The 143,055-nt window shown below is 34.6% G+C and overlaps 14 protein-coding genes and 1 long non-coding RNA gene across 19 annotated transcripts; 4 read left to right on the top strand and 11 right to left on the bottom strand.

Moving 5' to 3' along the window:
• The first annotated feature begins 4,443 nt into the window (after positions 1-4,443).
• LOC115950356 (protein ACCELERATED CELL DEATH 6-like) lies at positions 4,444-10,308 on the top strand. Its single transcript, XM_031067564.1, has 5 exons — positions 4,444-5,361; positions 5,561-5,667; positions 5,893-6,714; positions 8,552-9,096; positions 9,457-10,308. The coding sequence occupies exons 1-5, from the start codon at positions 4,604-4,606 to the stop codon at positions 10,033-10,035; spliced, it is 2,811 nt and encodes a 936-aa protein (XP_030923424.1). The 5' UTR covers positions 4,444-4,603; the 3' UTR covers positions 10,036-10,308.
• Positions 10,309-11,900: 1,592 nt separating this feature from the next.
• On the top strand, positions 11,901-16,548 carry LOC115984776 (ubiquitin carboxyl-terminal hydrolase 12-like). 3 transcript variants are annotated; one of them, XM_031107857.1, is made up of 13 exons: positions 11,901-11,950; positions 12,057-12,166; positions 13,854-13,909; positions 14,060-14,236; positions 14,322-14,423; positions 14,505-14,576; positions 14,732-14,797; positions 15,166-15,231; positions 15,357-15,443; positions 15,569-15,676; positions 15,888-15,962; positions 16,053-16,131; positions 16,270-16,548. In XM_031107857.1, exons 4-12 carry the CDS (start codon positions 14,216-14,218, stop codon positions 16,110-16,112), a joined length of 657 nt encoding a protein of 218 aa, XP_030963717.1. In that variant the 5' UTR covers positions 11,901-11,950; positions 12,057-12,166; positions 13,854-13,909; positions 14,060-14,215; the 3' UTR covers positions 16,113-16,131; positions 16,270-16,548. The 3 variants fall into 3 exon arrangements, with proteins under 3 accessions (XP_030963717.1, XP_030963669.1, XP_030963756.1); XM_031107809.1 differs by lacking the exon at positions 13,854-13,909; XM_031107896.1 differs by lacking the exon at positions 13,854-13,909 and having other exon boundaries at positions 11,902-11,950; positions 15,605-15,676.
• A 1,293-nt stretch (positions 16,549-17,841) lies between these two features.
• LOC115984691 lies at positions 17,842-19,254 on the bottom strand. The gene has a single exon (XM_031107733.1). The coding sequence runs from the start codon at positions 18,849-18,851 to the stop codon at positions 18,357-18,359; it is 495 nt and encodes a 164-aa protein (XP_030963593.1). The 5' UTR covers positions 18,852-19,254; the 3' UTR covers positions 17,842-18,356.
• A 6,605-nt stretch (positions 19,255-25,859) lies between these two features.
• LOC115984584 (ATP phosphoribosyltransferase 2, chloroplastic-like) lies at positions 25,860-29,502 on the bottom strand. Of its 2 annotated transcripts, none has more exons than XR_004090552.1 (5): positions 29,295-29,502; positions 27,763-27,828; positions 27,537-27,644; positions 27,357-27,436; positions 25,860-26,152 (listed from the first exon to the last, which is right to left on the bottom strand). XR_004090552.1 is itself a non-coding variant. In XM_031107629.1 (5 exons), the coding sequence occupies exons 1-4, from the start codon at positions 28,581-28,583 to the stop codon at positions 27,422-27,424; spliced, it is 225 nt and encodes a 74-aa protein (XP_030963489.1). In that variant the 5' UTR covers positions 28,584-28,603; the 3' UTR covers positions 25,860-26,152; positions 27,357-27,421. The 2 variants fall into 2 exon arrangements, 1 of the variants encoding a protein (XP_030963489.1); XM_031107629.1 differs by lacking the exon at positions 29,295-29,502 and adding an exon at positions 28,548-28,603.
• An 18,738-nt stretch (positions 29,503-48,240) lies between these two features.
• Positions 48,241-49,684, bottom strand: LOC115984508. The gene has a single exon (XM_031107562.1). It carries the CDS (start codon positions 49,568-49,570, stop codon positions 48,692-48,694), a length of 879 nt encoding a protein of 292 aa, XP_030963422.1. The 5' UTR covers positions 49,571-49,684; the 3' UTR covers positions 48,241-48,691.
• A 3,691-nt stretch (positions 49,685-53,375) lies between these two features.
• Positions 53,376-54,026, bottom strand: LOC115950349 (putative B3 domain-containing protein At4g03170). Its single transcript, XM_031067558.1, has one exon. The coding sequence runs from the start codon at positions 54,024-54,026 to the stop codon at positions 53,376-53,378; it is 651 nt and encodes a 216-aa protein (XP_030923418.1).
• A 5,774-nt stretch (positions 54,027-59,800) lies between these two features.
• LOC115982127 lies at positions 59,801-61,419 on the bottom strand. The gene has a single exon (XM_031104648.1). It carries the CDS (start codon positions 60,926-60,928, stop codon positions 60,239-60,241), a length of 690 nt encoding a protein of 229 aa, XP_030960508.1. The 5' UTR covers positions 60,929-61,419; the 3' UTR covers positions 59,801-60,238.
• An 85-nt stretch (positions 61,420-61,504) lies between these two features.
• LOC115982117 (outer envelope protein 61) lies at positions 61,505-68,897 on the bottom strand. Its single transcript, XM_031104639.1, has 11 exons — positions 68,609-68,897; positions 68,060-68,290; positions 67,049-67,105; positions 66,772-66,900; positions 66,364-66,441; positions 66,175-66,245; positions 65,676-65,725; positions 65,337-65,535; positions 63,315-63,882; positions 62,755-62,898; positions 61,505-62,076 (listed from the first exon to the last, which is right to left on the bottom strand). The coding sequence occupies exons 1-11, from the start codon at positions 68,702-68,704 to the stop codon at positions 61,930-61,932; spliced, it is 1,770 nt and encodes a 589-aa protein (XP_030960499.1). The 5' UTR covers positions 68,705-68,897; the 3' UTR covers positions 61,505-61,929.
• Positions 68,898-69,867: 970 nt separating this feature from the next.
• On the bottom strand, positions 69,868-71,234 carry LOC115950340. Its single transcript, XM_031067553.1, has 3 exons — positions 70,839-71,234; positions 70,478-70,661; positions 69,868-70,349 (listed from the first exon to the last, which is right to left on the bottom strand). The coding sequence occupies exons 1-3, from the start codon at positions 71,232-71,234 to the stop codon at positions 69,868-69,870; spliced, it is 1,062 nt and encodes a 353-aa protein (XP_030923413.1).
• Positions 71,235-81,732: 10,498 nt separating this feature from the next.
• Positions 81,733-88,365, top strand: LOC115982108 (protease Do-like 10, mitochondrial). The gene is made up of 8 exons (XM_031104628.1): positions 81,733-82,228; positions 82,675-82,920; positions 83,025-83,220; positions 84,412-84,671; positions 85,148-85,275; positions 86,159-86,362; positions 86,732-86,782; positions 87,816-88,365. Exons 1-8 carry the CDS (start codon positions 81,778-81,780, stop codon positions 88,050-88,052), a joined length of 1,773 nt encoding a protein of 590 aa, XP_030960488.1. The 5' UTR covers positions 81,733-81,777; the 3' UTR covers positions 88,053-88,365.
• Positions 88,366-89,383: 1,018 nt separating this feature from the next.
• On the bottom strand, positions 89,384-101,120 carry LOC115982097 (kinesin-like protein KIN-12E). Its single transcript, XM_031104616.1, has 22 exons — positions 100,737-101,120; positions 100,105-100,260; positions 99,923-100,006; positions 99,635-99,754; positions 99,343-99,456; positions 99,002-99,094; positions 98,624-98,713; positions 98,455-98,525; positions 98,272-98,346; positions 98,052-98,139; positions 97,375-97,433; positions 97,028-97,091; positions 96,625-96,690; positions 95,462-95,617; positions 95,276-95,380; positions 94,211-94,446; positions 93,612-93,681; positions 93,458-93,514; positions 93,299-93,364; positions 92,219-92,278; positions 92,025-92,104; positions 89,384-91,805 (listed from the first exon to the last, which is right to left on the bottom strand). The coding sequence occupies exons 1-22, from the start codon at positions 101,010-101,012 to the stop codon at positions 89,612-89,614; spliced, it is 4,380 nt and encodes a 1,459-aa protein (XP_030960476.1). The 5' UTR covers positions 101,013-101,120; the 3' UTR covers positions 89,384-89,611.
• A 4,457-nt stretch (positions 101,121-105,577) lies between these two features.
• Positions 105,578-106,487, top strand: LOC115982088. Of its 2 annotated transcripts, none has more exons than XR_004089510.1 (3): positions 105,578-105,799; positions 105,963-106,063; positions 106,399-106,487. It is a non-coding gene; the product is annotated as an uncharacterized LOC115982088 (long non-coding RNA). The 2 variants fall into 2 exon arrangements; XR_004089509.1 differs by having other exon boundaries at positions 106,396-106,469.
• On the bottom strand, positions 106,065-109,772 carry LOC115982082 (probable carboxylesterase 15). The gene is made up of 2 exons (XM_031104593.1): positions 108,897-109,772; positions 106,065-106,528 (listed from the first exon to the last, which is right to left on the bottom strand). Exons 1-2 carry the CDS (start codon positions 109,601-109,603, stop codon positions 106,222-106,224), a joined length of 1,014 nt encoding a protein of 337 aa, XP_030960453.1. The 5' UTR covers positions 109,604-109,772; the 3' UTR covers positions 106,065-106,221.
• Positions 109,773-111,756: 1,984 nt separating this feature from the next.
• Positions 111,757-114,948, bottom strand: LOC115982077. Its single transcript, XM_031104582.1, has 4 exons — positions 114,478-114,948; positions 114,327-114,363; positions 112,669-112,752; positions 111,757-112,165 (listed from the first exon to the last, which is right to left on the bottom strand). Exons 1-4 carry the CDS (start codon positions 114,820-114,822, stop codon positions 112,113-112,115), a joined length of 519 nt encoding a protein of 172 aa, XP_030960442.1. The 5' UTR covers positions 114,823-114,948; the 3' UTR covers positions 111,757-112,112.
• Positions 114,949-116,139: 1,191 nt separating this feature from the next.
• On the bottom strand, positions 116,140-140,353 carry LOC115982069 (ubiquitin carboxyl-terminal hydrolase 12-like). Its single transcript, XM_031104569.1, has 32 exons — positions 140,237-140,353; positions 139,785-139,854; positions 139,077-139,227; positions 138,825-138,982; positions 136,897-137,162; positions 136,587-136,805; positions 136,391-136,499; positions 136,191-136,306; positions 131,313-131,411; positions 131,050-131,159; positions 129,873-129,947; positions 126,404-126,482; positions 126,174-126,320; positions 125,550-125,630; positions 125,320-125,439; positions 122,812-122,934; positions 122,231-122,308; positions 122,050-122,138; positions 121,858-121,966; positions 120,237-120,305; positions 120,035-120,145; positions 119,309-119,364; positions 118,981-119,158; positions 118,801-118,902; positions 118,649-118,720; positions 118,329-118,394; positions 117,926-117,991; positions 117,667-117,753; positions 117,431-117,547; positions 117,155-117,229; positions 116,985-117,071; positions 116,140-116,749 (listed from the first exon to the last, which is right to left on the bottom strand). Exons 1-32 carry the CDS (start codon positions 140,264-140,266, stop codon positions 116,708-116,710), a joined length of 3,357 nt encoding a protein of 1,118 aa, XP_030960429.1. The 5' UTR covers positions 140,267-140,353; the 3' UTR covers positions 116,140-116,707.
• Between the last annotated feature and the right edge of the window lie 2,702 nt (positions 140,354-143,055).

Genomic DNA, 143,055 nt, shown 5'->3' with positions numbered 1-143,055 from the left:
ATCTTGAATTTGATATTGTGGAAAGGTGTGTAGATTTATTTACTGGGAAATTAACAAACTTTTGGTATCATTCTCTCTTTTTTAGAAACTTGAGGGCACTAATAATGACTGAAATGTTCAATTGCACTAGTTGATGACTTCTTGCTTTGGGGATGATGAAAAATAAAATGTATCAAAACTTTTCAGTGTGAGAATCCACTTCACAAAAAATTTTTCTGGATGAGATTTATCATTTATCTCCACTATCCAATAATTGACAAAAAGATTGGTGGTCTTAAACTGTTCATTGAAGATGATTCTACTACTCATTTTCAATCAGTAAGATTGGTGCATACACTTGCTTTTTTTTTTTTTTTTTCATCTTTTTTGTAGTACATATAATACATTAATTCTATAAGATCCCAATGTGTGAAAAAAAAAATTGCATATAGTGAATACTTAAATTATTCTTCCCGATTGTAACTATAAAATTATCCAAAAATAAAGCTTTTTGTAATTGATATTTTATAGACTTTCCTTCCCACATGTATTTCATTTTCAATCTTTGATGGCAAATCATTATAGAACCTCACGCCCCCTCTCCATCATCAATTCCTTTTCTATAAACAATGTCCTTTGAGGTTCTCTTTTTTGGTTTTTAGGTAGGAGAAGAAAAAAAAGGGGTGTAAAGTGGGGGACCTTACTTTCATCTATAATGACACAGCTTGCTAGCCATTTGTAAGTATCAGTGAGGACATGAAGCTATTTGCCCTCGTTCCTAGGGCGGAGGGCTTCATGAGCTTTGTTGTGCCTTTTTTGTTCTTTTTGAAATTGTGGGTATCTTGAATTTGATATTGTGGAAAGATGTGTAGATTTATTTGCTGGGAAATTAACAAACTTTTGGTATCATTCTCTCTTTTTTAGAAACTTGAGGGCACCAATAATGACTGAAATGTTCAATTGTACTAGTTGATGACTTCTTACTTTGGGGATGATGAAAAATAAAACGTATCAAAACTTTTAACTCTTGGACAGATTTGGTCTTTGTACAAAGTGTGGTTGTTGATATCTTTTCTCTTAAACAATAATTGACATATTGGCTATTTGTATGCAACCCCTAATCTGTTAAGTGATCTCAATATTGAAATTGATACACATCATAGGTGTTAATTTGTAGGTTTGAGTTTAGAGATCAAAGAAAATATAATTGTAGCAATATACCTTGATAAAGAGATTATCTGTTTCAAATATATGAGGCCATTGATATCACGTTTGTTATATATCAATATCATAGCATATCATCTCAACAATTGTGAATTTTTTTATAAATAAAATAAAATCTTATTTTGAGGGTCAAGAGATCTCTTAAATAACCTTATTTATCAAGGGTTGTAAATGTAAATCTTTTAAACCTTGGTAAAAATGTTATTTAAGGGTCTTTTGACCCTCAAAATAAGATTAGAGCTGTAACACCCCATAATTTTCATACCAATTAAATTATTATACGTAAATTACAAAGGAGCCCTACAATTAAATGGATTAAATTGATTTGGGCCTAAGATATTAAAAAAAAAAAAAAAAAAACTATAGAATATGAAGCTCAAGTGAGGTGACATAAGTAAATATATGAGCCTTGAAAATCCTAATCTTTTACCCCTTAAGCTACACGTGCATATACTTATGAGGCTTCCTTTTTGCTTCAGCAACTTTGCTTCTCTTCACTATGGCTGTGAGTAGAGATTACAGGTACGGTTTCTATGATTATACTAATAGAGAAAGGGCTCCTAGAATTGTTATTATATTTGATTAAGAATGGTAAATATAGCTTTATGGCAGGAAGACTTTGAAATTGAATCAAATAGAGTAATAGGCTTGGACCTTGTCACCATGTTAAAGGGAAAAGAGTGTTTGTGGTTAATATGCATTCACACTAAGTCTCAATTGTTGACCGGTTAATATGCATTCACACTAGTGCAGCCCTGTACTAGATTTTGGGTCTTTGGGTTGATAATTACACTATTATAATAGGAATTGTTTATATAGCCGTATGGTCCAGACTTTGAAATTGATTATATATGAATAGTATGTATAGTCATATGGACCTCCATTGGCTCTAAGATTGATTTGGCAGAACTATATTATTGCACTATCTATCTTTTAGTTATATTGAAGTTTCATGAATATCTATGATTACGTTAATAGAAAAATCTGATTAGGTAGCAATATTTATAAGTCTAGAAATCTGATCAAAGCTGAAAGTAAATTGGATAGTTAGGTGAATAAATAGAGAATTTTGGATATATCAATATTGTCTAGGATAAAACTGTTTTAAGTGTGAAAATAGATTTTTAAGTGGGAAATTGTGTATTGATGAACTTATTTTTGGTGTTGCTAGGTTCTAATTCTATTGAATTGTTATGATTCAAGGGAAGTTGATTTTTTTTTTTTTTTTGCAACTAAGAGGTAAGTGGTGTTTATTAATTTTGGGAGTTTTTCCAAACAGTGTTGGTTATTAAACTATTATATATCAAAGAAATATATTGTTATTCTATACATATAAATGAATACTTTATAATTGCTTGATGTGCACATTAATTATTTGTTTTATGAAAAACTTGTGAGACAACCTAAATTTATTTAAATTTGTATGTGTGAATATATACTTATATTTCGAGAATTATGAATGGATTATTTTTGTGAGCATCTTGAATGGATTATTTATGTGAGCATCTTGTATATGTTTTGAAAACCTATGGCAAGTCGTGATTAAAAGCTCAGTGTTGTATTAGTTCTTAGTAAGGGACAATCATACTGTAGTTAGCCCTTAACAAGGGATGGTCCCAGAAAAGGGGATAGTGCACATTTGATAACTCCTTAACAAGGGAGTATACTATTGAGGATCCAAAAAGGAAGCTCCTTAACAAGGGAGTGCACCTTTAGGTTCCAAAGAAGCCATCCTTAAAAAAAAGGATGAAAAGGTGGTTCCAGTCCGAAAAAGGGGACAACACAATCCTGTCAACGAGATGTAAACGTTGACTATGAGAAAAGCCTAGAAAATTGTTTATGTGATGATATTAATATATATATATATATATATATTATGAGGGCTCACGATATAAGGATATATTATTTTTATATATATATATATATGAAGTATTTGATGATAAATATTGATGATTTACAAGTTATGAAATTGTTGTAAGAATGATTTATTTGAAAGGTTTGTTCCCACATCCCAATGTTAGTGAATTCCATTTATTGAGTTATCTCACCCCCTCACTTTATTTCCCATTACAGATACATTAGAGGGATTATTGGAGTAGAGATTTTTGGGAGACAGCAGTTACGAATTATTTTGTGGAATTGAGGATTTTATTATTATTTTATGGCATTAAACATTGTATTGGAGAATTATTTTTGAGGATTTTTTGTATTTGGTGAGTTAGAGTTATGATTTTTGTGATGAGATTTAAGATTGCTGGTTTCTTTTATTTAATATTTTTATGGATTATTTAGATTAAATAGACTTTTATTGCTTATGATTTTAGAGCGTTACAAGAGCACTTGTTTTGAGGGCCACGAAACCTTCAAATGCCCTCAAAATTTCATTTTCGACGGTATAAGTTTCAAAGGTTATCAAGGTTCAATTGGACTCTTAAAATAATTTTTCTCAAGGGTTTTTAATACTTTTTTCAAGGGTCAATTCTCAAGGGTTTTTAATACTTGGTTTTGACCCTTGAAAAAAGTCAGATTTGTTATAGTGTGGTATTATTCGAGTTAGGTCAGCAAATTTTTATTTGTTTTGTCATGTCTAGGTGTATCACACCAGTGTAACTACTTGCTCACATGTGGGCAGCAAACTGGACACACCATGTGAAAAAGTGATTATATACATTTGAAGTAACAAATACCTTCTCTTTCATTAGGCTCTAGTGATTTACATGGATATTGTTAGATAGATAAAATGTTACATTTAGGGATTTGGATCTAACGTGTAATTGCAATTTCATGTGAGAGGAAAAAAAATTAAAAAATTAAAAAACGATAAAAGATTTTTTTTTTTTTTTTAAAAAAAAAAAATTCAATGACTTATATTAAAATTTAACTTTTCAATAAGGTATATGTTAAAATATTAAAATATTACATATACCTTAATTTTTTTTTTTTTAAAAAAAAAGGTATATGTTAGTCTATAGCCTACACAATAGGGTAACTCAGTACAAAATAGGGATTACCTACCGATTCATTTCGTCTCAAATCTCTATCCAACCCTCTATCAACCAAAAAAAAAATCTATCCAACCCCACCTTATCTCCAAGCAATCTCTAATGATCCAATCGGATGGCTCCATGTTGTTAGCTATTCTTGTGTCTGTCCTCCCTAACCTTCCTCTCTCCCTTTGACACCAAGAAAAACGTGATCTTTTTGGGGTCACTAGATTTTTTGGATCGAAGACTGTAATTAGTCATAGTTTTGAGGGCAATGAGAACAATGACTTAAGAAGAGCACTGGAGTGCGCTATTTAAGCAGCTTAGCAGGGCATTCAAAGCAAAAAAAAGAAGGAAAAAAAAAAAAATTGGCATTCAAACATTAATTGTTTAGCAATCTTTAAACAAGCAAGGGGATGGAGGTGTCCTCAATGCCAACGAAGGACGGTTCCATTGCTGAATGGGACTATGATTCCATCCTAACAAAATTGCGAGATACAGAATGTTCTCTTCTCCTTGAAAGATTCTTCGACTCAAATACACTTCTTCATGTTGCAGCAAGCTTAGGCCATGATCAGACCGTAGAAGCGATCCTCTCGAAACAACAGTGCCAGCAACAACTTTTAACGGCAACGAACTCCAATGGCGACCTTCCTCTTCATGTAGCTGCAAATGCTGGGCATCTGTCCATAGTTCAACAATTGGTCGAGCCTTCTCACCAGTGTCAAGAACTTTTAATGGCAAAAAACTCCAATGGCGACCATCCTGTTCATGTAGCTGCAAATGCTGGGCATCTGTCTGTAGTTCAATATTTGTTCTCATTTTCTTACGAGTACCAAGAACAATTAAAGTCAGAGAACTCAGAATCCTGTGACGACCCTGGTTCAGTTGAGTCCAATATACAGCAGCAGCTAAATGATTTAACTTCTAAACTACTAAGGGAGAAAAATAATGAGGGGAATACTCCTCTGCATCTGGCCTTGATAAACAAATATGAAGAGATGGACGTGAAATGCAAGTACAACGAGGTGGCAGAGTTTTTAATTAAGGAAGATCCAAGTGTGTGCAATTATAGGAATAAAGCAAGCAAAAATCCTCGACGTTTGGCAAAAGAAGCTAAAGATGAGGACATTTCGAAGCTCATATCTGGTAAGTCACCACCCAGATATGCAGGGCACGCTGACATTTTGTCTTTAACATACAAAACGGTCAAAATTTCCTACTTCACTTAGCCAAACGCTAAAAAAATTTCAATTTTCACTGTGTCTAATATTATTTACTGGGTGAAAACTTCATGATTATTTAGTTATCTTATTTTATTAGCTGAATTAATGGAATGTGCAATACAATGAAATTTCCTCTCTTGATTATAGATTTGGCACAGCTAAGACGTTAAAGGGAGTTCGCCACAACTGCAAGTCAAAAAATAGAGCAAGATCTAGAACATTCTGCTCTCTCTCTCTCTGTGACAAAACTCCCGGTATGGCAATCGAAGCACAACGGACATTTTTGGTCTTTAATACGCAAAACGGACATAATTTCCTACTTCACTTTAGCCAAACGCTAAACACAATTTCAATTTTCACTGTCTTATATTATATACTGGGTAAAAACTTCATGATTAAGTTATCTTATTTTTTTAGCTGAATGAATGGTATGTGCAATAAAATAGAATTTCATCTCTTGATTACATATTTTGTGCCAGAAAGTACGATTCGGCTACAAACGCTATCCTCCGCTTCCAGTGCTCCTGAAATGATCACACAGCGTAGGCCCATAGGTAAGCCGCCAAAGATAGTTCCCAGCAAACGCAAGTCAAAAGACAAAGTTACAAGCATGGATGGTGAATTGTACAAGGCTGTAAAGTGTCGGGATATTAATTTTATCCGAACGCAAAATCCAGAACATTCTGCTCTCTCTGACAGAACCCCTGAACTAAATACAATCCTTCATCTTGCTGCTGCAAGCTCAGGTGATCATCGATTTGTAGAATCGATCCTGAAGATCCCGCCGTGCCAAAAATTTGTCACGGAAAAGAACTCCAATGGCGACCTTCCTCTTCATGTAGCTGCAAGTGCTGGGAATATACATATGGTGGAACATTTAGTCAAGTGGTCTGACGAGCACTTGAAAGATCCCTCTAATTGTGTACCACTAGTGGAGAAAAATATGGAGGAGAATACTCCTTTGCACCTAGCGTTGATAAAAAAGGTGGCCAAGTTCTTGGTTGAGAAATGTCCAGAAGTGTCCTTTTATCCAAATAAGGAACGCAAGTCTCCTCTCTATTTGGCGGCAGAAGGAGGAGATAAGGAACTCGTGAAGCACATGATAACTACAAACCGCCTGGCACATGGCAAATCAATTGTGCACGCTGCCCTTTATTATCTCACGACAATTGACCTGCCATATGGCAGGTCAATTGTTCACACCGCCATTTATGGTTCCTTTACTGCGAGGAAACTTAGGTGTCTCAACACACATGCTGCTTCTTTTCTTTGCCCTTCAATGTGTCTCAATACAAATACAGGTATACATTGATTAGTTCATTTGAGTGCTAACATTTAATGTCTGTTCGATTAAGTGGATTTTAGGCAAAATGAAGAGAAATAGAGAAAGGAAAGAAATTTATTGGAGTGTTTGTTTTGGTGGATTTGTAGAAGGAAAACTGATGGGACCAGGTGATTTCTTCCCAGGTCTATCAAAATATATATATATATATTTTTTTTAATTGAGGAGAAAATTGGAGAAAAAAATCAAGAAAAAGAAATTTACCAAAAAACTAAGTTTGTCCATTTCTACTTTTTTTCTTAGACCACTTTTTTTTTTTTTTTTTTTTTTTCTATTATACAGTTATACTATTTGTTTCATTTTTTGTTGTTGTTGTTGTTGTTGTTTTCTTCTTTTAGTTTTTCTTTTCTTTTCTTTTTTGTACTCATACCTTTTTATTTTTTGTGCTTATATGTTTTGGATCCTTTGGGTTGTGCTCTTGAAAAAAGAAATGAAAAAAAATAAATTTTGAAGGGTCCATACACATTTTTTTTAATAAAAAAATGTGTTATATTTTGTTTTATTTAATAGAGACATACTTGTAAATTTATACTAATTTTATTTTTTATCATCTTATTTTTCTTCTCAACCAAATAAATGTATTTTTCTTTTCTCTACTTTTCCATCATCCCAACTAACTATATATGGGAGAAAACTAAATTTTTTCTATACTCCCACTTTTCTATCATTTCAAAATTTTCTATTTTCTCACTTTTTCATTCCTTTAACCAAATGGCCCTTATAGTTCCTTTAAAACAAGAAAAATAGACAATTATCAATTTCAGGGTCTCAATACGCATATTTTTCTTTTCCCCTTGTATGTTTTTAACCAATTGTTCACACTACAGTTATGGTCCTTCTTTGCCAAGCGGAAAATATGTAATTTTCTATTTCAGGGTGTCTCAATATACGTGTTTTTTTTTCCCCCTCAATGTGTCTCAATTCTCAATACATATAATCACATACAGGTAAACATTGATTAGATTATTATTATTATTATTATTATTTCCAAGTTCAGTTGTGTGTGTTTTTATGAGCCTACTTTGTGTGATGCACACTTGTGTGGCACCCATGATCATCCCTGCCCTCACTCTAATTCTGAAAGGATCACAAAAGTTGAAGCCTGAGGGATTGGGCCTAGTTATGTTATATTAAATTCCAAACTCCTTTATTTTTTTCTATAATAGGCTTTCAATCACACGTGTATATCTAATAATCTCTTTTTCACACGTATGTATATATATATATATATATATATATATAAATGACCACAAGTTATTACACACCGTTGTCACAGCTCTGTAGTGTGATTAATTGTAAGTGGTGGATGCAAAATTGTCTTCATATAAAAGTGGCAAATAGCTAGTCACATGTTGTGGTACTAGAATTATTGTTGAGTCCTTGCCTCTCTTTGGGTCTTGAGACCCCTCTTTGTGGACCATGAAAATATCTTCCCCTAAACCATGAAGATGAAGTAATCACTACTACAAAAAAAACCTATTGGAAGGAAATTAATTAATGTTGTCTCCACATCCCTCTGTTCCAATTTCAGATCTTTGATGTTGTAGGATACTACGATCCCAGTTTGCAAAATCGATCTGGATCATTGTAAAGACGCTCACCTAATAGAGTTAGAGTGGAATTGCGCTCCCAATCTTAGGATCGTAGTCTGAAGGCGATTCTTATAATACAATATGTCAAATCAACAAATACATATATATATATATATATATATTTGTTTGTTTCAACACTGTGTTCATAGCTCATTGTTGACTGATTATACTTTATTTCAATTGTTATTAATGTTTGTGTACCAGATATCCTAGATACTGTTTTGAAAAGCCTACCAGATGATATCCTCAAAGAGAAAGACGATAAAGGCATGACTCCTCTTTTCTATGCTGCATCAATAGGTTATCTTGACGGTGTTGAAATATTACTAGAAAAACCTACATGTTGTGCATATGAGAGAGATACGGATGGCTATTATCCCATTCATATAGCGTCCAAGAAAGGTCATATTCAGGTAATTAAAAAGTTTCTTGATAAATATCCAGATATGATTGAGTTGCTCAATGAAGAGGGCCAAAACATTTTGCACGTAGCTGCTATGTATGGGAAAGTCAAAGTGGTAACTTATATGCTGAAAAGACATGATCTTAATGTTGAAATGCTTATCAATAATAAAGACCAAAATGGAAACACGCCTTTACATTTGGCCACCATGGAAGGGCATCCTAGGGTTGTTTGGCATTTGACAGGGGACAAAAGAGTTGATTTAAAGGCTTTGAATAAAGAAGGCAAGAGAGCGCTTGACATTGCATTGAATGACAGTAAGGAAGATCCTCATTTGGAGAGGTATGTGAACATTAAAAGGTTGACACAATTGAAAAATCTTTTATCAATTTGATTTAAACCTCTTTTGTAGTAGAAAATTTTGTTCCAGAGGCAGACACTACACATGTCATAGTTATATATGTATGACATCACCACTATATATATATAGTAATAAATTATTGTTTAATTAATATTTTGAAATTCTTCCACTCTATTAAAAGTTTTCTTTGATTTATAAATTATAATCATCTTAAATATTTTGCTAAGCGTACGGGTAGTATGGATAGTCTATTGTAGACTGCAGGCCCGTGTGCATTTGACAGTGACATATTGTTCAAAGCTCATCGTTGACTGATTAAAAAAAATTTTCTCCTTTACCATGCAGCAATTGACATGGGAAGCCTTGAGATATGTTAGTGGCCCAACGGAGACCCCGCAAAGTCCAAAGGTTGGAAAGACACTAAGCGCAGACAAATACAAGGAAAGGACTGAAACTCTCTCGTTGGTCGCAACCCTTGTGGCCACTGTAACTTTTGCTGCGGCTTTCACCATGCCAGGTGGCTACAACGGCCCCGGAGGAATGGCAACTTTCCTAGAAAAGCCCATGTTCCAAGCATTCGTAATTAGCAACACCGTAGCTATGTATAGCGCCATTACTGCTGTTATTGCTCTCATTTGGGCCCATTTAGGTGGTCTTAAGCTGTTCATTGCTGCGTATAAGTTTAGCTTGCCAATATTGGGACTAGCTATAACAATGGCCTCCTTAGCATTCATGGCAGGTAATTATCTAGTATTGAGAGACCTCAATTGGCTTGCCTATCTAGTTTTGAGCATTGGCTCATTTTTCTACTTCACTCTCTCGACAATATTTTTTCTACTTTTTTTCCCAAATTCCTCGCCCAATCCTATCATTCGTTACCTTCTCCGCTACCCATTTTACCTTCTGATTATGGTTACTAGCTAGATGTGACACTGATGATAGGGAAGGAGAGTAGTCTCCTCTACATATGTTGTCTGTATACGGACTTGACATTGGACATGCTTGCAGAGATGGAGAACATTAATTTATTTAAGTTGGTCGTTATTTTAATCTCTTAAAATTTGCATAAACTCTTTAAATAAAGATATTCAAATATCATGTCTAAGGAGGTTGGGTTTCCTCCAAAAGCCCAGTATTGTATTTTCCTGAAATTCTATTGTTGCTCTTATATACAACTATAGTGTATTTAGTCTGCCATTGTCATACTGTTTGGCACATTGATTTGACGTATGTTTTGGTTACAAATGTTAAGGACCGACTATATTAACAACTTTATTGATGTTGTACTTTATGGTTACTGTAAGGAAATTTAGAATCTTGGTTGAAAATACATCAATATTAATCAACTTGTTAAATTAATCAGTTATATGAACTCAGAATGATTTTTAGGTTAATTCCCACGAAGCAACTGCCATATGAAAAATAATAAGAAGAAAGGAAAAAAAAAAAAAAAAGAAACCCAGTGAAGATGACCGAATCCAGTGAAAAAAAAAAAAAAAAAAAAAAAAAAAAAAAACCCAGTGAAGACCGAAACAGTGAAAGAAGAAGAAGAAGGAAAAAAAACCCAGTGAAGAGCGAACCAATGAGAAAGAAGAAGGAAAAAATGTCTGTTGGTAAAAAGGTGCGGCTGAGTGGGTCCCTCAGGTGTGTTTAATTATAAAAATGTCATTGAGTTATGAGTTATGGAAACTGAAAACAGCCAAAAGGTGTTTTTAGTTTCCATAACTCATAACTCAAAAATCAGAGAATTGAGTGATGGAAACAAAAAATTGGAAACTGAGTTATGACTTGCTAAACAAATTTGTTTTTGAGAATTGAGATGGGTCCCATCATTTTTGAGAATTGATATATGAAAATTGAGAATTGAGTGATGAGAATTGGTGAACCAAACGGCCCCTAGCCTTTTGAACATCAACAAAAATGCACCGGATACAAAATCCTGATTTGAAAAGTTTCAGCTCTATGACATATAAGTTTGTAGTCAAAAACAATTTTAAGCTATGCGTTGGAGCAAATTAAAAAGCTTTGAAAATTACCGGTAAAAGAAAACCAAAGCTATTATTAGAGACACTATTATATCGATTGAATTTTAAATGTATAAAACCGATTTCATCATTTGACTTGAATGACCATTTAATCAAAATTATGATTTTTGTAAAAATATTTCAACATAGTGTAAAAGTAAAACCATTAACCACCGCACACCTTTAGTGCAGTGGTCACTCTACAAGTATAAATACTTGTGGGGTGTGGGGGTTAAGGGCCGGATTCAAGTCTCCAAGAAGGAGCTTCACACACATATACACTTAGATTAAGTTAGAGTAGAAATTCTATCTTCTATAAAAAAAAAAAGAAAAAAAAGAAAACCATTATACTTATATTTGTTCTTTATTCTTTCTTCCTTAAGCACAAATCCGATAGTCATGGTGGTTAACAATACCTTTTGAGAAACTTTGAAGTTTAAATAAAACATTTTAAAAGTTTGAGGTTTAAACATAGCGAAAGTTTAAAGTATCTAAAAAAAAAGACAAGAAAAAAGAAGTGTAATTTTTGAGTGACAGCTAAAACTAGTCATTCAAAAGTCAATACATAAAACATAATTATAATACCCTTAATTTTCAGATGTTACTTAGGACAATATGAGTATGAGATTCAAAGTGGCACGCACAAACAGAGAAATCACTAAAAATGTGTGATGGTTATACTTATCCTTTACTCACGTGGAAAGTGTTTGTATAAGTAACACACACTTGAATAGAGAGTATAAATTGGTGTGATTGCCAAAGTGAAAAGCTTGTGATTGTGATTGTGATTGTGATTTTGATTGTTATTGTAATTTGTAAGTGCTCCCTGATAATTTTTATTTTATTTTTGCTGTTTAATATGATGGTGTTTTTGTTCTACATATCGTGAGTTTATGACTATATATGTTATTTCATCTTCAGGTTTTTTTGCGATTCTTGCTAAAGAGTGTAGAATACCAGTGCAGTTTTAGCGCTTTTTGGTTGTGGGCAAATCGCCAAAATCATACATATCTTCATTAACACCTATGGAGGTAACCCAATCTGTAAATACCTTTTGCTTCCTGATGTTTCTTTGTTTGCTTGGATTTGTTACATTGATATGACATTGCTCTGCATTTTATTAACCAAGTCTGGTTCTATTCACTGGTCTTATCTTACAATTTTTATTTATTTTAGGACCTGTGTCTTTAAGTTTGAGCAGTACCTTTCTTGGAAAATATGTGTGGTTGTTTATTTCGGTATATAATCCAAACAAAATCAAAGAAATAGAGAGAGTATTAGTTTTTTTTTTTTTTTTTTTTTTTGGGTGGATAGAACTTTGAATGAATGGTGAAGAGGGTGGAAAGGAAGTAATAAAAAAAAAATTATATGGAAAATAAGATAGAAAGTGAAAGGTTAAAGGGAGATAGAAGGTTGAATAAAGTGAAATGCTATAATTTAAGAAGAGATAAAGGAGAAAATTTAATAATGTGCATAATAAGATTGGAATGTAAAATTTAAGAAAGTCCTAAATTTCGTCAAAAGTACGAGTTTTGTAAACTGAGTACAACCTTTTAACTGTGAATGAAATTAAAAAGTTCAACAAAGTGAAAATTGCAAAAAAAAAGAAAAGAAAAGGAAAGGATGTTGACCCAATGCAAAATTTATTGCAAGGCTTCCATTATTGAATACTAATATAGATAAAAAGAAATTCAGCAAAAAAAAAAAAAAAAAAAAAAAAAAAAAAAAAAAAAAAGGGGGCAGGGGCAGGGGTGACCGATGCATTTTAGGAGGCCTAACGCAAAAAAAAATTAGTGGGCTTTTTTCACTAAATATTAATTAAATACTATTTATTTGACTTTTTATCTTATATAAAATTCTGTATTAAGACCATTCTTGTTTTTTAAGATGTAAAATTGTTAATTAAGTTTTATTTACATCTCATTCACAAGTTGTTTGGAAAGAATTTCAATGATTATTTGGCATACACATAATTTTTTTTAAAAAAAGTGAAATAGTTTATAATTTCATCAATTGTGTTGGATTTCTATTGGATCAATATTCTGGGGCCTTCTTGGAGGTGGGAAAAAAAAAAGAGCAAGATTCACCTATTTTTTTCTTTAAAAAAAATTATCATTTTACAATATTAAGACATTTTTTAACAATTTTTGGGGCCTTCAAACCCTTTAATATATATATATATATATATATATATATATATACATACACAAATGGGGCCATAGGCCTAGCCTTGAGCCAGATGGTCCATGAATGGCATGCCTTGGACATTGGCCCAAGGTTTGAAGCCAGTCCTTACTTTGTGGTGTAACTGACATCGACTTTGTGTATTTTCTTTGAGTCTCACCTCTTTGTGGAAGCCTCAGGTGCTCAAAGTCCTCTTCTAAACACTGTAATCTCCACTGCCATCTAATCTTGTAGTCTTATATGTTTGACTGCATGACTCACCACTTTAAACTATGCTCTATTGATAATTCTTGTGTGGAGGTTTATAATAGCAGTGTCTAAATTTGAATGCTTCCTATCAGAATGTTAATTTACAAAAACATTATTTTTTTCAATTTACTTATCATAGTTAATATAATTTTTTTTTCATTCTCAAAAAAAAAAAAAAAAAAAAAGGTTAATATAATTTTTAATTGTACCTCTCCTTGCTTCAATCTATCAACATGGTAAAGCAGCAAAGGACATTGCTAGTCATGCATGGTTGATATATTTTAGGTTGTTCATTTTCGAGCTCTGGATGAGCCGACAAAGGATGATTTCTGTCTGGAGCTGTGAGTCAGTTAATTGGTTTAAGTAGTAGAACTCTTTTATTTTATATTACTGTGAGTTTTTTTTGTGCACTAGCTAGTATGTTTATGAGCTAAAAGCTGGTTATTGATTGCATTGTTATCTTCTACTGTTTTTAAATACAAATTTTGAAGGTCAAAACTTCATAGTTATGATGAAGTTGTAGAAAGAGTGGCAGAGCAACTTGGTTTGGACGATCCATCCAAAATCAGGCTTACCTCTCAAAACTGTTACTCACAAAAACCCAAACCCCAACCTATTAGGTACCAAGGGGCAGAGAATTGTCTGATATGTTAGTCCATTATGATCAGGTAACTGTTGCTTGGCCCTAAGTAGTGCAGACTGCTAAAATGTAAAACAGCTAACCCTCTTTTTCTTTTTTGCATTTTGTGGCAGACTTCGGATATATTGTACTATGAAGTATTAGACATCCCTCTACCAGAATTACAAGGTTCGAAAACTCTGAAAGTAGCATTTCATCATGCTACCAAGGATGAAGTGAGTAAACTAATCAAATTTATACAAACTGACACTTTTATAGTTTATTCATGCTAAAACATTTGGTCCACTTGTATCTAGGTGGTGGTTCGTAGTATAACACTGCCAAAACGGAGCACAGTAGGAGATGTAATTAATGATCTTAAAACAAAGGTAAATTTGGGCCTGTTCAGCATTTTTACTAACACTTGCATTGAGTTATAATAATTGGATAAATACAATTTTATCTCCTTAGTGGCTTTCTGCATGAAGTATTTTTTTTTTCCTATTTTTTTTGTTTATACTTTGTTTGATGCGCTTTGAAACAGGTCGAGTTGTCTCATCCTAATGCAGAACTTAGGTTGCTCGAAGTTTTCAATCACAAGATCTACAGGGTGTGAGCCTCATATTTGCCTTCTGTTACTAATCTTACTATTATTCTTCTGAACTACAAAATTTTCATATAAAGAGAAAGAATTCTATGAATCTATCCTTTTGATGTGGCAAAGATTATTCACATGGGATGTTTTTGGAACAACTGCGTTTTCACCCAAAGTATAATGGTTCTGTCAGATCTAATAAGCTTTGTCCGTTAAGTGAGCTGGTAGCGAAAAAGTACTTATGTAATTTAAGGCTTCCATTAATAAATTTTTTCTGTAGCTGTTGTAACTGTTCTTAGCTATCAGATAACTTGTACATGTAATCACATTTATTAGTTCTCATTTATTGATAGCCCTTTGATCCTGCCATCACATATATGCAGATTTTCCCCCTTAGCGAAAAGATTGAGAACATAAATGATCATTACTGGACAATACGGGCAGAGGAGGTTGCTCTCTCTCTCTCTCTGATGATCAAATGACATGACAAGGGAGTAATGGTTTAGAAGTAATATTATTTCTATATTCTGATTTGTTTATAATGCTGGATTTCCCTTGTTTTCAAATGTTTTAGATCCCAGAAGAAGAGAAAAATCTCGGTCCTGATGATCGCCTAATACATGTGTACCATTTCATAAAAGACACAGCTCAGAACCCTATGGTAACAAGCTCTGCAACTAATTTATTTGAAGTCATAATTCCATGTTTCAATATTTGCTTGTATTTCATGATAACAAGTATCTTCAGAGGATTTTAAATTCCTTCTGTATTATACAAAAAATTGAGAACTTTGGGGAACCCTTTTTCATGGTCATGCATGAGGGTGAGACTTTGGCTGTAATTAAAGTACGAATACAGAAGAAATTACAGGTTCCACATGAGGAGTTTGCCAAGGTATATCTTACCTCTTACCATTATGCCTTGTTCTACTCATATTTCTGCTAAGTAACTTGGTTAGGTAGATAAGTTAATGCTTGATACTAATAGTTAGTCATGTATTAAGTTTGTACTTAATTTTTCTACTAAATGTGTTGCATTAAATCAATATGTTTGAAATCATTTAATCAATACATAACTATTATCACTCTGTTTTTCATTTGGCCAGTGGAAGTTTGCATTTCTTTTTCAAGGTCGTCCAGAGTACCTTCAGGACTCCGACATTGTCTCCGGTCATTTTCAGGTTTGCTCATGGAAATGTCTTACTGTTTTCTATATTTCTGAGATTGTTCTCACATTTTTCTTCAATGTTTTCTTGTTCACCTCCCCATAGGGTGATGGTCCTTGGCAAGAGTATCTTGGATTGGAGCACTCTGACAATGCTCATATATAGAGCTTATACAGCTAATCAGGTAAACTTCCCTCTTCCCAAGAACATATAGGAAATAAAAGTATTAGATTTTAATGAAATGTCTACACTGAGAAATTGGGAGACATGCAGGATACTTGTGTCTCCAAGTTTCTGATTCTTGTGTGTTATTTGCATGAAGGGTTTATTATTCTGCTGAAGTTGCTAGTTGGAGCATGACAATGGAAAAGCAGTGAAGGCAACTCTGATTAGGAATCAAGTGAAGTTAGCATTGAGATGTGTACTTGGGGACATGTCCAATTCTAAAGTTCCTGCGGTGTAGTTAAGTCAATTTGGCCTGGTTTTAGGCTGCCTTTTGTTTAAAATATGGTGTAATTCAAATTTAACTATTCTTGAACAAAACTTACATCATCTTGTAAGAATTTTAGTTTGTGCATTTAAAATCTTGAGAGTTGGTAATTCTCAACAAAAACTCAGACTTGATTTGATCTTTAGTGGATTTGACTTCTTATACACCGATATTGTTAAAATCCCTTGAATTTCAGAAGATCTTGATCTCCCTCCTCAAAGCTTCCTAGTAGTGGTTATGCTATAAATTTTCCCAAGTCGAAACTAAAATATCCACCTTGAGAAAGGGATAATAGTATCATGAACTCTTTCCAATCTCATTTTTCTTATGGAAACCTCACTTTGTCTAAAGACTCTTGTCCAACTTTTTGACAGACCCAATTATGCTTCCACACCTTTATACCCAATTTGATTAAATTTATAGATACTGTTTAGTGATTAGCAAGAAATCGTTGTAACTATGACAAAGGGCAAGGTTCCTATAGTTCTCAATGTGGCTTAATTTTTGCCACAAATGTGCTTCAAACATTATGCTAAGGTGCACATTTTATTTTTTTATCGACCTAAATATTAAGGCTAACTTTATGAGATTAATATTATATTATAAAAAAGAAAGATTATATTATAAAAGAAATCTTGTAAATCATCACAATCTTTAATATATATATATATATAGAGAGAGAGAGAGAGAGGCATAGTCCGAAGGGTCCTACCTTAGGGAATAAGCCACAAATACATAATCCATTGGCAAAAATCGAATATTAAATAATCCAGATAAACATTTAGTGGGATATCAAATCCATAATATCTTGATCTACAACTCATCCCTTGAATGTTGATTCATCCTAGAATTTCAAAAGATCTTGATCTCCCTCCTCAAAGCTTCCTGGTAGTGGTTATGCTACAAATTTTCCCAAGTCGAAACTAAAGTATCTGCTTTGAGAAAGAGATAACAGTATCATGAACTCTTCCAATCTCATTTTTCTCATGGAGACCTCACTTGTGTCTAAAGACTTGTCCAACTTTTTGACAGACCCAATAAGAATTGAGTCCCTTCAAGGACATCTGATAAAATTGGAACGATACAATAAGAATTGAACTAGTATATTATGTTTTCACACTTTTATACCCAATTTGATTAAATTTATAGGTACTGTTTAGTGATTAACAAGAAATCATTGTAACTATGACAAAGGACAAGGTTCCTATAGTTCTCAATGTGGCTTAATTTTTGCCACAAATGTGCTTCAAACATTATGCTAAGGTGCACATTTTATTTTTGTACCGACCTAAATAAGCTATCCTTATGAGAGCAAGATTATATTACAAAAAAAATCTTGTAAATCATCACAATCTCTAATATATATATATATATAGAGAGAGAGAGAGAGAGAGAGGCATGGTCTGAAGTGTCCTACCTTGAGGAATAAGTCACAAATACATAATCCATCCGCAAAAATCGAATATTAAATTATCCAGATAAACACTTAGTGAGATATTGAATTCATAATACCTAGATTTACAACTCATCCTAGGTCTTCCAAGTCCCATCATTGAGCTGCATCGTGTCATCACAATCTCTAATGTTAGATGTACAAATTAAAAATTAAAAAAGAAAAAGAAGAGAAAATCATGTCATCAATGACTTGACATCATGTAAAGCACATTTCAAAAGTTCAATCCTCAATGAGCCTAATATTGTATAAAGTTCTAAACCCTGTAGTACCAAAATGACCATTTTCCAAATTCGTGTTCAAATCTCAAATGTATCTGAGGAGCTCAGCTGACAGTGTTTTCAGCTCTGAAAATTGAAAACCAAACTCTCCCGTTTCTTTTTTATTTTTTCCTTTTTTTTTTTTTTGATACTTTCTTGTATGTAGCATGGTATGTACACAAAAATATTCCTCAGAAATAAGTGAGTCACGATGACGTGTCTCTCTGAGACCGACTTCTCCAAAACCCACCCGAACCGAACCGGTCCCACATTTCCTTCTCCCAATCAACGGCCTCCGTTCCATCACCGCCGTCACGCTTCTTCTCATCACCACCGTTCATCATCAACTGATTATGACGATCATACTGATCCTCAAGACTGAGCTTCTTCACCTCAGCCACTAAGCCCAATTTGGAGGGCCCATTATCAACGCCATGCACCATCGAACTCTCTCTATCGTTGTTGTGCATAATGAAAGCCTTCTTCTTCGTCTTCAATAAACGGCGTCGTTTCCAAGCCTTCTTGCAAAGACGGGCGGGGACCTTATAGACGGCGAGGATCACAAGGTTCACGAGGCTGCACGGACAGCAGCAACATACGGCGGCGCACTCCGCCGCCGTTCCGCCTACCTCCTCCGCAATCCGCCGCCTCTCTTTCCCTTTCTCCGATAACAGTGGTTTCCCCCGATTAAACCCCGCCATCGCTCTCCTCTCCGTTCAATCGCACAGTCAACGACGATCCTTCTCTTCTTTCGAGTGCTTTCGGATTGACTGAAAAAACTTGAGGGAGAGCTGAATCAGAGAGAGAGAGAGAGAGAGACGGATCGGATTTTCTTTTAGAAAATCCGAGAAAACAATCGCCGGCGGATCATTTTCTCTGAATTCCTTCAATTCGAGGAAATTTTCTGAGACGTGATTGGATAGAGGGAAAAAAAAGAGAGAAAATATTGGGAATTTTCCGGGAAAGGAATTAGTGGTTGGGATTATGGGAAGTGAGGGAATTGGGTTGAGCAGCTAAGTGATTTTAAGAGAGAGAAAGAGAGAGAAGGCGACAGCGGAGGAGTAGGAAAATAGAGAAACGTGTATTTAATTTTGGTCCATTAGATTTTGATTGGAAGACATGGTAAGCGCAACAGATTTTTTCTTATTTATACTTGTTTGTTTGTAATGGTAAGCTACACGCACCACACGTTTTGATTTGAACGAAATTGACGTTAACTGCTGCCTACCTATACTAGGTTTCTTTCGTTCTCTATGTAAACAAATATAAACTTCTGTTTTGTTTGTTTGTTTGTTTGTTTACGTTAGTTTGGCCAAATAGATTCAAAAGGGAATATTATTGATAAAAGTAATACTCTTTTTTGGGGTATAATATAATTAATTATTATTACAGTATTATTTTATATGAAGTTGTATCTTTTGGTTTATGTTAAGGCTAATTCTATGTTAATAATAAAAAGTCTAATTCTAAGAGACTAGGAGTAGGGCTACACAAGTTATTTATCACAACTGGTGATTGTATTATATTATATATGGGTTCACCCTTGAAACTTGGTGAAAGTCAAATCAAATATAAGTTTACATCCATACAAGTTATGACAGGAACTCACATAAGATCAAACCCACATAATCACTACTTTAAACCGCTACTAATTATGAAATACAGGTAAAATCTCTTATCTTGGAATCAGATATTTGAATTATATAAATTTCTCCTCTGAAAAATCTAAAATTTAGATTTACTTATAATTATCAATACAACATCGATAATAACGGTCGCTACATCTTACTAAGCTTGTATGTTAATTTGCAAATTTTTATAGTCAATTTTGCAAAGATTTATCTATACCCTTAATTTTATGTTATATATGCATATCTTACTGACCTTTATAAGTCTCCTTTCTCTTTCTTCAGAAATTTCAATCATATCTCTATTTATTGCGTTGCATGATCCACTAACGAAAATCTAACATCATAATTGAAATTTCTATCATGAAACAAAAATTCATCTCATCTAAATTGATTAATGAAAAAAATCTTAAGCATTTTTTATCTATACTATTATTTAAGAGGCTTTCCCTGTTTGGATTCTTCAATTTTTATGCCTAAAATACCCTCATTATATCCGCTTACAAGTTTTCAACTAATCAATTAATGGAGATAAATATGTAAATTAAAACTCCTATACTTTAAGACCCATAAACTCACGTATGCTTTGCTAGTTTCTCTTATTCTTCTTCAGATTGAAAACATTCAGTTTAGCTCTACATCCTCTTCTTCTTCTACTTTCAAATTTGGTTTCTAAACAATTTAAACAGACTTTATCAAAGGCTCCAATAGCTTGTTAGGTTCTATCTTTTGCAATTTTCTCTTTCTTTTCTTTATCATTGACTTTTTTTGAGTTTTTACCTACGATGGATGAATGTGATTAGGGATTTAAGGGTGTTTGACGGTGGCTTATTACCCATGGCTGACTTTGAAATTTCAAATATAAGGGTTTGTGCTTGAACTGGTTCCTTGAAAAAGGATATTGGTAAGGACTCTTTTTTTTTTTGCCTAGAATTAAACACATAATCTTTTTTGAGTTATTTTATTTTATTTTATTTATTTATTAATTTTTTTAAAGGCCCTCACGTTGAAAAATTATAGATAGTTTTTATAATTGCCCGTGGATGGTTTATCAGTTTCTTAAGTTTATCAGTCATGTATTAAAACACAACTCTTCCTTTAATGAAGGACTGACCATTTTTTTATTTATTTTTTTTATTTTTAGCCCAAGTAATTTCGTGTAGATAGCTTCTTGGTGGAGTAGTTGTTCTTTTTTTTTTTTGACTTCTTTTTCTAGCCAATATGATTCCACGTGAATATGGACATTGGATATCCTCAATCCATGATAAACTTCTTTTGGACTTCTTTTTCCAATCAAACTAGGACTGAATAAGTATTTAACTTCTTATCTTTTGGATTTTTTTTAGAGGGTATTACACGCTACTTTATTTTCCAATATTCTAAAAACGTTTAACTTCTCATTCAAAATGTGTCGGTAATTGTTTTTTCTCTTTAACCCAATAACCTCATCTCTCATCTACTTTCCCATCATTGTTGATTAATTCAAATTTAATTTATAATACTTGGTTTATTTAAAATAATTATAATCTTATATTTAATCCTAATTCTTTTATCTCTTTCAGGTTGAGGTATGCACAAATTTATTGGATTGCATTGAGAAGACATTGGAATAGAATATTATTAGATAAGTTCGGGTAAGAGACTTCACAAAAATTACTGTATGATTTAAACCTCACATTAAGTGATTGTTATCTAAGAAATTGTTGTACAAAAATTTCTTTTGTAACAAAAACTATATTTATTATTTGTATAATTATATGTGAAATTCAATTTACATTTTTTTTTAATTATTAATTTACTACTCCACAGAAAATGTTACATATCTTTTTCTTAGTTTTAAAGGTAATTAATATATTTAAATTTAAACTATTTTTAGTTTTTTGTTATAGATGTGTAGTAAGTGGCTAATTTTTACCTTAAAAGGAAAAAAAAAATTGGTAGTTGCTAAATTTAAAATATAAGCTTTTTAAAAAAAAAAAAAAACTTTTTGTACTATATTTATCATTTGTATAATTATATTTGAAATTTAATTTACATTTTTTATAATTATTAATTTACTGATCCATCATAAACTGTTACGTACCTTTTCTCAGTCTTAAAGGTAGTTGATATATTTGAAATTTAAACTCTTTTTTAACTTTTGTTATGGATGTGTAGTAAGTGATTAACTTTTAGGATTAAAACACTACATTTTAGGATTAAAATTGAGCATTTTACCGTAAAAGAAAAAAAATGGTAGTTGCTAAATTTTAAATAGAATAATGCTAGAGACAAAAACTATTTTACAAAAAAATTTACAAACTACTTATGTGATGAGTGATTATTGGTAAATTAAAAAGTGATATTAATGGTGGACTTAGACCAATAAGAGGTTGGCCACATCAATATTTTGTAAAAATATTATAAAATAATTTGTAACTGTAGCATTATTCTTTTAAATATAAGCTCTTTCTAACTTTTTGTAATGAATGTATAGTACATGGCTATATTTTAGGATTGATTTTAGGATTAAATACAACTTGATAACTGTTATAAATAAAAGAACAACAACAACAACAACACCACTAAAAAGATTTAAAAAAAACGTGAGTATACAACTGGAGCCTTTCCTTAATTAAAAAGAAAATTAATAAAACAACAAAAAATTGACTCTTTTACCGTAAAAGAAAAAAATGGTACTTGCTACCTTGTAAATATAAGCTCCTTTTAACTTTTTGTTATGGTTGTGTAGTACATGGCTAAATTTTAGGATTAAAATTCTACATTTTAAGATTAAATACAACTTGATAACTATCATAAATAAAATTATTTAAAAAAAACGCAGTTGTTAAATTTTAAATTTAAGCCCTTTTTAATTTTTTGTTATCGATGTATAGTACATGGCTAAATTTAAGAATAAAAACACTACATTTTAAATTTAAAAAAAAAAATAAAATAAAATAAAACAAAAAACACCTACAACACCACTCAAACAAAACTTGACCGTGTATTTCCTGAGTTTTGTCCTTATGACTGCATGAATCTGGAGTCATCTTCTCCACAGGCTCCTTTTAAACGATTTCCATCAATTCATCTGTTCAAAATGGCCATACTTTTTTGTGTCGTAAAACATATTAAACGATCACTATAATTCATGATGAAAAATATAGTTGTTGAGACGAAGAAACAACGCCACATGCCCAACAAGCACGAATATAACATGTAATTTCAGAGGACACAAACCAGCTTGACAGTCCCGCTTCTCAGAGTTCTTAGGAACACCAGAGGACTCTGACACTGCAAATATCTGTGCAGCAGATCCATAACTGTCGCTGAGCAAAGTATCACTCCTCTTGGGAAAAAATATTTAGTATCAAATAATTTTAAGAACTGTAACTTATTTATCCTATTTTACTAAAAATTTATTACAATTAAACATATTATTACAATTCTTACATGTAATATTTGTTCAAAATTAGTTCACTTTATTGAGGTTTTAATACACCCTATTTGTGACAAGGAAAAATCTATTGTTTATTGTGTATGTATGTGCAACGACCACTCTAATTTAATTTAATTTTATGTTAAAATGAGTTCTCAAAATACAACAATGGTGAATAAGGATGACAAAGAATGTCGTCGAGAACGATGGAGATATTATGCTCACGAGAAGACAATGAAAGCAGCAATATTCGATTGGCAAGACATCATGCCAATTACTCATGACAAAGACAACAAACTTTGAGTGGTGATCATATTTTAGTGGGAAGCTCAGCAAATTTAAATGAAGACTAGCCTTTGAGTATGCGCTCATGCGCGTATTTAGAGGCTCTTCTATTTTTTAGGTAAGGATTAATTTAGAGTAACTATTATAATTTCTGATTATTACATTTTTCAATCACAAAAAAAAAATCTAATAGTGTGATAAAAAATTATTTCACCGTACAAAATACCCATCACACCCCTAAATTTTTTTTCTTATGATTAAAAAATATAAAATCAAAAATTATAATGGTTACTCTAAATTAACTCTTACCTAGAAAATAGAAGGGTATGCGCGTGAGCGCGTGCTGGCTAGTTTGTTATGAAGCAGTTTGTTTGTGAAAATTCCATATGCTTCAAGAGATATATTAGAGAATATATGAGTGACACACCTCCTTAGTGGAGTTGGGGACGCCGACATCACGATAAATTCATCTTACTGAGGTGAGTCCACAAGGTAGGAGCCTGGGGCCCGCCAAGGGACAAAGAATCGTGTGCGACTGCTACTGAGGATATTTGGCCGCCTTCCAGAAAAAGTTTATTAAGCATTCGTACCCGAAATTTTATTCGTACTATTTCCTTTTATCTTATGGTGCATTTAAATTGAGTTTATTATTACTAAAATTAAAAATTAAAAATACTGTAGTAAAATAATTTTTAAATGTGTAAATAGTTTCGTGAGATCCATTTTTAATATTTTTTCGTATGTAAACAGTAATAAATAGTACGTGAATAGTAATTTTTGTCTTTTGTAGAGTGAATCCATGTGAGGTTACTATTCATGTACAGGAAAAAAAAAAAAAGCATGAAAACGCAAAACGTGGATGCGTGATTCAGTGGATTCCAAACGGGCACTTTAAAAGTTAACTTATCGTTTATATCATATCATTTTACAATACTTTCAACATTGAGTATTTACATCCATAACTTTCATATTATTCTATTTTACTATTTCAAAAGTTACTTTATCAATTATATTATACCATCTTATAACACACACAACATTCTAATTTTTATTTTTCTATTCAACTCATTAAAATAATATATACTATCTAATAAAATAGTATATAATCCAATCCCTCTCTCAATAACATAATATATACTACCCAAAAAAAAAAAAAAAATTTAAGTTTACAATGGGTGAACAATAACTTGTATATGTAGAAGTCCACTATAGCACTATTGTAAAACTTTTTACAAGACTGGGTAATGAGGTTGTTTTGGACTTTGATGCTAAAATTTCTCTACATATACCATTTACAATGCCTAATGTGACTGCCCCTAACTCTATATATTTTTTTTCCATTTTATTTAAATATTCTTTTTTATTCTCTTTTTACTATTTCTCTCTCACCACCAAACAACCATAACAACACTGCCACCCCATATATCCCAGTGCCACCCACCGGACCATCAAACCAAAACCAAAACCACGTTGAAAAAAAAAAAAAAAAACCATCAGATCAAACTAAGTGAGGGAATTGGGTTCAGCAGCTAAGTGATTTTAAGAGGGAGAAAGAGAGAGCGATTGTTGAGGCGACGGCAGTGGAGTAGGAAAATAGAGAACGTGTATTTAATTTTGGTCCATTAGATTTGATTGGAAGACATGGTAAGCGCAACAGATTTTTTCTTATTTATACTTGTTTGTTTGTAATGGTAAGCTACACGCACCACATGTTTTGATTTGAACGAAATTGACGTTATTTAGTTGCTGCCTGCCTATACTCGGTTTCTTTCGTTCTATTGAAACAAATATAAACTTCTGTTTTGTTTGTTTGTTTGATTACGTTATTTTGGCCAAATAGACTCAAGGGAATATTATTGATAAAGTGATACTTTTTTTTGGGTATAATAATTAATTATTATTACAGTATTATTTTATTTTATATGAAGTTGTATCTTTTGGTGTTTAGCAAAAAAAAAAAAAAAAGTTGTATCTTTTGGTTTATGTTAAGGCTAATTCTATGTTAATACACTACAAAAAAAGGGGTCTTAAGCTGCGTTTTTTAAACGCAGCTTAAGACCCCAAAAACGCGGCTATAGGCTTTTAGCCGCGTTTCCTATGGCCGCGTTTATAAACGCGGCCTAAAGTCCGCAGCTCAAAGCCTATAGCCGCGTTTTTTGAAACCGCGGCTAAAACCAGACCTATAGCCGCGTTTATTAGAAACGCAGCTCCAGGATAGCTTTGAGCTGCGGTTACCAACGCGGCTATAGGTTGTTTGAAGTAGCTGAATAAGAGACTATAGCTGCGTTCAAAACGCAGCTAAGCCTAACCTATAGCGGCGTTTTTTAGAAACGCGGCTATAGACCCAGTTATAGATATTTTCCCCGCGACGTTGAACAACCTATAGCCCTATAGCCGAAGTCTCTGAACAACCTATAGCCGAGAATTATCACTCATATCATATAAGCAATAAATTGCTTCAAACTTAGACTACATTACTGGTATCTGTCCCCCCACTCATTCCTTGTTCACAAAATGTAACAACATGCCACTAATAGAATAATCACAGCACAAGAAACAATACGATTGGCTTGGTTCATAACGGACAAGACAAAAACAGAAAACTAACCTTCATCAGCAAAATTGGAGTCAAAGACAACATTTATGTTGTAAGATGCTTCAGGAAAACCTACACCATGAAAATGATAAAAATAAGATGATGGAAATTTATGCAGATAGGGCGTTAGCTTATAAAATCATAAATGAAAAGACTATCTACAAAAGGTAGAATAAAAGATTTCAAAAAAGCAAAAATTTTAATATAGAACATTAACTAAATAATATTTAAATATAAAATGATTCAAACTGTATTGCGCCAACCTTGATAGGACCCAATATATTTAGAGATCTACACCAAGGATCTTTGTATTCGGTTTCACATACATGATGAAGAGTGTCGGATTAATTTACATATGGAACTTTGTATTCAATGACATCTCAATGTCATGAATCTACAAATATAAACAATTAATTATATATGCAATGGAATTTTCCTTTTTCACATTTTATCATACCCTTGACAAAATTCATGAGGAACTAATTAATTAAGAGATCCCCTAAGTTGACACAGTGTGTAAACCCAAAGTTATTCTTAAACTATCACATCTTATTGGACTTTTGAGGTGGCTAGTTTAAATGAATAAGAGGATCTTATTCCACAAAGTTTAATTTTCAACAAAAAAGGTACGTAATTCAAAGTTTCAAACCCCCATACTTAACAAAAAGAGAAAGCATTAATGAAATAAAAAGTCATTGTTACGTACTTTTTTTCATAATTAATCAAATACAACGTATCCTAGCAAATTATCTCATTTTGGGAGAATAATCTCAATTTATTTGTTTAGAGTAAGCCGTATAAAATTAAACAAACAAAAAAAAAAATTAGCATTTTTATTAGCATTTTTCCATTCTTATCATCTTTCGAAAAAATTACGTCTCTAAGCAATGGGGGAAAATGAAAAGAGATTGTTCAGTGCTGTATACAGAACTGACAATCAAACAATTTATCTCATCAACCACTAATCTGGTAAAACAGTAAAGAATATAAATAATTAGATAATCAAAATAAACAACCTTCTTTAAAAGGGAAAAGAATATTAAGAATATGTTAATAACAAATAAACTGACTAGCAGGGTGATCAATATTCTGGATCAAAACAAATTCTAAGCCTCTTCCCCGAGAACAACATGCCTTGTGCTAATATATATATGACGAGGGACTAGATCAACTATCTCAATGGACAGCAACAATTCAGTTCTAAATTGAGGAAAAAGAGAATAACAAAAAGAAAGAAGGAAATCGGCAAATCATAGGGAAAGAATGCATTTCTCACCGTAAGAGTTGCCTCCAGTGCTCCATCAGCAGTTGAAAAACTCACATACTTTAGTCAATTTTCTTTCATAAATTTAGGACCTAGCCGTGCAGAAGGATAGGGCCAAAACTGAAAATGTTACAAAAATAAAAAATAAACTGAACTTTTTCATAAAATAATAAAATAAAACACAGATCATACGAAGGTGAATCCAGTAGCGACTTGCAGAGGATTTTCAGCAGTCCATTGAGGCATTTGTGCTAGCTCTTTTAGAGAATTTATGTTCTCAAAAATCCCATATTTGGGAATCTGAAAAGACAAAGGATATACCAAGATTGTTATGATTGGTGATATACCAAGATTATTAACAGTAAAATTTATGAGATAAGCAGTAAGTTTCAGTTGGCCATCTACAAGAACAACTTACTGCCAATGATAGATGGCAGTTCCCATACTTAAGACCATCATGAACAATAATAAGATCTTCATTGCCCTGACAGCAGGAACAAAAATGATGAACTTTTAATGGTAATGCACTTCCTCATACCAATTCTTGATAAGAACACATGGATTTTTATTTTATTTTAAATAAGTAATAAAATTTCATTTAAAAAAAAAGGGAGCAAAATAAAGCACTATTCTAGTACACAGGGTCTACACAAGAAACAAGGAAATTTTGCTAGTTAAATTTCATAATGAGTCCATGATCTGCCGCTAATTGCAACTCTTCCCTTTGATAAAAGTGTCATTCCCTTTACTAAAATTCACATTTATGAGCATGGCAGAGCATCTACCAGCCAATTACAGGATGCCATTGCATTTATATGTCTGTAACCCCCAATATGGAGGGTCTTGGAAGCACTCTGCCTATTTTCCAAGGTGTAAACTACGTGCACAAGTTTCTATTGAGGTAATGACAAAGGGAAGAATGCTTCACATAATTAGAGTGTTCATTGGATGCATGTGTTTGTGTTTAATAGATTGAATTCTTCCCTGAAACAAATCTTACAATTTTGCTTTGGGTTCTAACCCATGCTTGAGTATCTAAACCCTTATTTAATGAATGAAATTTTTTTTTATTTCAAGGAAATACATCAGATCAGTACAAAGACACTATAGAATCACAGCTGGAATAGCCAGCAACACAGAAAAAACACAGAAACACATAGCAAAGAACAAAAGTAAGTGACAAAGCTTGCTTGAGTATCTAACCTTATGGGCATTTTGAATTATTCCAGTTAGTAACATTGAGTAATCCTTTCTCTCCTCACTCACAAAAATCCAAAACACCAAAGACTACAATTCTGAGACACAAACAGAACTCAAGTCAAAGACCACCCCCCCCCCCCCACCCCACATTGCCGCATTCTTCAAAACCCACCACAAAATCACAATCCCAAACTCACCAAAGCCCCCAATTGGGTCTCTATAAACCCAAACAATGGCTTCAAATACGAAATCTGAGAACAACCATTTCCAAGCACCAAAATCAATCAACCCACCCACACAATCATACCCAAAGACCCACAATAAATCCCATATCTAACACAATCAAAGATCTACTGGAAAAGGAAAAAAAAAAAAAAAACACAACACACGATGCGAAGAAGGTCTTGGACTCAAAGCAAAGCATAAGGGTGTGATATAATTTTACAAAACTAGTTAGGTGAAGTAGGGGGAAATGATAAAGTGACAGCCCAGCAGAATTGAAAAAAAAAAAAAAAAAAACAAACAAACAGATACAGCATCAAACGAAAGCGAAACAAAGTTGCAGAATAATGATATTTTGTTGCTCCATCCAACAAATCCACCAACAACCCAATACCCGAGACTTTTCAAAACGATTCTTAGCTCACCTACGGGCTCCAAACTCATTAATCTAAAAGAGAAAACACTCCCAAACAAAACCCTAAATCATATTTAACAGGAAAACTTATAAAACAAAATTAGAAAACTTACTGGTAATAGCAGCTATGGGCGGAGAGCTTCTCGGCGGCGGCGGTGGTGGTGTCGATCAGAGACGGCAGTGGCGCCATGGTGTTGAGACTAATAGAGAGTGAGGGTTTGTTTGAGAGTGAGAGTGAAAGTGAGAGGCTAGGGTTTGTTTCCTGGTGATTCGGGATTTTTCCTTCAGTATATATACCAAGGCCTGAAGCTGCGTTTTTAGTTATAAACGCAGCTCCAGGTGCTTCTATGGCCGTGTTTGGGAACGCGGCTTTAACAAGGCCTGAAGCTGCGTTTCTACTTATAATTCCAAACGCGGCTTTAGGACAAGGCCTAAAGCTGCGTTTTTACTCACAAACGCAGCTCCAGATACCCCTAAAGCCGTGTTTTCCAAACGCGGCTTTAGGACATATTTTTTAAATAAAAAAAAATCTCGTAAATGGGTCTATAGCCGCGTTTTTAAAACGCGGCTATAGTCCTTGTCACATAAACGCAGCTGGAACATTGTGAAACGCAGCTCCAGATCAGTTCTGAAGCTGCGTTTACTAAACGGGACTCTAAGCCGGTCTATAGCCGCGTTTTTATAAACGCGGCTATAGAAAACGCAGCTTAAAACCGCGTTTTTTGTAGTGATAATAAAAAGACTAATTCTAAGAGACTAGGAGTAGGGCTACACAAGTTATTTATCACAACTGGTGATTGTATTATATTATATTTGGGCTCACCCTTGAAACTTGATGAAAGTCAAATCAAATATAAATTGACATCCATACAGATTATGACGGGAATATGCTTTTAAAATTGTTGTTATGTTAAGTAACTCACATAGGATCAAACCCACGTAATCACTACTTTAAACCGCTACTAATTATGAAATACTGATAAAATCTCTTATCTTAGAATCGGAGATTTGAATTATACAAATTCCTCCTCTGAAAAATCTAAAATTTGGATTTACTTATCATTATCAATACAACATCGATAATAATGGTTGCTACATCTTACTAAGCTTGTATGTTAATTTGCAAATTTTTATAGTCAATTTTGCAAAGATTTACCTATACCCTTAATTTTGTGTTATATATGCATATCTTACTGAACTTTATAAATCTCCTTTCCCTTTCTTCAGAAATTTCAATCATATCTTTATTTATTGTGTTGCATGATCCACTAACAAAAATCTAATATCATAATTGAAATTTCTATCTTGAAACAAAAATTCATCTCATCTAAGCCGATTAATGAAAAAAATGTTAAGCATTTTTTATTTGTTATTAAGCAGTTTGTTTGTGAAAATTTCAGATACTACTAGAGATATTTTGGAGAATATATGAGTGACACACCTCGTCAATGGAGTTGGGGACGCCCACATAAATTCATCTGGCTGAGGTGAGTCCACAAGGTCGGAGCCTGGGGCCCGCCAAGGGACAAAGAATCGTGTGTGACTGCAACTAAGAATATTTAGCCGCCTTCCAGGAAAAGTTTATTAAGCATTCGATCCAGAATCCTGTGCTACTACTATCTTAAAAGTTTCTTTATTATTTATAAGATCGAGCATTTACATCTGTAACCTTTCTACTATTTTATTTTATCATCTCAAAAATTATTTTATCAATTATACTATATCATCTTATAACACATCTAACATCCCAACTTTTATTTTCCTATTTAACTCATTAAAATATAATATACTACCCAATAAAATAATATCTAATCTAATGTCTCTCTCAATAAAATAATATATACCACCCAATAAAAAAATGAAATTTAAGTTTACAATGGGTTAACAGTAACTTGTATATGTAGAAGTCCACTATAGAACTACTGTAAAACTTTTTACAAGTACAAGACTGGGTAATGAGGTTGTTTTGTGCTTTGATGCTAAAATTTCTCACATATACCATTTACAATGCCCAATGTGAATGCTCCTAACTCTATATTTTTTTCCACTTTATTTAAATATTCTTTTTTATTCCTTTTTTACTATTTCTCCCTCACCACCAAACAACCATAACAACGTGAACACGCTGCCACTCCCATATTTCTAGTGCCACCCACCGGACCATCAAACCAAAACCAAAACCATGTTAAAAAAAAAAAAAAAAAAAAAAAAAAACCATCAAACCATCAAATCAAATCAAACCAAAACCCCCCACATATACCAACAAACCAAAAAAAAAACCACTAACGAAGACCATCAGAGCCACACACATAACTCCATGCCGATTTTCCATAGCCACTACAACTCCACATCGATTTCCACCACACCAGACAAAAATCTCCACACCACAACCCACCTGACCCACGCCAAACAAAACCCACCACTGATTTGCGACCTCTACCACGATCTCCACCACAAACCTACTCGATCTTCACCCACAAACACAACAAATACCCACCAATGCAAGACCCACCGCCACCACAAGATTTAACACCACCAAACACAACATATACTCACCAACACAGCCACGACGAGATCAGCATCCACCTGGCCTGTGAGCATCGCATTACCTAGAGGAATTTTGGCACTAGATTGAAGAGAGAGGCTGAGAGTTTGGGGTTGGAAAGATTAACCACTGGTCATGATAGTGGTGACAGAGAGAGCCAATGAGAGGAAAAAAAAATCAGAGGAGAAATGAGAGTGAGATATGGAGTGAGAGATAGAGATTGAGAGACTGTGAGAATGAGACAGAGACTGGGAGGAGAGAGAATTAATTAATTAAAAATTATACAATTGTGCTACAGTACCCTTGTACATATAAGAGGTTACCGTAGCACAATTGTAAAAATTTTACAATTGGAAGACCGGGTAATGGATGTTTTTATGCTTTGGTGCTAAAATAGAGCAACATATACCATATACAAGCCCTAATACTAATACTAATACTCATTAGGAGCATAAAAATTTTCACAACTTTTTGCCATAATTGAGATGTGACAAGGTGTAATTGGTGAAGAAAAAATAGGGAGATTGTGTGTGAGTAATGACTAACAACTTACCGTCTGTCATTTCAAAACTATGGCAAAAAAAATTGTAAAATAATTTGTAATCCTAAAACATCTCAAACTTCCTAACCATAATGACAGTTTTTAGACCCCTTAAACAAATGATTAAACCTAGGTAATTAGCCAAGTTGTTACTTAGTCCAAGTAAACAAGTTTAGGTTATCACAATAATAAAGATCAAATCATGCAAAGCAGCGGAAAATAAATAACACAAGATATGATCACCCAGGAAACCAAACCGGTAAAAACCTGGGGAGGATTTGACCTAGCTATTCTCAAGGTAAATTTGAATCCACTATCTTGAAAGAATCGAAGTTCATACAATAAGACTTACAAGCCCCCACGCTCGACTTCTTATTGCTACCAACCAGTAGAACTTACTGACACGACCACGTGCAAGTTCCGAATCCACGGACTCCTTCTTTCTTGGATTCCCACCAGCTACAAGCACACCCACTTGTGTAGTCTTTAAGCTTCAATGGCAGCAACTGAATTGATCATCAAGGTGTAGAAATTATCTCCTCCTTGAAAACCCTAAGTTTGTGTAAAGGAAAGCTCCTCTAAATCTCACAAGAGATTTACACAAACCGCAATATGAGCAACACTAAAACGTGGCTAGGGTTTGCCTTTTATACTTAGGACAAATAAGAAACCCTAAAAACGTTTTAAAACAAATAGGGCTGAGTTGGACGAATCTGCAGAAAAGCAATCTGCCCGAGCTTCGATCGGTCGAGCCTAAGCTTCGATCGATCGAGCCAGGCTGAAAGCCACAGTGCTTCCTGCTTTAAACTCGATTCCAACTTTACATGGATATACAACTTTGAGCTAGCTTTAAACACTTCTAAATACATTGTTTTAATCATGGTTTGCCAACATTACACATTAGAGTTCTAAATACATAAAATCCTAAACTTTAGAACCTAACACATAACAGCTAACTCGGCAATTGGCATTAGAATAGAAACATTAAACCAATGAAAGGTTTTTTTTTTTTTTTTTTTTTTTTTTTTTTTTTTTTCGACGTAATGAAATCTCACAAAATTTTCACAATAACTTAAGTTGTCTACATATATATATATATATATATATATATATATATATAAATATATATATATATATATATATATTATTTATGATATCGTCCCAATTAAAAAAAGGTATCTTAAAAATATTGTGAAATTTTACTGTGTTTTTGTAAAAGCTTGGAGTTGAAGTACCCACTTGAGAATAAGTTTGGAAGGAATTCAAACATTTTGGGGTTGATTTGGATAAGATATCTCTACATTGATAATTTTTTTTAATTTTCTTATATACCACTAGCCTCATCACACACACTTTGCATGTGTGATGAAGCTTTTTTTTTTTTTTTTGGATTTATTATCATAGTTTTCTATTCATTCATCTCTATCAATGTCATAAATTTTAGGATGGACATCTGAGGCAAAAAAAATTGTAAGAAAATAAAAATGGAAGCAAATAATCATAGAGACTCAATCAATAGCAATAAAAAAAATAAAAAATAAAAAACTTGTTTGTGTTTGGTTAGCTAGAAAAATTAAGTGAGAAAAAAGAGAACCTTTGTTCTTTGTCTTTTTTTTGTGAGTGTTGAAGACTTCAATTGATTTGCAAACACTATGTTGAGCATCTCTCCTACAATTTTATGGTCTTTTGTTGATTTTTTTTCCTTTGTCAATTTTTTAGGAAGGGATATTTTGTAGAAGGTTCAGTTTTTTTTGCTGCTGAATTAATAAGAGGGTTTCCGGTGTGGGCTCTTCGACCCCACAACAGCAATGGGTGTTAATCATTTGAACATGAGTTAGTGAGAGGCGTGCATGGAGGAAACTAGTTCAATTTGAATTGAATATGTGTGGTGGGAGAGAAGTTTATCTATAACCAAAGATTTTGAAATTTATCAATTTGTTTTAAATTTAAAAATGTATGACCAAGGATTTTGAAGTTTATCCATTTGTTTGAGATTATAAAATAAAGGGATAATTAGGGGCTGTTTGGCCAAGGTTTTTTCATCACTCAATTTCCATCACTCAATTTTCATCACTCATCACTCATCACTCATAACTCATCACTCATCACTCAATTTTTCACACCCGTTTGGCATCATCACCCAATTTCCATCACTCAATATTTTTCACACTATTTGTGGGCCCATACCTGTCAGCCGATGCAGCTTTTTTTTTTTTCAGTACCCAAACTCACTGAAGCTAAAAAAAAAAAAAAAAAAAAAAAACGAACTGAAGACCGAACCAGTGAAAAAAAAAAAAAAACCAGAACTGAAGACCGAACCAATGAAAAAAAAAAAAAAAAAGTCAAAAGTTGCAGTTGTGGGTCCCTCCATGTGTGTTTATTTACGGAAATGCTATTGAGCTATGAGTTATGGAAACTGAAAACAACCAAAGGCTGTTTTCAGTTTCCATAACTCATAACTCAAAAATTAGAGAATGGAGTGATGGAAACAGAGTTATGGAAACAGAGTTATCGTTTGCCAAACAACCTTTTTGCTATGGGTCCCACCATTTTTGAGTTATGAGTTATGGAAACTGAAAATTGAGTTATGGAAACTTGCAATCCAAACAGCCCCTTACACTCTCCTCTCTTAAGATTTGAGAAAATGACACTCCACCCCAAACTTGAAGATAAAAAACACTTCCCCCCCTTGAAATCCAATTAATCAATCTTTGTTAAATTAATATTTAAAATATTATGTACTAACTTGCCCTTTGCTTAATGATAGGTTTCTAAATTGGACAAAGTTTAGCTATAAAATTGGTTGTAACTTAAGACTACGACTTTATTCAATATCTTTTTATTAGAGGTGAATCTTGACAAATCCACCATTGGATTACATATTCTGCTTATATCCTTTATGCTTGCAAAATTTCTATAAAATTAAAGATCAATAGCTATGTCATCAATAAATTGTTTAAATTTCAAGTTTTTGTGATTTCAAATTATGCATAAAATATAAACTTATAGATCACATACTAAATAATATCCAAATGATACAAAATTTGACATGTGTATTAAGAGCGTAAAAAATATATAATTCAACGGTTAGATTTTCAAAATATACAGTAATATTTATTTTATTAAGTAATGTTGTAATCTTAAGCTACAATTAATTTTGTAACTAAACTTTGTCCTTCCAAATTTATCTTATTTCATAATTAAAATTCATTGTTTTAAATTTTTAATTAAAGTGTATTTTAAAATATTAAGTGTGAATTTTGCTTATTATTATTTTTTTCTTTTTTCAACCAGTTATGGAGATATTTTTCATTACACTTGTTTTTGTGCTTGGTGTATACACACACACACACACACATATATATATATATATATTCTAAATTTATAATTTTTTTTTTTACTAATTATGATTAAACTTTGGTAAAAAGATTCTTATAAAATTTAGAATATTTCATTATTAATTTAAACAAAAGGGAGAAGTGTAATGATAGGTTTCCAAATATATCTTATCTCATAATTAAAATTCATTGTTTTAAATTTTTAATTAAAGTGTATTTTAAAATATTAAGTGTGAATTTTGCTTATTATTTTTTTTTTCTTTTTTCAACTAGTTATGGAGATATTTGTGATTACAGGTGTTTTTGTGCTTGATAAATTTTGCATTTTTTTTTCTAAATTTATAAGTTATTTTTTTTTACTAATCATGATTAAACTTTGATAAAGAGATTCTTATAAAAATTTAGAATATTTCATTATTAATTTAAACAAAAGGGAGAAGTAGTGTTTTTCCCTTTAGGTTTGGGGTAGAGTGTCATTTCCCCAAATCTCAAGGGAGGAGAATGTAATTACCCCTAAAATAAATAAAAGAAAAATGTGCTTAATTTTGATAGTGTGTATATATATATATATATATATATATATATTTTTTTTTTTTTCATTTTCTTTAAAGAAACGAATGTAATTGAGATACAATACATATATATATATATTTATTTATTTATTGGAGTTTTTGAGAGTTTCCAAATTTTAAATTTTGGACAAGCTTGTTTTGAAGACATGGATTAGTAGGAGAGTGTCCTATTTTATAAGCATTTTAAATAGAATTGAGATATATTTTTACCAGGTTGTCTTCAATTTTTTTTTTTTTTTTTTAACCAAAGATGTTCTCTTTACTTAGATGAAAAATGAATAAAAAAGGACTAAATTTTAGGAAAAATAAGTTGAATCTGAGAGAGAAAGAAGCCTAAATTTTAGGAATTCTCCTAGTTTATTTATTATTAATTTAACTAGAGGTGTTTTATTCGGATGAAAAATGAATAAAAATGACTAAATTTTAGGGGAAAAAAATTAATGTGAAGGGAAGCCTAAATTGTAAGAGTACTCTTTTTGAATTCAATCACACAGTCAACGACGATCATTTTCTTCTTTTTTTTGGATTGATTGAAGAAACTTGAGGGAGAGTTGAAGAGGATAGAGATGGATCAGATTTTCTCAGGGAAAGAAAATCCGAGAAAATGATCGTTGGCGATTCATTTTCTCTAAATTCCTTCAATTCGGGGGAGAATTCAAAGAGAAACTAGAGGAAAATTTCTGAGATGTGATTGGATAGAGGGGAAAAAATATATATATATTTGGGATATTCAGGAAAAGGGATTAGTGGTTGGGATTCGGAAAGTGAGGGAATAGGGGTTACCAGCTAAGCCATTTTAAGAGAGAGAGTGATTGTTAAGGCGGAGGAGTAGGAAAATAGAGTTGTATATTTAATTTTGGTCCATTAGATTTGATTGGAAGACTTTTTTTTCTTTTTTTCTTTTTTGAGAAAAATTTTGATTGGAAGCTAAGACATGATAAACGCAACAGTTTTTATTTATTTGTTTGTTTGTTATTGTAAGCTATACACCACATGTTTTGATTTAAATGAAACTGATATTAGTTGATCCCTATACTCGGTTTCTCTATGGAAACAATTATAATGTATAAACTTCTGTTTTATTTGTCAGTTTGTTTATGTTACTTTGGCCAAATAGATTCAAAGGAACATTATTAACAATTTTTTTTTTCTTTTTTTTGGGTATAACATTTTATGAAGTTATATCTTTTGGTTTATGTTAAGACTAATTCTAGGTTAATAATAAATAAATAAATAAGACTAATTCTAAGAGACTAGGACTTGGAGTGTAGGAGTACACCAACTTGTAATTGTATTATATTTGTAGGGGTGAAAGGCCAGAGAGTCCATATTTATATATATGTTGGGTTAGGGGCCCAATCCAAAGACGTTAAACACTTCCAGAGGGGTCTATGCCAATGAAGAAGAAATAGAATTCGATTAGAGTCACCCAAGGGGAAATCGAGGAAGAATCCCTTCTCGGTTGGGTAAGGCCGAGGATAGAGGGCATAGTCTGCCATCAAGAGCGACATTCCGAACCATTCCAGGGAAGAGGATAAGTATTAAGGAGGGACAGGACAAAGGAGAGCTATAAAATATCTAAGTTAAGGCTGCTGTCACAGCATTGAATGCTCTGCAGCTAACTGAACCATGTTTTTCAGCCTTACAATTACCCCCAAAGACTTTAGGGAGGGGCTGATAGGACAAGTATCAGAGTTACCAATCTAAATCTACACGTGGAAGGTGGAAAGAGGAGGAAGAAGATAGTATAAAATAGAGGAAAGACCCTGATAGTAGAGGGCCCCAGAAAAAAGGGAAAAGAAAGAACGACAACAACATGGACCAAACTGGTAATCTAATCCAGAAGACATGCAAGAACAGATCTCCTCGGACCGAGCCGAGGGGACCTTCTTTAAATATAAGATGCCTGTTCTTATTTTGTGATCATTTGAATCTACGATGATAACTATCCAACTCATTAAAACCTAGTTTCCCAACCCATTCTCTACAAATTTATTGTTTTGGGCTGTCTTGGACTTAAGTCCATACATCTGTTGGGCTAGAAACCAAATTATGTCCCTACAATATTCTTAGCTTTTAGACTTGGATCTTTCAAATTAAGAACCAAAAGAAAGGGAGATGTTCAAGGTTTGTAGGGTCAGCCCAGGTTCAACCAAAATGGAATAGTACTGATGTCGTTAAAATTAATTTTAATATTGATTAAAATACAAATAAATGTATTAAATGTGTATAAATATAGAAATTTACCACAAAAAAATATAAAACAATTTAAACAACTTTCAAAAGAATTTTCATTATCAATTTTTAGGGATAATTGCAGTTAACTCACTTGTGGTTTGGCCGATTTTAATTAAGCCTACCGGTGGGTTATTAAAAAGTGTCATTTAACCCACCTGAGGTGTCCTCCACTAGACATCTGTAACCCACCTCACCATTTTCCATTAGAAAAATACGGGTAAAAATGTATTTTCAATAATATTTTATGTCTCTCTCCTCCATCTACTCTTTTGAATCCAAAGCTAAAAAAAAAAAAACCATTTATACTAAAATCCTCAAGATCAAAATTTCACAAATTCATCCATTAATATGAATAATCCCCTAGCACAAGTTAGTTTTGATTTTTTGTGCTTCTAGGTTTCCATTTTTGAATTGAAATGCATGAAAAAAGGGCAAAGATAAAGAAATTTTGCAGATGATGCTGTTAAAATTGTGAAAAACTTTTGCAAATGTTTGAACAAAGGGTAGCAAACAAATGTTTTGGGTGGGTATTGGGTAGTCATGGCATTGGTGTGGATTTGTTTGTCCTCAATTGTGATTGTTTAGGGAGGAAAAAAAAAACAAATTAGGAATAAAATACACCAAAGAGATGTTTTGAAGCTTTCAATCTATCAGATCATAACCCAAAACTAAAGCAAACCCACCTTACATTTTTTTTTTATATGTTGTTTGTCTACTAAGAGGCTATCTTAATACCAGCAAGACCTCCTTTGCAAAGCAATACGACCCACAAACCCAATCTCCACCACTAGGGTTGTCCACAGGTCGAGTCGGGTCGGGTTTGGCCCTGACCCAAACTCGACCCGACTGGATCGAGTTACCAAAATTGCAACCCGCAACCGACCCGATATATGGGTCAGACCCGGCGGTTCGGGTCATCGGTTAAATGGGTCGAATTGGTCGATTTGGCAGGTTTGGGCTTCGATTTGGGTTGAATTTGTGATTTTGTATAAATTTTTTTTTAACTCAATTTTTGACAGGCCTTTTGGGCCCAAATTAATGGGCTTACTTTTAACAAGATTTATATATTTTTGAACCATTATATATATCATATGGGACTCTTTTCACATCCTTTATTTCAAATTGGGCCTTCAAGCTCAGCTTGTATGCCATTAAACAACTTTTAATCTTTTGGGCCTCCAAGCCTTATCAGTACAAATTTAATGTTTCTAGCTCACACCTAATGACAACAAATACAGTAAATAACACTAAAAAACCTGAGCAATTAGCAAGCACATAAAAACACATAATATCTCTTTCTAACCACCTGTTAAAACCACACAATACAAGAAAGAAATTTTTTTCAAAATGCCCTTAGCATTAAGACCTGGGCAGTACCTTAAAAATCCAAAAACAAATCAAGAAAGTCTAATAAGCACAAAAGCACATCTCAACCTATTAAACCTGCCAAGTTGTGCCAACCATTCCATACATGTAACACAACTTACACAAGCCAGCAAACAAATTCTAACAAATAATTCAATCACAACCACACCACAAGTATGGCAACAAAAGATAACAAGAGCATCTTGCAATATTTCCATAGAGCCAGAGAAGGCAAAAAGGTAGTTACTGCAAGTGTTAAGGCAGTAAACTACCAAGGCAGTAACTAGTTATAATTAGTTACAATTATGAAATACCTAAGTATTTCCAAAAAATAGCTTTTCTAAAGCATTAAAGAGCAACTACTCTATAGTTTTGTCCATGACTAATAGAAAAGAAAACCTATAAACTTAATAAGATTTCTTTCCTATAAGCAAGAGTTAACAAGTTAGAAAAGCACTATGTCCAAAAGAACTTCCAATATGTATCCAAAAATCTGCCTCTTATACAAAAGGTGTCCTTCCTCCTACAAGAAAAAGGGCAAAAAGATATTTATCAACAAAAATATAAGGACAAGGCCAAAAAATACAGAATAGTAATAACCAAAAACAATAGAGAGGGCAGAACCAAACTCAATAGAAACAACAGCAAGGGCAGAAACTTACCCAGTTAGTGATTAGTCATCAACACTAATTGGGATACCTTTGCTTGAGCTTGAACTTCCACCACCACCTGCTGCTGCTTGACGTATAACTAGAAAAGAGAAAGAAATGAAAGCTATTAGATTAAATTTCATTTGAATGACACACTTAATAGCACTTAATAGACAAAAAGTTTGGAAGTTAACATATTACCTAAATCATGAAATTCATCTTCCAAGACCTCTACCTCATCCTTTGATTTGCGAAAAGAAATTGGAACCAAGGCTTGAAGCCAATCTTATGCACAAACAAGATTTTGAACCATGAGTGGAGAAAGTGAACTCTGAAATGGATCAAGTATGCGTCCTCCGGTACTAAATGCTGACTCAGAAGCAACAGTAGAAACAGGTACAACCAGCACATCCCTAGCCAATTTGAACAGCACTTGATACCTATTTGAATTGGCCTTCCACCACCCCAATATCTCCAATTTCACATCCCCCCTTTTACTTTCACAATTTTTATCCAAATATTTGTTAATCTCATTGCTACACCTTATGGACTGCACAACCTCCAAGAAACGGTCAAACCTAGAATTAACCATCGCATATGGATCGCTACAGCCAATTGACTCACCTTCTCTGTGTGTCCTCTCACTCCCACTAGGTACTTGTACATTTGGTGAATTAACACAAGAGTAATAATCATACAACTTGACCAAGGAACCCCTCACCAATTCAACCATCACATCAGCCACTTCATTCCCATAAATTTCAGAAAAACAAAATTTCAAAAACCTTAACTTCTTTCTTGGATCAAGAACCACAGCCACATACAAGAGATGATTCATTTTATCCCCTTTCCCCCAATACTTATCAAACTTAGATTCCATTTTAATTGCCATGTTTTTCAAGAGGTGGTTTTGAGATTTACTTAAATGGGAAATATTCTCTTAAATGACAAACATCTCATCAAAAAAGGTGTTTGCAGTAACATACAAAGAACCTGAAAACTTTTTCGTTGCATTGTAAAAAAGTTTCAAAAAACCCACAAATGTCCTACAATTTTGGAAATCAATACCACTAGGAGATCCCATACCACCACTATTCTTCTTGTTCATAAAGTACGAAGAATAACTATCATCCTTATAGTCCATTCGTATGAACACTTTCTCAAATTTTTGTGCGGTTTCTAACATGAGGTAGGTAGAGTTCCACCTAGTTGGTACATCTAGACAAAGAAGAGACTTAGACTTAATACCTAATCTCTCCACAAAACCCACAAAAGTTTGATTCCTATTTGGTGAGGACTTCACAGACCTCACAGCTTCACGCACCTTAGCAATGGATGCATAAATTTCTCTCATACCATCCCCCACAATCAGATTTAGGATATGTGCACAACATCTCATGTGTAAGAACTCATGTTCTTATATTGTCCCCTCCCAATCTTTAGTTACATTTTCCAAAAACTTAATAGTGGCACCATTTGAGCTAGCATTGCCCACTGTTAAAGTGAATATGCCATTAATACCCCACTCACGCAAACACATCTCAATCTTTCTCCCTATAATCTCCCCCTTATGGTCTTCAACTTGACAAAAATTCAAAATTCTCTTATGTAACTTCCAATCATCATCAATAAAATGTCTTATAAGGGACATATAACACAAATTTTGAATACTAGTCCATGTGTCCGTAATAAGACACACCCTATAACCCTTCAAGGCCCCCCTTAGTTTCTCTCTCTCAACACCATAAATGCCAGTTACATCCTTAGCCACAGTTTGACGAGATGGGATATCCCCAATTCACAACTTAGGTTGTAACATTGTCGAATATCTTTGAAACCCATACCCTTCAACAATCCTAAAAGGCAACTCATCTATTATAACCATTTCAGCGAGTGCCTTCCTAGAAGTCTTAACAGTAAAGGCTATTGGTACAAGCTAAAACCCTTCCTCCCCATCCATTTTGGGTTCAAACGCTAAGGTTTTTTGCCCTTTAAGTGTAACTCTATTAGGGTTCTTAACACAAACTGGCGTATGATTCAATAAATTAGCAGTACCATGCCCCTTACTATCAGCTAGATAAGTTTTTTTATAGTAATTGCAAACAGCCTTAAAATGACCTTCACCAATATCTACTTTTTCAAAATTGTCCCAAGCAATAGACTTTTTCCTATTATTGCACACCTTGCCTTTATCTTTAGGTGGAAATGGGGGAACCTCAGCATTAGTTGGAGTGGCTGTAGGTACAACTTGGGCAACAGGTTCAGCTTGGGCAGTAGGTTTTTTTTGAGAAGGGGGTGCATCACTAGAGGGTTCCATAACCTAAAGGCATCAAATTTAAGCATTAGCAAACAACCATAAAAAAACTAATCCTAAGAAAGATCATTGTAGTTGACCTCTTAGAGGGTAAAGTCACATACACTGGAGCTTTGTAGAATAAGAAATATCATTATGCATAAGAATTGACTTCACAAGTACTGATTGGAATGTATCCTCAATCAACTAACAAGATTGACCAAAAAATTTAGAAGACAATGTGCAAGAATATATCAAATTATCAAGTCTAGTGAAAGGGTGCATCACATTTGAATCTCTATCTAATTGTCAAAGGATTCATATGAGTATCAAACTTACAATTAAGAATGACCTTTTCTATAATTTAAAAGGAAAAAAGTAGGACTTCTAAACTCTCGGTTGATGAGAAGATAACACAATCCTATTTAGTATGATAACTCTGATCAAGACATAAAGCAATGGATTGATATAACATTTTTTATGTAAATAAACACTACATAGATTGGGTGGCCTAACAGCTCTGATGAGAAAGAGTAAATAAAAGCCTCAAAAAGAAATTACAAAGACATGTCATCGTCAATTTGCAAACATAATTATTGCAGTCAGATATTCCTCAAACAATGACAAAACTCACAAGTAACACAAACAATAACAAGAAGTTAAAAGAGATAAAACAAAAGAGAAATGATACCTCAGAGAACTCTTAACTGTTAGGGATTCAACCTTGCAAAGGAAGCAAAAAGCCTACTTAAACAACTTTCAACTCCTGTATAAAATTAGGATTTCAAATTTTTAAGTTAGGAAAGTAAAATGAATCAAACAAATGAGCAATAAAATACAATCATATAAGAAAATAAGAATGTGTTTGGATTTCATCTTTTTAAAATAGGGGTTCATCTTTTTTTTTTTCTTTTTTTCTTTTTTTAACAGTGAAGATACAAGTATATTGATCATAAAAAGAAAAAAAACAAGGAATAAAATAGGCAAATAAGAAAATAAAAATGTGTTTGGATTTTATCTTTTTAAAACAGGGATTCATATTCTTCTTTTACAGTGAAGATATAAGTATATTGATCATTAAAAAAACAAAAACAAAAACAAAACAAGGAATAAAACAGGGTAGATACAAATCACACTCAGAGTCAGAGCACACTAAAATAATGAATCAAACTAACTGTAATGGAAATTTCCATAGTTCACCAAATAACCAACCATTAGCATGGTAAATTAGAACCAAATGATAACTCCATTAGAGAGCGTAGGTTCTAGGATAAACAGATTTCTCAATAAGCTAACAAGAAATACACAAGTCAATATGGAAAAGGATCAATGTTTCTTTCAAGGTCGGGAAAAATGATATTGGCAAATAGCAACATTTCAACATGAACTTTAATTAGAATAAAGCTTTTAACATGAAACATCCTAGCTAAAACACATATGCCACAGTTAAATTTCAATGAGAAACTGAAAATATGAACTCTTTAGTTTAGTACCGACTGCATATTCAAAATTAAAGACATCAAATTTTGGACATTGCCATGGATACCTTCAAGCCAGGGGATAGCACCCACCTAGAATTTAGATAATTGCATGAAAATGACGGTGCAGAAAGGAAAATAAGTCATTTTAATGTATTATCACAAACACAAAATACAAAAAAAGAGGGATGAAAAGGGAATTTTTTTTACCTGATCTGAGACTAGGAAGCCGAGACTAAGAGGCTAAGAAGACCCATGGAGTGAAGACGACGGCGTCAGGTGAGCTGTGAGGCGACGGCAACAGCAACCAGCAACCTGGTGGAATGAGGAAACTTGAAAGATTTTGATGTAAAGGAGAATGTTTCAAAATAAAAAGGAGATATTTTGAAATCACTAGAGAGCAGAGAAAATAGAGAACACTCGGAAAAGACCAATTTATAAGAGAGGGAGATGAGGGTTTTGAGTCTAAGCTGAGTAAGGAGGGTATGGAAAATCTTATTTTGATTTTGAAAAGTGTAGCTGAGTACCTACTTGAAACCCTAAACCTAAACCATGATTCATGAGCAGAGCTAGAGGCATGGGAAAGTGAAAATCTGAGTTTGATTTGAAGGGTAACCAACTAGCTGTTGGGGCAGGTAGAGAGAAGAGAGAGAGAGAGTGAAGTGAAGGGAGGTGTTGTAAATTTGATTTTCTTTTGTGTGGAAGCTGTGAAATTTCAGCTTTTAGTCCCATCCCTCTTCAGACTTCACGTGATCTACACTTCTACAGATAACCCACATATTTTGTTTTTTTTTAATCTTAAACCATCGGTCGGGTCGGGTTCTATGGGTTTTTAACCCAGTAACTCGCCACCCGAACTGATTATTCGGGTTTTATTAGAGAGACACCCGAATCCAACCCGCCATGGACTTCGAGTCCACCCGCTGGGCCTCGAGTCAGTCGGATTCGGGTGGGTTGTTCGGGTCTTTACCCGCTGGACACCCCTATCCACCACTAACCCCCATCCACACCACCAGCCAAGCACTACAACCCACAAACCCAAATAAAAAACCACATCTCATCAAATACACCCCAAAAATCTAAATCCAAATACAAAGAAACAACCACCCTTTCCAAAAACTAGCCATCAAAGAACCCATGAGTTACAATTCATAACCGTGAACAGATCGAGACAAAATAAAAGAACACACAACCACAGAACTACTTGGAGAACGAAGGCAATGAATAGGGACCTAGCAAACTTGAACTCAGTCAGGCAATCAAAGTAAAGAGAGAAAGGGATAATGGGTTTGAGATTTTTAGGGATTTTGAGGTAGTGAGAGGGAGAGAGCTCGTTCTTCTTTTTGGGAGTTTTATTTGGGTTCTAATTTTGACTTATATAGTAAAGGAGATTTTTTAACGGAAATGGCAGAAGTGGGTAACGGGTGTCTAACGGAGGGCACCTCAAGTGGGTTAAGTGATAAGTTTTAAACCATAGGTGGGCTTTATTAAAACGGGCCAAACTATAGGTGGGTTAAGTGCAATTTCATCAAATTTTTATAATGTGAATGGAAAATAATAGAATATAAACAGGCTTTAAAAATTGTGTTTAGTAATCTTTTAAATAAAAAAGCATTAAAAAAATTATTTTTAACATAAATTTACAAATTTCACATTCACATTCACATAATTCTTGAATACAAATAAATTTTGTTGTGATAAAATTAAATGCAAAACTATTAACCTTGTAAAACTAAAATAAATCAAGTATGCAAAACTATTAATCTTGTAAAACTAAAATAAATAACTTATAAATTCAATAAGTGACACAAGGAATCCAACTAGTTCAATGGTTAATGTGTTGTACAAAGATCTTAAATGTGTGGGAGGTTTTTTTATTTTAAAATTTTTTTTATGGGAGTGTGGGAGTTTATTGGTTCTAATTATAGTACAAATCTCTCTTATCTTAATATGTAAAATTTTATTTTCTTTTTTGAAAAACCTGGAATTTGGATTTAGGGTTCACCATTGGGAGGTTATTGGTTTTAAATATGGTACAAATCTCTCTTATCTTAATATGTAAGAATTTATTTTCATTTTTGAAAAACCTGGAATTTGGATTTAGGGTTCACCATTGGTATTTTGGTACTTAGCGGAAACCAAACCAAACATAAGTTGACATTCAAACAAGTTTTGACCCAAGCCAAATAGAAGAAGATATTCAAACAAGTTGTGACAAGAGCGTGTAACTCACTTAGGACCAAAAAACCTAGAATTTGGATTTAGGGTTCATCATTGGTAGTTTTGTACTTAGTGGAAACCAAACCAAAAATAATTTGACATTCAAACAAGTTGTGAACCAAATACTTTCTCAAAAAAAAAAAAAAAGTTGTGAACCAAACCAAACATAAGTTGACATTCAAACAAGTTGTGACAAGAGTGTGTAACTCACTTAGGACCAAATCCACAATGTCACCACTTTAAACTACTGCTAACTATGAAATACTTGTAAAGTCTCTTAAAGCATCTCCAGCGGAATCTCCAAATTTTTGTACTATTTGGAGAATGAACAGTAACTTACATTTTAGCTACTCACTTTTTTAAATACACTACTTCCAACAGATTCTCTATCCCATTCTCTATCTCATTTAAATATTATTTCTTCATTCATTTTTTATTCTTTTTTTAACAACTACACATCTTCCAACATTTTTTTATTCAACACCTAATTATTATAATAGGAAAAAAGTATTTAAAGAATGAACAGTAACTCATCAGACTTGATTAGCTACTGTTCATAAGCCAAAAAAAAATCTAGGAATAGAGAGTCCATTGGAGAGCTTTTTTTGGGTTTTACTCTCTATTATAGAGAGAATTTTGGGTTTACATAGGCCATTGGAGATGCTCTTATCTAGTTATCTTCAAACCAAATAAACAAATCAAATATAAGTTGACATCCAAACAAGTTGTGAACCAAACCAAACATAAGTTAAACATCCAAACAAGTTGTGAGAACTCTGTTTAGGTGCCACCAATCATGTCATAGATATAACCATACTCGAGTGCAACCTTTATCAGTGGCATTGCATATTTCAAAAGAGTAATACTATATGCACAAACTATTTTACAACATTTTTACAAACTGCTGATATGGTTTTAGCATCTTTCAAATAATTATTGGTAAGCAAAAATATGATGTTAGCGGTGGATCCATATTAGAACTAGTAAGAATTTGACATATTAGCAGTTTGTAAAAATATTGTAAAATAATTTGTGACTGTAGTATTACTCATTTCAAAATATTCAAATGAGTTAGGCGTGAATTAATTAAAAGAGGTCTTACTAGGTGGACTTCACTTCTTCTCCATTAGTACTTTTCCCCTCATAATTGATCAAGGGCGAACGCGTTGTTTGGGCTAATATATTGAGCTTAGACAATATTTCGATTTTAATTTTCTAAGCCTATGAACATAAATTTATATATATGCCTTCTATTTCGTAGACATATATAGGTTGAGTTTAAACTATACTTAGTATAACTTTTGACAATATCACAACATTCAATAAGTATTTTGACAATTTTACCATTTTAATCAATTTTCTTCATCTACACTTCCTACTTACTAAATTCAAGATGAATTGAAAATATTTTAGTAAGTACTTTGAATGTTTTTTTTTTTTTTGGGTAATTATAAGACATAAGTTTATAAATTAAATAATAAATAATTTTTTTATTAATACAAAACTTGACTTGTATGTTGAAAAGGATGAGAATCTATGATCTAATCCTGAATTTATAAAATATTAATTTAATGAAAAATTACTAAATGGTGTAACATGAGGAAAAAATTACATTGTGCGTAACATGATTTCTATTTTTCCTTGAGATAGTAAGGATGTAACTTAATTTGACTTTCCATTAACTCGTAAAAGAAAAAGACAACATATAGCGGATAAAGCCAACAAATTAGCCGCATTGCTTCCAAAAGTAAACTTTAAAATAAGATAAACAAGCTCGTGCCTAAGTAAAACATATTATTGAATATCATGCATACGAAGAACAATTGAGAATCTGAACTTTACATCTTACAGAGGGTCATTGTTATTGCGAATATTACATCTTACAGACTGTGGCAATATGTATTTTCCCGCAAGACTGTTGCAAAATCTACCATTGCCTACAATATGAACATTTATGCCTACTAATTCCTACTGCCAAAGGCAAAGAATTACTGACTAGCAAAAGCCAACGCCTAAGAAAACGAAGAAAACTATCACTACTAGCATGAAGATCAAACTAAAAAGACTGTCCCTGTAACATGTAATTAAGCACACTAATTCCTACTGCCAAAGGCAAAGAATTACTAACTATAGCTTTTGAGATTCGATATACTAAAAGCCAACGCCTAAGAAACCAAGAAAACGATCACGACTATGAAGAATCAAACCAAAAAAGACTGTCAGTAAACTCACAAAGAAGCCTTCTTGGTTCTTGCATGCATGCATGAATCTTAGCCAGTCTTCCGAGGCACGTGACAATCCACGTTTTCAAATCTTCTATAAGAGACAACAAAGCAAAGCCCGTCCGTTTCTTTATTGCGGAACATCCACAACGTAACAAAATCTTGAAACTTTCGTAGTTCATGTTCTATACTGAATTCTTTCCACCCTTCACAAAGCGTATAGTCGTTCTTGCCTGTTCTCCTCTTGAACCTCATCGGAAACGCCTCGCCTTTTTCATCATACGCCGTGACCGGAATTCCACCGGGAGCATTTTTCTCTTCCTTATTCAACAATGGGAAGAGGCCGGTTTCTACAACTGGTTTGCTCAAGAGAAGAGTAGCAGCGGTGAATTCATGTACTTGCAACTGTTTAAAAAAAGGTGTAGAGCACTGCCCATCCTTGATTAACATGGCAATATGTTCCGGCACTGGTGGCATCTTTTCGGGCTCGTGGTCAAAAATTGTGGAGAAAATCTTTCTTTTCTCGGTCTCTTCCAAAGTCGAAAATTTCTGACTCAAGCTGCTTTCTTTATCTCTTGCTCTACGGGCTTTATCAAGTACACACTTTCTTATCTTATTCTTGTTCAGTGGCTCCGAAGTCGTAGCACTATCCTCATGATCATGATGATCCCGTAACTGTTCCTCGAGACTTGGAGCAAAAAGTTTCGAAGCCACTTGCGGTTCTTTCTCGTTGAATTCCACTTTGGACGTGTTTGCCTTTGAGCCTTTACCCATATTTTCTTCTTCTCTATCCCTCATCATCATGGATTCATTTAGAGAAACAAGTACCTGAGCCACTTCCAGTTCATCCGCGTAATTGAATTCCTCTTTGGACGTGCTTGCCTTTGAGCCTTTGCCCATATTTCCTTCTTTTCTGTCCCCCATCATGGATTCTGTGAAAAGAAAGAGAAGTTTTTTTCTCAGAAGAGAAGAGAGTTTCTTGGAGCGGTGAGAATTGTTTCTAATCTAAGAGACTAATTTCTTGGAGCGATATGTAAAATGAAAGGGCTGGAAATTTTTAATTAAGAACTGATCTGCTTTGTAAACCCACAATTTATAGGAAATTTCTTTTATGAAATGACATGGCATGCATGCAACCCAATGAGATTGAGGACCCTAGCCACATAGAAACACATGATCTCACAATGCACAAGTACAAGAATGGGATAGATATATGCTTCTTTTCTTTTTCTTTTCTTTTTTTAATTTAACAGTCAATTTTTAATTTTTTTTAGGGAACTAAGTATTATTATTTTAGACCCGAATTTAAAATAATATATATATATATATATTTAATTTTTTTAAACTTTGGAGGGCCATACCTCCCTTGGTCTCTTTGTTAATTCCGTACGTAGTGGGAAACGAAAATAACCTAGAAAAGTTTACATGTATATAATAGTCCCACCCCCCCTAACTTGTGAGTTGTGATAACCATATTAAAACGATAAACTCATTTCTTTTCACCATCTCAAATCACATTATATTAAAAGGATAGGTTACTCCGGAGTAACCTATCCTTGGCTCAACAACAATGTTCCTAGGTATTATTTGTACTTTAACATATGGGAAATACTATGTTTATAACATTTTTATAACAAATTATAAGTTGCAAGTTGTTACTAATTGGCTAAAAAATTAATTTCAGTGATGTGTTTAAATTAGAATTACTAATAACAATTTACCACTTATAATTTGTTGTGAAAATGTTATAGACGTGACATTTCTCTTAACATATTAATGCAATTCTTATTTGCTCTTGAGTTAATTAAAAACAAAACAAAAACGTAAACAACATAACTCAAAACTTTAGGAGTTACTAGTCACTTCCTCAAAAAATTTCCCCAAAAATAGTTTCTTCCGAAATAGCTACAGGAGCCTGAGTAGAGTATAAAATAAGTGTGATGCACTCTATTAAGAAGGCAGAACTGCTGAATACATCTCAAAGTAGACAAGAACCTGCCACGAGGCTTGTATTTTCCGGAGAGCAATGCATCTTCTTCCCTTTTACAAGCCAACTAATAACTGCCAATAAGCCTTCATTTGTAGGCACAAACCAATATATTTCTTTGAAAAGTACCGAAATGCATGGAATCTCATTTGGTTGGGCTTTTAGATAAATTTGACATGATACAATGAAACCGCTTATTTTTTCACCACTTGGGTTTTAGTTCAAGTTTTAAGGAGTGAGGTGGAGCAGAAGCCGAGCTTTTGTTCATTTTAATTATTAGTCAAAATATTCAGATGGGGTTAGGCGTGAATTAAAAGAGGACTTAATAGGTATATTTCACTTTTTCTCCGTATGCATGTACCTTTTTCCCCTCATAATTAATTAAGGGCTAACATGCATGATGCAAGTTGCAACTATATATAGTATAGGAAGCTTCCCTTTAAAAGCGGTCAATAAGGGCGTTCGGAAAGCATCTGATCATAGATAGAGACTTAAACGTCTGTCTTTGAAGGACGATTTGAAAAGGGGTATATCTTTCTCGAAGTTCCTTTCATTCCACTATTCTGATAAAAGAAATGAGAGGCCGTTTGGTCATCCAATTTAAACACACGTGTTCAGTGTTTAAATACTGAACATATGTGTCCAGAAAAAGAAAAACGTATTTGGTCATCCATTTTCAACACAAGTTGTTTGGAAAACATTGTTTCAAAATCAGTTTTCAAACACAGTTTTGAAATCACCACCGGCCTATTTTTAAACAACAAAACAAAGGTTCTCAGTGGCAATTGGGTAATTATCTTAAAAATGGTAAGGGCCCACCTGGTCAGGTATGTCTCATCTCTTCCTCTCACAATTATCCCAAAGTCCACCTGGTCAGCTTTTTTTTAAAATCAAACAAAAATACCAAACACATATTTTTGTTTTTTGAACGTTGAAACATATTATTTAAACTATGATATCAAACACATTTTTTTATTTTTTAAACACTAAAAACACGTATTTCAACAACACTTTTTAAACCACAATTTTCACATCATTTTAAATAACAATTTTTGAAATCCATGACCAAACGAGCTTTGAATCTCTTCCAAACGACCTAAGATCCGTTTAGATGGAACTTATTTTGCTGAAACTGAAAACTGAAAACTGAAAACACTGTAGCAAAATAATTTTTAAATGTGTGAATAGTACTGTGAGACCCATTTTTAATGAAAAAAATTGCCGAAAAGTGAGATTTATGGTCCCGTAACTGAAAAGTTGGTGAAAAGTTGATTAAAAGGTGCTGGAAAAGTTGCTGAGGTGTGCACTATTCACACTATGTTAAGTCAACAATCACGGCATAGAAGAAGAAGAAGAAGAAAAAAAAAAAAAGGCTGAAACGCGTGAAAGTCCAGACGTGGACGCAAAACGCAGAAATAATTCTATCCAAACACATACCTAGTCATAATGAGATTTAAAAACAATGCTTCCTTAGCCGTGTGGAACATGGCTTAGCATTATATCATTCTTTACAAGCAATCCCTAGCATCTCAAGTGATTAGGTAGGGATAGGATTTATACATCAGCTGTCACCATAATCGGTTACCCAAACGTGACACCCCCATTTTCGAGACTTGAAAGATTTATAGTAGCTACCATTTCACTGCGCATGCCTTTAGTATTCACAGGCTTTCGAGGAATGGAATATTATCAAGCAGTATTTATGGTTCTACCTCTTTACTTAGCAACTAATTTCATGGTTTTGGTAAATTTTTATTATTATTATCATATGTGGTATATATTCTGCATTTTCTTGGTCATTTGACCAAGAAGCATCACATTGGCTTTGATTCAATTACAAGTAGGCGATGTGAATCTATGCTTTCTATGTTTCAATTGAGTACCATCTGCTTGGATGTGTTTGAAAGCCTGGAGATAACTTACAAAAAAATTATTTCTAGGTTTGGATTATAATTTTCTAAGGTATATATATACATTGATATATAACTCAAAAAAGAAAAAAGAAAAAATTAAGGATGTAGCTTGATTGACTATGTGCACTGATAACTCAAAAAATAAAAAATACCGATACTAAAATACTTTATTCCATAAACTCATAAAAGTAGCTAGAAGACAAAACGTGATTAGAAATTCATGACAATATATATTGGATACAACAAATTATTACACGCATTGCTTCTGAAAGTAGACATTAAAATAAGATAAACAAGCTCGTGTCCCTCTCTAAAGTAAGACATATAGTTGAATAATATGCATACGAAGAAAAATTGAGAATCTGAATTTTACATCTTAGAGGGTCATTGTTATTGCGAATATTACATCTTACAGATTGCGACAATATGTATTTTCCCGCAAGACTGTTGCAAAATCAACCATTGCTATATCGTCATCAAACCCTGTAATATGAACATTTATGCCAACTAATTCCCACGGCCAAAGGCAAAGAATTACTAACTAGCTAGTAAGATACCAAAAGCCAACGCCTAAGAAAACCAAGAAAACTATCGCAACTAGCAAGAATCAAACTAAAAACACAGTCCCTGTAACATGGAATTATGCACACTCATTCCTACTGCCAAAGGCAAAGAATTACTACTACTACCTAGTGAGGTACCAAAATCCAAAGCCAAAGAAACCAAGAAAACGATCATTACTACCAAGAATCAAACCAGAAAGACTGTCAGTAACTCACAAAGAAGCCTTCTTTTGGTTCTTGAATGCATGCCATATCCATATATTGCTCGACTAATTATTGATTGGCCTCTGCTTGATGCCATGATCCAAATAGTCAAATGTTCTAAAGGAGATGACAAAGCAAAGCCTGTCCGTTTCTTTATGGCGGAACATCCACAACGTAACAAAATCTTTAAACTCTCGTAGGCCATGTCGATTACAGAATCTTGTCCACCCTTTAGTAAGCATATAGCGCTTCTGCTTGCCTGTACTTTGCTTGAACTGCATCGGAAATGCATTGCCTTGTACATCATACGCCGTGACTGGAATTCCTTGACGAATGACATTATCTCGCAGCTCTTCATTCCTTAACAATGGAAAGAGCAACTTTTCTACAGCTGTTTTGCTCAAGTAAAGACGATATTCCTTGAATTCTTTTTCTTGCAACTGCTTCTGAAAAGGTGTAGAGTATCTATTATTATTAACTAAGCTGCCAAAATTTCTCTGAACTGGTGGCATCTTTGGGAGCTCATAGGCATAAATGTGGGACTCAAGCGTGATTTGAAGGCCTTCTGGTTTAGCATTTTCCTTTGGTTTTGGATTACTGGTTGCTCTACCATTATCACCAACGCACTTTCTTTTCTTGTTCTTGTTCTGTGCCTCCAAAGTCGTAGCACTATCCTCATGATCTTTGGACGTGCTTGCCCTTGAGCCTTTACCCATATTTGCTTCTTTTCTGTTTCTTTTTCTATCCCCCACCATGGATTCTGTGAAGAGAAGAGAGAACTTTTCTCAGAAGAGAAGAGAGTTTCTTGGAGCGATGAGAATTGTTTGTAATCTAAGAGACTTTCTTGGAGCGATGTGTAAAATGAAATGGCTGGAGATTTTTAATTAAGAACGATCTGCTTTGTAAACCCACAATTTATAGGAAATTTCTTTTAAGGAATAACGCGGCATGCAACTCAATGAGAAAATACACAACTGATAGCTGCACCTTATTCTTTTATGATTAGTTGCATGCAGCCCAGTATGTACACCAAATGAACCAAATCATAAGTATGGCCCATAGAGGACCCTGCCTAGAACCACAAAGAAACACACGATCTCACAATACACACTTACAAAAATGGGATTGATGCTTCTTGGTCTCTTGTACTTGTTAATTCAGTAGTTGGGAACGATAGTTACCTGAAAAGTTTACATGTACAATAGTTCCACCCCTAAACTGTGATAACCATATCAAAACAATAAACTCCTTTTTTTTAACCCTCAAATCACTTTTTTTTTTTTGTAGAGTAACCTATCCATGGCTCAACAACAATGTTCCTAGCTATTATTTGTCCTTTAACATATTAATGAAATTCTTATTTGCTCTTGAGTTACCCAATTTAATTACAACAACAACAAAAATTTAATATACATAAATAACATAACTCAAAATTTTAGGAGTTACTGTCGCTTCCTAAAAAAATTTCCCCAAAAATAGTTTCTTCTGCAGGAGTCTAAGTAGAGTATAAAAATAGTGTGATGCACTATGAAGAAGGCAGAATTGCTGAATACATATATATCTCAAAGTAGACAAGAACCTGCCCTGAGGCTTGTATTTTCCGGAGAGTACTAATGCATCTTCTTCCCTTTTACGAGCCAACTAATAACTGCCAATATGCCTTCATTTGTAGGCACAAACCAATATAATTCTTTGAAAGATACTGAAATGCATGGAATCTCATTCAATTGAATTATATGCACAATAGTGTGGTCGGACTTTTAGATAAATTTGACATAACACAATAAAACTGCTTTTTTTATCACCACTTGGGTTTTACTTCGAGTTTTAAGGAGTGAGGTGGAGCAGAAGCCGAGCTTTTCTTCATTTTAATTATTAGTCAAAATATTCAGGTGGCTTAGGCGTGAATTAATTTAAGAAGACTAAATTCACTTCTTCTCAATGTGTACTTTTCCCCTCATAATTGATTAAGGGCGAGCATGCACGTTGTTTGGCTTAATATATTGAGCTTAGATAATATATCAAGTAAAGTTAAGTCAAATTAATGAAGTGAATAGCTCAACCACTTTATTTGAAGTTTTGCCAGAAGGCAGGGATTGACTCAGGAGTTAGCGGGGCGGAGTATAAAGGGAAAAAAAAATTCAAATAGGCATCTATATAGTATTAAAAAACTATAAATATTTAAAATCGTTGTTTCTAAATACATTAAGATACAATCATTTACCAATAAAGACAAAAACAAAATAATGTTTTTTTAAAAAAGACTAGGCCGGCTAGGATTTTTTTTTTTTTTTTTTTGAAGTTAGAGTATTCACAATGGTAGTACTAAAAATTTTAACTTTTAGCGCCTCAAAAAAGTATTTTATCTATTTTACCACATCACTTTACAACACACCTAATATCAAATATTCTATTTTTTTATCACTTTATTTAAAATAATATAAACAACTCATTAAAATAATAAAGGAAAAGAGAGAATATAATCTTAATAAAATATTGTATTTTATTTTTAACAACTTGCTACAGTTAACTGATATTTATACTATTTTACTGTAGTGGTAAAAAATTTAGTTTTAACTTCTCTAATAACACATGACTTTTTGGTTCTTTGGTGGTAAAATAGTTTTTTTTTTTTTTTTTTTTTTTGCTGAAATACAATTGTAAGGACTCAATTTGTAACGACCCCAAGATGGTATTGGGTTCGTACGTTAAAGGCACAAACAATATAATTTGTAGAGCGTGGGTTGAAAGGCTAAGCCTTGGTCACCAGATAGTGGTTAGTCAGGGTTTCTATAGAAATTTACACGAGGGTGAACCTGGCATGTCTAGCAAGACCTTCTTCCGATACGACCTGAATGGCTCTGGTCCTTAGACCTCGTCCGAGGAGTTTCATGTTCTGATTATTCTTCTTTTTTAGGGTTTCATGGTCTTGGAGACGATTTGTCCCCCCCCCCTTTTTGGCTGCTTCCTACTCCTTTTATACTAGCATTTCCCCTCTCTTAGGCGTCCACGTGTAGGTTTTACTTTTTAGGGCTGACACTTGTCTTTTTAGCCCATACCCAAAGTGGTTGGGGGTGGTTGTAAAAGCTGAAGAGCATAGTGAAGAGCATGGACCTGTCAGGCGCAGAGTACTTAATTGCAGTATTGGCAGCCTTTTACTTGGGCCGCTCTTACACAGTGCTCGCCCTTTCTTTTAGGAGCGCTCTGGGATGCCGAGAACAAAATTATCCTCGGCTATATCCCTAGGCCACTTGGACTTTCATTATATGTCCTCGGCAATGCCTCTCCTCGGCTCGAGCCTTGGACCCTAATGTAAAGTGGGCCGAAGTCACAAATTCTCTGGCCCCACAACAATCATTATTGTGAATGTTTTTATTATTTTTGTTAAGTTTATGGGTTTGATAGTTGCTATTTGGATGAGGCTAGCTAGACTTATTGAGGAGAATAAAGGTTAAAGTTTTGAAATAGGAGCCGAACTACAAAAATAAAATATATATCGTAATTATAAGTAAAAAATTTTGGACCCAAGGGGAACTGGGCCCCCACTTGGGTCCGTCCCTGCCACAAAGCTTTTACTTGTTGAAGTATGTTTTGCTTCCTCTAATTCCAAAACACAACAATAGACTTGCAACTATAGTATAGGAAAAAACTTACTCTTTGATAGTGGTCAGTAAAAGGTTTTGGAATGCATCTAATCATAGTTAGAGACTTAAAAGTCTGTCTTTGCAAGGCGATTTAAAAAGATGTATATCTTTCTTGTAGTGCCTTTCATTCCACTATTTTGATCGAGAAAGAATCTCTTCCAAATGACCAAGCCATAATGATATTTAAAAACGATGCTTCCTTAGCCGTGTGGAACATGGATTAGCATTATGTCATTTTTTACAAGCAATTACCAGCATCTCATTTTATTAGGTAGGGATAGGATTCATTCTTAGGCTGTCACCACGTTCGGTTAACCGAATGTGACACCCCCGCCTTTGAGACTTGAAAGATTTATAGTTGCTATCGTTTCATTGCCTCTAATATTCACTAGCTTTCAAGGAATGGAATATTACGAAACACCCTTCACTATTCCAGGATATTCATATTTGATATTCAGGGTCCAGTTGGATACAGCTGAAAACTGAAAACTGAAACTGAAAACTGAAAAACACTGTAGCAAAATAATTTTTAAATGTGTGAATAATATCGTGGAACCCATTTTTAATGAAAAAGTTGCTGAAAAGTGAAATTTGTGGGTCCGTGAACAGTACATGATGTGCACTAATTGGCTGAAAAAAATTAGAAAAGTCAAACTTTGCGGTTACTGTTCATTGAACAGTGCATGAACAGTAGCCACAAGTCTCAAAAACGCGTGAAAAAAAAAAAAAAAAAAAAAAAAAAAAAAAAACGCAGACGCGCTGGAAATCAGTGCAATCCAAACGTACTCTCATTCCACTATTTCTTAGTAACTGCTTTCTTGGTTTTCATGTAATTATAGTTACTCTTTTCTTGATCATATGTGATATTCACCAATATCTTAGTTATCTAACCAAAGAGTATCACGTTGGCTTTGAAGTAGCTGCAAGTAGGCGATTCGAATCTATGTTTTCTATGTTTCAATCGGGTACCATTTGCTGGGATGTGTTTGAAAGCCTCAAGATAACTTGCAGAAAAATTATTTCTAAGTTTGGATTTTAATTTTCTAAGGTGTGAGATAAAAAAGGAAATTTATATCTAATTTAACTTTTGACAATACCACATCATTCAATAAGTATTTGTATGGACCAGATTTGAATCCCTAGCCCAACAGATAGATGGACTGAGACCCAAAAAGCCCAAAATAATGAATTTGTAGAAAATAGGTTGGAAAACTAAGCTCTAATGAATTAGACAAACACAAAAGTAGATTTAGATGACAAGGAGATGTAAATGGACAGGTCTATAATGAAGAAAATCGTCATCGGCAAAGTCCGAGGAGATCTGTTCTTATATATTTCTTTTAGATTTGATTACAAAGTCAGTTCTTGATACTACAATAATTTTTTATTTCTTTTCCGATCCCCTTGTCTCATTGTCTCTTTCTTCTTTTATACTGTCTCCCCTTTTCATCTCCACCTTCCACGTGCATACCAGATAGTTGGTCTTGATACTTATCCCATCAGCACTCTCTATAAGTCCTCATGTAGTAGTTGTAAGACTAAAATCCACTATTCAGGCATCACCTCTACATTAATGCAACCAGAGAGTTAGCTGCAGTGCATTTAATGCGAAGACAGCAGCTTTCTCCTAAGATATTTTTAAGACTTCTCCCTGTCTGATGTCACTGCAATACATATTTGCACCAACAGAACTTCCTAGAACGTTACCCGAGACGACAGACAACCTCTTCGAACCTCGACATTGGTTAGCCAAGGATGTGTTTATCCTTGGCCCACCCCTTTGAGCTGTTATGACCAAGACTAATCTCTCTACTTACTAACACAGTCTCTTCTGACAAAGATATCTCTTCCTTGGACAAACTCTCGTCCTCGGATTGGGTCATAGGCCCAATATATAAACAGATAATGAACCTCTGGGCCCAATATCCCTACAGTATTAATTTTGAAACTTTTACCATTTTATTACATTTTCTTTCTCTACACTCCCTACTTATCAAATTTAAGATAAATTGAATACTAATAAGTATTTTCAATATTTTTTTTCTTTTTGGCATTTGTAAGACATGAGTTTATAAATTGAATAAAATATAATTTTTTATTAACACAAAATTTGATTTATATGTCAAGAAGGATGAGAACTTATGATCTAACTGTGAATTTTTAAAAAATTTATTAATTATTAAGTAGTTTAACATGAACAAAAAATTACATCATGTTTAACTTGATTTTTTTTTCTTAAGATAGTAAAAATGTAACTTTATTTTTTTTTTTTTTTTGGTTGAGAAGAATAGAAAAAATGTAACTAGATTTGACTATGTACATTGATAACTCAGAAAAAATAAAATATCCATACCAAAATATTTTATTCCATTAACTCATGAAAGAAAAAGGCAAAACGTGATTAATTAGAATACATGACAATATATATTGGATAAAGCAACAAATCACATGCATTGCTTCCAAAAGTACACATTAAAATTTAAAATAAGGAGATTAAATTCTATAAAGATAGGGTGTAAAATTCATATTTTATACCGTTCAATAAGTAATTGTCACGTCAGCATTTTACTTAAAATTCAATACATCCTATCACACCTAATAACATCTCAATAAATTTCCAATTTGGTTGGATTTATATATGAGTATTAGAATTGATTGAGTGTGATTATATTTATTCTTAAATATATAATAAGATAATGTGATATATTGAGATTAAATGAGTAAAACATGAGTTTTACACCACGTCCTTGTAGAATTTAATCTCTAAAATAAGACAAACAAACTCATGTGCCTCTCTAAAGTAAGACATATTGTTGAATAATATGCATACGAAGAACAATTGAGAATTTGAATTTTACATCTTAGAGGGTCATTGTTATTGCAAATATTACATCTTACAGATTGCTACAATATGTATTTTCCCGCAAGACTGTTGCAAAATCAACCATTGCCATTGAAACCCTGTAATATGAACATTTATGCGTACTAATTCCTACTGCCAAAGGCAAAAAATTACTAATTAGCTAGTAAGATACCAAAAGCCAACGCCTAAGAAAACCAAGAAAACTATCACAACTAGTAAGAATCAAACTAAAAACACTGTCCCTGTAACTGCCAGAGGCAAAGAATTACTACTACTACCTAGTGAGATACCAAAAGCCAACGCCAAAGAAACCAAGAAAACGATCTTTACTATCAAGAATCAAACCAAAAAGACTGTCAGTAACTCAAAAAGAAGCCTTCTTTTGGTTCTTGCATGCATGCCATATCCATATATTGCTCGACTAATTATTGATTGGCCTCGGCTTGATGCCATGATCCAAATCGTCAACTGTTCTTATGGAGATGACAAAGCAAAGCCTGTCCGTTTCTTTATGGCGGAACATCCACAACGTAACAAAATCTTTAAACGCTCGTAGGCCATGTTCATTACAGAATTCTGCCCATCCTCGAGTAAGTATATGGCGCTTATCCTTGCATGAAGTTTGCTTGAACTCCGTCGGAAACGCATTGCCTTGTACATCATACGCCGTGACTGGAATTCCTTGACGAACGAAATCTTGCAGCTCTTCATCGTTCAACAATGGAAAGAGGAACTTTCTTACAGCTTTTTGGCTCAAGAAAAGACGATAATGTTGCTTGATATCATTGTCTTGCAACTGCTTCTCAAAAGGTGTAGAGTATTCATTATTCTTAACTAAGCTGCCAATATCTCTCCTAACTGGTGGCATCTTTGGGAGCTCATAGGCATAAATGCGGGACTCAGGTGTGCTTTGAAGCCCTTTTGGTTTCGCATTTTCCTTTGGTTTTGGATTAATGGTTGCTCTACCATTGTCAACAACATACTTTCTTTTCTTGTTCTTGTTCTGTGCCTCCAAAGTCGTAGCACCATCCTCTTGATCTTTGGACGTGCTTGCCTTCGAGCCTTCACCCATACTTGCTTCTTTTCTGTTTCGTTTTCTATCCCCCACCATGGATTCTGTGAAAAGAAAGAGAAACTTTCTCAGAAGAGGAGAGTTTCTTGGAGCGATCAGAATTGTTTGTAATCTAAGAGACTTTCTTGGAGCGATGTATAAAATGAAATGGCTGGAGATTTTTAATTAAGAACGATCTGCTTTGTAAACCCACAATTTATAGGAAATTTATTTAATGAAATGACGTGGCATGTAACCCAATATGTCACACAACTGTGCCTTCTCTATATATCTTTTATGAACAATTGCATGCAACCCAATATGTTATACAAAATAATGAATCCTTACAATAGTGTGGCTGGACCTTTTGATAAATTTGACATAACACAATGAAACTGTTTATTTTATCACCACTTGGGTTTTAGTTCAAGTTTGGAGTGAGGTGGAGCAGAAGACGATCTTATGTTCAAAGCTTATAAGCAATAATTCTAGAGAGTCAAATCCCATAAAGTCTCTCTCAAATATTTATATAAAAATAAAAGAGTCCCGCATAGTTTTTTACTCTCACTCGTCCGGTTTCATATATAGATATATATATATATATATATATATATACACATACATATTCAATATGACTCAAGAAATCACATATCCGTAATCATTGCACACTACATAAGTTTATTGACAGTCAGTTCCGTAATTGGGGTCTCTCCTTGAGAGTCCCTTTTAGCACTGTAATCTTATCTCCTCTACTTTCAGTACGGGTTTCCTCTACTTTCAGTACGGGTTTCAATAAATCAAAGAATTCCGCATTAAAAAAAAAAAAAAAAAAAAAAAACAAATCTTGTGCATCATGTTTATCCATCAAACAACCCCCTCCCCACCCCAACCGGTTTCTCTCTCTCTCCCTAACCCCTTTTTATATTGTATTCCATTTCTTAAAGTAAACATTGCATTGCATTTTCCGTCCCTCCTGGAGATTATTGAAGGACGTTCAGCTTCTACACTTGTCAATCATCCAGAGTATGAACTTACATAGGATTTTTACATGACTGAGATTTCTAGCCACCAATGTATCCCAGCCGATGAAGGATCATCGCCAAAATTAGCATGCATATAGCCAGAATCAAGCCAGGTCTTCCCAGCAGCCAATTCTTTGTCTTCTTTACACCTTCCACTCCTCTTTGAAGCCTGTCTGCCCAACGCATCTGCACCAACAATTCACAGGAAACCAAAAAACTCATATTCATCATCAACTACAGTAACAGTAAGCTGTGCAAATTTTGGATCAGATGAGTTAGGTATATTTTCTCAAGAGGACTCTTTTATAGCCTGTAACTTCAAGGGACCTCATCTCCAATGACTGGTTTTTGAGTCAAACAATTTATACATCTAAAGACACTTTGAATCTTAAAACTTTCATTACATTACATAGGATGAGAGTGAAACAACATAAATTTCACTTAAATTGAGGGGTGTGTTATAGATTTTCTTTTCAATTCTGAGACAATCTATACCAAAAAAAAGTCTCATAATGTGGTTTTCACTTTTCTTTGATATTATTTTCATCCATCTTCCAAATGTCAAGTCGATCCAAATCATATCTAATTCACTCATGACAATAGCAGTGACATTTCATAAATGACAATGATGCATGCCTTCTAAACACTTGAAGAAATATCTTCTTTATAAATTAAGGATGCAAAGATTTAGACAAACTGAACATATTCTAGAATACTATATTGCAAATTAAAAATTTCTAGCTAGTTCTGTTATAAAGAATGAGACATGCATTAGTCTCTGGTTGAAAGCTTTGAGGATACACTGTGGGAAACCAAAAAAAAAAAATGAGACATGCATTAAAAATTTGGGTAAAGATTTGGTACCATTTTATCCAAGTCGTCTGGTGATAATGATGACATAGCTTGTTGAGCTTTTGCTGCATCTTCTCGAGAAAGCTTCATACCAAACTGTTCACTCATGTTTGCCATCATGTCTGGATTCATATTCTTAATCATTGATGTAAACATCTGCCAAAGATCGTGCAAATTTTATTCATGAACTCTTTTAGCCACAGAAAATAATGTAATTCCACTGGCACAATAAACAATTCAAAGTGCAAACTCATCCTTGGGGCTATACTTTTTCAGTAACAAGCAGTATCCAGTGACCGAGTAATATCCAAAAGTGGAAACAAAAAATACACAGAAATCGAAAATTGTCATAACATATGTAGTCTGACTGCATCGAATAAAGTTTCAAATTAATGATAAAAATTAATATAGCATCTGACAGATTTTTTTTTTTTTTTTGGGAAAAGAAAAATTTTTATTTCAAACTGGGCTTCACTAAACATTTAAGAACATTTCACTAGGAAATTTTTATTATTTTTAATCTACATATAGCAACCAAACATCTAATTTATGCTTTTATAAAATCAACAAACCTGCCGCATTGCTGGATCTTTCATTTGATTTCTCATCTGTTCTTGCAAATCAGGAGTCGAGGATGGGAAGCTTGATGGAGTAGAAGTTCTTAAATTTGAAAACATATCACGAGATGAACTAGATTCACCCACAACACTAGATCTATTAACTACAGGATTTTCCTGGGCAGCTGAAGATTTTGGCCCAGTATCTGAAACCCCTTTTACAGCTGCTGCTGTAGGAACTGAGTCCATCCCTTTCAAAGAGGATGCCATTTCAAACATCTTCTGAAGGTCGTCCGGCGACATTTTATTCATCATATTAGTTGCCGTTTTAAGCATGTCAGGTGTCATATTTGGAGGAACTGAGCTGCCAGGATTATTATCTGAGGAACCTCCCGTAAAATATGGGTTCTCCCCCTGAAATGAAGAAGCCATTTCAAGCATTTTTTGAAGTTCTTCAGGTGACATCTTGCTGATCACATTTGATGCAGTCTTAACCATTTCAGGAGGTACCTCTCCAGATTTTCCAGAACTCATGGCAGCCAGTGTGTCCGGATCAACATTTGAAATAAAATTCTGGAACGATCTGTAAAACAAATACACCATGCACACAAACAAAGGTTAGCTATCTTACGGATTTATAACTCAATGACTGTACAGAACATAGAAACAGATGCATTAACAGGACAAGACCCTTAGAAATTAGAATTCAGCAGGGGGAAATATATATATATATATATATATATATATATTCCCAATAGGACTACATCTTATTTCAAGATTAAATTCAGTTCTGAGACAACTTGTTGCAAAATATAGCCTGAACCAGTGTTGTTAAAAGCGCTAAGCGCACTTAAGCGCAAAGACCTCCTAGAGCCTAGGCACGAAGCACAAAGCGCAAGCGATCAATTAATCATATAAATTACAATAAAACATTTTATATAATTTATATAACATTTATATAATTCTATTGTGCTTTACAAAATATATGCAACCATGATATTTGGTGGCCATGATTACAAAACATAGTTGAATCAAAAAAAAAAATTTTGATAGGTAATCAGAAATCTTATATTAAAGAGGGAAAAAAAATAAAAGAGAAGTACAAGATGTTCATGATGATGAACAACAACACAACACAACAGCAAGAGGGAAGTCAGGAAACTAAGCTAAGGGAAGGCATAAACTCAGAGAGAGAAGAACACTCTGTAAAACCCCAACAATGAGACCACTCCAATAGACTGCGTTGGCATAAAATCTTTAACTCCTCCAACGTTTTCTCTTTATCTTCAAAAGATCGACGATTTAAGTAATGTTAAGATCAACGATAGAAGTATAGAACCCAGAAGGCAAAGGTTAAAAAGTACTAGAATGTTAAGTAATGTTATCTTTGTGAGTGTTTGATTTAGTGTTTGTTTGAGTGGTTGTGGTTAAAAGTTCAAAAATATCTAAAGAGATAGGCCTAGGTGTATGGTAGCACACCACACTATTAGTTTTTATATATTAAATCAATGGCTTATATCAAACATATTTAGATTTAATGGCTAAAAATCAAATCAGGATTTTTTTAAAAAAAATTTACAAAAAGCTCAAATAAGCGCGCTTTTGTGAGGGCGCTTCGCTTTAGAGGAAAAAATGAATGCACTGCTATGGAAAAGTAGTCAGGTGAAAATTGATGTTCATCCAATATCCACTCTTAATCACTTTTATTTTGCCAAACAAAACTATTGCATTATCAAATTACTACATCCTCCATGATATATTGGGCTTAAGCATGGAATTTTATACCAACCATTAGATTTTTCTCTGCAGTACATAATGTAAATTATTCATGGTAATGATAATTATGTATTACTGTATCTTAGAGGATCCATGATAGCAAATAACAAAAGTCAATGTAGTAAACAAGAACAAACACCTCACCAAATACTCCAAAACTAAATGAGGTCCGTAATATGTTATGGTCACATGCAAGTAATCTTTAACAAGAAATTATAATTAGACAAGCAGGCAATAACTCTTTTATGGACGCAAACAAACCTGATTGTGTCTGGGTCATCTTTCAAAGCATGCAAAGACTCAGAATTGGACATAATACCCCCTCTGTTAACTGTACTTTGACTCTTAGTAGAGTCGCCATTTTGATGTGGCTGTACCACTGAATGCTCCATGGATGAGCTTTTATGATTTTCGGAATTGACAGTCTCAACCTCTTCAGTAATTTCTTCAATCACTAAACCTATTAAACAAGCAAAGATTAATAATAAGTCAAAAGATTGTATATCTGGGATATATATGCTATAGATCTCACTCATTTAAGAAGTTAATACAGGGACCCCAAAAAAAGGAAAAACAAAAAAAAACAAGAAAGGAACATACCTCTTCGTGCATGCCCACCCCCTTCTTTGGCCAATTTTTCCTTTGCATCCCTATGTCAGCAATTTGATACCATTTAACTTGTCAATTTTGACAGCTCAGATTCTTAATGTTAAAAATGAGAGTTAAATAACTTATAAGAGGGAATGTGAAATCCAAAAAATCAAGAATCCTGATTTCTGAAATATAAGAGCCATTTATAGGATTAGCAACAGTCTTAATGGTATAAACCGTAGGCTTAAAGAAGTAAAACATGATATGTTTAAAATTTTGTGATTTGCAAACTATTTGGATTAATTATCAACTGATTCTCAGTGGAAAAAATAAAAAATTTCTTTCTTTTTTAAGATCTCAAAGATTAGCTGTTATTGCATATGGTTCACCACTCAAACCAAGTCCAAAGGACTCACATTGATGCATACATCAGCTGTACATATGACATGTTCACCAAATACTTTCATTATTCTTTGGTTGATAGATAGAGATTGAGAGAGGAGCACACCTTAAAACTTCTGCAATTGTTTCATCATCTGGGGAAACTTCAAGTGCCTTGCTCAAATCAGACACAGCATCCTAACATATTCAGAAATGCCATTAGATAACACAAGCAAATCAGCATACAGTTACATTAATATATACATCCTTCAAAGACCAATTAGTTAATCACTGCATATAAATACATAGAACTCACTTCTAATTGACCAAGTTCTTTGTATGCTTGTCCTCTTCGGTAAAGAGCTTTGATATTGTTCGCATCATATGCCAAAACCTGAAGTAATAAAAGAACTAAATAACTTAGATTAAAGGTGGAAAGACACTTACAGGCATGCGAAGAAAGTAACTAATAAAAAAATAGTGTCCACTTACATAGGCAGCATAAAGCAAGACAAAAGGAAATATGTTAGCTTATGTTCTCGGATACTCTTCCTAGTTATATTATCAGTTATGCTAGGCTCCCTAATTTATTAGTTTCAATTACTACATATTGTTTTATCAGTGGGTATTGTTACGCCAAAATGTATGGATATAGACATGATCAATTGACAACCAATATCATATAACAAAATGATACCAGAAGAGAAAAATGACTTCTTCATACCTCAGAGCCTTCATTTATGCATTCATCATACTGTCTTGTTTTCAAATAACACGACATCAAGTTGAGTGAGCATGCCAACAGAACTGTTCTGCCTTTGGAGGATAAAATGCCTTGTAAATTTTTCTTTGCCTAAGATATAGAGAGCAAAAACAATTTTATATCAGTCAAAAGCGACTCCACACCCAGCAAGAGAACAATCTCTTGGACCAATAACAAAAATAAATGAATGTATGAATGAGTAAATAAAAGGTTCAAACAGAAACAAAAGTTCACTTACAAGCAAATATTTCTCTGAGGCATCACTGAACCTTCCCTGGTTGTGAAGCTCATTCCCCTGCCAAATTGAAAATAAATCCATAAATGCATGGTAGACATGGACCAAGCCAAGAGGGTTGAAGGGGGGCTATCACCCGTCTACCCACTTCTAACCCCAACCAGAAAAAATTTGACTCATGTCATTTGGATAAATGCACCCCCAACAACCCTCCCCTAAGAAATGCCACTCATTGACTTCTCTAAACCCAAAATTCTTTCCTTTTAGAGAATCGATATATATATATATCTTAAATGCTGTGGGTCTTATATTTGAAAAGTGATATACAAGTGAATTTTAAATTCTTATTCTCTTTTAAAATTCTTTCCGTATTATTAAAGCAATACCCCTTTTAAGGTGAATTTGGATTTAAAGATATAGAGAATTTTCCTCCAACTCACTACATAGAAACTCAAATAAGCATCCACTTGTTTTTTCAGTCACATGACCTACTTAATAGTCACATTCCTTTTTAAATGAGTTAGTAAACCATGTGATTTAATACATGTGGATATCTTATAAAATCCACCACGTAATGGTATGGAAGAGATTCCTCCAAGCCAAATTGGAGTAAAACTTTGTCCTTTAAAGATTATATCTGACATTTTTTGCATTAATTTATTCTCTCAATTTACACTTACGTATTCAAATGACATGTTTAAAACTTCAAATTTTTTTTAAATTAAAATTAACATTTTAGTCTAACCAAGGTGGGCCAAATGTATTCTTTTCCACCATTCTATTCTATCTAAAGTCCCTGTTATCTCCTTAATTGACATATCCTTTTTTACTATCAATGCATTCCTTTTTACATCCTCAGCTTCAAAGTGAAGAGTCCTCACAAGCACAAGATGATTAGGCCCTCAAGCTAATATCATGTTTGTCAAGCACAGGTCTTAATCATTGTAAAGAAATTGATCCATATTTAACATAGACAAATGGATAGCCATTACTTGAGATGGTTACAAAATATACCTTTTTCTTCAGCACCTCAGCTGCACTCAACTCATAGCTCATCTGAGCATCAGCACGGGCACGCATAGCTGCTATCTCTTCGGGCGATGCATTAGCCATCTTCTCACCAATCTCAGCCATCTCCTCGGGACGGGTATGTTTCAACTGCTCTGCAGCCATCTTCAAGTCTTCAGGATTCATGTTCTTCATGCCTTCAGTGGCCATCTTCATCAAATCTGGATTAGACATCATCTGCAATGCCATTCACATAAGATACCCATATAAAAACAATAACTATAACCAACAAAACCATACAATTTAAAGATCCCAAAACAAAAAAAAAAAAATTTCAAATGTGGGTTTCTAATTATAGCCCCAATCACACCCAATTCGACCATAATTCAAACACATCAATACCCAGAACTTGAAATGAAAATTTCTGAGATACCCAATTCTCAAAACTCAGAATTTAATCAAATCAGCAGATTATGTAATCAAAATAGAAAGCTAATAACACCAAAAACAGAAAATTCAAAATTAGAAGCATAGATTGAATGGTTAGGTAGAAACCTGTTGTTGGATTCGAGCGAAATCGGCAGGTGACATTCGACTCATCTGCTCCTGAGCGAGCCTTATCATCTCTGGATCCATCATTCCGTTAAACATTCTTCTTCTCTCTCGCTCTCTCTCTCTCCAAACTTCAATTACAGAAAGATCAAAATCTCAAACCCACAAAAATTCTAACAATAACAGCTTCTTCTTCTTGTGATTCTACTTCTGCAGAAAGATAGAGATCTGAGAGAGTTGGTTTTTAAATTTGGGAATTTACTTTTGGTTGGGAAGTTTCGGTTTCTGTTTTTCAGTTTGGGTTTTAGGAAATGATTAATGAATGAATAATTGCCGAACAATAATAAATATTTGTAGCAGAGCTGGTAATTTTATTAGAGGCTGCGTGTCACGCGCCCACCAAAACTGAACCTAAATTTTTTATGATTTTCAACTTAAAGGTCCAACTGGAAATCTAAGTCTACTCTCCAAAGAATCGAATAAGCGTTTGGTTTCTATTTTTAAAATTACCTTTATGCCCCTCTTCTTTTTATTTTATTTCCAGTCACTGCCAGCGAATGCGAATGCGACTGGAAATGCTGATGAAACCCCCCTCTCATCATCAGTAAGTTTATTTCCAGGTGTCTCACAGTTTTGTAACTCTTAATAAAATAAAGTGAAGCCACATCAGATCTCACTATCTTTAAGTTTATCTCCACTTTCTTTCTTCTTTTGGTTAATACATCTAACTTACTTTTCACTTTCCTAGATCTTACTTATCCCTTAATCTTATGCTTTTTTTTTTTTTGGGTTGAGAAAACCCTTAATCTTTTTTTTTTTTGATAAACAAAACCCTTAATCTTAAACTAAGTAAAGATGATATGATATAGTGGGTTTAAGTTAGCTTAACTGGTAAAGTTTTTGATAATTGAATAAGAGATCTAGGATTCAATCTTCGCCTACACCAAAAACCAATTGGTATCTTGGTATGATGAAAAATAAGAACAACCCAACATAATTTAGGGTCTTTTATATGTAAACATTAATTAAATAAAATTATTTAATACTAATTAAATTAAGACTAATTTGATCCATTAAATTTATAAATTGACGAGTAATACTAACTGAACTAAATTTAATTTCATATAAATGATTGAATATCATAGTTGAAGCATAAACTTTAACAAAAAAAAAAAAAAAAAAACTTACTTTAACTTGAATATATGACGATGCTAAATTGTGATCTTTTTTTTTTTGTTTTTTTTTGAAAACAAATCAGGAATTCATTCATCATTCAAAAAACTGGCATCCAAGTACAAGGCTTCAAGGGCTGGGGGTGGGGATTCCTCAAGCCATACAAGTTCATCATCTAAGTGACTAGCAAAACGTGTAAGGCTTTGAGCCACGGAGTTGGCACTTTTATTAACACACCCAATAGTACAGCTTCTAAACCCAACAGCTAGCGTGCGAATATTGTCGTATATGTGTCCTAGTCGTGATCTGTCCAACCGTAGAGAAGCAATAGCCTTCATTACCACTGCATTATCCCCCTCGATCACTAGGTCCATGAACCCCGCATCCATGGCAAACTCAACCACTTTCCGACATGCTAACGCTTCTGCTTCTTCATTGTTTGCCACTGTCGGGCCACGAGCTGACAGGCTAGCCATCACTTCTCCCAAGCTATTCCTCACAATAACACCCACACCTAATGATCTTGTACCATCAAATATTGCCACATCGAAGTTAAGTTTATACACTGATCCTATGGGAGGTCTCCAAACTTACACCGATCTCGAATTTGTCAAAACAGCCAATTGAGCTACGATCCCTTGAATTCATCCACATACTCCCTTGCACGTTTGTTCAAGAGTGTTGAGTTCTATATTTTACCTCCATGCAGCACCGAGTTACGTTGGTTCCATATTACCCAACACTGAACCCAAAATAACTCTTGCTCTTCACTAGGCAGATTAATAATGACCTCCACCACCAGCTGCATGAAGTCCATTTGCCCGATTCTAGCTTTCTGCAACCTCCTTAAACTCCTAGCCCATACATCTTGCGCCACCCCGCACTACCATAGAACATGAAGAATAGAATCTGAGTTCCCTTTACAACACTCACAATCGTCATCCATTATTACTCTGCGTCGAGCCAGATTCTCCCGAGTTGGTAGCACATTTTGGCAGGCCCTCCACCCAAAGACTTTTATTTTGTTTGGAAGATGTAGCTTCCACAAGTGCCTCCAAACCAAGCTTCCATATACTTCCCTATAGCTCTCCTCCATACCAGCCTCTTGTCTTGCTATTCGTCTAGCAATGTGATACCCCGATCTCACAGTATATTCTCCATTTTTTGAATGCAACCACATGAGCAAATCAGCTGCATTTCTATGGCTCAATGGCATGCTTAAAATGGTTTTGGCATCCTCCATATGAAAATTAGCTTCAATAAACTCCCAGTCCCATAACTGGCTCCTCCAATCAATAAGATCAGCCACTCGCCATTCCCACACCTCCTCCAATGGTGGGTAAAGAACCTTATTTGTTGGGTGATTAAGTATCCATTTATCCTTGGTGACCTGTATGGAAGCCCCATCTCCAACTCGCCAACAACACCCATGTTTTAAGATAGGTTGAGTAGCCATTAAACTCTTCCATACATAAGAGCTATTAGGCACATCTGAAGCTTCGAGGAAGCTACACCTAGGGCTGTACAAGGTGCGGTGCGGCCAATTTTTGTGGCCGTTTCTGCACCGCACTGGAATCCTCGGTTTCCTAAAAACCCAAGCCGTCGCCGCGCCTGAGGAACGATTCTCCGGCAACCTCGGTGGCAATTCCAATCGACGCGGTGGTCGGTGTCCACCTGTCTATCACACACAGAGAGGAAGAGATATCTAAATTCTAAACCCAAAAAACTCAAGGATTCAAACCACAAATCAAAACTTAGATCAAATCTAAATATCAAAAGATTCAATACCCATTCTCCGGCAACCTCGGTGGAAATTCCAGTCGGCGCGGTGGTCGGTGCCCACCTGTCTATCACACACAGAGAGGAAGAGATATCTAAATTCTAAACCCAAAAAACTCAAGGATTCAAACCACAAATCAAAACTTAGATCAAATCTAAATATCAAAAGATTCAATACCCATCACAAACCCAAATATTAAAACCCATTACAAACCATCTATTTGAGTCTGACTGAGCTGAGTGATGGAGTGAGTGGAGTCTTAGAGAATGAGAGCAAAAAGTCTAAAAAAGAGAGAGACAACTTAAAGTGTTAGACAACCGGGAACGGTGTGCGGCTCAGAGAAAACAAGAAAAAAAAATCTGATACAATGACTTAAAAGAGCAGAAGTCTAAAGAGTGAAAAGGAGAAATGACTGATGAGAGTAGTTGAGTAGGAAATAACTCAACAAAAAAGACTTGTACGGTTGAGATCAAAAGAGAAAGAAAAAAAATTTGTACAGTGCTGACTCAAACAACGACAGGCATCATTTTTTATTTTTTATTTTTTTCAAAAAACGCAAGGGCAAGAGAATGATTAACCCATGCGGCATTTTTTATTTTTTTAATATTTTTTTTTAAAAAAAAAAACTCAAGTGGCATGACTGTAACCACTAACCCATACGGCCATAAAACATTTTTTATATTTTTTTAATTTTTATTTTCAAAAAATGTATCTGGGAGACACAGACTTATAGACTAGACCACTCAAATATTTCCTCTGACACACGTTTTGAACTGAGAAAAGTAGCTCACAACCTCACACACGTTAACTTCCTTTTTAAATTAAAATTTCTTTTTGATAAGGACTTTAGGCCTGTACATTCATGGATAAGAATTCAAAATTTATTTTATAAGAACGTCCCTATTCATAGATGAATGTTAGGCCTCTTCTGGTTCATAGAATGTTAGGCCTCTCCTTCTTCAGTTCTTCTTATACATATTAACATATATATAAAACATGCTCGGGTCGGTTCGGTCTTTGTCGGTGTGCATATCTCGGCGCCGATGGCAACACCGGTTCGACGTCGGCACTGAAAATCTACCGCCGATCACCTTGCTGAAAACCTTTGGCGGAGCTCTGAGCCGGGTAGGGCGGTGCGGTCAGACCAGTTTTGTCAGTGCCGGAATATCCTTGAACAGGCCTAGCTACGCCGTGGGAAGTAACGTGCTTTAAAGCACTCATATAGCAAAGAGCCTTGGTCTTGGAGTAATCTCCAACCTTGATTTGCTAGCATTACAAGGTTGAAATTTCTCAGATCTCTAAATCCCATCCCACCTTCCTTTTTAGGTTTAGATAATGCACTCCAACTCTCCCAATGAATTTTCTTCTCATCTCCAATCTGACCCCACCAAAACCTAGCACACATTGCGTTAAGTTCATTGCAAAGCTTGACCAGTAAAAGGAATACTCCCATTGTATAAGTAGGGATTGATTGGGCAACCGCTTTAATCAATACTTCCTTACCAACTCTAGAGAGTAATTTACCCTTCCAACCTTGAATCTTCTTCCAAACTCTATCCTTCAAGAAAGAAAAAGTTTGATATTTTTCCCTTCCAACCAAAGTAGGAAATCCCAAATAAGACTCAAAAAAGAGAATGAGAGCAAAAAGTCTAAAAAAGAGAGAGAGAAAAGTTAGAGTGTTAGACAACCGGGAACGGTGTGCGGCTGAGAGAAAACAAGAAAAAAAAATCCGATACAATGACTTAAAAGTGCAGAAGTCTAAAGAGTGAAAAGGAGAAATGACTGATGAGAGTAGTTGAGTAGGAAATAACTCAACAAAAAAGACTTGTACAGTTGAGATCAAAAGAGAAAGAAAAAAAATTTGTACAGTGACTGACTCAAACAGCGACATGCATCATTTTTTATTTTTTATTTTTTTCAAAAACGCAAGTGCAAGAGAATGATTAACCCATGCGGCATTTTTTATTTTTTTAATATTTTTTTTTTAAAAACACTCAAGTGGCATGACTGTAACCACTAACCCATACGGCCATACGACATTTTTTATATTTTTTTAATTTTTATTTTCAAAAAATGTATCTGGGAGACACAGACTTATAGACTAGACCACTCAAATATTTCCTCTGACACACGTTTTGAATTGAGAAAAGTAGCTCACAGCCTCACACACGTTAACTTCCTTTTTAAATTAAAATTTCTTTTTGATAAGGACTTTAGGCCTGTACATTCATGGATAAGAATTCAAAATTTATTTTATAAGAACGTCCCTATTCATGGATGAACGTTAGGCCTCTTCTGGATCCTAGAACGTCAGGCCTCTCCTTCTTCAGTTCTTCTTATACATATTAACATATATATAAAACATGCTCGGGTCGGTTCGGTCTTTGTCGGTGTGCACATCTCGGCGCCGATGGCCACACCGGTTCGATGTCGGCACTAAAAATCTATTGCCGATCACCTCGCTGAAAACCTTTGGCAGAGCTCTGAGCCGGGCAGGGCGGTGCGGTCAGACCAGTTTTGTCAGTGCCGGTATATCCTTGAACAGGCCAAGCTACGCCTTGGGAAGTAACGTGCTTTAAAGCACTCATATAGCAAAGAGCCTTGGTCTTGGAGTAATCTCCAACCTTGATTTGCTAGCATTGCAAGGTTGAAATTTCTCAGATCTCTGAATCCCATCCCACCTTCCTTTTTAGGTTTAGATAATGCACTCCAACTCTTCCTATGAATTTTCTTCTCATCTCCAATCTGACCCCACCAAAACCTAGCACACATTGCGTTAAGTTCATTGCAAAGCTTGAGCGGTAAAAGGAATACTCCCATTGTATAAGTAGGGATTGATTGGGCAACCGCTTTAATCAATACTTCCTTACCAACTCTAGAGAGTAATTTACCCTTCCAACCTTGAATCTTCTTCCAAACTCTATCCTTCAAGAAAGAAAAAGTTTGATATTTTGCCCTTCCAACCAAAGTAGGAAATCCCAAATAAGACTCAAAAAAGAGAATGAGAGCAAAAAGTCTAAAAAAGAGAGAGAGACAAGTTAGAGTGTTAGACAACCGGGAACGGTGTGCGGCTGAGAGAAAACAAGAAAAAAAAAAATCTGATACAATGACTTAAAATTGCAGAAGTCTAAAGAGTGAAAAGGAGAAATGACTGATGAGAGTAGCTGAGTAGGAAATAACTCAACAAAAAAGACTTGTACGGTTGAGATCAAAAGAGAAAGAAAAAAATTTTGTACAGTGACTGGCTAAAACAGCGACAGGCATCATTTTTTATTTTTTATTTTTTTCAAAAAACGCAAGTGCAAGAGAATGATTAACCCATGCGGCATTTTTTTTTTTTTCATTTTTTTTTTTCAAAACACTCAAGTGGCATGACTGTAACCACTAACCCATACAGCCATACAACATTTTTTATATTTTTTTAATTTTTATTTTCAAAAAATGTATATGGGAGACACAAACTTATAGACTAGACCACTCAAATATTTCCTTTGACACACGTTTTGAACTGAGAAAAGTAGCTCACAGCCTCACACACGTTAACTTCCTTTTTAAATTAAAATTTCTTTTTAATAAGGACTTTAGGCCTGTACATTCTTGGATAAGAATTCAAAATTTATTTTATAAGAACGTCCCTATTCATGGATGAACGTTAGGCCTCTTCTGGTTCTTAGAACGTTAGGCCTCTCCTTCTTCAGTTCTTCTTATACATATTAACATATATATAAAACATGCTCGGGTTGGTTCGGTCTTTGTCGGTGCGCACATCTCGGCGCCGATGGCCACACCGGTTCGACGTCGGCACTGAAAATCTACCGTCGATCACCTTGCTGAAAACCTTTGGCGGAGCTCTGAGCCGGGCAAGGCGGTGCGGTCAGACCGGTTTTGTCAGTGCCGGTATATCCTTGAAAAGGCCTAGCTACGCCGTGGGAAGTAACGTGCTTTAAAGCACTCATATAGCAAAGAGCCTTGGTCTTGGAGTAATCTCCAACCTTGATTTGCTAGCATTGCACGGTTGAAATTTCTCAGATCTCTGAATCCCATCCCACCTTCCTTTTTAGGTTTAGATAATGCACTCCAACTCTTCCAATGAATTTTCTTCTAATCTCCAATCTGACCCCACCAAAACCTAGCACACATTGCGTTAAGTTCATTGCAAAGCTTGAGCGGTAAAAGGAATACTCCCATTGTATAAGTAGGGATTGATTGGGCAACCGCTTTAATCAATACTTCCTTACTAACTCTAGAGAGTAATTTACCCTTCCAACCTTGAATCTTCTTCCAAACTCTATCCTTCAAGAAAGAAAAAGTTTGATATTTTGCCCTTCCAACCAAAGTAGGAAATCCCAAATAAGACTCAAAAAAGAGAATGAGAGCAAAAAGTCTTAGAGAATGAGAGCAAAAAGTCTAAAAAAGAGAGAGAGAAAAGTTAGAGTGTTAGACAACCGGGAACGGTGTGCGGCTGAGAGAAAACAAGAAAAAAAAATTTTGATACAATGACTTAAAAGTGCAGAAGTCTAAAGAGTGAAAAGGAGAAATGACTGATGAGAGTAGCTGAGTAGGAAATAACTCAACAAAAAAGACTTGTACGGTTGAGAGCAAAAGAGAAAGAAAAAAAAATTGTACAGTGACTGACTCAAACAGCGACAGGCATCATTTTTTATTTTTTATTTTTTTCAAAAAACGTAAGCGCAAGAGAATGATTAACCAATGCGGCATTTTTTATTTTTTTAATATTTTTTTTTTCAAAAAACCCAAGTGGCATGACTGTAACCACTAACCCATACGGCCATACGACATTTTTTATATTTTTTTAATTTTTATTTTCAAAAAATGTATCTGGGAGACACAGACTTATAGACTAGACCACTAAAATATTTCCTCTGACACACGTTTTGAACTGAGAAAAGTAGCTCACAGCCTCACACACGTTAACTTCCTTTTTAAATTAAAATTTCTTTTTGATAAGGACTTTACGCCTGTACATTCATGGAAAGAATTCAAAATTTATTTTATAAGAACGTCCCTATTAATGGATGAACGTTAGGCCTCTTCTGGTTCCTAGAACGTTAGGCCTCTCCTTCTTCAGTTCTTCTTATACATATTAACATATATATAAAACATGCTCGGGTCGGTTCGGTCTTTGTCGATGTGCACATCTCGGCGCCGATGGCCACACCGGTTCGACGTTGGCACTGAAAATCTACCGCCGATCACCTTACTGAAAACCTTTGGCGGAGCTCTGAGCCGGGCAGGGCGGTGCGGTCAGACCGGTTTTGTCAGTGCCGGTATATCCTTGAACAGGCCTAGCTACGCCGTGGGAAGTAACATGCTTTAAAGCACTCATATAGCAAAGAGCCTTGGTCTTGGAGTAATCTCTAACCTTGATTTGCTAGCATTCCAAGGTTGAAATTTCTCAGAGCTCTGAATCCCATCCCACCTTCCTTTTTAGGTTTAGATAATGCACTCCAACTCTTCCTATGAATTTTCTTCTCATCTCCAATATGACCCCACCAAAACCTAGCACACATTGCGTTAAGTTCATTGCAAAGCTTGACCGATAAAAGGAATACTCCCATTGTATAAGTAGGGATTGATTGGGCAACAGCATTAATCAATACTTCCTTACCAACTCTAGAGAGTAATTAACCCTTCCAACCTTGAATCTTCTTCCAAACTCTATCCTTCAAGAAAGAAAAAGTTTGATATTTTTCCCTTCCAACCAAAGTAGGAAATCCCAAATAAGACTCTAAAAAGAGAATGAGAGCAAAAAGTCTTAGAGAATGAGAGCAAAAAGTCTAAAAAAGAGAGTGAGACAAAATAGAGTGTTAGACAACAGGGAACGGTGTGCGGCTGAGAGAAAAGAAGAAAACAAAAATCTGATACAATGACTTAAAATTGCAGAAGTCTAAAGAGTGAAAAGGAGAAATGACTGATGAGAGTAGCTGAGTAGGAAATAACTCAACGAAAAAGACTTGTACGGTTGAGATCCGAAGAGAAAGAAAAAAATTTTGTACAGTGACTGGCTCAAACATGGACAGGCATCATTTTTTATTTTTTATTTTTTTCAAAAAATGTAAGTGCAAGAGAATGATTAACCCATGCGTTATTTTTTATTTTTTTTATTTTTTTTTTCAAAAAACTCAAGTGGCATGACTGTAATCACTAACCCATACGGCCATACAACATTTTTTATATTTTTTTAATTTTTATTTTCAAAAAATGTATCTGGGAGACACAGACTTATAGACTAGACCACTCAAATATTTCCGCTGACAAACGTTTTGAACTGAGAAAAGTAGCTCACAGCCTCACACACGTTAACTTCCTTTTTAAATTTAAATTTCTTTTTGATAAGGACTTTAGGCCTGTACATTCATGGATAAGAATTCAAAATTTATTTTATAAGAACGTCCCTATTCATGGATGAACGTTAGGCCTCTTCTGGTTCTTAGAACGTTAGGCCTCACCTTCTTCAGTTCTTCTTATACATATTAACATATATATAAAACATGCTCGAGTCGGTTCGGTCTTTGTCGGTGTGCACATCTCGGCGCCGATGGCCACATCGGTTCGACGTCCGCACTGAAAATCTACCGCCGATCACCTTGCTGAAAACCTTTGGTGGAGCTCTGAGCCGGGCAGGACGATGTGGTCAGACCGGTTTTGTCAGTGCCGTTATATCCTTGAACAGGCCTAGCTACGCTGTGGGAAGTAACGTGCTTTAAAGCACTCATATGGCAAAGAGCCTTGGTCTTGGAGTTATCTCCAACCTTGTTTTGCTTGCATTGCAAGGTTGAAATTTCTCAGATCTCTGAATCCCATCCCACCTTCCTTTTTAGGTTTAGATAATGCACTCCAACTCTTCCAATGTATTTTCTTCTCATCTCCAATCTGACCCCACCAAAACCTAGCACACATTGCGTTAAGTTCATTGCAAAGCTTGACCGGTAAAAGGAATACTCCCATTGTATAAGTAGGGATTGATTGGGCAACCGCTTTAATCAATACTTCCTTACCAACTCTAGAGAGTAATTTACCCTTCCAACCTTGAATCTTCTTCCAAACTCTATCCTTCAAGAAAGAAAAAGTTTGATATTTTGCCCTTCCAACCAAAGTAGGAAATCCCAAATAAGACTCAAAAAAGAGAATGAGAGCAAAAAGTCTTAAAGAATGAGAGCAAAAAGTCTAAAAAAGAGAGAGAGACAAGTTAGAGTGTTAGACAACCGGGAACGGTGTGTGGCTGAGAGAAAACAAGAAAAATAAAATCTGATACAATGACTTAAAAGTGCAGAAGTCTAAAGAGTGAAAAGGAGAAATGACTGATGAGAGTAGCTGAGTAGGAAATAACTCAACAAAAAAGACTTGTACGGTTGAGATCAAAAGAGAAAGAAAAAAAATTTGTACAGTGACTGACTCAAATAGCGACAGGCATCATTTTTTATCTTTTATTTTTTTCAAAAAACGCAAGTGCAAGAGAATGATTAACCCATGCGGCATTTTTTATTTTTTTTTTCAAAAAACTCAAGTGGCATGACTGTAACCACTAACCCATACGGCCATACAACATTTTTTATATTTTTTTAATTTTTATTTTCAAAAAATGTATCTGAGGGACACAGACTTATAGACTAGACCACTCAAATATTTCCTCTGACACACGTTTTGAACTGAGAAAAGTAGCTCACAGCCTCACACATGTTAACTTCCTTTTTAAATTAAAATTTCTTTTTGATAAGGACTTTAGGCCTGTAAATTCATGGATAAGAATTCAAAATTTATTTTATAAGAACGTCCCTATTCATGGATGAACGTTAGGCCTCTTCTGGTTCTTAGAACGTTAGGCCTCTCCTTCTTCAGTTCTTCTTATTCATATTAACATATATATTAAACATGCTCGAGTCGGTTCAGTCTTTGTCGGTGTGCACATCTCGGCGCCGATGGCCACACCGGTTCGATGTCGGCACTGAAAATCTACCGCCGAGCAGGGCGGTGCGGTCAGACCGGTTTTCTCAGTGCCGGTATATCCTTGAACGGGCCTAGCTACGCCGTTGGAAGTAACGTGCTTTAAAGCACTCATATAGCAAAGAGCCTTGGCCTTGGAGTAATCTCCAACCTTGTTTTGCTAGCATTGCAGGGTTGAAATTTCTCAGATCTCTGAATCCCATCCCACCTTCTTTTTTAGGTTTAGATAATGCACTCCAACTCTTCCAATGAATTTTCTTCTCATCTCCAATCTAACTCCACCAAAACCTAGCACACATTGCGTTAAGTTCATTGCAAAGCTTGACCGGTAAAAGGAATACTCTCATTGTATAAGTAGGGATTGATTGGGCAACCGCTTTAATCAATACTTCCTTACCAACTCTAGAGAGTAATTTACCCTTCCAACCTTGAATCTTCTTCCAAACTCTATCCTTCAAGAAAGAAAAAGTTTGATATTTTGCCCTTCCAACCAAAGTAGGAAATCCCAAATAAGGCTCAAACCACTCAACCTCCCTTACCCTCAACTCCCTCTTTATTTGTTCTCTTACCTCCTCCTTTGTGTTATTGATAAAGAAAATTGAGGATTTCTCAAAATTGATACATTTCCCAGAGGCGGCTGCATATAACTGAAGAGTTTCTGAAATACACCTCACATCATCCTAGTTGGCCTGACAAAATAGTAAGAAATCATCAGCAAATAAAAGGTGGGATATGGTTGGAGTTCTCCCGACAAATAGAAACCCCATGAAGCCGTCCCTCTTCTTCTACTCTATCCAGTAGTGCTGTAAACCCCTCAGCACATAAACGGAAAAAGTAGGGTGAGAGGGGATCTCCTTGTCGCAAACCCTTTGTTGGGATAATATGTCCATAAGCTTTGCCATTGATGAGAACTGAGAAGCATGATGAAGATACACAACACATTACCCTATCAATCCTCACCTTCGGAAAGCCTAACTTGAGCTTAATGTTCCTAAAAAAATCCCACTCAACCCGGTCATAAGCTTTGCTAATATCTAGCTTCAGTGCTAGGGATCCTTTCTTTCCTAATTTCCTACAGTGCATAGAATGGAGTGTCTCATATGCAACAAGTACATTATCTGTAATAAGGTGACCTGGGACAATGGCACTCCGTGAAGGAGAAATCAACTGGGGAAGTATCTGTTTAAGCCTATTAGCCATCACTTTGGAAATAATCTTATAAATAAAATTACATAGGCTAATGGGTCTATAATCCGACATTTTTTCAAGAGACTTAACTTTTGGAATGAGGACAATATGGGTGTAATTTATATCAAGATTCATGTTACCAGAATTTAAAAAGTCTAATATAGCAGCAATCATATCATCACCAACCACATGCCAAAATTTATGATAAAAGAGAGCATTCATACCATTGGATCCTGGTGCTTTTGTAGGCCCCATTTGGAACAATAACACTTTGACTTCTTCAACACTATACTCCCTAGACAGTACTTCCTGCATTTTTGAGGTCATCTTGTGTTGCACTGCACTGAGGCATTCTTCCATCCTGTCACATGAACCTGATTCAAAAATATATATTGTTTTTAAGAGAGATAGATAGATAGATAGATAGATAGATAGATATTATTCTATTAGAGGGAGATTAATCATTATTGATGATCTAACACATTTGCAACATTTAAAAAAAAAAAAAAACATTTTAGAGTTCCAATTAAGTTCAATTTTCTATTGGTTTCCTATTTTGGAAGCCTTCTTAGGAAAAAAAAAACACTAAAAGTATTACAAAATGTTCACAATATGTTGTGATAATGACTTTGATTGTTGAACTTCAACAACCTAATTAATGAGGGTATGAATATATATATATATATATATATATATATATATATATTATAATTGCTAACATGTCATATTGTAATTCTAGCAAAATTTTGATAAAATTTTGGGCTGATAAGAATGGGACCTTTTCTTTTTCTTTTTCTTTTTCCTAGGGAAATTTGTTTTTGTGATGAGGCCTTGGGCCGGCCTTGGAGAAGAATTAAGCCTTCTTTGAAGAGCAAATTCCGAACCCAAAAGGGGAAGTTGGATTAGGGTTGGGCTCAACAGGTACTCTAATTTGGGCCTAAAAAGTAATATGACGAGCAGCAGAAGCCCATTGTTTTAAAGCCCTGCTAAAAAAACCTACCCACATTTATTCCCTCTTCATCGTCATCGTCTCCATCTTCGTATTCTTACTCTTACAGAGAGAGATATGCTGGGTTCAACAGTCCGTACAGTACGAAGGGTCTCCTCCTCTTCCAACAATAACGTGTTGCTGAAAGATTCAATTTTGAAGCGCTTCAATAACACTAGCACTGATAGTATTTTCATTAGCAAAACTAATAATTTTTTTTCTTCATCAACAACACAAATCAACAAAAACAATGAGACCCATTTGCGGAATGGCGAGTGTTGTACTACTACATTGGCGGCTCACGTGCTCAGAAACAGCAAGAATAATAGACAAAGACAACGCGGCGGCGGCGTTGTTGTGAGGCATCAACAGCAGCAAAAGAAAACGACGACGACGGATAGGGAGGATAAAGATAGAGATGCAATAGAGTTGGCATTGGATTCGGTGGTGAAGATATTCACAGTGAGTAGCAGCCCCAATTATATCCTCCCTTGGCAAAACAAGTCCCAGCGTGAATCCATGGGTTCTGGTATTTTTCCCCTTTTTTTTTTCCATATACTCACTCTTTTTTCTAAGGGCAAATTACAACTTTACAGTTTTGGCCAAAATTTAAGTTGATAGTTTGAAATTTTACACTTAAGCAGCTCAGTTAGATTTTTGTATGACAGGTTAAATATAAAATTTTGCTTCACTTTCTATGTCTCTTTCTTTCAAAAACATAAAAATACGAGATAAAAAAATACTTGCATCATGAGATTTCAACTCATAGCTAACCCATAGTTAAAAGCAACTTAAATTTCGGTTAAACTGTAGGTTGGTAAAGTGTCAAATTTTAAATCACGGAGAGTTAACTTAAATTTAAATTTCAGCCAAACCACACGTAAGTTATGATTTGCCTTTTTTTTAATCAATTTTGAGAGAGTTTTTGTGCAGTGCAATGAGAGTATATATTGTGTGTGGGTGATGTGAATGCAGGGTTTGTAATCCCTGGAAGAAAGATAATTACAAATGCTCATGTAGTGGCTGATTATACGTTTGTACTTGTGAGGAAGCATGGTTCTCCTACCAAGTATAGAGCAGAGGTTCAAGCTGTTGGTCATGAATGTGATTTGGCTCTTCTCCTTGTTGAAAGCCAGGATTTTTGGGAGGGAATGAACTTCTTGGAGCTTGGAGACATCCCTTTTCTACAACAAGCTGTTGCTGTTGTTGGATATCCACAAGGTTTTACTTTTTTTCTTTTTGTTTATATATTTGTTGCATCTATCTATCTGTATGTCAATATGACTAATCAACAACATTAACAACATAGTGTAAATTAATTGCAGGTGGGGACAACATTTCTGTTACTAAAGGTGTTGTTTCCAGAGTTGAACCCACACAATATGTACATGGTGCAACCCAACTTATGGCAATTCAGATTGATGCAGCCATCAATCCGGGGAATAGTGGTGGCCCAGCAATCATGGCCAATAAAGTCGCTGGCGTAGCTTTTCAAAACCTTTCAGGTGCTGAGAATATTGGGTGAGTTGATTTTAACTTTGGTTGATGATAACTCATCTTCGGGTCTGTTTGGATACCACTTATTTTGCTGAAACTGAAAACTTATTGCTGAAAGCGTAGATAAAAGTAAAAATTAGTTGAAATAGTATAGTGTGAAGTGCAGTACCGTGAGTTGATGATAACTCATCTTCGGGTCTGTTTAATAACTTATTTTGCTGAAACTGAAAACTTATTTGAAAGTAAGATAAAAGTAAAAATTAGTTGAAATAGTATAGTGTGACCCATAAATAGTACTAAAAAGTGCAGTGGAACCAATAAATAGTAGCAAAAATAAGCTGAATAATAAAATAATTTATAATTTTCATCCAAATCCAATTGCACACTTCATTTATCACTTCCACTTCTATACTATGGCTGCCTCATTAACTCTTCTCTTTCTACTATTTGGATCTTATGTTCTTAAAAATCTGCTACTTATTTCCTGATATCATTTACTTCCACTAACTCATAGAAGATTTCATTCTTAAGATGTGTCTCCATTCATCTTCTTATGCCATGTGGTATCAAATTAAATTCAGTCTGTTTAAGGACATAGCAAATCTAGGTTCAATGCATCCCCATGATGTATCAACTTTGTATATTTGAAATAGAGATTATAAAAAAAGAGTCTCGCGTATTATTTTGTGTGGTCTTGCATGAATATTCTCCAAATCAAGCACAAGGCTTCCACTGGTCAGTTGTTCTACATTTAGAGTTGTTAATTCTTCATCATTTGTGTGATTCCTAGGCTTTTTTCATCTTCCTAGATGAAAGCCACAGAGCTTGGCTGTTCCTTGCAGGCTGTCCTGCATCTGAAGAGTTTGGAAGGATCATGGTCCTCCAACATTTGGCAATTAGTTGACAATATCAGTGACTATTGGTTTCAATAATGGATACATGATATACATGAGATTGCATTATCCTAGGGAAACATATTTGTTATTTGGCATTTGATTTTATATCAACTTAAATGAGATCGAATCCACAGGAAAACAGAATATAGACTATAAATTATCAAGCTTAATATCTTCAAACATTTTACTTATAAGTAATAATAACAAATTATCTAGCATAATTCATTTCATTATAAAGTTAAAGTAATTTTTTCCAAATCTCCAACTGTGTAAGACAAATTATTAATGAAAATGTTTTCCTTCATGTTGGATTGTGCAGTTATATTATTCCTGTTCCAGTAATAAAACATTTTCTTGATGGTGTTGAAGAAAGCGGAAAATATGTTGGGTTCTGCTCTCTGGGTTTAGTATGCCAGCCTACTGAAAATGTCCAACTTCGAAACCACTTCAAAATGCTCCCTGAAATGACTGGGGTACTTGTGAGCAAAATTAATCCTCTTTCAGATGCATACAAAATCTTGAAGAAGGATGATATTATCCTCGCGTTTGATGGTGTGCCTATAGCAAATGATGGAACTGGTACTCACTTTCTATTCTTTATTTATGATAATCCAATGTAAAATTTTTGTGGCATGCTGGTTTGCATTGCATGCTACTACATTAGCAAGTATGGTTATTTTGATTTAACGTAGACTTTGTCTCTACTCTTACAAAAGCTACAAAATTTTAATTCAGTTCTGAGTTAAATAAATTGAGAGCAACCCTTAAAATGTAAAACTAAGATATTATTTCCCCCTACTGGTATTCTTTGCGCAAGAAACTGCATATACATTGGTTTATTGGTATGCCTGCTCTGAACCAAATGATGAGAAGAAGATTGATGTTCATTCCTGCTAGAAAATATGTTTGTATAAACTATTTTTTTCTCTTTTTCCCTTCTCCTTTTCTCTCTTTTTTTCTTTTTGATTTATCTTCATATTTCAAGGTGCATTTTTGGACATATGTTGTTCTCCCCTTACATTCATAATTTGTATTGTGATTTACACACCACACAGTTCCTTTCCGAAACAGAGAGCGGATAACATTTGATTATCTAGTGTCAATGAAGAAACCCAATGAAACAGCAGTAGTTAAAGTTCTGAGGGATGGCAAAGAGTGTGAATTTAGTATCACCCTTCGACCTGTAAGTCATTCTGCTTCATTTTTAAGATCAATAATTTCGTCCTAGACTCAATAAAATATCCAAAGTTGCTTGAACTGATATAAATTAGATGAAAAATGGAATTTTTGTTTTCTTAAAAAAAAATAAAAATAAAAATACTACCCAAAGAAAAAAAAAAAAAGAGAGAGAAGAGAAAAGGCAAGAGTTTTGGTTGAGAGCAAAACAGTCATGAACTGTAATTTCTGCAAAGTATGATTTATGTTGCCAACCCCCTATTGTTAGAATAACACTACACTAGCTTTGGTAGCCAAAGGGGGAGGGGAAGCAAAATGAAAAAGGGTAAAGGAAGGGGAAGAGAAGGGAACGGAATGGGTAAGGAAAGTATGTCTTATTTGTAATTTTGGGTATACAGAAGAAAGTAGAAGTCCAGAAGAAAAGAGTATGTGTTTCTTTTGTTTGGTTCCTAGAGAGAAAGGAAGGGTTTGTGTTATATTAATTGACCTTTATGTCCATATATGACAAAAGTAGTATGCAGTGATAAAAAGGAAACAATGCAGGTATTGGTGATAGCAAAAGTATGTCCCTTTCCTGTTTTTTTTTTTTTTGCCCAATTTGGGAGGTAACAATTTTGTAGGCCCAGGTGGAAGGTTTATTTCTCCCTTCCTAATTTGGTTGCTAATTAGTTTGAGAAACTTTTATTAGGCTTTTAGGGTGGGTATGGCATATAAATTTTCATGTGACCTAGATTACTTGGAGGACGTGTGCTATCTGGTTCAGGAGGATAGTTTTAGAATTCTTATCTTTGATTGTATATGTTTGTGCCCTCAATGAATACTTCAACATTTCATCTGGATTAATTCAATGGTCTGTCAATTAACTGAAATTTAATTGTTGGATTTTGCAGCTGCAGCCATTAGTACCAGTTCATCAATTTGATATACTCCCAAGTTATTATATATTTGCTGGACTGGTCTTTGTTCCTCTCACTCAGCCATACCTTCATGAATATGGTGAAGACTGGTATAATACTTCACCACGTCGATTATGTGAACGTGCACTTAGGGAATTGCCTAAGAAGGCTGGTGAACAACTTGTTGTCCTTTCTCAGGTCTGTAGGCTTCTTCAGTTCTTTGTTGGGATTAACCAGGCTACATGTATTTTGGTTTGTTGATTGAATAAGCTGGTATTTGACTCTTTTTTGGGGAGGGGGGGAAGGGGGGTTTACAGGGTTATTGGGACAGTTCATGAGCTTTGCTCTTGTTTGGATATCCTGTGCACTAGGACTGCACCCCCTTATGTTGCCATATGAAAATTTTCTACTGAACAGAAAATTGTCTCATTTATGTTAAAAGGCTTCTAAAGCTGGACCTCCATCGCATCATTAAATTCATTCTTTGATTGGACACTACATTTTTGTTATATTGATTATGTATGGGAAAATACTTCATATTTGGTGACATATGCTTCTATTGTTCAGGTGCTGATGGATGATATCAATGCGGGTTACGAACGTCTTGCAGAGTTACAGGTGCTTATATTTATCTTGTTTGTTTCTCATAACTTTAATGGGTCTCTTTTAACTAGCTGTAAATAGGCACGGACAATCAGAATAGGAAAAAGGAAGCGTCAGCCAGGCACTTGATATGTCTGTAAATTTTCTATGTCCAAATTCCTAAGTCTACACTGAAATAATCATACCATGGGTACTGATTTCTTGTAAATCTCCTTGGTCCAAACTCCAAAATCAGCCTACTAAGATTTTTATACCATGAGTGTTTTTATCTGTAAAAGAACTTTTGTTGGTAGATGCAAATATTAGGCAGAGTGGACTTTTGGAGTGGGAGATTTAGTGATGCCTTTTGGGGTGGTCATGTCCTATGTGTACTCCCACTCCCTGGTTACATAAAAACCTGGAAAATGCAAACTACCCCCTTGTGGTCTGTCCATAATTTGTGAAACAACCTTAAAGTTTGAAGCATAGCACATAACCCCCTTGTGGTGCAGATTAATACGCAAATGTTATATATTCTTTCAACAGTAATGGAAAAATTCATGTAGGGTTGCGACTCGCGTGTGCCTATCTAAACTCCCTGAATGCAAGGATGGGATAATTTTCCACCTCTTTCTCACAGATTTAAGGCCATCTTTTGGCCATTCTCTTGCATTTCTCAAGATTACAACTAGTTCCTTCCATGATGACTTATGAAATTAGTTGAAAAATGATTTGCCACCTCAAGAGTTATCATGTATTGAGAAATATAAGATAATGAAAAGAATTATCCTTAAATCTCTTGGAAAGAGGCCAGGTGATTTCACACTCAAATCTACTCCTGCATTCAGGGCTTTTAAATGCACTTTTCTATCACTATTGACGATAAACATTACATTTGCCCTTTGATCTATCCGCAATTCAGAGGCTTTATGTGTCCCACTTCAAATTTCAAGGAGTTTCCTTGATAACGGAGGCTTTTTGTAATTCCTTAGATATTTAGTCAACTTGGAAGTTTTGCCAAGTACATAGCCAAGTTGTTGCTGAAAATTTTTAATTGTATCATGCGCAGGTCAAGAAAGTTAATGGTGTAGAAATTGAAAATCTGAAGCATTTATGCCAGATTGTGGAGACCTGTAGTAATGAGAGCGTGAGGTTTGATTTGGATGATGAAAGGGTCATTGTACTGAACTATCATTTGGCGAAGATTGCCTCCTCTAAAATTTTGAAGCGCCACAGAATACCTTCTGCCAAGTCCGATGATCTTATTGATGAACAGAACAGTCTGGAAGTTGGGTTGGCCTGCTAAAACCTAATTGAAATATGTTGTGCCATTGTGGCCAAGGATTTGAGCTGAATTTTCTTCAGATACCTTCTTCCCAAATAGTGGCTAGTTTAGTTAATTAGTGGCTAGTTTATTTAGTTAGCCGCCTTCTACTTCTTCCTGCATAATTATTAGTGGCTAGTTTATTTAGTAAGAAAGGTTGAAGATTCAAATTCATAAAAAGTGAGTGTCCCTACGTATCTATGATAATATATTGATAACAATTTCAATTACAAACTATTTATTTGTTATTCCAAAAGTTAGGCTGTTTATTGATACAAACCTTACCTAATGTAGGTCAACAACTTTTTTTGATCAACAATTGATATCAACCTAAGTTATATTATTATTAAAAAGTTATGACATGCTCAAAATCGCATATGGAAATTTATTTTACATTTTTAAAATTTTACCAATAAATAAATAAATGGATCCAGGATTTGATCTGTTCAATGAGATAAGGATATATTAATTAAAAAGAATATAGAATTAAATTATTTTTAGCACTTAAACCTGTTTACATATTCAATTGTTCAAAATACACTATTGGTGTTTATTTACGAAGTTGTGCACCGTGGTGTTTGGTTTGTTTGGAGTTCATCGGGTTTGCTAAAGCCTAAAGAGTTATGGGTTTGCGAGTTTCTTGACAAGATCAGTTTCGGTCTGACATCAGAATATAATTATTTGGAAAGCTATACCCCATTGTGGCTGAAAAGAAATGGACTGTCTAAATGGATCTTAAAATTGTTATTCTTCAAATCTTATAATTATTTGTGATTCCTCTCGCTGGATAGATAGCACCTGACTTGTGTTCAAGAGTTGGGTCAAATCCTTCTTTAAAGAACTTGGATTGGAAAATCGTTGGAATTGGTCAACTATGGAAGCTGATTTTTGTTGTGTAAGTTGGACTAGCTATCAGCATCACCCATACGAAGCTTTGTTAATTTCTTGACTTTTTGTTTTGTTTTCTTTTCTCCACTTGAATCCTCCTCCGCCCTCCAACTCAAACGAGATCCCCCCCCACATCAGACCCACTACATCTTCCAATTCTCCACAAAAAATAAAAAATAAAACACAAACACACACACACACACACACACACACACACACCTGTATTTCCATCTGTCATTACCTGTATTTCGATCTGTCAATATTTGGTTTACCATTCCACAAATCAACTTATACTCGACTAGGCACGAGCACACATGCACTCGACACTCGCACAACCCAAAATAACAAAGTCATTGAAAACATAGAAAACAACCTTACCAAACGAGAATGACCTGACATATATAACATAGAAAACAACCTTACCAAACGAGAATGACCTGACATATATAACATAGAAAACAACCTTACCAAACGAGAATAACCTGACATATATAACAAGATATTACTCTTGGGGTGGTAATCAATGCAAGAGCAATTATACATAAAGGTGATAGTCAATTACAAGTGTGCATGAAATGAATCACAGTTTTTGCTTTTGTGGAATATTCAATGCTATATAATGACAAGTTAAGCAGAAGGCTTAACTGTCAATTTCAATGGCATTCCCCTAGCAATGATTTTGCCTCCAAAACAGATGCCCGAACCTTTTGCAGCTCTTCGTTCATCTTCTCTGACAAGAAGCATGAATGACAACTTGTTGTACACTCCAATAATCCAGTTATCTCCTCCATGGCTGTAGACCTTGCATTTTGTAATTCTTCCACTCTCCTCGTCTCCATCTGCAATTCTTCCTCCACAATTTTCAACTCTGACTCCTTCAAATCTGCATCATACACATGCTGCTGGTATTCGACAATCATATTTTCAATTTCAGTCTTTCCATTCTCTCTCATCTCCAACAACGTCTCCTTCTCTTGGAGTACACCTTGTAGTGCCAGCTCCATCTCTTCCACAGACCTCAAACCTTTCTGTACCTCTGCTTGAACTGCTTGCATCTCTGTGTCTGCCTGTCCATACTTCCTGCTCAAATCTTCAGATTCCTTTCTTATGGCCCCAAGTTTTTCCCGAGACAGCTTCATCTCAGTTTGCAATTTGGTTTTCTCTTCCTCGGACTTGAGTAATTCAGTGGCTTTACCACCCAAATGTAATATTTTTGGTGAGGGGTCTATTCTCTCAACATTATCTATAGCAAAGAGAACTTTTTCGTTTTCTTGTTTCCTGTTTTCTTCCTCCAGTTTTGATTTCAAGGATGCAAGGTTGTTCCTCAATTCCACTTCAGATTGCTGAAGCTTCCTCCTTGCAGTCTCAATTTCATCCTTCTGGGTTTGAAGACGAGCCAATTCATCTTTCTTCCGGTCCAGATAAGAAGTTGAAGCAATTACCCTTGTTCTGGCCCGAGCTTCTCGTTGTTCAAAATAAACCATAGATGAAAAGAAGTCAGACAGAGTGTATTTGAGAGCTGAAAACTTATTGTCAATAAGAGATCTTCTTTCTTTCATTTCTATAGTAGAGACTTTAAGTGATTCAAAGTGTTGCATCTTGTCCTTAATTCCATCTTCCATTTCTTCTATATTTCTTGAGAGCTTATTAACCTCAATAATTGCTTTCTCAAGTGAACCAAAACTAGTAATACTTTTAGCAGAATCTAGAAGTTGTTCATCTGCCCTTGCCAGCTTCATTCTGATTAAATTCAGATCTTCTGACAGCTTTACAGCATTGAGATTGGATGGGTCTGTTTCCATGTCAGAAAGATTCCCAGCATCAGTCTGAGTTGCAGAATCTGCTTGACAATCCAAAGGATGTAAGCCAGAGGTGCCAGTTTCTTCATCAGATATTTTCACTTCATAGGACGCAACAGGTTCAACTAAATCTGTGCTTTCCTCCACTGACATTTTTGTTCCAACAAAGCAAGGAGGTCTATCTGACTCAAAATATGCATCTCCTTGAGGATCAGTTTGATTTTCTTTCATTACTTGAGAATCCCTAAGACCTAGGCCGGAATCAACTTCCACATTTAATCCAGAAATATTGTTTTCCACCGTGGGAATTTCCACTCCAGATTTGGCAGGTTTCGCAAATTCATGACTTCTATCCTGCAGGTTTAAGCCCGTGAGACCTGTCTCCCCAATCAAATCTCTAACCTCCACAGACATAGGAAGTTCACCTGACTCAATATGATCCATGCCATCGACTTCAACAAGCTTTTCTGGGCAATCAAATTCTAATTTGGATTCACCTCTTCTCTGTCCAGAAGAAGAAAGCATCCTCTTTAGCTCATCCCTCTCCTGCATGGCTCTTTCATATAGACCCAATAATTTTTCGTTCTCTTCATTAATATCCAAAAGCTGATGCTCTAAGTTTTCAATCACATTTTTCATCTCAAACTCTTTTTCTCTGGCAAGTTCAGTGAAACCATCAGTATTCTGAGCTTCAGTGCCACCTTCTTCAGCCCTGTCAATTTTATTTGTAGTTTTGTAACAGTTACCTTCTGCAGCAGCCCTTTCATACAATTCAATGAGTTTATTGTTATCCTCAATCAAGACCTTAAGCTTCATCCGCAGTTCATCATTCTCTTTGGATAACATAATTGCTGTCTCGTGAGCCTTTGCTTCTCTTTGACTAGCAGCAGCAATGGCATCAACCATTGTTTTCAGCTCCATTTGGTCATTCAAATTGATAATGGGAACGTCAGTTGGCAAAGAAGGAAGCTCAACTTGCTGCATTCCTTCTTTTGTGGTTCTATAGGTTCTCTCTTCATCAAGTTTTGTTACCAAGTCATTGACATTTCTGCATGATTTTATAATTAATAATGTTAATGGTTGAAATGACAAGGAGTGAAGAAAAGTTAAAAATATTTTTAAAAAGAGAAAGAAAGAAACAAGATTCTACAAGTCACCATTGGCTATAGAATAGAGTAGGTCAAAGTGTAATATACCTAATTGGTTTATTACGCATTGGAGACAAGATTTCAACATTAAAACTGGTATATGCAAGTCACACAATTACCTTTCAAATTTTTCTTTCTCTTCCATGCAAAGTTCTAGTTTCTTGTGGAGTGTGTCCATTTCTAGTTGGTTTTGTATAGCCTGTGATAAACAGAATTTGATGTACTAAATGAGAAAGAAACCAAATTCTATCATATAAAATAAATTTGAAATTGAAAGAAAGAAACTTTGTATAAAAGAAAGCAAATAGAATACCTGCATGCGGAGGAATTCATTCTCCTCACTCACTGAAGACCTCCAAGGCGATCCAGGCTCCTACATTGAAAAATGTAAAAACATTAAATGAATTTTTGCATCTACGAATCTGATGCAAAAAGATGAGTATAAACATACTGAAAATAAGTTGAAATTCAGTCCCAAAACTCAAAAAAAAAAAAAAAAACTTCTAATAGTTTAACTACAAGGAACGTAGATATTTTTTAACCTTGAAATTTCACAAAGGGCATGGTCCTTGTTGTTGTTGTTGATGGTCCACTTTTACATATGGTACTAATGATTTGCAAATATGCAGTTGATTGCAGGCTGGCAAGGATATGGAGTTTTTCCCTTTGATATTATCTTTAACTTTTGATAATTTGTGAACATATATAAGGACAAACTACGCATAAATAACTACTTAGGTGTAAAGTTCTAATGTTCAGGCAGCCCAAAGACTCTCAACATGCAAACTTACGAATAACACTATCATGATACTACACAAAATAAAATAAAATAAAATAATATTTCAGCCAACAACCATACTGGACAGTGGCTACTACTGTTGAAGAGTTGATCCTGAATAATTCCCAAAATCAAGAATAAGAGTGACAAAGAGCAAACTGTTTCTTATTTAGTTCTTTATGCAGACATCCTTTTGCAAGGTTTATGTTATTTCATCTTTCCAAACTAAACTCTCTACTTTTCTTTTCTTTTTTTATAAATAAGTTTTGGCCTTATGGGCAAGAGACCGGGTAGATTCAAACTAGCAACCTCTACTTCATTAGACATGGTTCTCAGCCGATTGTCCTTAAGAGGTGTGACCCCAGGAGTTAAATATCTACTTCTTAGTTTGCAGAGGTCTTAAAACAATGACTATTATTAGATACATGCATGTCATCAAATCATTCAAATGAGGATACACATGAACAGATTATCACTTTTCAACTTTCAGTTTCTAGAACATGACCAAATTACATGCTGAAACAGCTTACATAAATCACCTGACAACTATTGATCAGTATTTCAAATGTATAGCCAGGAAAATTAGCTACTGAACATGATGAACCTGGATCTCACCTGATTGGAAATCTGTAGATTACCATCATCCTGAACTTCTTCCATCACCACATCTGAATTTGCTTTCTACAATATAAAAAGTTTCAACATTTTAGGTTAACAAGAAAACTTTACACAATAAAATTACCTTAAGATTTCATAACGAAGCTTGGAAATAACCTGAACCATTGAGGGATCTGATTCATGCATAAGTTTCCAATCGAGTGCTTCTAGCAACTGCATAATTACTCACAAGACATGCATTTAATTTCGGAAAGTAAGTTGGCCATAGACACTGAAATAAAAACATGGGAAATTTAAGCAACTGTTTTACCTTGTTTTGTAACACCCCAATCTGTTCTTTCATCATCTCCCTTTCTCCTTCCTCATAGAATGACTTTAATCTGTAGGTTAAAGGATGAATAAGTAACAGAAGTACAAAGTCTTAAAATTTTAAATTACTTTTGGATAAAAAGATGTGGGTAAAAATTTATTTTTTTCCAGGAACAAAAAAATCAAATGTATTTATAATTAGAAAATGCAAACAAATCATTGAAGTCAACAAGACAAACACTTAATTCCTGATCCTGGGACCTGTTAGGTTTCTCCCACTAGAACTAAGAGGCATACCTCATATATGTTCTACTTTTGCATTACGCAAAACTTTTATATGATAGCAATATATGCTTTAACACATTTTTAAGTGTTAAATTTGAAGAACTTTTATGAGATTGATTATGGAGATTTGCTTCCAATTTCAACTTCCTTTAATATAATTAACAATAACAGTTAAGCGTTCTTCAATTTTTACATTTTTATCAACGTGTTAAAATAAATTTCTGCTGAACTCATAGACAGAGAAAAGGTAAAGAAAAAAAAATAACATGTTGAATGGAACAAAAAGATTCAAGCTGCATAAAAATAACAACAAACCTTCTAATTTCTTCCTTTAGCTGTAGATTTTCCATAGCAAATCTTGTCACTTCTTGGTTCCGAGCAACCTGACCTCGAAGGACCTCAATTTCCTTCCAATGTTCCTCCTTTTCTTTCAGTAAATGTGTCTCAGCTAAAATCTTTCCAGAGGCGACTGCTTCTAGCCTCTTTATTGCAGCTTCTCGAAAACGTAGCCCCATTTTTAAAACTTTTATCTCATTTTCTCTTTGTTTGACCTAATTCACCCCAAAACATGAAAACTAGTATTAAAAAAAACATTTTAAAATGATTTCAAAATCACTGAAAATCAAGTTATTATATAAAATAATAGTAAGAAAAGCAGCATTGTCAAGGGCAAGCCAAGGCACCTCTGAAGCCTTGAGGCAAGACATGCCTTTAGTGACACGCTCACCTTTTAGCACTTAGGCAAGCACCTTGCATAAATTTCCAGGCACTTAATCTGAGTGCCTTTCTAAAAGTTCCTTTATTTTAAAGATAGACCAAATAATTCCTAGTGAAAGGGCTTCTTATAACCTTCAGTAAAAGGATGAGTTTTTCATTAGCAAAGGTCGGTGTAACTAAAATCAATATACTTGAGTTGTTTTGGTGGGTCCTAACAGATCGGAAAATGTCAAAAAGGGTAAAACCAATTGGGAAAAACAGTAGAGCACATGTTTGCAAAAAACAAATTTTCTATAATATTCCAGGGCATATAATTTGTGTTCATAATATGCATACTAACTATGTTCACTCAAACGAGTACCCCTTTTGGCACTTCATGCCTCGGGCTTAAAAGGATTTCGAAAACATACAGAAGTAACACAATTTATGAAGGAATTCAATGGCCATTATATCAAATATAAGGTTGTGACATCTTTTATGAATGCAGAAGCTGTTTCTCGCATACTTAACCATACACAACCTAATCAACCTACAACATTGTGGAAATATTTCTAGTAATGACTAATGAGCAGCTATAAATCCATTATTGTGTCAAATATTTCTAGTAATGAGCAGCAATAAATCCATTAAAAAGTCAAGAATAAGACAGTTTTTCAGACATACTAACTGCACAGCTGCCTGATTTTCAGCGGTCAATGCCTGTAACGCAATGTCTTTATCCTTCTCCCTCCTGAAAGCCCCAACAAGGGCAACTTCATAATCTTTTTTCTGAGAACACAATGTAACACATTACTTATCAACAATTACAAGCCAAAATATTTCTTAACCTAAAGAAAGAATAGTTTATACCTGAGACATCCTTTTACCAGAGGCAAGTGGACTAAACGATCCATGTAATCCTTCCCATTTAAAGGATCCTGGAGAACCAGGAAAGCCTAATGTTGAAGTATCATTGTCCTGATTTTCACCCTCACTTGCTAACCCCCGTAGTCGAGATACTTCTCTCTAAAAATAATACAGATGATACACATAAGAATTATTACAAATCACCAGAAAAGCTATAAGATATACATCTAACTAGTCTTATGAATCACTGGTCTAGTAACACTGATAAAGAGAACATTATCCAATAGATGACTATCAATTAGTGGAGTGTGGGAGAGGAGTGAATTTTATTACTTGATCTAAATATACAAGTGATATTAATTTTATATATATAATGAAGGTTCTGTTAAGCCTACTAGTAAAGTCTCCATGGAGTTGTACTATGGAGTGATACCGTCATCCGAAGAGAAAGGTACAAATTTATACATACTGAGAGAGCTAACCCGATTATTTTTTATTGATAAACTACAGAGTACAGACACACAAGGGATACCCTAATATACGGCTGATTGCTGCTTTCAAAATAACCCAGGAAAAAAATGATTCCATAAAGGTATCACTTTAAAGTACTCTCTAGGTTTAAACTTTAAACCTAGAGTGAATAAACAGAGTAGCAAGGCTAAGGTGTTTAACATCAGCACTTTATAAATACAAAAATAAAAAAAGAGAGAGGTGAAAAATGAACATCCCCTCCCCCCCCCCCCAACACAAACACACACCAAAAAAAAAAAAAAAAATTACCTCTATAGACAAATTACCAAACACTAATTGCAATCATTAAAGGTCTGTTTGGTACACATGTTCAAACACATGTTTTCAGTTTTTAAACAATTACACGTATTTCTACACACTTTTTCACCCACACGTATTTCCAAAAAAAAACTGAAAATTGTTGTTTAAACACACATACCAAACGGGCTCTAAGTTTCTAGAAGATTTATAGTTGTACATGGTGTCCAATAAATATTTATTTTCCATACAAGGCATTAATAACTGGCTTAATTCATAAACCACCAAGGACAGATTTTAGAGAGAAAAGGTCAGCACTAATGATGTATGTGACAGAAAGTACTAGCAGATTAACACCTCAAAATAAAGGGGGAAAACTCAGTAATTAAGAATGGTACCTTGAGTTGTTGAATTTGTATCCTCATGGCAATGACATCTCCAGATGCATCCTCATTGACAATTGCCTGAAGAAATGTAACAAATGCTTTCAATAAGCAAATAAATGGAGTGGCGTAAAACACATGCCTCAGCAAAATCAGATGAGCATCCACAACAAGAGTTCAAATATCAGAACTAGCAGTGTTGTTCACAACTAAGTTCAATAAATCCCATGATCTTATTAGACAAAAAGGATAGACAAATAAAAAAGAGATGAAGTCACATATCACATGAATTCTATCATCTGCTAGTACATCCAAAGTAGATGGAACATCCTTATCTGCTACTGGAATACCAGCAGCATACATACATATGTTGTGTGTACAATTAAAAAAGAAAACCTAGCAAGTAAAAATCACATACATTGTTCTTAATAAATTTAGCACGTTGTGCAAACTTCAATGTGCTTAGTGTCTCCAATGAACAGCTGCAAAAAACCACCAAAAATGTTACACATAAACAAAGATAACTAGATAATTCTAGCTTATTACTTTATGTAGAACAAAAAATTTACAAAATCAGAACTCTGGGTTCAGTTAAGAGTTAAGACAACACTCTTTCAAAAAAGTGGAATAGAAAATGAAGGAACAACGTTTATCTACAGGAAGTGAACTCTAAAATATGTGTGTTTTGTGTAGATATATACAAAGATAGATAGGAAAGCCCAAACATTAAAGCAATGAAGTTTTAAAAGAAAGAGATTCACTGACCAACTAGAAGGACTGATGTTTGCGATTATAGTTGTTTTCGAATTCCCTCCTAGAGAATCCTGTAAAGAATAAAACAAAAAATTTAACTAGAGTCATTAGACAATTTTAAATCATTATAGCAAGTTTTCAGATTGTACTAGAAATTCAGACTTAAGTTACCTTTTCTTCATATAAAGCATTACATTTAGCAATTGCTTCATCATAAACTCAAAATTACTGCCAAAATTTCCATCTATCTGAACAATAAGTACTTTTCATTCATGGCAATGTTTGCAAACTAACTGCAAGCTCCATCCACTAACTCTCTTGACAATACTAAGAAACTTCACCTTAAGAAGGGGAGGGAGAAGGAAAGGGAGTCCTTCCACATAAAAATAAGCCTACATTGCCCAAGTGCAAGAAATTTGTACGTACCGTTTCAGCTAGGTGCAATAGCTACTGCAGAAACTATATTTGTATCCCTAAAAATATATATTTAAAAGTTTAAGTTTTTGGCTCTGTGTTCCTTATGTTACAGACTAACAGCTCTAACAAACTCTCAACCTATTATTATCTCACATTCAAATACTGATCTGCTCCACGTTAAGAAATGTGATTACTATGTAGCAAGTTATAACCCATTAACAAAGTAACACAGTGCATCTCAGAATTATCTTCTAAAAGATATCACCACCTACCTGAAGCAAAAATGTTAGCTTAGAATCCCGGTAAGGAACATGGAGTGACTTCCCATTTGACATGTTCACTAGGTTCATGATCACAAGTCTGCATATATTAAAACCAACTGCATAAACAAATTGTAATATAAAGCCACTAGATTAAACATCAATAAGAAAAACAAAAACAAAAATGGCTGATATAATTTATTAACCAGTCATAATAATAGATGAAACACACCCCAATGTCGAAAGAGACTTGTTGATATTGGTAGCTTCCTTGAGACGTTCACCTTCAGCACCAGAACTCTTCTGCCTGTGATCAAAACATATAGACAGCAGCAGCAAGTTAAGTTGCAATTTATAAGTACAAGTTTTTAACTCCACTTGATGATATGAGACATTCTTCTTTGCATTGACTTACCTTTCGGATCCAGCTAAATCAACAAGATTAAGCCGAGCAAATCGATGGTGACTTACACCTTGGGAATCCCACTGATAATTAGAAAACAATTAGAATTATCAAAAAATATAAAATTTGGTAAATAGGATGAAGAACAATAGAAGGAAATGAGGGGAAAAATTTTACTCACCTTACTCTCAATGATGCAAGTAAATACACTGTGAGAACGACTGCTAGCACGATTCATATTAGTAGCAGCTACCTTTCTGTTTGATGCCCCCTGGAAACATAAAAAGGGAGGATTATAAAAATTATGTGTACTTAACCAATAAGAATAACATCCATTTCAAGTGGCTAACTTCTCTACAATCTTAGACTTAGACTGCATGTAGGACATATAAAAGTCTTTCTAGTACATAGTCCAAGTAAGAAGAAAAGGATTCTATATATGATTAATTTACTCAAACTATGTAACCTTTTAGATTCACCAAATATTTAAGAGTGCTATATTACTATGAATAATGAAGTAGCACAACTAAAAGAGCATAATCATAATGGTGTTATATACTTGAATAAGTTGTTGAATAACATCTCGAGCACTTGTAACTTCTATTTCCTTCAGGTTCTCTACATAAACGCCTTTCTTAATGTCTTCCCTTATCTGTAACATAGACACCAAAATAAGGAATTAAGTTTCCTGGCATACTAATCAAAACAAATGGAGCAGCTCAAAACTTCATTGTAGCCATCAATCCAACAAGATCATAAGAGAAATTGTTCTCTATTTTTTAATGACCTCATAAAGAAGAGAAATTTGCAGAAATATAAAACTCTTCCTGCACTAATAATGTGCATTTTTTTGTAGGCATAACTGGTTGGTCAGAACTTTCAGCAGAAAATTATCCATACCTGCAAGTTATTAGAGGATGGCTCTAAAAGATCAAGAATCTGTTCATTGTATATTTCCAAAAATGAGCATTTACAAGTAAATCTCAACTTTTCATCTCTACGAGCCTCTTTTTCCTGCATACCAAAACCAAGCCATTGACAAATGCATTGAATCTCTTGCAACAAATAAACAAAGGTAGCTTAAAGAGTAAATTTTATATCGATGGGACTAAAATTTGGAAGAAAGGAAGTAACAGACAAAATAAGACTACGATCAAAGGTTTAACCATATTTGCATGTCGAGAACACATACCTTTTGAATCCTTGTGAATAAATGTTCAAATACTCTAGGTGTCATCCCACAATTTACACTGTGTCTTCGAGTGCCTCCCTCAATGTCTCCAAGCATAGTGTGAGTCTTTCCGCTTCCAGTCTAGATACAAACAATTATATATAATATAAGCAATACTAGATCATAATAGAATGCAAGCTAAATTTAGAAAATACATTAAACTTTTCTGGCAGATCAAGTATAACATGCTGGACAGAACTGGCACAAAAGACATTTGAACTATCCAACATCATTGTTGGGGGAACTCACTTGGCCATACGCGAACATGCAACTGTTGTAGCCTCCCATGCAATTCTCTACCATCGGCAATCCAGCCACTTTAAATAGTTTCTCCTGTTGTTGCATCGCTTAAATGAGGTCCAACAATGCATTGGGAAAAAACACAACTAAACGCAACAGAACAGACGCAATAATCAATCTAACAAGAGTACCTGGCTGACATTCTCATCTGCAACAACATCAAAGGTGAAGCGTGACTCGGGATGCCCGGTCCAAGTAATAGTCTGACAACTCTCTTGCCTAACACATTTGGTGTAGCCTTGTAGTGATATTTCAGTACTACTAAGCGGACGGACTCTAATAATAACCTACACATTATAAGATCCGAAAAACAAAATAATTTGAGCCAAACAGTACTAAATCACAAAACAATAATATTTTTGGGGGAAAATATCATTCTAAATCTTATGCTTAAGGGGCGTAACAAATTAAACCCTGAGATTTTAAAACCCGACCACAATGAACACGTTTAATTTGTTACCTTTGAAACTGAAACACTAAAATTTTTAACAAAGGAAATTTATGAGTTCCGAATTCTGATCCCATGAACAAGTAAAATGCCTAAAATTTTCTGATTCTAACCAAATTCCCAAGCATCCAATAGAACTTTTGGTCTTAAACAAAGCATTAATTATTTAATTAGGGTTTTCCTTCTAATCAAGCATTCAATCACATAAAGTGACAAGAAATTCACATCAATTAGACCTAAGTAAGTTACAAAGCAATCAAAAAAAGCTCAAAACTCACTCTTATATACATATATTCACCAATTATAGTTACGCACCTGCACATTGTGATCTTTCCAGAAGGAAGGATCTTCGTCGAAGTCGAAGCTCTGCGTGGACGAAGATCCGGCGATGGAAACGGTGTCGTCTTCGTCCCAGTTAGAGATAGTACGAACCACCGAATTGGAGTGCGCGACGGCGGCATTGTTGTCTTTGGAGGTAGATTTGAGAAGATCGGGAGAAGAGCTCGTCGAAGAGCACTTGGAGGAGTGGTCATGGAACCCGAACCGGCTCTTGATTGCGCTCGCCGTCTCCGATATGAACGCCATTTTCATCAACGAAGTTTCTTTGTTGCAGTAGTCAATGTGTGTGTGTGAGGTGTGAGAGAGAGAGAGAGAGAGAAATTTTGGAGGGTGAGATTTGAAATTTGGGGAAATGAGGGAATCAAGGGTTGGTAAAAAGAAAAAGTGGGAAGGAGGAGTGATCGGACGGTGGAGATTCGTTGAGATGCAACGGTCGAGATGGGGTAGAGTACCGTTTGAGATCGCTATTTCAAAATTTTGAACTCTGGAGCCATAAAGTAACGTTGTGTGTGTGAGTTGGATTGTTACGAGTGAGAGGAGGGACGCGCGTGCTCTTGCCACGTGAGGAGCACTCGCGATTATTCTAAATAAATAATTTTTAATTATTATCTGTATTAATAATTAAAATATATTAAAAAATTAAAATCTTAAGTAACACTCAAGTGCGTTTTCACCAACGTAACTGTCCTCTCAACATTTTGAATAATAGCAATATTTTTTTCATTGATATCCATATTAAAAGACAAAAATGGTGATGTATATTGTAGGAACTGAGTTTGAGCACTATTCCTAAGAGATAAGTGAATTAAAGTCTAACAAGCTCAATACAATAAATTTGTAGAGAGTGGGTAGAAAAACTAGGTTTTAATGAGCGTAACAACAGTTGAAGATGATTTAAAGAATAAATAAGTAAAACAAATATGGACTTAAGCAAGAAATTCAATCCTCGGCACTAGTCCGAGGAGTTTAAACTTATTATTTCTTGAGTAACAATGACAATGGTTACAAAATTAGTTCAGATTGTTACAGTGTTTTCTCGGGTAAAATCTTCGATCCCTTTCTCATGGAGGGTCTCTCCCATTATATAGTCCCCTTTGAGCCATCATGATCCCACACTTGTTAATCATCTAAACCCTTACTTGAGTACCTGTCCCATCAGACACCCCTTTTTGGTTTTCTGTGTGTTGTGGTTGCCAAAGTAGCACTGTTTAGGGGTCTTCTCCACATTAATACGGCCAAAGTGTTAGTTGTGGAGCATTTAATGTGGAGGCAGCAGCTTTTCCTAGAATTGCTCTACCATCATATTCCAGTGTGCTTACTTGCTGTACTTATCTTTTTCCTTGGAGTGCTTTGGAAGATTGTCTTTGCTAGTAAATCACTTTTCTTCTACCTCGGCTTTGGCTAGCCGATGACAGAGTTGTCCTCGGCACGGTTTCCTGGATTACCATGATCATCACTGTCTTCTTCATATGCGATTATGGGCCTCGGCATGGGCCTCAGGCCCGGTACAAAAGGTTGATGTATATCATTGGGCTCTATGACCCCACATATATAAATGATGTACTATAAAGAGTATATAAGAATAAATGTCATTTCACTATAGAAGTTTAATCCAACTTTTGCAAAAGTCTTTTTTTTTTTTAATGTATTTTTCGAGAGTAAGAGTCTGATACCCCTATAATCATGACCTACAAAATGTTATGGTTGTAGACCATATTAAAAACATTCACACCAAATTGTGTAAATGATTCTATCTATTTTAGCATAAAACCTTACTTTTTATATTTTACAATACCACTTTTACAAAATATTCACATTAGTTAATCTATTGTACCTTCTATTTTATTTAAAAACTCATATATTCTTTTTTTTTTTTTTAATATTTCATCTCAAGTCTCTCTCTTACACCATCACACGTTCTCCTCTGGTCTTTCATGTTCAGGTATCTCTTCTCTCTCCTCACAACCCTCTGCTTTTTCCTTTCAAATCTGTTCTCTCTCACGTTCTCCTCTTAGCCATCAAGTCTCTCTTCTCTCTCCTCTAAACCCTCAGCTCTCTTTCTCCTCTGAGTTCTCTCTTATCTTAGCTTTCTTTGTGGCAAACCTAAAGAAATCTCTTTCTCTCTCTCTATCTTTCAAAGCTCTGGGTTTTGGTTTGATTTTGGGTTCAGGTTATGGGTTTTTAGTTGATGATTGGTTTTGTGTTGATTTTCTATTGATTTAGGGTTTATCAAGTTTGATTTTCCATTGTATTTTGGGTTGATTTTTTGTTGTTGTAATGGTTTTTGGTCGTGGTGGTGGTGGTTGAGTGGTGGTGGTGGTGGTGGTGGTTGGATGATGGTGGTGGATGGGATTTGCATTTCAATTTAGGCAGTGTTGGGTTGCAGGTTTTAAGACTGAGAGAACAAGAGGGAGAGATAGTCTGCTCTGAGATGTGAGAAATTAATAAAATATCAAATACAAAGCTATAATAATCGTGTATATTTACATAATTACTATAGTAATTGTGTAAATTTACACAATTTTAACTCAACTGACGTAGGATAATTTTGAGGTTAGATTTGCAAAATTGGTCACTTTTTGTATTTTACATTCACTAATGTGAAGCTCTAAGTGTCTGTTTGGCTAGAGCTGATAAGCTCAGCTTTTTATGTAGTTTTTTAAAACCCCAATTTTCTCTTCTCTTCTTTTTTTTTTTTTTTTTTTTTTTTTTTTTTTTTTTCTCACTTCTTTAAAAGTACAAGTATACTTTAGCACACTTTTAGTAAATATAAAATAAATTAAAATTAGCAAAAAGCTAAATAAGTTATTTCCAAACGGACATTAAGTTAGTCCTCAAAAATTAGACCTAGTGTCTGTTTGGCTAGCTTATTTTTTACCAATTTATTTTATTATTTAACTTATTTTTGCTACTATTTTATTTTACTATTTAACTTATTTTTGCTACTATTTATGGATCCTACTATATTATTTTCACTAACATTTACTTTATAGTATTTTCAGTAAAAAAATTTTAGTTTCAGCAATCTTAGTGAATCTCAAACATACCCCTAAAGGAAAGCCCAACTTGCACACTCTTCCACCCTTTTTAGTTAATAGCCAAAGAACAACCCATACACAACAAGAAACGAGAAACCAAAGCCCAACAAGTTAAAAAAAAATGATAACTAAACACCTAAGCACAAGGAATGAGCTCAAGCTCAAGCACAATATCTTACATGCCCAAAACCTCTACCAAAATGGATGCAATTATACCTCTCATTATAGGCCCAATGATGATTAGGTGGTTCAAATCAAGGAAACTATTCTTGGAAAAGATTCATATACAAGAAAGCCTAAATTTGAAATAACATCTGAAAAAAATACTATACGCTCACAAAAATTAAGTACTTAGGAAATAATCCACTAGCTTACATCAAAGCATCTAGGTTGATCTCATGCTAGTACCACTCTAAGTACTTAGTGTGCGTCTGGCATGCTTAATTTTGTCAACTTATTTTACTATTCAGTTTATTTTTTATACTATTTATGGGTCTCACTGCACTTTTTGATACTATTCATGGGTCTCACTATACTATTTCAACTAACTTTTACCTTTATCTACAGTACTTTCAGTAAAAAGTTTTCAATTTCAGCAAAATAAGCGGATCCTAAACAGACCCTTAATATGACCAATTTCACCCCCTCATTATAAGCCCATTATGACCATAATGATCAATTGGCTAAAATCAAGGGGGCCTCAATGGATGACTTGGTCTGTAAGATAGACTCCCTTCCCTTGGTGGACATAACTAACTGTCCATTGTGACTTATGATAGATCTTGGGGTTTGTTTAGAATCCGTTTATTTTGCTGAAAGTACTATAAATAAAAGTAAAAGTTAGCTAAAATAGTACAATGGAACTCATGAATAGTACCAAAAAGTGCAGTGAAACTCATGAATAGTATCAAAAATAAATTGAATAGTAAAATAAGTTAGCAAAGTTAATCATGCCAAACGAACACCAAATAATCCAATTGACCACTTATTAGAGACATATAAGATCCTCATGCACCTGTAACTGTTAGAGCTCCGCAATGTTAAGCCTTTCCTACTACTTTGAAAAGCTCCGCCTGAGCAAATTGTTTGTCAACCACTTTCATATATAGGTAGACAAGGTACAAACGACTAGCTACATATACCTCCTTAACATCAAGGAAGAGAAGAGCAAAGCGTTGAACTCATATCATTTGTGTCACACTGTAATAAGGAGATCTTGCAAGTTGACAATACCGATGAAAAGGTGTTGTTGGCTTTCTTTATTTTAGACCGGTGATGTGGGACTTTTGTTCATCAGGTGATTGTTGTACTTTTTTTATTGGAAAAAAAATTTGAATTATGAGAGTAAGGGCATGTTTGATAGCAGATTTCGACAAACAATTTTCAATGTTAAAATTGATGATAATTCTTAATTTAGAGTACTTAAAACATATTTTATGGGATTTAAAACATATATTCTGAAAACTCATCTCCATTAGTTTTTAGTTTTTAAGTAACAATGATGAAAAGTCTTGTTGTAAATAAGTTGAAAATTGTGAGACTCACTTAACAAGACCAAACATAATTGAAACTCCTTTCTCTCACACGCTTCCACCTCTTTCTTTTTCTTCCACCTCTTTCACGCCTTCTCTCCTTCTCTCCTTCTCTCTTATTTGTAATCTCACGCAAACAAAGAATCTCATCTTCTTACACTTCTCTCTCTCTCTCTCTCTCTCTCTCACACACTAAATAGCTCTTTTATTTGGACCCTATCTCATAACTCCTATTAAATTCTTCAGATTCATTCGCACTCCTCTATCTATCAATGGCTCAACTCCTCTTAAATTCTTCATATTCTTTCATGCTCAGATCTATCAGCCCTTCTTTCAAATCCATTTACAACCAACTTTCTCTCAAATCACATAAATCCTCAAATCTTCCCCAGCTACCTCCTCAACTACTTTCCTAAGCCTCATTAACCCGCATAATTTCTTAGTCACAGTTTATTATATATGGAATCAGGTACAACATATTCTTCAACCCCAATCATGTATTGCTTCTCTCTTCAATTGTTGATTAGGCTTTAATTAGTTTATAATAGTGTCGATGATTACTGTGAGATAATAGTTTTAATCAGTTTATAATACTCTATAATAGGTTTAACTAGTTTATCTTTTCCACCTAGTGAGATAAACCTTACTCATGCATCGCCTGCCACCCTAGTGCCAACCCAAGTGCTAAAGACAAAGTGGATAAGGTGCTTGACTACTAAACCCCTACACTGAGGTTAGTACAAAACAAAGTAAAATCCATATGTATATTTTCCAATTTCACAAACATAGAAGATGGGTAACTAAGCAAAGAACTTCTTACAAAGAAGATTGAAAAGGCAACCCAACACCCTTACAGGGGAGCTTTCATGTAACATGCCCATGAATGCAGTCTTAGTTGGAATTTTCAGCAATGAAACGTTTAATGATTTGCATCAACTCATTTGCTGCTTCAGAATTAGGATCTATAGTGAAAAATCCATGTTGCTTTCCTTCAAACTCAACGTACTCAATCTTCTTTCCCCAACTTTTGAGCCTCCTTGCATAATCTTCAGCTCTGTCTTTCAGCAGGTCACTTCCTCCAGCTACCACTAGAATGGGATCAAGATCCACTGTTTCAAGATTGAGGCTTAATGGCCCAAATGGGTTTACATTTGGGTGATCAGTAGTGTCTCCAATTGGTATAGATAGCCTCCAAAACCTATCCAATTATTAGTGATATTAGTGATACACGAGCATATTTTAAAAGGACTATAATTTTAGTATAATTGCAAGTGCTAAAATCGTTGTTTTTTTTTTTATAATTTATTTCATAGTACGTAGTCTGTAATTTATCTTTAGGCTTTGCACTTTGTTTTAATTTTCGTACTTGTCTGAATCCATTAGCCACGTAATGAAACAAAACTATTACGTAGCGGTATTGCTATATCACAAGTTTGTTAACTACGTGACAAACGGCAACTTGAAACATGTAAAGCCTGACGATAATATCGTTGTGATTGAGAGAGCATTAGATTAAAGAAACATTAAGGACAATTAGGGACAATTAGGGACCATTAAAATAATATATCCCAAAAAAAAAAAAAATCACCAAATTGTGTCATATATGACTAAGCAATAATCATGTATCATATGGATTTTGGTTATTCCAGCCGACAGAGTGGGATCAAATTAGGACGTTTCGATCCCATCCCATCCCTTCAATGGAGTAGAAAAACACGTGAAACAGAAAGCAATATAAGACTACAAAATGAAAGTATTATGAAGAGAAAGTTTTTTTTTTTTTTTTTTTTTTTTTTGAGGAACATATGAAGAGAAAGTTGTGAGACTATTAAAAGATATAACACGTGTTTTGGTATGATAATGTATAAATAATTTAAAAGTATATTAAATATAACATATAGATGGAGTGATGGACATTCAAAAATCAGGATAACAAGCAAAACTTGTCCAGCTTGGATTAGGGCGAGTCAAGAAAAGTGGAGAATTTTTATTATCTCTGATCAATATAAATAAATAAAAAATGTAAATATAAGGTTTAATATCATGATTTATGAGTGCTTGGGCATAAAAATGAGTTTTAGGCAATGTTATTAATTCTATTTCGAACCTGTTTCAGTTTGTCCAGTGGAATCGGTACCGGCCTATTTTGACGTATCATTTTAGGATGTTTTGGATTCCCAAAATATATAACATAAAATTATCAAATCAAAAAAGTAAATATCAAATAATACAAATAATTTAGTCTTAAGTCCTAAACATCAATATAACATCACACAATAAGAAGATTTATAACAAGTCACTGCTCATTACATAAGCTCATAATAAGCCAATAAAGTTTATAACAGAATATTACTTCTCATCATCATCATGTATGAAAAAAATTATCAAAATCATCATAAAAAGAACTCCCACAAGAACTACTAGGACCCATTGAAAAATTTGTCAAGAGTCCAAATACCATATTAGGACTCTTTAAAAAAAATTAAAATTGAGAGAGCATATAAAAAAACAAATAAAAGACCATAGCACATCTTTAAAGGTAAAAACAATAATCCCAGAACTCATACCAGCTGAATCTTAAGGGCCTGTTTGGGTAAGGAATTTTCGTCACTCAATTTCCATCACTCATCACTCATCACTCATAACTCATCACTCATAACTCATCACTCATCACTCATCACTCAATTTTTCACATCCGTTTGCCTTCATCACTCAGTTTTCATTACTCACTATTTTTCACACTATTTGGAGGGCCCACACCTGTCACGGTACAGTGTTTTTTTTTTTTTTTTTTTCACTAGCAGCTTTTTTTTTTTTTTCCCCCCCTGGGTTGGCTGTTCGGTCTGGGTTTTTTTTTTTTTTTTTTTTTTTTTTCACTAAGTTTGGTGAGTCTAGGTACTTAAAAAAAAAAAAAAAAAAGCCAACGCCAACCCAGAAAAGAAAAAGAAAAAAAGAGACAGCCAACGCCAACCAAAAAAAAAAAAAAAAGCCAACGCCAACCCAGGAAAAAAAAAAAAACAGCCAACGCCAACCCAGAAGAAAAAAAAAAAAAAAAAGTCAAAATGTGGTCAAAAGTTGCGACTGTGGGTCCCTCATGTGTGTTTATTTACGAAAATGCCATTGAGTTATGAGTTATGGAAACTGAAAACAACAAAAAGCTGTTTTCAGTTTCCATAACTCATAACTCAAAAATCAGAGAATTGAGTGATGGAAACAGAGTTATGGAAACAGAGTTATCGTTTGGCCAAACAACCTTTTTGCTATGGATCCCACCATTTTTGAGTTATGAGTTATGAAAACTGAGAATTGAGTTATCAAAAAACTCAATCCAAACGGCCCCTTAAGTTTCGACTGGTATTTGCCAAAACATCTCGAAATGCCCGAAACACATGTTATTTTTCATAACAATTGTAATAACCTGCTATGATTAGTCTATAATATTACTAATTAGTGTTAATGTTAAGGTGATATTGCTTACTATGTGAATAATTGTAAAATTAAAAAATTCTCTAACATTACTCAATTGTTATAAGCCTTTAATTAATAAATAAAAAACCAATGCAAACCTGTCAATGAGCTCCAAATTGAGAAAGGCATCCTTAGGTCCTTCAGCCTCAAACTTAGTCCTAACCGTCCCACCAAAAAAGGGTGCCAACAGAACATAACCCCTCACACGAACCGGAGCCAATTCAGGCGACCCAGATCCAACCCGAACTGCCAAATGATGAGTCATATTACCCCCAGCCGAGTCACCCGAAATAAACACTCGGCTAAAATCAGCCACGTCAGCAAGCCAAGCGTCCTTCCCCTCCTCCCCAGACACGGCTTGGTCTTGGAGCCACTTAAGAGCCAAGAAGCCATCCTCAATAGCAGCCGGGAGCCGGTTCTCAGGAGCTAGCCGATAGTCAGGAGCCACCACAACGGCTTGGAGCTGAGACGCGAGCCGAAAGCAGTAGTTCTGACAGTTGGGCCAGGTGCGTGAGCCGATGCAGAAGCCGCCACCGTGGATGTAATAAAACACTGGGAGTTTGGAATTGGAGTGAGCCGAAGACTGATTCGGCTTCGGCTTGTAGAGCCTGAGCTGAAGGTTGTTAACGGCGTCAAAAACTACGTCTTTCCATAAAACGGAACCGTCATCTTGGACGGGGACGTTAAAACTTGGTTTAGGAGAGCGCACAATTGAGCCATCACTGTAAACTTGAAGGACTCCTCTGCAATCGTCTATTACATGAGGGGTGGTACTGCAATTAGTGTTAATAATATTCTTAGACATGCTTTAATTTTGTGTGTACAAAGGGAAGGGAGATGAAGAAGGTTTTTATTGAGAAAGAAAGAAGGAAAGAGTTAACAAGTGCAGTTCGGTTTTAACTGTGGTTGTGGCTGCTTGTTTTTGTTCTTTTCTATGATTATGGTTTGTGTTTGACAAATGTTTCAACCCAAAACACATTTTGGTCCTATTGATAATGGATGCCCTATCATGATATCATCACGAAACTGACGTTTTTTATCTGGATGAAGACATATATGATCGATTAAACCAATCGCTGAGGGTCTTGTAGCTCAGTTAAGATCTCATGATGTATCTAAATCAAGTTATAAATAAATAAAATGACGCAATTAGCTTCATGAAACGTATGTGAATAGTGTTTGTCACAAATAGCAATTTTTTTTTTTTTTTTTTTTGTGACAAAAATATTATTTTGCAGTCACAGTCAATTTAGTCTCCCTACATTTTGGGATCAGCGATAATTACAAAGATGATGTCTATCTTTAAAAGAGTATATATGTAGAAGTTGGAAAGCAATAATTAATATAGAGTCCAAATTTTGGTAAGAACGGGATATAAAACTCATGTTTTACACCATCTAATAAAAGATTACCACATTATCAATTTATTTAAAATTCAATACATCCTGCCACATCTAATAATATCTCAATAAACTCTCAAATTTGTTGGATTTATATATGGGTATTAGAATTGATTGGGTGTAATTATATTTATTGTTAAATATGTGATAATATGATGTGGCACGTTGGGGTTGGAGGGATCAAACATAGGATTTACATCACATCCTTACCGAATTTAATCTCATTAATATATTTGATTAATTTTCATTTAATTATTTCACTTAATAGTCTTTTAGATGACGTGTCTTATTTGAATTTGAATTAAGATTTAAATTTATTTGCTTTCATCTCTACCTTTATTATGTTTCATGCTAGGTGTAAGGTACATAAAAAGGTGTAAGGGAACAAACGGGAAGATCGGCTTTTGTATTATCCAATTAATTATTGAGAAATGCTAATGAGTGTCTTTAGGATACTGGTTAAGAATCCAGTTAAAAAAAGTTTTTATGGAAAAAGAAAAAAAATAATAATTAATATCTTGACAGCTTTTTTCATTTTCCATAAAAGTGATATTAAAACTTTTCTAAAATGAATTCTTAGCATGACCCTTAATTATTATAATGAATAGTAGAGTCCTACCGTTGACTGCAATTTCACAATTCATTCCGTTGTGTCATTCTGCGGTAGCGGCGGGCTCCAACTGGCCCCGCATCATAGCATGCCTACTTTTCTTACCTCCATAAAACCTTTTCTTATAGTCCGTAAGCATGAGGACATGCCTAGTTTAGAGTGCATTTTAACTCACTAGTAAACAGTAGGGGTCCAAACGAGATATTGAGAATAAAATAAATATCAAGAGGGAAATTAACCATGAATTCTAGTTCAACCAGTAACTTCTCTCCTTACAAGTTGCAAGTGTTGATGTGGAGAGTGAGGTCATAGGTTTAAAACTCATTTGGTACATGTGTAGTTACCAATTAAAAGAAAAAAAAAATAGTATTCAGCAAAAAAAAAAAATTAAAAGAAAAAGAGCAATATGAGAAATTAAATCGAAAGACAAGTAGAATAAAAGAGTATACTCTTTAAACAATGGGCGTAAAAAACAAATATAACAAACATACTTGATTGAGTATATACAATGGGTACTTACTCAATTTTACAATTGAGCCAATAGCTTTGTAACTCAATTGATTGGCACATTTTAGTGTTTCCAACGAAGACATCCAAGATTCAAATCCCCACTCCTCAAACTATTGAATTATCATTATAAAAAATAAAATAAAATAAAATAAACCTTAAATTTGCATTTGAATTTGACTTTAGAAATAGAGACATGATTCAAACCAACGATCAAAGTGAATCATACCCAACTGTAATCCTAAAATGGGAGATTTTGACATGGTCATAATATTCATATTTACAGAAGAGGAGGCCAGTTTCACGTTCACCATAGCATCAGACATGGTCTTTACTTCCTCACTATGTCCAAATAAAAACAACCATAGTGAGACCTCTTTTCTTTCACAAGCAACAACCTATAATTTTCTAAATCTGTCACTGAAATGTCATAAAACATTGTTTTTAAAACAGATATTCAATATACCTTCCACTTGTAAGATAATAATCATTAGATACCAAAACAATGGTTCACAGAACTTAAAAATCATCTACAAAGCAATACAACAGAATTTACAATTTTTTCATTCCTACTCTTTGTCAACAATTTCCAGTACAAATTAAGAACAAGGACAGTAGACAACAGAAAAGAGTGGGGTGAGGATATATTTAGGAAAAGAAAAAGAAAATTAGCAAGGTACTAGACCGGGGGGGGGGGGGGGGGGGGAAGGAAGAAGAAGAAGAAGCTAGGGGCAAAATCTTACAGATTGAAAACATAGGGATTGAGAAGAGCAAATAAAAAAAATCTCAGACCACACTCACAGCCGTCTAGAATATCCAGAACCTCCACATTTCTTGCAGAAGATTAATCCTACAGAAAGATGACTGATTTAGGTTGAGGTAAAAGTAAAGAGAAATTGAACTAAATACAAAAATTCAACAATTCTAGAATCTGATATATTTTAAGGGCATAAATTTTAAGCTCAAGGCCCAAGGACCATATCATTTGTTGCTTGAAACTAATAGAATAGCACGATTTACATCTATCTGCATGATTTTCTGTTCCAATTTCATATAAGAATAGGTCATTCCATGGTGTTTCACATTGCATCAGAATGCAACAGTTGGTGGTCATTTGAAAATGAAGGTCACTTAATAATATGTAGAAATTAAGACCATTCAACAATATCCTTGAATGGTTTTTTGTCCAAAATGATCATAATCCCAAAGCTAAAAGCAAAGATTTCATCAAATAGCTCATTCAAAATTTCAAAACAATATGGAAATCAAATGGAGAGAATGATTAATATCAATTTTCCAAAAGCCCCATCTTTTAAACTTTTTCAGAAGTATCTGAGTGTCAGAAAGTAATACCTGCGCCTTTGCACACCTTACAATCAACCAAACCTGTCTCTTTCTTCATCTTACCGCTGTTACAGAACACACATTTTGTGCCACCTGCCCATCAAAGAGCACTTCTATAAACGTGCTATTTTTCTTGAACAACAAATACAAAAATAACTGGTCACAGTAGAAAAGGGATACCAGGGGGATGTTTTACTTTAAAAAAATCATGTCACTACAAGCAGAAAACAGATACTGAGGGAAGAATCATGAAAAACAGGGTTAGCACATTTTCCAAAGTACTAAGCATTAATAAAATTATAACACATAAGACCTTTTTTTTTTTTTAAAACACCATTTACACCAATAGATTTTAGTATGTTGAAGTATTATGCTTCTGTAGTTTACATGCAACCATGTATCTATTGAAATAGATGACCGCAAATTGGGGTTTTGAGCCATTTGAAATACACAAGCACACTTAAGCAATGAGCAATAAAGTGAAGCATAGCAGTCCACTTTACACTCTCAAAATCGCTGATAAACCATCACTACATTTCATTATGCTTAGACCTTTCAAAATTCTGGCTGTACATCACTTGTCCAACCGTGAAGCAGCCATTTACAAAAGTATAGGATTAGTTATCTAACAAAGTGCTAGTCAGAAAGGAAGCAAAATAGACTCAGATGTAACAGAAATATCGATGACATTCAACATCCCTTCACACCCCCACTTTCCAACCTGAAGGTGAAAAGGAAGAGAAGAAAAGAACAGAACACAAACAAAATTTTAAGTAACGATGTAGAACGGACCTAAAGAACCAACAGCAATCTATGAGGCCCACTACTTAATGCACCAACAACCTTAGTTTAATTTTTTTTCTAAGGAAGCCTAATATGAATTGAATTTTAAAAAATCAAACAAATGTATAAATTAATATGTAGTTCCAGAGATAATCCAGAGGATTTTACTGCTGCAAACTGGACCTAAGTTATCTCAAAGTATGGTTTTTTTTTTTTTAATCCATTTGATAGACAAGTACTCTTTATTTCCAAGCAATGCTATGACCATTTAAGTACGTATACAAGTCGAGGAGCCTTGTAACTCAATTGGCACTTTCTAGTGTTTTCAAAATAGACATCCTAAGTTCAAATCCACCCCTCCCCCAACTATCGAATTATCAACCAAAAAAAAAAAAAAAGGTACATATACAACAGAAACAATAGTTTTGCTTGTGAAATCATCCCATATCACATGGACACCATATTACCATTATCCCAAGTGATTTCCCAAACATAGAGTTCTTTCCTAATCAATCTCAATTAAACATACAACCTATGCCACAATGGATGACCTCTTACCTTTTAGTAAACCCTCCAAATAAACCTTGGAAAATTCAAGCTGATTATCTAAAAGTACATATTTCCACCGTGCAGTGACACCAATATGATGGCATTCAACAAAGTGCACTTCTTTTCTAAAGAAGCCACTATTGTTTTAGTTTTCCTGCTAGACGTATTAAGAACTTTCATAATAAAGATGCCAATGCAACTCATGCAATATATGATTCATAAAATAAATTGAGAAAAGCCCATTAGAAAAAACACATACACACACAAGAGGATATCATTCATGACTTTGTTTGAAAAATGAAAAAAAGCGAAAAGTAAGAAAGCATAGTTGTTACCATTGCCAGCGCATCGCTCACACGGCACAGGATCTCCCTGCAAAAGAATATGAAAACAAAGTACTAAAAACCAACACTTATATTATGAAACAATGCCACATATATATATATATATATATATATATAAAGAGAGGTTGATATACATACACACCTTGAGACCAAGAAAAAGTGAGAGAGAAATGGCGGCTAAGACACTGAGAGTGGCAAGTAAAGTTTGGGTATCCAATTCCAACTCCAAGAGGCTATCAGAAGCAAAGCCGGTGAAGAGCAAAACCGGAAGGTCGAAGAGGCTTGTTGTTGGTACAATGCCTTTGAGTTTGGGTTTGGGCAGTCTACAACTACAACTGCGAGACACTTCAGCTGGTGCTGGGCTTTGTGGTTTTGCTGGAAGAGAGTAGTGATAATAACAATAATGAGTGGCTGTGGCTTTAGCGGTAGTCTTTGAAGAAGAAGAAGAAGAGAGTGGATGGAGAGAGTGTAAAGGCTGTGTCGCCATGGATATTAGATAATACGAAGAGATTATTATTATGTGGCGCTTAGCTCTGCCTTCCCTTCTCTTTCTTTCTACTACTACTTACTAGTAGTAGTACTATCTATTTTTCTTTCTTTTGTTGGCTTCGCGTTCGGTGTATACCGTATAATAACAAACACTTTCACCTCTACGATTTTGTCCATGGGTTTTCTTAAGAATGATATGAATCATCCTCTCTCTCTCTCTCTCTCTCTCTCTCTCTCTCTCTCTCTCTCTCTATATATATATATATATATATTCAACGGTGAAATTTTCAAAATATGAATTTTATAACAAGTTATTGAGTAATATAATATTACTTAAAGTTACGTAACTTGAATCCTTATATATATATATATATATGAAAATAATTTGTTGTTAAGAAAATGATATGGATACAACTTCTTTTACAATAAATTTCGTAAAACCACACGCTTTACACACACTCATCTGATTTTAACAAGTCACGTATTTAATTAAAAACAAAATGTTTATATAGTGTGTGTAAGAGGTCTTACCCTCTAGATTGCTCCAGAATGATATATATATATATATGGGCAATTCTTAGGTATCCAAGACTATTTAAGTTTTTTTCTATATATATCACCTCCGCCTAAAACACCTGACTTTACAAAATTGGAGTGTTAAGTCCAATTCACTAAAAGATAAAATCAAGACTGATTTTTTTTTTTTTAACTACAAGTCTTGAGAATTAACTAGTCTCAAGATTTTAAATTTGAAATGTATTACATCCAAAATATTTTCATGACAAATCAGAAGTGGTAAATTGTTATTGGTTTTAATTTAAACCCACCAATAAAATTATTTTTTTGTCCACTAATAACAACTTACCCCTTATAATTTGCTATAAAAATGTTGTAAATATAATATTTTTTTAAAATATTAATAAGCTAGAATTTGAATTACAACCGACAAGCCTAAATCAGTCCGAATTGACCCGATTGCACCCCAACATTAGTGACTCTAGAAGTGGAGATGTCCCTAGGTAAACATCTCAACTAAAAAATAATTTCCTTTTCGATCTCAGTGCAAATATGCTTTTCTTTGCCAGGAAGAATCCCTATTCAACATTCAATCCCCCATCTCGGCTGGGTTGCAAAACGCATGAAGCACTGGAACCATCACAAAACGTTGATTATACCATATAATAATCGCATAACCTGGCTGATTTAAAATGCAAAACGAATGGGAAGCCAGGAGTGTTAAAAATAATATTTTATTTTATCTATTAAACAAAAGTGCAGGAAAAGCACTCGTATAACTCTATACTTCCAAGAGAGAGAGAGAAGAAAAAAATTTCATATTTGCTTCTTTAAATATTATGGATCCCTTCTGATAACAATTCAAAGTGCACCAGCTCAGACCTAAACTCAGAAACTGCGACTGGTTAACCATCATAGACCCCCAAATTTGCTACACACATCTAAACCGAACGAACAAAATCAGGAAGCAAGAAAGAACGAATGAGTGTCACCCAACTATACCCTGTATACATTCACTAGTTCAAAAATCTTGTATATGTACCGTTCAGTTACATAGAATTCATGATGAAGGCCACTGACCTGTCACCCAAAGAAGAACCTCCACCAAAAATCGGAAGTACTAGAAGCTCAAAGGGGCTGTGGTTGAGAGTAGAAGATACATAATGACTCTGGGAAAAAGTCCTCCCCATCAAACTAGGAAAAAGAATTACATTAAAATCAACAACAAAACCCCACAGACACCACCCTCGATGCTAACTTCACTTGATGCCTAAACAGAGCTGCCTTCACTGCTTTTCCATTTTTTCAGCCTGAATGTGTAGAGGGTTGTCATCCCAATGCAAGAAGGAACTTTCTCCTACTATTTCCTAGTTGTAAATTTTTACAGGCTTCTCAAATGTGTGACGGTTCTGCAAAAATGTAATGAAAATGACAAATTAGAATCAACAGATTCCGGCATATACAGTGTTTACTCAAATACTCAACTAGCAGATTCAGAAAACAATACATCATGTAAACAGCGCACAAAAATCGAAACATATCTTGGAGACACATTCAGCATGTCTCCCAATTTCTCAGTCTAGACACGTCATTAAAATCTAAAACTTATATTTACTATATTTTCTTGGGAAGAGCACAGTTTACCTGACTAGACGTATAAGCTCTTTTAGGAGCATTGTCAGAGTGCTCCAATCCAAGATACTGCTCCCAAGCACCATAAACATCTCTTCTCTATGGGCATGTCAACAAGAAAACAATTAAACAAATGTGAAAACTATCTGATAGAAAACAGTAAGATATTTCTACAAACAAACCTGAAAACGATTGGACACAATGTCAGAGTCCTGAAGGTACTCTGGACGACCTAGAGAAAGAAATGCAAACTTCCACTGGCCAAATGAAAAACAGAGGGATGTTAGGATTGATTAAATGATTACAAAAATATTGATTTAATGCAACATATTTAGTAGAAAAAATAAGTACAATTTTGATACATGACTGATTATTAACATATCTACCTAACCAAGTTACTGAGCGCAATTGCACAAATATGAGTAAAACATGGCATAAATGTAGGAAGTAAGATATACCTTGGCAAATTCCTCATCTGGAATCTGTAATTTCTTCTGTATTCGCTCTTTAATTTCAGCCAAAGTCTCACCCTCATGTATGACCAAGAAAAACGGTTCCCCAAAGTTCTGAATTTGCTGTATAGAACAGAAAAAATATAACATCCTCAGCAAATAGTTTTGATCATAAAATACATTAAAAAAATATTAAAATATGGAATTATGACCCCAAATAAATTATTTGCAGAACTCTTTACCATTTGGTTCTGAGCTGTATCTTTTGTGAAATGGTACACATGTATTAGGCGATCATGAGGACCAAGATTTTTCTCTTCTTCTGGGATCTAAAACATTTGAAAACAAGGGGAATCCATCATTATGAACACACATATAAACAAACAGTCAACAAGTCAGAATGTAGAAATAATATTACATCCCAATCAGTACTCTCTTGTTGTGTCATTTCAACCATCTGATGCAAGTATATTTAATGGAGAGAGAGAGAGAGAGAGCAACCTCTTCTGCCCGTAATGTCCAGTATTGATCATTTATGTTCTCAATCTTTTCGCTAGGAGGAAAAACCTGCATATATGTGATGGCAGGATCAAAGGGTTTATAAATCGATGAGAACCAATAAATGTGGTTACATGTACAAGTTATCTGATAGCTCAAAAAAGTGGCAACGGCTACAGGAAATAGTTATCAATGGAGGCCTCAAATTAAATAAATACTTTTTCCCAACCAGCTCACTTAATGGACAAAGCTTATTAGATCTGACAAAACCATTATACTTTGGGTGAAAACGCAGTTCCAAAAACATCCCAGGTAAATATTCATAAAATTCTCTCTTTATATGAAAATTCATAGTTCATAAGAATAATAGTAAGAGCAGAACAGCAAGCAAACACGAGGCTCAAACCTTGTAGATCTTGTGATAGAAAACTTCAAGCAGCCGAAGTTCTGCATTAGGATGAGACAACTCGACCTGTTTCAGAATGCATCAAACTAAGTACCAAAAAAAAGAAGAAAAATGAACACTTCATGCAGAAAGCCACTGAGGAGCCAATAATAACTAATGCAAGTGTTCGCCAAGAGCCTTGTAGCTCAAGTGGCACTTCTTAGTGTTTCCAATTGAGAAGCCCAGGGATCAAATTCCCCTCCCCCAACTATCAAATTATCATCAACAAAAAAAAAAAAAAAATTGCAAGCGTTAGTAAAAATGAACAGGTCCAAATTTACCTTTGTTTTAAGATCATTAATTACATCTCCAACTGTGCTCTGTTTTGGCAGTCTTATAGTATGAACCACAACCTGGACAGAAGTGGACCAAATGTTTTAGCATGAATAAACTATAAATTTTCAGTTTGTAAGAATTTGATCGGTATACTCACTTCTTCTTTAGTAGCATGATGAAATGCTACTTTCAGAGTTTTCAAACCTTGTAATTCTGGTAGAGGGATGTCCAATACTTCATAGTACAATGTATCCGAAGTCTGTCACAAGACGCAAAAAGAGGGTTAGCTCTTTTCCATTGTAGCAGTATGCACTACTCAGGGCCAAGCAACTATTACCTGATTGTAGTGGACTAGCATATCAGACAAATGCTCTACCCCCCGGTACTTGATAGGGTGAGGTTTGGGTTGTTGAGAGTAACAGTTATGAGGGGTAAGCCTGATTTTGGATGGATCATCCAAACCAAGTTGCTGCGCTACTCTTTCTACAACGTCGTCATAAGTATGAAGTTTTGACCTTCAAATTTGTATTGAACAAATGTAGAAGATAACATTGCAATCAATAACAAGCTTTTAGCTCATAAATACACTAGTTAGTGCAAAAAAAAACTCACAGTAAGATAATACAAATAAAAAGATTTCTACTTAAACCAATTAACTCACTTACAGCTCTAGACAGAAATCATCCTCCTTGGGTTTATCCAGAGCTCGAAAATGAACAACCTAAAATATATCAAACAATGCATGATTAGCAATGTCAGATGCTGCTTTACCATGTTGATAAGAGTGAAGCAAGGAGGGGTATAATTAAAAATTATATTAACTATAATAAGTAAATTGCAAAAATAATGTTTTTGTAAATTATCATTCTTGATAGGAAGCATTGAATATCAGCAGTGCCTCAATCATAAACCTCCAGACACGAATTATCAATAGAAGATAGTTTAAAATGCTGAGTCATGCAGTCAAACATGTAAGACTACGAGATTAGACAGCAGTGGATGCTACAGTGTTTATAGAAAAGGACTTGAGCATCTGGGGCTTCCACAAAGAGGTGAGGCTCAAAGAACATGCACCAAGTCGATGTCAGTCACTCCACAAAAAGTGAAAGGAGTGGCTTCAAACCTTGGGCAAATGTCCAAGGCATGCAATTCATCACGTATTTCCTAACAAATGAAACAATTATAAACCCCCCCCCCTCCTTTTTTTCTCAGTACTATAAATTTTTTTTTATAAAGCTATCCAGATTCTTTTTGTTACTATAATTATCAAGACTTCGATGACACAAACAAAAAGGTAATAATATAGAGACCAGACAGCTCCTGCATTAAACTACTACACATTTTAACAATTATCAAACAAAACATTTATAAAAAGTTGGAGGGGAGCATACTTGGCGATTGTGAACATAATCCATAAATGAGGGAACATCTGGATAGCGTAACTGCTCACCACCTTCAACTGGAGAAGATTTTTGAAAGCAAATGATGTCTCCATCTTCAAGCTGCATGCAAACACCACAAATCAGTCAAAATACAAACAAAAAAACACTATTAAATTGACCATATATATATATATAAAATTTATGGCAATACCTGGCTGCCTCGAAACGTGCACTTCTTGTCAACGGATTCACACATGACATGAGGATCAAACTTAATTTCCTGAAAATCAAAGAATGAGTAAGATAACATCCACAGAATATAAGACACAAGATAAATCAAGGTCCCAACTAAAATCAGATCTTGACACAACCAACACAGAACTGATGACAAGGCAGATTGATTGTCAATCAAATGAAAGCAGACCTGAATACCTGATAGTACAGCTTTGCCTATGTTGCATATTGACTAACGTGAGCATGTGCATAATAGGCACAAGCACATGTTAACAATTAGTCCTTTACCAAATGTAGATAATGTAGAGGAGGTTGATAATGTAGATATTTAGCTGCTATTTTGGGCTGCAAGGTAGGGGGACTGCCAATGTCTTATCTTGGTAAGCCTTTGGGTGCTTCTTCCAAGTCGACATCTATTTGGAATCCCATTTTGAAGTTTTAATGTCATTTGGCTGGCTGGAAGAAGTTGTATCTTTCTAGGGGGGTCAATTAACTCTTCTTAGAAGTACACTTTCAAGCTTGCCCACTTATTACTTATCCTTGTTTACTATCCCCACTAGTATGGCGAATAAAATTGAAAAGTTGCAGAAAGATTTCCTGTGGGATGGTATGGGGAATAAGCAGTTTCATCTTGTAGGGTGGGATAAGGTGTGTTCTCCAATTGCTTGTGGTGGGTTAGGGATCAGGAAACTCACTTCATTAAACAAAGCTTTATTGGGAAATGGTTGTGAAGGTTTGGGGTGGAGGAGACAAGGTTATGGAGACAGGTACTAGCATGGGAATTTGGGAAGGAGTGGGGTGGTTGGAGTTTGAAGTTGGGAAGGGGCTCGCATGGTTGTGGTCTATGGAGGAGTAGGAGGAAGGGGTGGGAAAATTTTAGTGAGAATATTCGGTTTGAGGTGGATTGGGGGAATAAAGTTCAGTTTTGGGCCTTTTGGCATGATCATTGGTGTGGAGAAGAACCTCTAAAAGTGGTGTTCCCAATGTTATAGGAGATTGCTAGAAATAGGGAGGCATCTGTGGAGGATTTGTTGGTGAGCAGAGTGTAGGGAGAGGGCAGTGTTGGGATGTGAGGTTCCAACGATGTTTTAATGATTGGGAGATGGAGTTGGTGGCGGCTTTCATTCATCTGATTGAATCTCACATTCCTTTTAATGAGAATGTGGATCGTGTTCGGTGTAAGTTGAAGATGAATGGAGACTTTAATATCCGTTCTTTCTATAGCGATTTGAGAGCATTTTCTTCACCTCTTTTCCTTGGAAAAGCATTTGTCTTATGTATCAAAAAAAAGAAAAAAAGAATAGAAGACAATAGATTCTTTTTCTTTTCTATGAGAGCATCAACAATTTAAACTTCAAGATTTCATATCTGCGAATTGGATGCTCAACTGCTCTTAATCACAATAATCCAATTTCTAGGTTACTAAGTCTGACCTGATCAGCATGCCCAAACCCATAACATGGTAACCTCAAGTTTTTTTTAGATAGGTACTAAACCTCTGGTTTTATTCTTCTCGCATACTAGAATAGAGTGCAGATTCAGAACAAGCCAATGAAATCACCCAATTACTAATTTTTAAAAAAATATGGAAAACATACCTCATAAAGTTCAATCTCTTCGTCGGGAGTATAGCCAGCCATTTCATTTAATTTTGTTAAGATTTCTAATGGCTTACCAGTACTCTTCACAAAAAGCCTCCCAACATAACTGAAATCATGGGGGGAAAAACCTAAGCCAAGTTGAGGCAAACACACTGTAAAAAATGCAGAATTAAAGAAACTATTATTTACCGGAGTTCTTCTTTCTCAGGATCATATAGCTTGAAGAAAAGCAAAATATCATCCTTTGTCTTATCAGGTGGAGCAATAGGGCGTAAATCCTAAACAAAATGACGCAGACAATGAGTGAACTCTCTTGTACAGAATGTTACATTGGAACAACTATGAAGCCTACACTGGAAGACAACATTACCAGGCCATGCTCTACTTCCAAGAACAACTTAAGTTCTGCATTGTGAACCTTATTTGACACCTCCCGCAGGTGTCCAACCTATGATACAGTGAAGAAATACGAGATTTAGCAATTAATATCTTCACATCAGCCAACTTAAACAAACAACCATACATATTTCCAAAGAAAAGGAACTTGAGGATGTTAGTCACCAACTAAAATCCATAAGTTTTGCACAGAAAACAACATGAAGACAAAGGTATAGCTAAAACTAAAAGATACAGGTCCTTTTTCATTGTCAAGAAAATGTAAAAGCATCAGAGAAAAAAAATGTGTGAAGACAAGACGAGTGTGTAGAACAAGATATGATCTTCTTTTCTTTTCTTTTTTTAATCAGTAAGAATGCACTATTATAACAAAACCTTGTGCTAACGATAATGAACACAAAGGATCATAAAAATACAAATAAATCAAATGCTAGATCTAAGATAACAAAATATGGTCAATTAAATAAAGAGAAATGTCATATCACAGCCTGTCGCACAAAAATGCCAAACAAATCTGAGCACATAGAGAAACATCAGAAAGCAAAAGATATTTACAGATTGAGTTTCCTCTATAGGCGTTAATGGCCGGTTCGGGCGATATGTATGGTTTTGACGCTTTGCCCACAACCAAAAACGCTGAAATTGAACTGGTATTCCAAAATCCTTAGCAACCTCCTCCTGCATGCACCAAATTTGTAAGTCAACAAAAAACTGCAAAAGAATTGCAAAAAACTGGAAATGAAAATACATAGTCATGATATATAGAACAAATACATCATCATTAGAAAGCCACAAAAAAACAATCAGCAGGCACTTACAATAACAGTCACAATATTTTCATTTGGCAATCACACCAATTTATTCTCTCTATTCAAGTGTGTTATTTTACTACCACTCTCCACATCAGTAGGGATGACTCTCTCCTGATAACCTTAAAGCTCATCAACATTATAAAGATCACTCTCTCAATGCTTGCCACTTTGAATCACTGACATACTCATACACAGTACCGCTTGAAAATTAAGTGTAAAATATAATTATTTTTTGAATGACTGGCCCATCAAATTAAGGGTAAAATATAATGCAGATTCCATTCTTGAGGGTGGCCACTTTAAGCAAAAATGCTAAAAATTACAACCATATCCAAACTTTTCATCCAGGACCCCACTCTATAACCAAAACAGGGTACAAAAAAAGAAATATAAACTTCTATGAGTGATATAGATTTTATTAAAAATAGGAGAATTATTTTATTAGAAATAGGAGAATAAGCCAAGTCTACAGGGGTATACACAAGCTCCTGGATTTTTTCCCTTCTCTCCAAGATGTTACAATCCAAAAGTCAGAAATTAAAAATATTCTAAAAAATAAATAGTGGGCCCAGAGGGAGAGAGAACCCCTCCATCTCCCTTCCCTCCCCTCCCTCTACACCCAACCAAACAAAGGAAAAACACTCTTCCCTCCTTTTTCTCTCCTCTATCTTCATTTCCGTCATCTTTCCCCGCATCCAAACATATTGGAAGGGCAATCGTGCTTGATTTAAGTAAGTTGTATACTTTTTAAATGGATGTCAAGTCAGATTTGTTCTTCCGATCTACTAGAAAGGCATACTACCCTACAGTACAGTACTTAATAGCAAAAATAAATCATTGGTTAGTCTTTAGATAAAATAGATAGTAGACAAAAACAGAACAGTTTAAATGGCGGGTCATTTTTGTACAAATGACATTTTCCTTTTGTTCTCATATACATTTTGTTTTGAGTATCCTGTCATTTTTGGCTTGTTTTGTCCCAAAAAAAATAGGTGTCCAAGAAAGCTAAAAAGCAAAAAAATTGCCCAAAAAACGATGATGTGGTCGCTTGAACTTTAGTATCTTATTCTTCAAAATCTTTTTTTTTTCTCTCTTATAAGTTTTGGTAGAAGAAACTTATCAAATAGGTTTTTTTTTTTCCAAAATTTATCCTGCAAATTTAAATATATCAAGAAAAACATACTCATGTAGTGCACTAGATCACAAGAATAGAGTTGGTCTAAAAAATCAACAGTAAATTATAACTGGGTTTAGATCCAACCATTATTTGTAATTGAATTACATAGTTTACTAAAATATCAAAACGTGCACTTTTTAATGCTTACTGGTATGCAGAAAGCACACTCTGTGTGCTTCAGGTGTACTTAATTATGCTTAGGAGAGAATATAAGGGTTGATGGGAAACAGTAAGTGGAGAGTATGTAAGCAAAATAAAGGAGTAAACCATGAAAACAGAGTTCAAGTACAGTAGACTTGGAAACAAGTCCAGGGAATTTACAATCCACAAATGAGCACCAAACTACCTGGCTTTTTGAACACACAAACACATGCATGCAAAACATGCACACCTGTGCAAGTTTATGTTCTTCAGCTTTCAAGGGGAAAGAACTTGAAAATATTCAATCTGCCCAATATATGAACAGATTGATTAAAATATATATATCCCCACAAGAAAATTATCCTGGATTTCATCTACCTATTTCTTAGGTAATGACAGTTTAGCTGTTGGTTGAATTGACAGAGGGAAGGAGGAAAAGAAGATATTCTTTCATTGCTTTGATTTGAAAAATGATGAGGAACGGAGATGAAGGGATCCCGTTTCCCTGGGGGCACACCATCTACTTCCTCCCAAGTTGGACAGAATGAAAGAAAAGAATAAGTGTGACCAAATGAGACTTGCAGAAATGTGTCACGTTTGTAATCAATCCCCATCCCCATCCCCCTCTCCCTCCTTTCTCCCCAAAGAAAATGAATAAAAACAAGGTCCTTCATTCCACCAATAACTCCAAAAGACAACCTCAGTTTACAGTATATATTAAGCACATGAAATTCAAAATGTTACTAACAAAAATGGAGGAAAAAATATCATTACCACCCAGATTCACTTGTTAGGGAAAAAGAAAATCAATACTACTCAGAACAAACTAAGAAGCCACTAAAGAAATTCATATAAACGGGAAAAACATAATACTTGCCACAAAAAGCAGGGAAAAAAGCTCATTGAAAAAACCAAGCAGATTCCACATTGTACCTTGAAAAGGTTAAACGGCATCTGCTTTTGAATACGAAAGCTCCGGACTTTGTCATGATCCACGAGATCAAAATATATATCCCTACCAATCTGCTCTACCAGATCTTCATCCCGTGCAACCTACATAAACCTTATAAGTAAGTCATAAGCTGATAATGCTCCACTATCCATGTGGAAAAAATAATGCTTGCACTCTTCTTAAAAACAAGTCAAAAAATAAAAGCACCAACCTTTATAATAGTATAAAGGTGTGCCTCAGCCTTTTCTTTCTTTTTATGCTCTTTTTCTTCTTGTTCTTTCTTCAACCTCTCCTGGAACAAGCCAATGAAAGTGATGAGGCCTGATTTCAAAACAAAGCAGTTTGGGACAAGAAGACTTGAAAGATTTATAGGACTCTAATGGTAACCAAGGTTCACTTAAAAGCCCATTAAGAGGATCATTTCAAATTTTTCACAGGAAAAAGAAGCAGACCACCATCTAACTTCAGATTTCATTTATTTCACATGACAAGCTCGAGCAGAATACCACTAAATCATTGGTCTCATCAGACTACAGTCATTAAGCCTCTTTAAATAGAATCTGTCAGAAGCTTGTCTGAGACCCTTCATGAGAGTAAAGATCCCATCTTAATTCAGTCAGCGTTGCAAGACAAGCTTAAGCATCCCACCATGAGTTGGCACAGCTCATTTTCCTTTTATAGGCAAATATAACTCATGCAACCTTACATGACTGAACCCAAGAGCTCACCCCACCCCTTGTGCAAGGGAAAGAGATGCCATTTTTGGCCCAAAGACCATTCACAACTAGGCTTAATTCACTGTCAAACGTAATGAACTGCAACAACAGAAACTTACCCGAAGATGTTCTGCAATGTCCTTCTCATCCACATTACAGATTATCTTGTCCTTGTCACTGTCACGTATATACACCAGCATGTATGCATTTGAATATTTGGTAAATTTAAAAGGAGTGTTATTGAATCCAGGATTTGTCTGTGGTAACTGTCAAAATTTGGCAGGTAAATCATAAACAGAGTAACTATTATAAAATCAAATATTAGACATTGTGCTGACAAAAACAATACCTCTTCTTCACCACCATACTGCTCCTCCAATGCTCTCTTCACATCTTCTTTTGTTACCCTTTCATCATCAAATTTGTACCTGAAAATGAGTATATCTTAATGATAAACCATAGAATGAATAAACAATTGACCACAACCAAGCACCAGCAATATCAAGCACTCCCCCTCCAAGATTATATGTGATGCATGAAGTTCAATCAAAACTCTATAAAATTATAAACTCACAATACTCATACCCTCAAACTGGAACAGTGAGACACAAAACTAATGGTAGACCCTTTCACCATCAAGCTTATATCATAAATTCACTGAGATTCATGTAACACAGCAAAGAAACTACAGAATAGAAGCGATCATGAAAGTGGCACCAAGCACTAAATAGAAATTTAAAAATAATGAGCACTCTCAATACTTGTAATCTCAACTGATATAACAGGACTCATAGATAAATAAATAAATAAAATCGTAAACAGATTATTTCCTACTGATGTATAATAATATATGAAGAGGAGAAAAAAACCCAAAAAAAAAAATCTCATTCTCAAAAAAACTCAAGTATATTGCAACCACCCAAATATACAGGGGAGGAAAAGTAAAGGAAGGGCATACAACCAGAATGAATCATAAAGCTTCCTATCACAGGACAGGCGAACCATGTGGCTTTTTTTGTAAAGTAATAAATTCAAATTTTCTTGATTCCCATCTAGATAAGAAGTTTCACGAATTGGTTTAAGTTGAATTATATTGTTGAAAAAAATAGGTGGAACTGTTGAGTTAAAGGTATACACAAGAATTACAACCAAACATGATCATCAAAACCAACAAAAGAAGGAGAAAAGACCATTTTTATAAGTACTAACAAAATTTAGTGATAAGAGAAATCTAAAATGGTAGTCTCCTAAAGAATTACAAAATGAAAAATTTATATGGAATAGCACTCGTACACAGGCTGCATACAAGGGAGAACCCAAAATAAGTATAAAAAAGTTAAGCACAAAAATTCAGCATATCTAAAAATCCAAAAATTTTATTAGGGAAGCCAGATTCATGACCTTGGTCCATTTGTGAAGAGTCCTTAAGAAGGAATTCTTCAAAATATCTAGTGCATCTCCTGTCCCTCAAATGTTCACTCTTTCCTTTCTCTCCAAATACACCACATCAAACAAAGGGGAGTGGCCTACTGAGTCGTAATTCCTTCATGATTTCCAACACTCTTAAGAAATCAACCATCATCTGTGGCATCACCATCTGATATCAACCGCATGGAATATCATATTTCAAAGCTCAACCGATTGCCCATTTATCGAACACATACGACACTGACTTTGCCAAGCATAGTTGAGCAAAAAAAGTATAATCTAAATGGATGGCACATTAACTTTCCACATGCTTCACCAAGTGAAGGATTGACTGCCTTCTTAAAAACTTTGTAATATGATTTAACATGGAAAACCCTTCTTGTTAAAGGAAGCCAAATGATTCTATCCTCTTCCATGACATTAATGTGAACAGCATATAGGATCTCCAAAAATGAAGTCAAGGACTTTAATTCACAATCATGTAAAGAACATAATAAAATCAGATTCTAATGAATACCACCATTCATCTGTTCGAAGTAATCCGCCACCAATGCATCCCTATCCCTTGCAAGGTTGTAAAATTCAGGATAAGCATCCTTAAGCAACCTGTCCCCGCACCAATTATCATGCAAAAGTTCTAGACCCATCCCCTACCATAAACTGAACAAATCTCAAAAACTTACCCTATTCATATATGCTTCCACAAACTGACTCTATTTCTAGAAATTATCATATCACCACCTGCCCCAAGACTCTCCATTTTTTATTATTTTTTTGATAGGTAAGAAAGATGCATATTCAAAAAACTGCTAAATGCAAAGTAGCACCAGCATAAAGACTCTCCATAATTGTAGTCAACTATCTTCCTCCAAAGACTATCCGTTTCCTCCAAATATCTCCACAGCCAAGTCACGAGAAGTGCTTAATTAAAAAACATCTTCTTTCTTACCCCCACACCCTTGAGGAAATAAGATTACCGATTACATTCCAATTCACAGAATAGAACTTTTGCTCCTCTCCCATAAAAATAAAATAAAATAAAGTTGGATCTTTTCCAATCTATTTGCCAAACCAGCTGGCAATGAAAAAGGCAACAAATAGTACACAGGAAAACTGGACAAAGTGCTCTTCTTTGTAAGAGTTAGTTGTCCTCCCTTTGACCAAAAAAAATTCTTGCAACTAGCCAATTTTTTTTAATCCTTTCCAATACTGGTATGTAACACACACACTCAATGGGTCTTCAGCTCACGAACTCACCCTCCAGCCAATTAGTATGGGAGAAGGAAGTGCCAGTTGAGCTGACTCATTGCTCTCCACTCCAAATATTTATTGACTAGAATTATGCATGTAGGGGTAGTCCCAAATATGTTACTTGGAGGGATGACACCTTAGAGCCAAGAAAAGTTTCAACTCCTCCACATCCCTCACTTCCCCAACTGTCCCAATTCAGATTTGGGTAACCTGAAATGGCTTCAAAACATAACAAAAGACACCTTAAATACTGCAGGTGATCAGATTCTGCCCCAAAGAAATAATTGTATCATCTGCAAAAAGTATGTGGGAAATCCCCAACAACTCACAATTCAAATTGTTTACAGAAAATCCCGAACGATGCCTCAATTCCAATGCCTTAGCTTTCAATCTGCCAAGAGCTTCCATTACTTTAACACCGAGGAGCAGATAAAGAGGATCTCCCTGACATAAACCCCTAGAACTTACCAAAAGTCCACTTGGTATGGCATTGATTAAAACCAAAAACCAGGCAATGGAATAAAACAGTAGACATTGCCAAACACATTAGACAACGTGGCTTTACCTCAAAATATACCGTACAGTTTATCTCTTAGCTTCAATAGATTGATTCTACAGACAACATAATAGCAAGAACTCAGGCAAACAGATGCATTGGAGACTAGTGTGCAGCCAAGGAGGCAGACCACTTCTCAAGGCTTTTCTTTCCCCCAACAACAAAAAAGTACTACTCCACAATCATGTTAAGTAAACAGCCACAAATACAAAACAGTACTCCCAACTGAAGCCCACAGACAGGATGGAATGGAAAAGGTTCAGGGATTGATTGAAAAACTAAATTATTGAGACATACAACGCCATTACCAGGATGTGACTTATTTTTTTAGTAAATGTCTACAGAATGTATTATGGGCTAAATATGTGCATGTATCTATCAATTTATGAATGATCATGTGTCTGTTGTGTATTTATATATTTACAACTTCATACTTTGCTGCTTCCAACTGACAACTTGGTAATGAAATTTGTGCTTATGTAGCAAATCTTGCATCATGTTTTCATTGAGGCTTACAGCACAAAAAAGTGATGTGGCATGTGTGACGAATGGACACCACAAATCTATTAAAAAAAATGCATACCACTGATCAGAAAGAGTCGGCCTGATAAATGCATAATAATGTCCTCCGTGCACCCCGCCACTGTGTACCAAAACACTGCAAACAAAGCAAAATAAATAAATACTAATGGTACCATGAACAGAAAATACAATTAATGGTACGAGTAAGAAAAGCACAAACAGGTTTAGAAATGGGGTCAATGAATAAGATTTGTTATAATATTTGTTAAGTGACTAAATTACCATTTCCTATCAGTTTAAGCTTTGGAAACAATCGGTACTTTATCATGATATCAAAGCAAGTGATTATGAGTTTGAACCTTATCTCCACTCTACCTCCAACTTAAACAGTTAAAAATTCCACATGTTCAGCTCCATTTTTTTTTTTTTCAAATTTGATAGTTACAATTGGGTTGGAGGATTCGAACTCTAGATATCTCCATTGAAAACAAACACCAAGAGGTGCTAGTTGAGCTACAAGGCTCTTAAGAACAATGGGTAATTTATCAAAATTTATGGTGGAATTAAACAGTATATCCATTCTTACAATTTTTCCCTTCACTCTGTCCTACAATAACAATGAGAGTTCCCATATGTTTCAGACTTTAAAAAGGGAACAAAATGTAGAAAATAAGTAGCACTCTCAAACCAATCTACCTAAGCATACAAGTGTACAAATATAGTAGAGCACATAAAAACCTCACGTTAATAAGATTTTTTTTTTTTTAATCCTATTATGGGAGTAAGCAACACAAGCAAAGTTCTGCAGACCCAACCAGATAAGAAAAATAAAAAAAATCCCCCATTCTTTGATAAGTTATATATATATATATATGCATGCATACATGCATGCATGTATGTATACTCCGTGTACACTGCTGCCTGACTATATCATGATCGTTCATGGATCACAGTAATTTTATAGTACTTTGGCTTGGTCCACTGCAATTATTACGCATCTGAAAAGTATTCCACCACGTAAATGAGAGCAGAGCATCTAAAGATGCAACACTTCCCCCATGAAGTATGGAAAGTATGTTTTAATCTAACACAATACAAAGATCCACATGTCTTGTCTACAAATAACATTGCGACTCTAAATACCATGTGTAATAAATATCACCACAAAGCTTGGCTATATGCATAGACTAAACAGATAGTGATAAATCGCAAATGGCAAAACAAATTTAAATTATTACCTGTGAAGCGTGTAAAGATTACGAACACTTCTATCAGCATCGGGTGATAAATATTTGCCATTCTCCCGATCAAGGTCAAGTTCCAATGGGAACTCATAACGATCATTTATCTACACAAAAAGGAAAAGAATTCTAATCATTTCTGTCAAACTGAATAATTATAACACGAAACAGCAGAGTTTAGAGCAAAAATGTATAATATATGATTTTTAATGTATAATATGTGAATGGACACAAAGAAAAAATATTATTTGACTACTGACCTTCACCATCGTGTCCCGCATAAAATCATATTCAAATCGTTTTAACTGAAGTTGAAGTACCGGGGGGAAGTCAATGAACAACACCCCCTTCTTAGCATCCTGAAAGAATCATGCAATATTATGAATAACAGTATCTAAGAAATCAACCCATAAAATAGAAATTTCTTATGTGATTACATTTGAACACATTCTAAACAACTGGAGCAAATAATTAGAAAATAGAAGTTAAATCCATAGCCAAAATTTTTACACTGCAGATGGAATAATACATTGAAACCACAAAACAATCAACTATGCTGCACATCTAGCCACCAGTTCTTTTTTTTCTTCTTTTTGACTAAGTAGTCGGATATATTACAGAAGCACAAAGAGGAGCAAAATCTGAGTACACAGGCAGTATAGAAGAAAACCACCAAGAGTAGGAAATGGCAGAACAAAGCTAAATAAATAAAAAAATTAGAAAATCAAAGAAGTCTAAAAAAGGAGAGAGAGAAAAGTTCAGACGCCACCATTCACTGATTTCACTCATAAAGCAGCCCCATAAGTAGAAGCTTCAATTTCTTTTCTTTTTTTGATAGGTAATAAGAGTAATATTATTGATGAAAAAAAAAAGGAAAAAGACAAAGGTGTTCATGATGATGAACACAGGAAAACATAAACAGACAACAAAGAAAAAGAAATCAAGAGGCTATTCTAAGAGAAGACAAACTCTAAAAGAGAGGAAAAATCCGTGAATCCCGAGCACCGAGACCAATCAAAAAGACTGCGCTGGCATAGATATTTTTAACTCTACCAACGTCTTCTCAGTGTCCTCAAAAGAACGACAATTTCATTCCATTCACACAATCCACATTAAACAACTTGGAATCAAATTCCAAGTATCTGAAGTATGATTCCCTAGCCAATGATGCCAACATAATAACCCTGATACTGTTGAATGTCCAATCATTTATTAATCTCCAAATACACAACATAAATAAAACAATAAGTTGAACACGCACCCAATGGGTCTTGAACCCAAGATATCTCACTCCACCCAAAATTTATAAAGAGAGGAGGTGCCAGTTGAATCCACAACCTCACATTACTCTAATGCTCCTAAAGAGCCCTTTTCAACATGGCAATATCTTCTCAACTGTCATAGCATAAACCACCCAATCCCAAACAACGATGATCAAAGCTCCCTAGCCATGAAGAAATGAATTAGAAGATGGTCCACTATCCCACCACTAGCACTTCGTCTGTGTGCCTTCTCTTTGTATTATTTCTTTTTTCAATGAAGCTCATTACTTATCAAAAAAAAAAAAACATAAATATACCATGATTATTATATTTTTTTATATTATTAATGGTTACAAGCTTAGTCATTCATGAATTTGTGTTCTTTATAATAGCAACAACAATAAAGGATCCTCACGAAAGTTGCCAACCCATTAGCTAATAAGAAACCTTCGCCCGCCATATGTACTACCAAGGGAAGATGTTACCCCCACCCCGCTCTCAAGCATGATAATTTCATTTCACCCCAAAATTCCTATTTCACTCCAAACTTCCTATCCAAGTTTAAAAACCAAAAACATAGGTCATTTCGGAATAACCTAGCGAGACCGAGATTTTTCATGATAAATTTTTTTTTTTTTTTTTTTTATAAGTAAGAAGAGAATATTATAAATAAGAGAATAGCAAGAGAAATACAAAGAGTTCACGGTAGTGAACAAAGGAAAAAGGAACAAAAAAAACAGATGTAGCCCCTAATCAGAACCTGGCATGACCCAATCAACCCCAAACAACCAAAGCATAGACATCCACAAAGAATGAGATATCGGGCAAAAAAGTAATAGGTGATCCACAGATTCCGCATTGCAACAACACAAGCAACAACAATTCACCAAAGGACGACCACGAAGCATAAGATTATTTCCAACATGTTTTGAGATTCGGACTGATAAAACCAATATCTTTCTTTCACAGGTAATAAACCAATATCTCAACCACTATACTTTAAAAATGATAAATGTTCTTTCTCCCAGATTTTTCGTATAGATTTATATAATCACCTATGATGCAACCACGGAAAATTAATTTGTTACTGGTTCACAAATTCGCCTATCCAAGACTTATTTTATGGTGCCCACATGTGAAGTCCAATTGAATTAAAAGTCATGTGGTTCCAAAGTCTAGTTATATGTGTCCTAGAGTTAAAACAGATTTTATTTAATAAGTTATGGTCAATTTTGTCTTTAGGAGCAACACGTAATTTATGCAACCCCTACAAATTAAGGGTATTGTGGTAGTTTAGTTTAGTGTAGAAATTTCTAAAAGATCCTAAGTATATTATGTTTTATGCTCTTTGAATTCAAGTTAGTATTTAATTAGTTATTACCTTATTAGTTATTCAGTTTACTACTCTAAATAGACTATATATATATATATATATATGTATGTACAATAAGTAAATATGGAACAAGATTACTTCATGTACATGTTAGGTCTAAAGAATTATAGAAGATTATGTACAGAAGGATAACGATACTGAAAACTCAGGAATGGAATTACTATTAGTAAAACCCCATGCTCAACACCAATTGAACAACATGCAAACAACTCAAAAAATTGTAGCCCTAGGGATTCCACACCCTAACAATCTAACAAACAGCTCTATCAAATGCATTGAAGATTAAGTTCCCGCCATAGAGTCCACAACAAACATAAGAGGACCAAATTCCAAATATCTGAAGAATGCTTAGCGAACCAAGTTCACCAACCAAACAAGAGGTCAGTGAACATTTCCAGTAGCACCCAATGAAACCCAAAGGAACGAAATACAAAACTCCACAACGCAAAAATGAGTTCGTATATTTATTTATGCTCAATGTACTAGAATAATAAAGGCTTCTCTCTTTCCTTCTCTTCTTTTTTTTTTGTGCTGCTGTACATACAGTGAATAACCCCTGAACACCATAAATTTCTCTCTTTTCCTTCTTCCTTACAACCCCAAGTCATGCCCTTCCACTTACCTATCAAACCCTATAACCTCACATACTTTCCCTTTTTGTTATACATACATACATACATACATATATATATATATATATAAAGTAAGAATAATTTTATTATAAAAAAAAATAAGAATACTTTCTGCAATAAGCACAAAGTAGCCAAAAGAAAACAAAATTAAGTATAATAAGAAAGGGACTATAGACATGGGAATGGAGTCACTAGATGTGAATCCCCATGTACGATACCAATCAAACAAATTTCTGACAAATAAGGCCAAAAGCGGGTCCTCTGAACTCTCCAAATCCTCAAACGTATGTCTGTTACACCCTCCAAATAATTCAAATCAAACATAAGGGCACTAAATTCCAAATACATGAAGAATGCTTCCCGAACCAATTCCTCCAACCTGATATCTAACTCTTAATATTTGCGGCCAATATTTCAAGATACCATTATAAGTTTCTATAAGCAAACCAAAACCCCGCCAAAATTCAAAACCATGATTAACAAATTTCTTTTCAGATAGGTATTGAAGATTTTTATTGAAAATTTTAAAATAGCATACTCTCTGTGAACACAAGCAGTGTAATACTCTCCATGCACACAAGAGGTGTAATAGGGATACTACAAATGTCATCTAAAGTTACATATATCTAGAAATTCCTCCAAAGTAGAAAATGAGTGACCACTCAAAGCAATCATCCAATCATACATGGAGCGTAACAAAAACAGTTTTAACTCTGAAGGAGAACACTCAATCCCAAATAGTCTCTCCAAATAGTCAAATGATGCATAATAAAATTGCCCCCATAAATCAGCAAAACCAGGCCTGAGCCCCCTTTCCAACAAGCCAGCAAATCCACTGCCTCTTAGCCATAATCCAATGTAGTCCGAACAAACAAAACACCAACAACCATAGACTATACGCATAATCACAGTGAAGGAGCAAATAGTCTGTAGACTCCCCACTGTTCTTGCACATGCAACACCACTCTACAATACATATATTTCTCTTTCGAGGATTATCATAGTGAGAATCATTCCTCCAGGGTTTTATAACAACAATGCCAGATGCACCTGCAATTCGATTAAATCTGCCAGTAGACAGTAGCTCTTATTTTTGCAGTCTCGCATCTGTTGCTATGCACACAATCACAGAGAGTCGACACACTCTCAATCATTGACCTCAACGAGAAAACTCATGTGGCCATGCAGCACAAATATGGAACATGGAACTATATATATGGCAGTATGTCAATTGCACAAAGAGTAAGCCGCATATATGGTGGGATCATGCCTTCTGTTCCTAGAAGCAATTACATAAAATGTAGTTGCCAGTATGTGTGCACATATCAAATCCTGCCATATATGCATGAGAATATGAAATCCCTCCATATACGTAATAGAGGAGGAAAGGTTTTAAGATTTTGGAAGCCGATGTTACATACTTTAGCAAATGAGTAGATATTAATGGTTAATACAAACCTGTGGATACACCGCAGATGTAAAACAAATTTCAACCAAGAAAAATACTAGATTGCAAATAATGTAAGTGTTTCTGGTTTCTCATACGACACCAAAAATATATATATATATATATATACATTCCCATAGCACTTTTAGGATCACAATAAAATAATTCCAAGCTAGCAAACATACAAATAAATAAATGAAGAATTTTAAACATGACTAAACACTGAACACTTTCAACAATTTTAAAAGATTATAAACAGACAAATAAATGTCCCACTATTACCATTGAAGACATTCAACAAACTCTACAATTTTAATTAGATTTACTATCTTGGCATGAATTCTACTGAGGGTTAAATAAGATATTTACAGTATAAAGATGCATACTGGCAAGTAGCAACTAACCTGCAATCCATAGTGTTCAGCGTGATATTTATTATCACCCTCAAGACGTTCGACTTCCACATATTTATCAAATGAGGCATAAACATCCCGACAACCTTTGACATCAAGCTGAAGATCTGCCATACGCATATAAAGAAGTTCATGCCATACAGCACAGGAGAAGCAACAAAATCCTCATTCAAATTTGAAGAAAACGTTACCATAAAATGATTCCTTTCTTGTTGATTTGTAATCCACATTAATGCATTCAATGTAGTTCATATGATGCCCTTCAAATAACTTCTGTATTGTTCCCTCTACAACAGTTCCCTATTGACAAATCAACAAAAACCTAGATTTTTAATAAGTCTCACATCTGAAAAAAACTCAAGAAGAGAAATCCCGTCAAATTTTTACCTTCATTTTGTCTTCAAGTTTTTCAGAAAGAACCCTATTAAGTTCTTGCACATCATGCTGCATAAAAGAATCATATGTGTCCCATCCAAAAGACTTGGTCAGCTCTTTTGTTGCAACACTGTTGTCACTGTACTGGAGCTTGTAAAATAGGCTCTGCAGAGCCAAAGGAATGCTAGCTGATGGCAAATCATTTTCAGTTGTAGGCATATGGTACACAGCCTGCATTATAAACCCAGGACGTTAACTTCTAAAGTAACCACAAAGGGGACATTTTCGAGTGCTACAGGAAAAATTAAGCATCAGTACTAACCTTCCTAAAATAAGGAATATGGAATAGAGTTTGGAGAAGTGAGTTCATGTAACATGTTGCTCCTTGGTTCTTAAGTCCAACATAACCAGTCTCCTTTTTTGAGTCGTAAGTCCAATAATCCACAACCCTACGAACTAGAACCTCAGCTTCAATTATGACAGAATCATTGACAAGATAACCTCTACTAGGATCGTATAGTTCGCCAAGAGGCATAAAGGACGTGAAGCCCCAATCACTTTCTCGCGCATTGAACTGATGCTGTGTGTCTGCATAATGAGAATATGATGGGAGTCACAACAATAATTATGGGTACACCCAAACAACAAAGACAACATCCAGTTATGGGACAAGAAATCATATTGACCAGATCAAATTTGAACGTCAGTCTAAACCCACAATCACCTTAGAGTTTTCAAATCACATGGTCTAAATCACCAAGTTGCAGAGAACAAGCAAGAGTCGAAACATAAATATGTTTAATAATTCGGCTAAGGACGTGCTTAGAAGTATCTAGACACATGCTCAATTGCTGTAATAAACAAACAGAAACGGGCATGTGCTGGCAGGTTAGGCAAGTTCAAACATGCTATTTTCATTTAATGTAAACAAAAACATTTTTTTTAATAAGTAAATGTAAACAAAAACAATTATGGATTACTAAAGAAAATTGTAGCATTACTTATTTCGCATTTAAATTGGCTCTCACTCCTTAAGCTCCTTGCCCTTTTTTTTCTTTTTTTTGATGAGTACGAAATAATATATTTAGGGAAGACTACTTCATTAAAGATATGAAGTAGCCTGAAAAAATAAGAACAAGCAACAGAAAATAAAATAAAAAAATTATGTACAAGAAGAAAGGGAATCTAAAAACGGTTGAATTGAATCCCTAGAAGTAAATCACCAATCAAGCAGGGTTCCTGCAAATAAAGCTAGAAGTTGATCACTGGTAAGCACCAAATCTTCAAATATACAATTATTATGCTCCCTCCAAATAATCCACATCACACAATGTAGTACCAAATTCCAAATATTGGGAGAATGTTTTCCCAACTAGTTTCTCCATCATGCCAATAAGTCACTAACCCTCTTGGGTAAAACCCAACTCACACCAAACGATCTAAAAGCAAAACTCCATAAAAGAGAAACCTCCCGACAATGCAACAGGAGGTGATCAACACTCTCCTCACTACACCGGCAGAGGCAGCACCAATCCACAATTGTAAAGCCCCTTCGCCTCAAATAATCGCCTGTGAGAATCTTCCCCCACATAGTCGTCCAAACATAAAAAAAGACACTCGCCGTGGAGCCTTCACACCCCAAATACTTTTCCAAGGAAAACTAGTAGAGCTAGATCCCTTAGAGCACCATAAAAGGACTATATGTCAAAATCCCCCTTCGACCTTAACCCCCACCTCATCCTATCCCATCCTCATTTGAAGGTTTATGCGGCTCCAAAGTGTGGAAAAAGACCCCCCCCCCACCAACTCCATCTCCCAATCATTAAAACCACGATGAAATGGTATATCCCAACTCCACCCTTCCTCCACAGTTTGATTCACCAACACATCTACACAGACACATCCCTAGAAATAGCAATCTCAAATAAAATCGGGAAAGTTACTTTCAATGGCTAATCCCCACACCAGTAATCATGCCAACACCAGACCCTACTCCCCAAATTATGATTAACATTGCCAAGGGTACATTAGTCTAACAAGGCTAGCCCCAACTGCCAACAAACTAATTCTTGCATCTTACTCAATCCTTCAAACATGGGAGAATTTTTGGAATCATTACAACTCATTGCCAAAACCATAAAATGATCAAAACTGCTACCTATGCCTCCTCCCCACCCACCCCCCCACCCCCCCTTCCCTCTTAAAGAAAAAAGAAAAAAATCCCAAGGAATAATATAAACAAGGGGTTACCTTTTCTGACTGAGTACTTATGATGAATTTGATTAACCACGGCCAAGCTAAACTGTGCATATCTACTCCACCCATAAGGCAAACTTTGTGAATCGGCAACATCCAAATACATAGACAAGTGGTCCACATTGTTTCCCTTTGGGAAAATAAGCACACGCCTGCCCAAGCAAAGCAAACAATAAGATGAGTGATGGAAATACACACATAATGAAGGTTCAACACATTTCAACAATGAAAAGAAGCCAACAATACCATTTAAAACCACCAACAACAAATACTTCTGAATAGACCTTCTTCGCATTCAGCCTAGAAAAGTTGTCAATCCTCCACGTGAACCTCGATGATGGAGGATCCTCCACTGGCTGGTTCTCCACAGTACTAGCAGTTTCAGTTTGTGCTACAACTAGTGATTAGAAAAAAAAGAACATAAACACATAAAATAGATAAATAGCTTATATCTTAGCACACCAGCAGTAATCGAAACCTATAATGTACTGTGACCACAACGTAAACTAAAACCAGAACTCCATTTGGCTGCCCCAAAAAAAAAGGCAAACAAGTCATATTCATCTCGACAGAGTAAGCTATTTTATGTGGTAAGTTACACACACACATACCCAAAGGGTCTAGAACCCACAATTTCAGCCTCCATCTAGCACTTATAAGAGGAGGAGAAGGTGCCAGATGAGCTCTAGCTCATTGACCAAACTGTCCAAGAAAAATCAAAAAAACACTTCCCTTGCATGGGATATTGGGGGAAAAAAAAAAAAACAAAAAATTGCTCACATTTGCTCACAAAAGCAATAAGGATACTCCAAAAATGCATTCTAGAATCCTAAACAACTACTTCTCACTAACTTTCCAACATCTTCTTATCATTTAACGAATTCAATCAGTTCAACCAGCACTGAAGAATCAAACCCGAAAATATACAGATCAAAAGAAAGACTAGAATCACACCATCCATTGGTTGGTGATTGTTCTCAGCTAAATCGGAGTGCGGCACGAGCATCTCCTCATCCTCCTGTTGCTGTAAACAGAGCACACCAAAAAAAAAAAAAAAATCAGTGTATTAAGATCCACCAAAAAAAAAAACTAAACCCTTAATTAATTAACCCAAAAACCCCTAAAATGGCCAAAATCCAAGCATCAATGCGACATATAAGCATAATTGAACTGAAGTGAAACGAAAAAGCCCTAGATTACCCCAACCCCAAACAAAACCAAAAAAAAAAAAAGCTCAATCAAAGTATCGAACTGTGTTCGAATTGAGAAAAAAAAAAATTAAGACGATCAGTGAGATTGAACCGTACGATTAAGGGCATTGAAGTAAGAGCAATTTAAACTAAAATTAATTAAAACACACACATATATATATACACAAATAGAGAGAGAGAAATAGAAGGACATACATCAATAGGAGCAGGAGTCATGACAGTCATGATTGAAGAAGGGAATTGAGGTTTCTGCTGTGGCTTTCGAAGGAAAGCGGAATTCCTTCCCGAGAGAGAGAGAGAGAGAGTAAGGGAAAAGGGGGAAGAGAAGAGAAGAGGGAAAGAGTGCGAAGCGAAGAGAGAGATCACACCAGATGAAGCTGGTCGATGAGAGGGAGCCAAGAAAGAAGGAAAGGTCTTGGTCTTTTATTTGTGTAGGGGTATTTTCGGTAATTTGGGAGCTTGGGATACGGGTAGACTGGGTAGACAAGAAATTGGAGATGACGATGCTATTGGTTCCGTACGGTAATTGTACAGCGTATTACCGTAGAGGGCAGCGGGTTGTAGAGTCACGCTTTGTGATTACTCTCTCTCTCTACGAAATAAAAATCAACTCGTCGGGACGCGCACTTTGGGGGAATTACTAAAGAGTTTTTAGGACTCTCTTCGTCTCATCTTTTTTAGTCAAAAAAGTTAAACCTAATCAATAATCACATAGAAACCGGTTTTACGGTACGTTTGTTTGGAGGAAAATGTTTTCTAAAAAAATAAATTATTTTTTAAAAAGTATTTTTTATAAAATTATTTTCTTTTTTTTCCGTTTCATAATAGCCTTAAATAAATTAAAAATAATTTTTTAACTTCCTTTATTTAGTTTATTTTTCAAAAAAGTTTAATGAAAAATAATTTCTAAAAATAAGTCATACTTTTTTTGTTAATCAAAGATAGTTTTCATTCAACTTATATTTTTTTATACTATCAAATACAGAAAATATGAAAAATTATCTTTACTAAAGTTTCTCATTGAAACGAACACAGCGTTAGAGTAAAATACACTTTAGTTTTTAGCCTTAGCTCTCATTTGGGAGGAGTGAATGTAAATGAATGAAAATAATAATTTTATAATACTATTTCCTTCCCTTATTTTAGGAATTCAAATGGAGGGAATAGAAAATTTATTTCCTTATTTGGAAGTTTAAGTGTGAGGGAATGAAATGGGTAAGAAATAACACTCATTCCTATTCGTTCTCTTAAAACCTCAAATTTTCATTCTCTAGGAAATTGGGAGGAATTGAAGGGTATGAAATTTGATTTAATGAATTTTTTTACTAAAAATCCTAAAATACATTTATATATTTAACCATTTATTTTAAAATAGAGGTCTAATAGTAATATTGTTATAAAATGATTCCATTCATTTCCCTCAATGTTACTCCCAAACAATATTACTTACATTCCATTCATTTTCATTTCTTTCCATTCCTTTATTTTTAAATATCTAAACAAAATTACTTAATTTCATTCCATTTATTTTCCTTGCTTGAATACATTCTATTTTTTTTCCATTCCCTTATGATCATTCTATTCTATTCCATTTCATTCCCTTATGAATTTCTGAACGAAGCTTTAAGGTTTCTGGGATTATTTTCAATTTGGCATTTATAATTCCATTAATAATATGGCCATCCATAATATGTTTTTACTTTTGTAACAATGAAATTAGTGTATTTCGTAATATTTCAAAGCTGATAATAGCTAAGCATGAAAAGGCACTTAATGGTTAGATTATTGCCAAAGGTAGAAGGCATAAGCTGTGAGACCTAACTGAGGTGAGGGATAATTAAGTCCTACATCGCCTTAATAAGAGGAGGTTCTACGCCCTGTATGGAGGGCTTTGGACTCCAATTGGTGTGACACGTTTTAAAACTATAAGGGGTAAACCTAGAGTGGACAATATCATGCTAATGATGAGTTAAGCCATGGCATAATTAATATGAAGGCGAAATCAAATTTAAATGGCCAAAATTAAAATTTTGAAATGTAAATGACCAAAATGAAAACATACCCAAACTTTAAGTTTAGCCAAGCTGAGCTCGATCGTTAATCATTTTGGTCAAGCTAAAAAACTTGAGTTCAACTTTGCTAAACTTGAATCATTAGTCAAGTTGAGCTCGGTATCAAGCTCTTTAGCTCACAATCCAACATAGGTGCATCATTAAATGCTTAGATTTCAAAAAATCATGTAAGCAAAAGCAACATACTGATCTCGTCAAGCTTATTACCATATTAAGCTTAAAGCCTTTAGTATTGGGTTTGACAAGTTGTCACAACTCTAAGTTCCCAATTAAGTAAAGACTCAACAAAATAAGAGTTTATTTGTCAAACTCATGTCAAGCTTATTACCAAACTTATAAATGAGCATAACCGTGACTTGATTTATATTGAGCTTTATTTTCCACAAGCATATTCGTGAACATTTGTTTTTAATTTTTTGGCTTGAGTACAACTTGTTTGTTAAGCAAGTCTAAAACTAAGACTCATTAACAAGTTTTTTACATAACCAAACCTGAGCTATTTATGATCGACTTAATTCATTTACAATCCTAGGTCTTGATCGTTAAGCATTTAGTGGTTGCTAAGCATAAGTGATTGGTCTAAACATCTATTAAACGATGGTGGCTAATCTAGCTTGAGGGAGTGATGAGAAGGAAACAAATTGTTATCAAAGATGTTTTAGGATATATAAGAAAATGACTCGTGAGTTGTATATGTATTTGAAAAGTGTGCAATTAATAAATATATGAGAGTAAGTGAACATTTGGATAGTAGCAAGCATCTAGCGTTTTGCACGTGGATCTCATGCACTGTTCACATGACCCACAAACCTCTTTTTTCAGCAAATCTTTCATTAAAAATGAGCCCCACGATACTATTCACATATTTACAAATTATTTTACTACAGTGTTTTCAATTTTCAATTTTCAACAATAAGCGGTATCCAAACAGACCCTGAGTTG

This window comes from Quercus lobata, chromosome 1, assembly GCF_001633185.2.
Source record: "Quercus lobata isolate SW786 chromosome 1, ValleyOak3.0 Primary Assembly, whole genome shotgun sequence".
NCBI classification, from domain to species: Eukaryota; Viridiplantae; Streptophyta; class Magnoliopsida; order Fagales; family Fagaceae; genus Quercus; species Quercus lobata.
The sequence above is the reverse complement of the archived record's forward strand: the minus strand, read 5'-3'. Positions and strand labels throughout refer to the sequence as shown.

Bases quoted from the DNA above. Each gene is read 5' to 3' on its own strand.
- LOC115950356 (XM_031067564.1), top strand. From the start codon at position 4,604: ATGGAGGTGTCCTCAATGCCAACGAAGGACGGTTCCATTGCTGAATGG. The intron at 5,362-5,560 runs GCACGCTGACAT...TCTTGATTATAG, and splicing joins TCACCACCCAGATATGCAGG to ATTTGGCACAGCTAAGACGT. The intron at 6,715-8,551 runs GTATACATTGAT...TTTGTGTACCAG, and splicing joins GTGTCTCAATACAAATACAG to ATATCCTAGATACTGTTTTG.
- LOC115984776 (XM_031107809.1), top strand. From the start codon at position 14,216: ATGTTAGTCCATTATGATCAG. The intron at 14,424-14,504 runs GTGAGTAAACTA...ACTTGTATCTAG, and splicing joins ATCATGCTACCAAGGATGAA to GTGGTGGTTCGTAGTATAAC. The intron at 14,798-15,165 runs GTGTGAGCCTCA...ACATATATGCAG, and splicing joins TCAATCACAAGATCTACAGG to ATTTTCCCCCTTAGCGAAAA.
- LOC115984691 (XM_031107733.1), bottom strand. From the start codon at position 18,851: ATGGCGGGGTTTAATCGGGGGAAACCACTGTTATCGGAGAAAGGGAAA.
- LOC115984584 (XM_031107629.1), bottom strand. From the start codon at position 28,583: ATGTTACTAACTGGAATAATTCAAAATGCCCATAAG. The intron at 27,829-28,547 runs GTTAGATACTCA...TCCTGCTGTCAG, and splicing joins TAATTCAAAATGCCCATAAG to GGCAATGAAGATCTTATTAT. The intron at 27,645-27,762 runs GTAAGTTGTTCT...TTGTCTTTTCAG, and splicing joins ACTGCCATCTATCATTGGCA to ATTCCCAAATATGGGATTTT.
- LOC115984508 (XM_031107562.1), bottom strand. From the start codon at position 49,570: ATGATGGGGGACAGAAAAGAAGGAAATATGGGCAAAGGCTCAAAGGCA.
- LOC115950349 (XM_031067558.1), bottom strand. From the start codon at position 54,026: ATGGGTAAAGGCTCAAGGGCAAGCACGTCCAAAGATCATGAGGATAGT.
- LOC115982127 (XM_031104648.1), bottom strand. From the start codon at position 60,928: ATGGTGGGGGATAGAAAACGAAACAGAAAAGAAGCAAGTATGGGTGAA.
- LOC115982117 (XM_031104639.1), bottom strand. From the start codon at position 68,704: ATGTTTAACGGAATGATGGATCCAGAGATGATAAGGCTCGCTCAGGAG. The intron at 67,106-68,059 runs GTATATTTTGTA...TCAATTTGGCAG, and splicing joins CTGAGGTGCTGAAGAAAAAG to GGGAATGAGCTTCACAACCA. The intron at 63,883-65,336 runs GTTTGTTTGCGT...TTTGTTTTACAG, and splicing joins GATGACCCAGACACAATCAG to ATCGTTCCAGAATTTTATTT.
- LOC115950340 (XM_031067553.1), bottom strand. From the start codon at position 71,234: ATGGCTACTCAACCTATCTTAAAACATGGGTGTTGTTGGCGAGTTGGA. The intron at 70,662-70,838 runs GTTTGGAGGCAC...GTTCTATGGTAG, and splicing joins GGGAAGTATATGGAAGCTTG to TGCGGGGTGGCGCAAGATGT. The intron at 70,350-70,477 runs GTAAAATATAGA...GACCTCCCATAG, and splicing joins TAACTCGGTGCTGCATGGAG to GATCAGTGTATAAACTTAAC.
- LOC115982108 (XM_031104628.1), top strand. From the start codon at position 81,778: ATGCTGGGTTCAACAGTCCGTACAGTACGAAGGGTCTCCTCCTCTTCC. The intron at 84,672-85,147 runs GTACTCACTTTC...CACACCACACAG, and splicing joins TATAGCAAATGATGGAACTG to TTCCTTTCCGAAACAGAGAG. The intron at 86,363-86,731 runs GTCTGTAGGCTT...TCTATTGTTCAG, and splicing joins AACTTGTTGTCCTTTCTCAG to GTGCTGATGGATGATATCAA.
- LOC115982097 (XM_031104616.1), bottom strand. From the start codon at position 101,012: ATGAAAATGGCGTTCATATCGGAGACGGCGAGCGCAATCAAGAGCCGG. The intron at 100,261-100,736 runs GTGCGTAACTAT...TATAATGTGTAG, and splicing joins GGAAAGATCACAATGTGCAG to GTTATTATTAGAGTCCGTCC. The intron at 93,365-93,457 runs GTTATTTCCAAG...TTTATATTGTAG, and splicing joins CAGATCCCTCAATGGTTCAG to AAAGCAAATTCAGATGTGGT.
- LOC115982082 (XM_031104593.1), bottom strand. From the start codon at position 109,603: ATGTCTAAGAATATTATTAACACTAATTGCAGTACCACCCCTCATGTA. The intron at 106,529-108,896 runs GTTTGCATTGGT...ATAATTGGATAG, and splicing joins AATTTGGAGCTCATTGACAG to GTTTTGGAGGCTATCTATAC.
- LOC115982077 (XM_031104582.1), bottom strand. From the start codon at position 114,822: ATGGCGACACAGCCTTTACACTCTCTCCATCCACTCTCTTCTTCTTCT. The intron at 114,364-114,477 runs GTGTGTATGTAT...ATTCTTTTGCAG, and splicing joins CACTTTTTCTTGGTCTCAAG to GGAGATCCTGTGCCGTGTGA. The intron at 112,166-112,668 runs GTATTACTTTCT...ATCTTTCTGTAG, and splicing joins TAAGGTGTGCAAAGGCGCAG to GATTAATCTTCTGCAAGAAA.
- LOC115982069 (XM_031104569.1), bottom strand. From the start codon at position 140,266: ATGACTGTCATGACTCCTGCTCCTATTGAT. The intron at 122,935-125,319 runs GTACAATGTGGA...TGGTGCATGCAG, and splicing joins TGCCGTTTAACCTTTTCAAG to GAGGAGGTTGCTAAGGATTT. The intron at 120,306-121,857 runs GTATGTTTTCCA...TTTGATTTTCAG, and splicing joins AAGAGATTGAACTTTATGAG to GAAATTAAGTTTGATCCTCA.